Source organism: Equus quagga, chromosome 2, assembly GCF_021613505.1.
Source record: "Equus quagga isolate Etosha38 chromosome 2, UCLA_HA_Equagga_1.0, whole genome shotgun sequence".
NCBI lineage: Eukaryota > Metazoa > Chordata > Mammalia > Perissodactyla > Equidae > Equus > Equus quagga.
The window spans coordinates 5,625,801-5,747,165 of record NC_060268.1 but is presented as its reverse complement, the minus strand read 5'-3'; the positions used below and the strand labels follow the sequence as shown (position 1 = coordinate 5,747,165).

At 39.5% G+C, this 121,365-nt stretch overlaps 2 protein-coding genes across 5 annotated transcripts; one reads left to right on the top strand and one right to left on the bottom strand.

The window, feature by feature from the left end:
- The first annotated feature begins 954 nt into the window (after positions 1-954).
- On the top strand, positions 955-54,937 carry FANCM (FA complementation group M). 3 transcript variants are annotated; one of them, XM_046654090.1, is made up of 24 exons: positions 955-1,532; positions 2,098-2,270; positions 4,401-4,478; positions 10,098-10,256; positions 13,306-13,437; positions 15,122-15,251; positions 15,584-15,709; positions 16,197-16,283; positions 18,674-18,858; positions 24,138-24,344; positions 26,860-27,073; positions 30,509-30,666; positions 31,635-31,790; positions 33,482-35,393; positions 39,397-39,488; positions 39,598-39,666; positions 41,265-41,393; positions 42,123-42,279; positions 43,423-43,529; positions 44,538-45,035; positions 45,120-45,440; positions 48,912-49,287; positions 51,557-51,848; positions 52,438-54,937. In XM_046654090.1, exons 1-24 carry the CDS (start codon positions 1,016-1,018, stop codon positions 52,574-52,576), a joined length of 6,414 nt encoding a protein of 2,137 aa, XP_046510046.1. In that variant the 5' UTR covers positions 955-1,015; the 3' UTR covers positions 52,577-54,937. The 3 variants fall into 3 exon arrangements, with proteins under 3 accessions (XP_046510046.1, XP_046510045.1, XP_046510044.1); XM_046654089.1 differs by having other exon boundaries at positions 44,538-45,056; XM_046654088.1 differs by having other exon boundaries at positions 44,538-45,440.
- A 137-nt stretch (positions 54,938-55,074) lies between these two features.
- MIS18BP1 (MIS18 binding protein 1) lies at positions 55,075-114,424 on the bottom strand. 2 transcript variants are annotated; one of them, XM_046654093.1, is made up of 17 exons: positions 114,294-114,424; positions 102,561-103,193; positions 98,286-98,390; positions 97,539-98,023; positions 92,594-92,667; positions 90,758-90,888; positions 88,118-88,205; positions 87,002-87,159; positions 84,228-84,379; positions 83,680-83,776; positions 80,796-81,663; positions 66,592-66,764; positions 65,418-65,578; positions 62,984-63,132; positions 59,047-59,134; positions 56,280-56,334; positions 55,075-56,095 (listed from the first exon to the last, which is right to left on the bottom strand). In XM_046654093.1, the coding sequence occupies exons 2-17, from the start codon at positions 103,099-103,101 to the stop codon at positions 55,992-55,994; spliced, it is 3,429 nt and encodes a 1,142-aa protein (XP_046510049.1). In that variant the 5' UTR covers positions 103,102-103,193; positions 114,294-114,424; the 3' UTR covers positions 55,075-55,991. The 2 variants fall into 2 exon arrangements, with proteins under 2 accessions (XP_046510049.1, XP_046510048.1); XM_046654092.1 differs by lacking the exon at positions 114,294-114,424 and adding an exon at positions 114,113-114,214.
- Between the last annotated feature and the right edge of the window lie 6,941 nt (positions 114,425-121,365).

The window sequence follows — 121,365 nt, the reverse complement described above, 5'->3', positions numbered from 1 at the left end:
CACGCTTGTTTGTTACCGACGGGCTGCTGAGCCTTTAGGCTCTACACCCTCTTTAAACAACATCATTGAGACATCGAGCCCCATTTTATCTAGTTCTAGCCTGAGGATTCACGCCGGAACTAGCGGAGTCCTTGGCCGTCAGAATGACCCAAGTCCCACCGTCTCCCTTTTAAAACCCTCACAAATGAGACTAAAGTACAACCTGCCCCCTGTCCCCTAATACAAACACGACACAGGGGCGCAAAAGCACGTTGAGAACTTTGACAAAGGACCCCCGTGAGGGCGCCGCAGCGAGGCCGCTGCCCGCCGGCTCCGAGTGGAGAGCGCAGTGGGACGCCCCCGTTTACCTTCGGCTTGTCCCACGACTGACAGGGCCACACCGTTCGCTTCCCTTTTAACAATAAAAACATTAAGACAATGGGTGACCGCTCTTAATAACGAGAAAAACAGGCCTGGCGTTCTGTTTTCTCGGCCTAGATGGCGGAGGCCGACTAGATGTCTAATTCTAGCTAAACCCTTTTGCTTTTCACCTCTTCTTCCTACTTGTAAGCACAGCCAACAAGGAATAGGGCACGTCAGACGCTCAATAATGTTAAGTTCACAAAGACGTGGCGCTCTACTGTCTCCGGGATCCTAAAGTTACTTATTTTTCTCATTTTAAGTGGTAACACTGTAGCAAAGCTGCCCGGACACTTAGCCACGGGAAACGGAACTGAAGAGTCTACATGAAAACTGAGAAGGGGACCACATTTAGAGTAACTCAACAACAAGGCGCATGCGTCTTTGGGCGGGCCGCGAGAGCTTCCGGGAAGCCAGCCAATCATACTCCCAGCGCGAAGGCGGCGGCGGCCTTTTCAAGTGGGCGAGCGGGCCGCAGTCCCGCCCTCCGGCCCGCTGTCTGTGTGAAGGGGGCGGATGGGCAACGGCCTGGCGGCGGTGGAGCGGCGGCGGCAGTGGAGTGGCGGGGGCGGCGGCTGCTGGCGTCCGAGCGAAGCCTCGGGCGGGCGTGGGCGTCATGAGCGGCCGGCAGAGAACGCTCTTCCAGACGTGGGGCTCGAGCGTGTCCCGAGCCGCCGGGGCTCCGGGTTGCGGGTCCGGAGCGGGGCGGCCCCGGAGCCCCGGCGTCGGCGGGGCGCGCTCTCCTGCAGCGGCGGGGGCCGCCGAGGCTGAGCCCGAGGTGGACGACGACGTGTTGCTGGTCGCCGTGTACGAGGCCGAGCGGCAGCTGGGGCTGGAGAGTGGCGGGTTCTGCGCGTCGGCGGGCGCCCTGTGGATCTACCCCACGAACTGCCCGGTGCGGGACTACCAGCTGCGCATCGCCCGCGCCGCGCTGTTCTGCAACACGCTCGTGTGCCTGCCCACCGGCCTGGGGAAGACCTTCATCGCCGCCGTGGTCATGTACAACTTCTACCGCTGGTTCCCCTCCGGCAAGGTGGTCTTCATGGCCCCCACCAAGCCCTTGGTGACACAGCAGATCGAGGCTTGCTACCGGGTGATGGGTATCCCGCAGCCCGACATGGCCGAGATGACAGGTATCTTAACAAGAACGCGCCAGTTGGAAACCAAATGTTGGGTCCCCAGGGGAAAGCACGCGTTCTGGGGGAAACTGAGCTAAAGGAATTCCTTGTCCCTGTGTAATAGTCCCTAGGTTATCTTACGTCCTCTCCCTTAAAGCATCATCTACTCGTAGCAAGTCCAGCCCTAATGGATAGGGTCGCTGTATTCAGAGAATCCCAGCAGCTTGCCCATTAGAGCGTTTCGAAGCGATTATGCGAGTAGACCCCATCGGTAAGTGAACATAAGCTTTCCTGCCTTTCTACTCCAGGATTTCCCAGTGGAAGAATTTGCTTCTCTTCAGATGTTAGGCCATTCTGTAGGCAGTCTTTAAAGACGATAGCAGTCTTCGGTAAGAGCCGGCATGGACATTTGGACCACAACGGAGCTTTAAAATGTAGCGTTCCGATGGTTTGTCAAGTTGTCCTCGTTTTGAAAGCGAGTTACCAAAGCGGGAATGCATTCTGCAAACAGGCCGCGTTGTTTACATTTTGCAGATAACAGTCTGGAGTTTAAAATGTAGAATGTCACTTTTATTTACAGGATGTATTCAAGCCTTCACCAGGAAGGAAATATGGCGCAGTAAGAGAGTCCTTTTCCTTACACCTCAAGTCATGGTAAATGATCTTTCCCGAGGATCTTGTCCTGCTGCTGAAATAAAGTGTCTAGTTATTGATGAAGCTCATAAAGCTCTTGGAAACTATGCTTATTGCCAGGTAATATTTTGTTAAAAAGTGTTTTGTAGTGTAAACCTTGTTAAAGAGTGTTTTGGGGAATAATTATTAGTGTTGGAAGTTATTGATGGTATTATCATTATGAAAAGCCTTATATCTATTGTCTCATATCAGGTGGTGATAGGAAATACTTTCCTTCATCCGTTCAAATCAGTGTCTCTGCTGTCATTTTTTTTTTTTTTAAACCTTAACAAGACAATTATCGTCAGATGTAGATGATGAGAGCCGAGTCATGGCTGAGGCAGTGATCCAAAGTGGGGTATGGGTGGAGTTTTGGAACTAAGATGATAATCGAAAGATTGGTAGTGAACATGCAGTGTCATCCTTGGCAGGTAGGTAAAATAATCCTTGACCATCAGCGTTGTTGTAAGGATTGAATGGCACAATGTATTCAGCAGACCTAACTGTGCCTACCTTCCAGTTAAGTACTGGAAGAATATAAAGTACAAAGGTGGGGGGGTGGGGTATGGCGGGAGAGTACTCAGGGCCAGGTCATGAAGGCGGTTGCATTTTATGCTTAGCAGCTTGAATGCTCTTTGTAGTCCGTAGCGGACATAGGCGGTGGAGACTCCTTGAAAAATGTTCAGCTGGGGTGATACTTAAGATTTAAAAGAGCTTAGAGGAGAGAAGGCCTTTTAAAGGCAGGGTGCACAATGAGGGATGTATCTCTGTATTATGTTCTGGAGAATTGTCATCTTTCTTAGAGTTGATCTCAGCTGGGAAATGGATATATTTTTTCATTTATTTTTAATCTTTCCAAGTTAAATTAATACCCAATGTGTTAAGGTTTCTGCTGAAGGAGGGGCATTTAACAATTTTTATTCTAACTCTGAAATTCTTTTTGTAGATTTAGTTTATATTTAGCAACTTTATCTGATTTATTTTCTTAAAATTTCTAGGCATTAGGTGATTTCTTTTTTAACTACAGGGCTTATGCTTTTATTGACTACATTGAGACGTGCATTGACTTCATTAATATCCAAACAGCACTGAGAGTTTACAGAGCATTGCATGTTCCAGATAGAGGTCCCAACAGGCACACCAGCTCAGTGAAGAATGTAGCTTCCTGGGTTACAAACACAACTCCATTTCCCCTTCTACAAAATGCTTGAGAATCTCTGCTGGAAAAGAAGTGGTGTATTAGGGACATTTTGTCTTGCAAGTTTTTATTTAGAACAATTCTGCTGAAGTCTCTAATGTTCTATCTTTATATGCATTCTGTATCATGTTACGAAAAACTCCATAAATAATAGTTTTAGAGTACTAATCAAGATTCAATCTCATTGAATTCATCCTTGACATGCATTGAAATTAGAGCAGTTTTTAGATAACCTGGTTTTACTGTTTCCTATGTCTAATTTGGAATATGGGATACCGAGAGCTGTTCCTGCAACTCAGTTTACTTAGAGGTCCTTTTCCTTTTTATTGGGGCCTCATGTGAAGGGGCATATGGGACTCTGACAAATGATCCAGTGTTAATCATACCAGAAGTCGGTGTTGCATTCAAACTGCAAAGCCTAGAATGATGCTTTGGTGCCACTGAAGAAAATGTTTTAGGATTTAAAAGGAAAGAGTTTTAAAATTACTCCAAATTAGCCTTATTCTTTTATGAATAAACTTAATTTAAAATTGTTCCACATAAAATCTAATTTCTTTGAAATCTTTCATAAAGCAAATCTTATTTTCCATTTAAAATCTAATTTCACACTAGTTTTTATTTATTTTCTATTTTTATGTTATAATTTATCTTGATCTGGCAAGTGTGCATATGGATATAGCTGTAAGGCAGACTGTGGCCCAAGCAATGGAGAGTGGACTTTCTCCTTCCATTTGCCCTTGCATTGGCCCTCTGGGTTTTTGATTTGCCTCTGTACTAGGCTTTGTTGTTGTAGCTCTATGCAGAGAAGAAACCCTAAGGTGGTTGACTGATGTGGATGTAAGCCTAAATCGTTTGCTCTGCAGATAAGATGACTAACAATAGTTACACCCACTAGACCATCAATACTCTGAGTAAGGAATAATGATAATGGACCATATATAATAGCTTGTTTAACATAATCACTGTTATTTTTGTGTTGGATAAAATTTAAGAAGTTTTTTTCTTTTTTTAAGGTTGTAAGAGAACTAGTCAAATATACAAATCACTTTAGAATCTTGGCTCTTAGTGCCACACCAGGTAGTGATATAAAGGTAAGTAAAGTGTCTTTCCATTTGTTAACGTTTAAGAAAATGAGAACTGTATGTGACCAGATCCGTTCGTACGTCAGTATTGAGTCTGACGTTAGGACCACCACATTTCCTACAAGGTGCCTACCTTTGCTTCTAGGGGGCAGGAGTTTTTCTACCTTAGTAGTATTCAGACGTAAGTGGGCATAAGAGTCACCTAAAGCCATTTGTTAATAAACCTTTTAATAGTAAAACTTTTAAGTTGTTACCGTTTTCAGTTCTTTTTAAGTTTTATTTTGAAATAACTTTAGACTTCCAGAAACTTGGCAAAAATTGAATTCTCTGTATTACCTGTGCTTGGCTTTCCCTAATGTTAACATATTATGTAACCATAGTAAAATTATCAAGACCAGGAAGTTAACATCGGCACAATACTGGCACCTAGTCTGCAGACCTTATCTGGATTTTGCCGGTTTTCCCGCCAGTGCCTTTTCTGCTCCAGGTTCCAGTCCAGGATCCCACACTGTGTGTAGTTGTCATGTCTCCTAGTCCCTTCCAATCCGTGAGAGTTCCTCAGTCTTTTCTTGTGTTCCATGACCTTGATGTTTTTTTTTTTTATTTTTTTTTAATTAACTTTTTTTTTTTTTTAAAGATTTTATTTTTTTCCTTTTTCTCCCCAAAGCCCCCCGGTACATAGTTGTATATTCTTCGTTGTGGGTCCTTCTAGTTCTGGCATGTGGGACACTGCCTCAGCGTGGTCTGATGAGCAGTGCCATGTCCGCGCCCAGGATTCGAACCAACGAAACACTGGGCCGCCCGCAGTGGAGCGCGCGAACTTAACCACTCGGCCACGGGGCCAGCCCCATGACCTTGATTTTTTTTTTTTTTTTATTGAGTTATTGATAGGTTGCAATCTTGTGAAATTTCAATTGTACATTAATGTTTGTCAGTCATGTTGTAGGTGCACCACTTCACCCTTTGTGCCCACCCCCCACCCCACCTTTCCCCTGGTATCCACTAAACTGTTCTTGGTCCATAGTTTTAAATTCCTCATATGAGTGGAGTCGTACACAGATTATCTTTCTCTCGCTGGCTTATTTCACTTAACATAATTCTCTCAAGGTCCATCCATGTTATTGCAAATGGAGTGATTTTGTTCTGTTTTGCAGCTGAGTAGTATTCCATTGTATATATGTACCACATCTTCTTTATCCATTCGTCTGTTGATGGGCACTTAGGTTGCTTCCACGTCTTGGCTATTGTAAACAGTGCTGCAATAAACATTGGGGTGCACAGGACTTTTGGGATTGCTGACTTCATGCTCTTTGGATAGATACCCAGTAGTGGGATGGCTGGATCGTATGGTAGTTCTATTTTTAGTTTTTTGAGGAATCTCCATACTGTTTTCCATAGTGGCTGCACCAGTTTGCATTCCCACCAGCAGTGTATGAGGGTTCCTTTTTCTCCGCAACCTCTCCAACATTTGTTGCTATTAGTTTTAGATATTTTTGTCATTCTAACGGGTGTAAGGTGATATCTTAGTGTAGTTTTGATTTGCATTTCCCTGATGATCAGCGATGATGAGCATCTTTTCATGTGCCTATTGGCCATCAGTATGTCTTCTTTGGAGAAATGTCTGTTCATGTCTCCAGCCCATTTTTTGATTGGGTTGTTTGATGTTTTGTGATTGAGTTGTGAGAGTTCTTTATATATTAAGGATATTAAGCCTTTGTCAGACATATGACTTGCAAATATTTTTTCCCAGTTAGTGGGTTGTTTTTTTGTTTCAATCCTGTTTTCATTTGCCTTGAAGAAGCTCTTTAATCTGATGAAGTCCCATTTGTTTATTCTTTCTATTGTTTCCCTTCTCTGAGAAGGCATGGTGTCCGAAAAGATCCTTTTAATACTGATGTCAAAGAGTGTACTGCCTATATTCTCTTCCAGAAGACTTATGGTTTCAGGTCTCACCTTTAGGTCTTTAATCCATTTTGAGTTTATTTTGGTGAATGGTGAAAAAGAATGGTCAATTTTCATTCTTTTACATGTGGCTTTCCAGTTTTCCCAGCACCATTTGTTGAAAAGACTTTCTTTTCTCCATTGTATGCCCTCGGCTCCTTTGTCGAAGATAAGCTGTTCATAGATGTGTGGTTTTATTTCTGGGCTTTCAATTTTGTTCCATTGATCTGTGCACCTGTTTTTGTACCGGTACCATGCTGTTTTGATCACTGTAGCTTTGTAGTATGTTTTGAAGTCAGGGATTGTGATGCCTCCCGTTTTGTTCTTTTTTCTCAGGATTGCTTTAGCAATTCGGGGTCTTTTGTTGCCCCATATGAATTTTAGGATTCTTTGTTCTAGTTCTGTAAAGAATGTCATTGGGATTCTGATTGGGATGGCATTGAATCTGTAGATTGCTTTAGGTAGAATAGACATTTTAACTATGTTTATTCTTCCAATCCATGTACATGGAATGTCTTTCCATCTCCTTATGTCGTCATCCAATTCTCTCAGAGAGGCCTTGTAATTTTCATTATATAAGTCATTCACTTCCTTAGTTAAATTTACCCCAAGGTATTTTATTCTTTTTGTTGCGATTGTGAATGGTATTGTATTCTTGAGTTCTTTTTCTGTTGGTTCATTACTGGAGTATAGAAATGCTACTGATTTATGCAAATTGCTTTTATACCCTGCAACTTTGCTGTAGTTGTTGATTACTTCTAACAGTTTTCCAATGGATTCTTTGGGGTTTTCTATATATAAGATCATGTCGTCTGCAAACAGCGAGAGTTTCACTTCTTCCTTCCCTATTTGGATTCCTTTTATTCCTTTTTCTTGCCTGATTGCTGTGGCCAGGACCTCCAGTACTATGTTAAATAAGAGTGGTGATAGAGGGCATCCTTGTCTTGTTCCTGTTTTCAGGGGGATGGGGTTCAGTTTTTGCCCATTGGGTATGATGTTGGCTATGGGTTTGTCGTATATGGCCTTTATTATGTTGAGGTAGTTTCCTTCTATGCCCATTTTGTTCAGAGTTTTTATCATAAATGGCTGTTGGATCTTGTCAAATGCCTTCTCTGCATCTATTGAGATGATCATGTGGTTTTTATTTCTCAGTTTGTTGATGTGGTGTATCACGTTGACCTTGATGTTTTTGAAGAGTAGGTGCCAGTTATTTAGTAGAATATCCTTCAGTTTGGATTTTCCTGGTGTTTTCTCATGGTTGGAGTAAGGTTATGCGTTTTTGGCAAGAATAGCCCTGAAGTAATGCTGTTTCTTCCTCAGCACATTGTGTCAGAGAGTACATGATGATTGTCATTACTGGTGCTCTTGATCTTGACTGGGTTAAGATGAGGTCTTGGTTTCTCCGTTGTATTCTGTTTTTCCCTTTGTAATTAGTAAGTGTCTTGTGAGGGAGATACTGTGAAACTGTGTAAATGTCCTGTTCTAGCTCCCGGGATGGTTCTTGCAACAGTTTCTTCTGCAGTGGTTGCCTGTTTGCTGTTTCTTCTTTCCCTCATTTCTTTTACAGTGGTTAATTTCAATTCTTCTGGAGTGAGGAGCTGTCTCTTCTCCCCATTTATTTATCAATTCAGTTCTTTATATTAATATGGACTAATGGATATTTATTTTTTTCTATGATCTGCGATCCAGTACTGTCATTCATAATTTTCTTTTCTTTTTTTTTTTTAAAGATTTTATTTTTTTTCCTTTTTCTCCCCAAAGCCCCCCTGGTACATAGTTGTATATTCTTCATTGTGGGTCCTTCTAGTTGTGGCATGTGGAACGCTGCCCCAGTGTGGCCTGATGAGCAGTGCCATGTCCGCGCCCAGGATTCGAACCAACGAAACACTGGGCCGCCTGCAGCGGAGCACGTGAACTTAACCACTCTGCCACGGGGCCAGCCCCTCATTCATAATTTTCTTGCTCAGTGTGTTCATCTTTGTCCGTTGGCAACACCTGGAAGATGGCTCCTGTGCCCTTCAGACCTGCACCTTTTTGTCTTTTTGAACACTTTCTAACTTGCTGACATCACCAGATATTTTATGCTCATTTAGTACTTATCCTGTCCCAGACGTGGAATCAGCCATTTTCCGGAGAGCTCTGGTTTCCTTTACTGGAGGATGGTAAAAATGATTTTGAGCCCTATCCCATGACATTCTGATTTTCATATCTCTGAATAGTTTTCTGTATTGGGTTTAGGATACTTTCTAAGATAGCTTTCAACTCTGCCAACCTGTAAGACTTTTTTTCCTTCTGTCCATAGCCTTGATAATTTTTAGAAATTTCTATCCTATCCTCTCGCTTCCCTGCAGCCTTGTTTAAACATGTTTAAGCATGATTGTTTTTAGTCAACTATTAAATCTCTGCTGAAATGCCTCTCCTTCAGGAAGTTCTACTCTAAGCTCTCAAAAGTCAGCTCCCCTATTTTGTGATTTTCTTCTTAATATTTATCATAATATGTGTTTCTTTTGCTTTGTCATTTGTTTTGTGTTTTTGCCCCACTAAAATAGTAGCCACATGAAGGTAGGGATTATGCCTATCTTGGTCATAGCTCCATCACCAACTCAGTACCTGGCATGTGGGAGTTACTCAGATATTGAATGAATGAATAAATGAATGATTAAAAATACTCAAGTCTTACCTAATTTTATAAAGTGATTGTAACTTTTCTCTAGATTTTGAATGTCTGTGGAGCCTCAGTAACTACAGTGTTGGGCTCCGTGCCAAGTGCTGGGAATACAAAGGTGATTCAGATGGCATTCTTGCCTTAGAGTATTTTTTTGTCCAACTAAGCTCATGAGGATTTTCTAGTTAAAAAAAAAAAAAACCTCTTAATTTCTAGTGCTTTCATGATCCCCCCTTTTCTCCTTCCTTCCTGGCTCTTAGTGATATGGTCAGTACTGTACTAGTCTAATGGTTTGGTAGTTGTTTATACCAACACCTTATATGTTTTTGCTCCAATTCCCTACTTTTTCAATTAAGTGCCTTTATAAGCTTTGAGCGAATGAAATTTAGCCTTAGAAATATATTCACATTGTATATATTAATTTAAATGGAAAATATTCCACTAACTTACCAGTAATTGATTGAGTATAGGCTCTATACCCTCAATTTCTTAGCAAGCCAATTTGTAAAGTATTCCTAACATACATTTGTGTCCTTTGATAGTAACAAGACTTCTCTGTTTTTCTCACAAAAAAATCAATGGAAAAAAGTATTTGCCAGGGAATCAGGAAATCTGCGTTCTGATTCTAGCTCTGAAATTGATCGTGTTATATAGTTTTCGGGATGTAGTTTTCTTTTCTGAAACTTTTTTTGTCTGAATCTTTATAAAATGTTGATGGAAGGAATATGTTACTGCTATTGGCAAGTGCAAAATACATTTAAGGAACTTGTTGGACATTTACCATTGTTCTTATTTCTTGGATGCTTATCTTGAAGTCTGCATGGAAGAAAGATGTTTCAAAAGCCTTATTCCTCTATTGTGCCACTTCTGACCTGTGTTAGCGTTCTGTTTCTTTAAAAATATTTAATGATATGAATTTCTAATATTTCTTTCAAATTTTAACACTGTTCTATTTCTGTTAGTGACAAACTAAAAAACTTAAGTAATATAATTTATAATCATACTTAATTGATTTTGCATAGGCCGTGCAACAGGTTATTACCAACCTACTAATTGGGCAGATAGAGCTTCGTTCTGAAGATTCTCCAGATATCCTGCCATACTCTCACGAGAGACGAGTTGAAAAACTTGTCGTTCCCCTCGGTGAAGAACTTGCTGCCATCCAAAAGGCATATATACAGGTAAGCCATTTTTATCACAATTCAGTGTTTTAATAAACGAACTAATAATGTAATTGCTTTAGTTAACAGGATCTGGCTGTGAGAACATATAATCATTTTATATAATATGTTGAAAAATTCTTTGAAATTGAAATTTTTGGAATGAGCACCATATTTTATTTTTGGCAAACTATTAGTTAAGGAGGCAATACAAAATGATGTACCATTTCTAATGTGAATAATAGCTTCATATGGTTTTGTATTTTTTTAAGTATACCTTTTAATTGCAGTACAGAACACCTCTCCCCTACACATATATTAACAGCAGAGTGCACTAAACGTAAGTGTGCAGCTCAGTGAATTTTTACATGGTGAAAACACCAATAACACATATCTGGATTCAACCAGAAGTTTCTTTGTAAGGAAATATATTTTCAGTATTTTCCTTCTTGATCCCTTATACAGCAATGGTTCTCAGCTGTAGTCGGTTTTGCCCACCTGGCGACATTTGGCAATATCTTGACACATTTTTGGTTGTCGTAACTGAAAGGGGTGGGGAGTGGAGTTGCTTCTGGCATCTAGTGCTTAGAGGCCGTGAATGCTGCTTAACATCTTGCAGTGAACAGGAGAACCCCCCCAACAACGAAGAATTATTTCGTCCAAATGTCAATATTTTAGCTTTGAGAAATCACTTAGACAGTTACCCTTTCAGTGGGAAAAATTGAGGGTAAATCATTGTTTTTCTGTAGTTCATAATTAGTGTCATACTGAAAACATCTTGTTTTCGTATCCTCATTGCTGTGGATTAGAGATGACTGCAGATTCCATGCCACTTCTCTGTGGGGAGGGGTTTGTTTCCCCTTCCCAGGAGTCTAGGCTGGCCTGTGACTGCGTTGAGCAACAGAATGTGATGAAGCTCAAGTTGGTCACGTTGAGGAGGAGGGAGGAGCCAGTAGATAGCTAGAATTGAGGTGCAGACAACAGCCGGGTTGAGCTATTTCAGCCGGCCCTGCTGTTTGAGGCTCCAGACCTCAGGGAGCAGAGACAAGCTGTCCCTGCAGAGCCTGGAAGAATTTGGTTTTGTTTTTAACATTTAATTTTGCAATAATTTTAGACATTCAAAAAATTTGCAAAAATAGTATAGGGAGTTCCACTGGGGAGATGCTTTGAGACTGTGCAAATACCTTGCTTGTCAATATTTTGCCCGCTAATTTTAGCATACAGTGATGGTTCTTGCTTGCAATAGTTCTTTCTGTAGTGTTTGCCTAATCATTGTTTCTTCTTTCCCTTTCTTTTCCATTTGTTAATTTGAATTCTCTTATAATGAAGAGTTGTTTCTTCTCCATTTATTTATTAATTCCATTCTTTATATCAATATAGACTAATGAGTATTTGATTTTTCTGTGGGTTAAATCCAAGACTGTCATTATTGGTTTTGTTGCTCACGTCGTTCCCGCTTTGGTCATTGGGAGCTGCTTGAAGATGCCTCCTGTGTCTTCAGACGTGCACTCTTTTCTTTGGAGCACTTCCTAATTTTCTACTTTACAAGATATTTTATGCTGATTTAGTATTTTTCCTGTCCCAGCCATGGAATCAACCATTTCTTCAAGGAATCCCTGTTCCTTTTATGGAAGCGTGGTATTTAGAAATCAAGGTCTGTTCACTAGGTGTGCTTGTTGTTACTGTGGTGTCGTTGCTTCTACGCCCTTGCAGTGCCTGCTTGAATTCTTACCCACAGAATCAGAATTGTGTGCAAATACAGTGGTGGTGGTTTTAATCTGTGATGCTTTGAAGTAGTTTGTTGTGCAGCGATACATAACCAAAACATTCAAGCATCATTTAACCTTTAATAAGTCTTTCTTAAAGAGAAGTTTTGTAGGAATATGGTTTGGTTTTTGTTTTTAAATTATTTGTAACAAAGTTTTTAATGTTATTAACTTAAGATATGGAAAAATCTTTCCAGTAATCATCTGCTAAATACTAATATATTTTGTTATGATTAAATCATTCCATTTATAAGAATCTAAAACTTAGAGTTTGTAAATCACATATAAGAATTTAATTTCACTGACATTTTTGAGTGCTTCTTTTAGCAGTGTGATCAGCAAAGCTGGAAGGAAGGAAAGATAAAAATGTACTAAAATAGCTCTATTTTAGGAAATAAAAATTAGGCAAAAATTTGAACAGTTTGTTACGTATTACTGTAGTGGGTCTTCATCTGGTAGTCTCTTTTGTCTTCCTTCACTGTGCCAGCAAACTCATTCCTGCATCAGGACCCTGTGTCTGCTGCTTCCCCTTCCTCGAGTGCTCTGTCCTCGGAACCTCTCATACTCAACGTACTTCATCATTTAAACGTGAGCTCACATGTTACCTCTTCAGAGAGACTGTTTCTGTCCACCTTATTTCATAATAACCCCTTTTCCCTCAAAGACTCTTCTTCATCACTGTGTTTTAGGTCTTAATGTGTTTGTTGTAATCAAAATGCTCTGCTTTCTTTTTCACTTCTTCCTTCCTTGCTTCCCTCCCTTGGATCTACACCTTATGAAAACAGCGATTTCACTGTTTCAGCCACAGTATCCTGAGTGTTTAGAACAATGCTTGATACATAATAGATACTTAATAAGTATTTCGTGAAAGAATGAATCAACAAATGAAATTAAATGTACTCAGGGCATTTTGATTTTGTCACCAGTCTATAGATATTTGCCTATGTGCCAGACTTTGTTGTAGGTACTGAAGATGTAACAGTGAAGAAGCCAAAGGCCCTCCTTTCATTGTTCTTAGATTGGGGCTGGTGGGGGGCGGGGCACGTTAGAAAATGAACAGATAAACACATATGTTCTTAAATTATAGTTGGGTCTGATAATTGCTTGTGCTGACTCTCATACGGATGTTATCTGGGGATAAATGTCAAGTACTTTTAAATTTTATCTTTGCTGAGTTTACATAAAAATTCAGTTTAAGATGAACTTTATTTAATATATAACTCCTATTTTAATATGTGAGGAAATGATTGTATTTGAAAAAGGACTTTAAAACACCTTAAACTAAATATCTTTGAAATTTGCAGATTTTGGAAACATTTGCTAGTTCTTTGATTCAGAGGAATGTTTTGAAGAGACGGGATATCCCCAGTCTAACAAAATACCAGATAATTCTGGCAAGAGATCAATTTAGGAAAAACCCATCTCCAAATATTGTGGTAGGTACTTTTAAATAAATTTTGAAGATAGAGATTAAGTTTTTACTCAGAGCTAGAATGAAATGTAAATAATGATTGGTTTTTGGTATATATTGGCTCATCAAAAATTCAGATATGATTTATATAGTTTATAAAAGCATGAAAAATCTAGCAAGAATAGACTTTAAAGATTTTAATTAAGACAAATTTATTTTATTTTAATAAAGAATTGATATTTTAGTTTATTTCTGTGTTGCAAAGTCAAAGGGCCAAGAAAGGGTAGGTTCTAACTAACTTGTAGACCCAGAGCATTTAGTTTTAACTCTGGATACCAAGGTTGGAGGAAGCGTCACAGTAGGCTGCTTATTCCTAATCTTTCTAGGAAAAAATAAGTGGATAGGAGCATACCATCAAGCTAGGTCCAAAGTCAGAAGAGGTGCTCATAAGCACAAAAAAGCACTGAGCCATCCTTTGAACTGAGAGGGAATGCATGTGCAAAAGAGGCGATTGAAGGAAGATGTGAAGGAGACAGTGAGCAAGCCGATTGGACTGAGGTAAAGGAGTGAGGAAGGCAGGTGTGGTAGTCAATCTAGGTCGTGACCACACGAGAGCAGCTTTCAGTGTTACACCCAGAAATACGGACTTTGTTCTGTGGTATCTGGGGAACCACTAAGGGAGCCTTTCTATGAAGTTGCAGGATATTATACTAAACTTTAATAAAATGTGTTTTAATTTCTGCTAGGAGTTAAAGATTCATTGAAATTTTGTCATAAATCTAAACCCAGTGAACTTAATCTTACTGATGAGAGTTTATGTTTTTCAGAGAGGCTATTTTACCCTTTCAGGTAATTAGGATGCCATCTTAGGGCATTAATCACTATCCTGGAAACATTCAAAATGAGTATCTCTGATGTTAAATGCTACTAAAAATGCAAGGTAGCGAATACTAGTTTTTATCCAGAATAAAGAAAATAATTAAAATCTATTCTCAGTGGTCAGTCTTTTTAAAACCGTCTCATTGTATAGATACACCTGCTGTATGCTGCCGTAGGAGTGTGTACTTCACTTTTCCAAGAGAGTAGTGGTTTTGAGGACAAGGGCTCTGGGCCGAATTCCCTGGGGTCCAATCCTGGCTCTGCAGCTTCCGCACCTGTGAAGTGGGTGTAATCAGCTAGGTGTAATCCTAACCTCCCAGCTGTTAGGATTGAATGAGTTTGTACAAGTAACATGCTTAGAACATGGTCTGGTGCTCAGTGTCAGCCGTTATTATGGCACTTATACCTGGTGTTAAATGTTGGTGTTAAACAGTCTGATTAAATATTTGTCCTGATGCCAGTAACATTCATGAGGATAGGCCCATAATGGACGTGTTTTCCATTGTGTCCCGAATACCTCACTCAGTGCTTGACGTGCAGTGATGCTTATTAAATAGTTTTGAAAGAACAAATGAAACTATGTACTGCTAATAATTTTCCTGTAAAGACAAACAGTATGTGATAAATATTTCCCCCATAATTGTCTTTAAAATGTAGATTTCCGGTTGAATTAAAGAAAAAAAATAAAGGGACAGATTATATATGGAAAATACATTGCCACCTTTCCATAGTAACATCCTATGACATGCACTAGAACCAATAAGTTCTACATGGAACATGTATCTTCATTTCTTTCTCTGCTTAAATTTGATATATGCTTGTTTTTCTAGGGAATACAAGGCATAATCGAGGGAGAGTTTGCTATTTGTATTAGCTTGTATCATGGTTACGAATTATTGCAGCAAATGGGAATGAGATCCTTATATTTCTTCCTTTGTGGAATTATGGATGGAACTAAAGGTATATTATTTAAAGAAATAATAATGTATTATTTTCATTAAAGATATATTGAACAGTTTAGTTTACTTAAAAATGCTTTATTTCAAAAAGCAATGAGATAGTTATGTAACAGCTGGCCATGTTTCTTTGTTTTTGATGAATAGCTGGAAAAGAGCAAGCCATTCATTAACACATATGTGAATGTGGAACTGGAAGAAGTTGCTGGTTTTCATGTTTAAATTGGGAAAACTTGCATTCATTTGTAAAGTTTAATTTCTTTTTAATAAATAATAAATTTGATTAGTTTCCTGTTAAGTTTATTTATTTGGAAAATCTTTTCTTAATTCCTGAAGGAATGACTCGGGCAAAAAATGAACTTAGCCGAAACGAGGACTTCATGGCACTCTATAACCATCTCGAGGGCATGTTTGCACAGACACAGGGTGCTTCAGCAGGGGGCACCTCTGCTACCCAGAAAGGTCTGATTTTTATTTTATATGGTTTTTCTTCATCAAGGTGAATTTTCAAATTTTGCTCCATTGATCCTCATATCTATCTATAGTTACTTATATTTCTTTAGCAACAGACCTGTTAAATGCTTAAAGATTTTCTTTAAGTTAGGATAGATGCATATTCAAGCAGTTAATAAACTTTAAGTATATAATAGATGTTAGTAGTTGTTACTGGCAGTGAAAATTCTCAGAACTGCTAAAAACTGATTTATAGCTTAAATAAATATGTATTTTTTCCCTTTTAGTTTGCTGCTGATTCCTGTTGGGGTTCTTCTGAGAATTAAATGTTCATAAAAGTTCAAAGTTTATTTTACTGTAATGCTTATGTGCTCCCAGATACTACTTACTATTTAAATAAAAAGAAAAAAGTAACAAATTCATTTTGAAAAGGATAATTAAAATGCATTAATGTAATTGAATATGGAAAAATATAGAATTTTTTTTTTTTTTGCAGGAGATAAAGATAAAACATTTTTCTACAGTCATCCAAAGTTAAAGAAATTAGAAGAAGTTGTAGTTGACCACTTCAAGTCGTGGAATGGTGAGTCGTATTTAGTAGCTTCAGAGTGAGACAGAGTTGTTAGTTTGTGCTAACACTTCTTACGGAGAAGATAGGCTTTTAATTACTCTAGTGACTAGAAAAAAGCTCTGAGAGATTTTGGGAGGTTAGGGGCAAGGGAAATGGTGGGAATGTTAAGAATAGGGTATTATATATAAAAGGAAAGTCAGTATGGGGCAATATAAGGGAAGCTGACATGAAACAAAATCTGATATAATGGTAGGGAAAGTAAAGCAGGTAAGGAGAGAGTCATGGAGGATGCTGTTCTGTCGAGTGTTGGAGAAAGCCTGTCTGTAGGGTGATGTCTGAGCTGTACTCATGGAAATGAGGGAACAAGCCTTGTGGTTTCCTGTGGGAGGATCACACCAGGTGGAGGGAACAGTACATTCAAAGGCTCTGAGGCAGTAGGGTGGTTGGTCTAATTAGGAATCAGTGAACAAACCATGTGGCTGGAGTAGTGCAATGAGGGTGAGAGTGGTGTAGGCGGAGATGGGTGAGGGAGCCCAGGGCCAGATCACTAAGACTTGTGAGCTGAGTCACAACTTTGGTTTATTCTGCAAGTGCTTACGCTTTGTGAAACTATTGCCAAGGAGTTCAGAGCGGTAGAATTGGCAGGTTTGTGGAGAGCAGACATTGACCAATGAGGAGACTATATGCTAGTTTCAGATGATAACAGGCGATGATGTCTTGTGCCAAGGCAGGGGTAGGGGAGGGGCTGAGAAGTGCTTATAGATTCTTGATGTTTTTTGAAGTTGGAGCCAACAGTATTTGTTGTTTGACAAAGAGTATGAGAAAAAAGGAGTCACATGGGTGTGCATGTGTGTGTGTGTGTGTGTGTGCGCGTGTATCATTATGTGAGCAGAGAGAAAATTAAGAACAGCATGGAGAAGAAAGAGCAAACGTGTTAAGATGCTTTTGAGACATCCAGGTGTAGGTGTGCAGGGAGCTGGTAAGTGCGTCTGGATCTTAGTGGTCTGGGATATTTTTATCTATTTACATGCCTGTGAATAAATTTTGGAGTCATCAGTATAAAGGTAATATTTAAAGTTTCAGGAATAGATGTGGTCACATCACCAGGAATAGTTTAGAGACAGGAGAAGACCCAGAATGTAGTCCTGAAGAATACTGGCATCAGAGTTCAGAGGGAAAAAGCCACAAGGAGATTGAGAAAGGGACAGACAAGTCAGGTGTCAGAGGAGCTGAAGGAAGGGACTGTTTCGTAGGAAGGAGCCGACTGTGTTCAATGCTGCCGAGGCGTGTGGTACCATGGACTAAATAGGAAGCGTCTGTTGAACTTGGTGATCTGGAAGTTACTCATGACTTTGGAAGAGGAGCTGCAGTGGAGTGAAGGGAGACAGGCAGGCTGCCGGCCGGCTGAGGAGACTGGCTTACACCAGAAGGAGCAGAGGGTCAGGAGATGGTCAGATGGAGTCTTGATGCTGGGTAATGCAGAGGAGGTTTATCTAGAATACTTTTCTGTACAGCTGCTCCTGCTGTTTGCTTATGTACTGTGAATTCGCTTTGTATGTTTTGAGTCATTTAATCCTTAAGGTTGTCCCTGGCACCCTCATGATGATTAATGTAGTGTAAATCACGTGGAAGAAAAAAGGCTTGTCAAAGTCCCAAGCAAGCTTAAAAAGAAAAGAAACGAACAACACCACGAACTCCACACAACTTGCGATTATTAACTAATTGCTCTATGCAAGTCTACATACCTTATGTTTACTGTTTCATTTAATCATCACCACAGCCCATTTTAGATGTGAAGAAACTAAAGTTTAAAGAGGTTAAATAGCTACCATGGTCACACATCACCCAGCGAGTAAGTGGCCCAGCCTCAAAAACCATGTTCTTCTTTGTGGATTCTATGGCCTCCCAAACACAGAGACTCTGGGAGCAGCTTTGTGATTGGCTGTTGGGTATATTCTGCAGTTGTCACTGGAGATTACAAAAGTATAGTAGGTTCAGGGACAGAATTCTGAGGCCTGGGTAAGACAGTGCCTTTGGTGACAGCAAGGAAAGGGAAGATGCGCGAAATCAGCGGGGGCTCTGCAGCTCTGTGATTCCAGCTGAGAGGGCGAAAGGGGACTAACAGGCCTCAGGCGTGACTGAGGACTGGCCAGACATGCCTCAGGTCCTTTTGGTTTGATTTTCTTAGAATTTTATTATGACAGCCAGTGAGAAGTAGGGAGCCAAGATTATTAAAATTACTAGAGAAGGTAGGAGGAAAACCAGCGAAGGTTTATGATGTCTTAAATTATTTTTTTGAAAGAATTATCATTCATTAGCATATAGTTTCAGGCTTGTCTTTGAACTAGTTCTTGTCTATATGCTTTTAAAAAGTTGTAATTAAAGTATTTTTTGTTATATAGCTCAGAACGCCTCTGAAAAGAAATGTGACAAGACCAGAGTTATGATCTTCTCTTCATTTCGAGACAGTGTTCAGGAAATTGCAGAAATGCTTTTACAGCATCAGCCAATGATTAGAGTGATGACTTTTGTTGGCCACGCCTCAGGGAAAAGCATGAAGGGTTTTACCCAGAAGGAGCAACTGGAGGTAAGTGTTTTACTTCTGGAGATATGAAAATAAAAATAAAATCGATTAGCTTTGCACTTACGCTTTTTTTTTGTTTTAACTCATTGGTCAATTGGTTACTTCTTGAATATAAATTTATTGTAAACATGTAAATAAATGCATATTTTGAAAAACCAAAAAAGGTGTTTGTTGAGATTTTGAGACTTTTTTAAGTACTGAACAGTGTGGTGGTTAAGCAGAAAGGTCTGGCATCATGCTGTCTCTGTCAGAATCCTGGCTCTGCCCCTTCCAAGTGCACGCAACTCCTGTGCCTCAGTTTCCCTGATCTGTAAACGTGCTTCATTTAGTATTAAATGAAATCATACGTAGAGTCTTCAGTAAATGTTTACTGTTTATTTTAAATCATACTTTATTCCAAACAAATAATGAGCTTATCTTTTTTTTCTATTATTTAAAAATCTTAATTTCGGAATATGATCGAGGAAACCATGGTGGTATTGGAGGTAGCCCTATGCTCTGAATAAGAGGGCCTAAGTTTTCTAAGTGCTGTGATATGTTTTCTGGGAAATTTTAGACTATTGGTTTTCATAAACCTTGTACAGGTTTTTGCAGATTAGCTGTAGTCTGCCTTTGAGTAGTCACTGACAGTTAGGAGTGTCTTTAATGTCTGATTGACCCTGACAGATCTTTCCTGCTCTGTCGACATCGGTAGCTGAGGAATCCTGTTCTTTAACATCTGTCATAGCAGTCCCCACTGCACTCGGAAGAGTTGTGGGAGCTGACGGGTCTGGTAGGCAGGGTCTGGGAGGTGTTCCTGCGTCTGAAGATAACACCTTTCCACCTCAAGGCTGAGTAGAAGTCTTGGCAGGGTTCAGACATCCAGTGGGTGACGATGGCTGCTCTTCACATTAATGTGTGAGTGACACGTGAAGTGGGTTTTTACTGAGGGGTCAAGCATTTTGAAAAGCTCATAGTACCCAACCTGATCTCTGGCCAATTTCATTATTACCTCAAATCACTATTTTCTCAGTTTGTCAGGTGCCATAGGAAACCTTGTTGATTTTATTGACTTTGTCCTTTACTCACTTATATCAATAATATTTGTATGTAGGCCAGAGTAACAACCCTTTTTTTTTTTTTACGTAACTGCTTTCATAACAGCGGTTTTATTCTGAAGTAAGCTTTCATGCAAATAGTTGTAATTAAATTATTCATTTATTTAGAAACAAGAGATGAAGTCAGAGAGGAAGTGGGGGAGGCTAGCTCCTTTAGGGCCTTATAGATCGTGTCCATGTTAGTGACTTTGGCTTTTACTCTGAGTGAGGTCCTTTGGAGAGTTTGGAACAGAGGAGGGTCATGACCTGATTTCTGTTTTAAAAGAATCACACTGTAGCTGCCTTAATAATAAACTGTAGGGGCTGAGGGTGGAAATAGGAAGACCAGTTGGAAGACTTATATAGTAATTCAAGCTCCAGGTGATGTGGCTTGGCTGGGGTGGTAGCAGGGAAGGTTGTGAATGGTTGGATTCTGTATGTATTTTGAAGGTCAAACTGATAGGATTTGTTGACAAATTAGAGTGGGATGTGAGATAACAGAGTGTGAAGGCTGCCTCCAGGGCTGACTTCAGGTGTTTTAGTCTGAGCCACTGAAAGAGCTCTGTTAACAAAAGACTGCAGGACAAGCAGGTTTGGGAGAGAGTGTCAGGAGCTTGGTTTTGGACCAGTTAACTTGGCATGCCTATGAGATTAGTATTTTTAAACTATCTGAATTGATGGAGGACCTGTTTATTTCCTCTCAATACATCACAGATAGATACTTTTGAACATTACAATAAAAATGAATTAGAAAAATTTAATTAACGGAAAACAAAGTTCATGTCCAATTTATTATTAGAGTGAACAAACAGAATTACTCTGTCAAGTTTCTAAATACTTCCTCTTAATTTCTGTACATATCTTGTTTGGGACCAGTAATACATAGTTGATGGATTAGACTGTGAATAGCACGTTTGTAAACATCCTGTAGAGATGTTGAATATGTAAGTCTTGAGTTCATGGGCTCAAGGGTTGATGGAAATATGTATTTGGGAATCATCATTATCTAAATGGGACTGGATGAAATTATCAAGTGACGGAATAGAGATAGAGACGATGACCAAAGACTGAGCTCTGGGGTACCTTGTTGTTATGAGAGATAGCAATGATGATGATTCTGTGGGGAATTAGAGTAAGTGGCTAGTGAAAGACCAGGAGAGTGTGATATCCTGGAGCCAAATGAGATGGAAGAAGTGACTAAATGTTTAAATGCTGCTGGTAGATCATATACGATGATAACTGGGACTTGAGATTGGACTAAGATGAGAAGGCAAGTGACCTTGAGAAGAATGGTTTCGGTGGAAAGGGGGGGGCAAGCTTGGTTGAAGTGATTTCAAGAGAGGAGAGGATGGAGCAGAGCGAGAGGTATAGACGAGTCTTTTAAGGATTTTACTGTAAAGGAGAGCGGAGATGTACGTGGTTTTTTTATTTGTTCTATGTTAAGAGATATAACAGTATGCTTATATGCTGATAGGATTGGTCAGTTGAGAAAGAAAACTTGATGATGGAGCCGAGAGAAGAGTATTGCTGCTAAGATCTTGGAGTAGACGGGGAAAGGGATGGGATCTAGTGCACAACTATAGGAGTTGACCTCAGTTAAGGATGTCTGGATAGTTTATCCGAAGAGCAATAGGAAGGAAGGCAGAATGTGCAGGCCAGGCACAGGTGGTGGGCAGGTGTGGCAGTGATACCTTGTGGGGGGTCTTTTTCGATTCTACATTCAATTGCGATTTTTGTCATGTCAGCGGCTGGGAGTGAGGAAGGGGAGGACGTTGGAAGTTTGATGAAAGGGGAGCGAGTAGGAAGCGGTTATGCAGGAGAATAGGGCGAGCCAGTGGCTAAGGAACTAGGAAATGACTTTCCGATGGCGCTAAGGGCCACTCAAGGTGAGAGAAACCAGTCAGCATGGTTGGGGTTTTCCTCCAGCCACATTGAACGGTGTGGGTACAGGCTCAGACTAGGTGGAAAGTGGGACACCATGAGTGCTGGAGTCTATTCTGAGAAAGATGGAGTAAGAAAGGAGTGAGGGAGTGGAATTTAAGCTAGGGTGACAGGTAAGCAATGAAGAAATGGTAGGATTGGTGGATTATAAATTCTAGTAGGAGTTATTTAATTAATCACATTTCTTTCTCTGATTAATTAAATAGCTTCTGGTTCATATTTATTTTTCAATTTCCAGGCAAATTAATATCAATCCTAGGAAAATAAATAACAGTTTAGTTTATACATGTTAACTAAAAAGGAAGTTGTTTGACATCCTTTATTATTCTATTAACTGTTTATATTAAAGAATTGTGTTTTTATATCTCTAGCACTCTGGCCCATTTGTTTATCTGGGTAAAAAGGACATCTGTTTTATTAAATTCCATACAGGTAATATTAGGTCAGTCTTTCCTTGGCTTAATGTCATTACAGATTCCAAAGGGAAATGAATTATTAAGTTTTCATCATGATCATTGCTTCTCCTTGTGCGCTGAGATTTTCCATATTGAAGGAAAACTCTTTGACTAGTGCTGTTGGAAAGGCTGATAAGAGGACTTAATGTGACAAGTTTATATTTATTATCCTACTTTTAAGGTTGTTGTTTTTAATAATAGAACTAGCTTAAGGGTTAAGATAATGGGTTTTTGGAGCCAGAGAGACGTAAGTTCAAATGCTGACAATTATCGTTACTTGTAGGAGAGTAGAATGTTTGAGCTTAAAGGACCTTTATGGCCTTTGTCATGAGTCCATGGCTATTTCTATACTCTGCTAGAGTTCATATTTCCTTTTTATGTTAACAATATTATGTTATCAATATCTTCTCCTGAAATTTACGTTTTGTTTGTAAGTTCTGATAACTGTCCTTCACACTAGCCATTTTGTTCAGGCATTCTAACATTTTAATATATATTTATAAAGCATTGGTCAAAGCATGACTGATTCCTCTGGAACACCATCATTCAACTTTGTTTCTGTTCTCTGTCTGTTGAACATTGTCTTACTCAATTGCCTCCGCCGCCACTCCACCACACACATGCCTGTATCGTTGGTGTTGATGTATATGGAGAAACAGGCTCAGGGCAGTTGAGAACTAACTTTGTAAGGGTTAAGGAAATTTTTCATAGTGTTTTATTGGCTTTTCCATTGACTCATTCTCAGGCTATTGTAGTTTCGTTAAACTGATTAGAGAGAAATCCTGGTGTAGGGGAGGAAAAATAACTTTCCTTCCAGCCTTCTGGGTCCTTACCTGAAACCCCTGTAATAACAGACTGCTTAACAAGAGAAAAAGCTGTGGTAATTTATTAACACGTAGACATCCTGTGTACATGGGAGATACCCAGGGAACGGTGATTAACTCCCCAAGGTGGCTAGAATTCAGATTTAAATACCGTCTTAATAGAGAAAGGGGAGAGGGGTCATAGGCTTCTTAGGGGGGAAAAATAATTTTCACTAAATATGACTGACCCTTAGAAGAATAGATGGGAGGTGTGATAGTTTGTGACAAAGTTTGGGTGTGGGGTCGACTTGTAGACTCCTCCCCTGTGACAGAGTCAGTCTTCCCCAGTTGATGAGACTCCCTGAGGGCACTGACGAGAATTGGATTCCTTTTGGAGGATCTGTTTTTAGACAGATAAGAACAGTTCAGAGAAAGTCTCTCCCTGCATTTGCTGTTTTTCAAGTGCCTACAGCTCAAAATAATCAGTATACCAAAGCAGCATATTTTGGGGCAGCATGTCCTGAAGCGCTCCAGTCATATTGGGGGGCAGCATATTCTGCTCCCCTTCACTGGAATGGCAGTATGAAAGCTAAGACATGAATTCCAGGAGTACGAAGGCATTCTTACTTTAGATACACCTCACAGAAAGTTTAGGTCTAGGATGTGATAAATAGCAGTCATTGCTTTGGGCCATTTACCTGCCCTCTGACCTTTTTAGTGATGCTAAAGATGATATCTAGGATTTCTCATTCACGTGTAAATTGTTAGCAAACCCTTTTGGCATCACAACCATTATTAAAGCAAGGGAATTAGGACTGCCTCTTGCATTTCACAACAATCTCTTTTGGCTCATATTTCTATTTTGCCACTTCTTTTCCTATTTGATAGTATTCTGGATGCTGATTTTTAATCTGATTTCACCATTTTGGGGTGAATGGAAAAGTATGCTTTAATCTGCAATTCTCTTACATTTGCATCTAATTATTTTTAAATCATTTTTATTTTAGGTAGTGAAACGGTTTCGTAGTGGTGGTTACAATACATTGGTTTCTACTTGTGTTGGTGAAGAAGGTTTGGATATAGGAGAAGTTGATCTTATAATATGTTTTGATGCCCAGAAGAGCCCAATTCGTCTTATACAGCGCATGGGTAGGACCGGCCGCAGACGCCAAGGCAGGATCGTTGTTATCCTTGCTGAGGGACGGGAAGAACGGGTGAGTAGATGTGGAGAAGCATGATTTGCTAATTAAAATTTGAGAAATAGGGGCTGGCCCCGTGGCCGAGTGGTTAAGTTCGCGCGCTCCACTGCAGGCGGCCCAGTGTTTCGTCGGTTCGAGTCCTGGGCGCGGACATGGCACTGCTCGTCGGACCATGCTGGGGCGGCGTCCCACATGCCACAACTAGAGGAACCCACAACGAAGAATACACAACTATGTACCGGGGGGCTTTGGGGAGAAAAGAAAAATAAAATATTAAAAAAAAAAAAAAAAAAAAAAAAAATTTGAGAAATATAGCCCAAAGACAAATCTTCAGTATTCAAAGTCCAAACAATTTGTTGTAATCATAGTTGAGTTTTTCCCCCTTTGTATTAGATTCTCACTATTGTAATTAGGAGAAATTTTTTTTTTAAAGATTGGCACCTGGGCTAACAACTGTTGCCAATCTTTTTTTTTTTTTCCTGCTTTATCTCCCCAAACTCCGCGCCCCCTACACACAGTTGTATATCTTAGTTGCAGGTCCTTCTAGTTGTGGGATGTAGGACGCTGCCTCAATGTGGCCTGACGAGTGGTGCCATGTCCGCACCCAGGATCCGAACCCTGGGCCGCCGCAGCAGAGCGCACAAACTTAACCACTTGGCCATGGAGCGGCCCTCTTTTTTTTTTTTGAGGAAGATTAGCCTTGAACTAACATCCACCACCAATCTTCCTCTTTTCTGCTGAGGAAGACTGGTCCTGAGCTAACATCTGTGCCCGTCTTCCTCTACTTCATATGTGGGGTGTCTGTCATAGCACAGCCTGACAGGTGGTGCAAAGGTCTGCACCCTGGGATCCGAACTGGTGAACCCTGGGCCACTGGAGCAGAACATGTGACCTGAACCACTGCGCCACTGGGCTGGCCTGTAATTAGGAGAATTTTTGACTGGATTCTTTTACTATTTCCCTATGCTTTTAAGGCCTATTTTTTGTGTGTAGTTTTCTGTGTTTTTTTAACTACAGCAAGCTGAGAATTTTTTTTATGTTTGAAAGGGTTGCCTAAGTCAATCAGCTGACCAACAAGAACACATGCCAGAGATAGTATGTAGCCTGCGAAGCCTAAAATATTTACTTTCTGGTCCTTTATGGAAAAGTTTGCTGATGCCTATTCTAAGTGATAAGGGACTTGAATTGTACCTTGCTACAATCTTGGGTGACAGGCCTTCCTACATATCTTCCTACATATCATGTTGTACATAATACCATTTTGTGTTTGTTAAACTAAAGTATTAACTAATATTTTTTTGCTGAGGAAGATTCGCCCTGAGCTAACATCTGTTGCCAGTGTTCCTCGTTTTTTTGTATGTGGGCCGCCGCCACAGCATGGCCACTGATGAGTGGTATAGGTCTGTGCCTGGGAACTGAATGCAGGCTGCCAAAGTGGAGCATGCCGAGCTTAACCACTGGGCCACAGGGGCTGGCCCAAGTGTTAACTAATTTTTGTAACTCAGTGGGACTATTTCTGTAGCCAAATATATAGTTTCAGATTAGGAATTTTTCATTAACTATGATAGTTTTAAAAAATTGATTTAAAATGTTTTATATACCCTTTAAAAATCATACTGAAAAATGAATTCTTTTTCTCCAATACTTTTCATCTGATTATAATTCTTATGTAACATCCAGTTTTCCGTACAATGATTCCAATAAATGAAATGTTTAGTAGCTTGTAAAAGTCTATGTATTATCAGTGAGTGGTATTGGGTTCTCACTAATTACTTTAGGCAAGGTGTCTCTCTTCAGGTTAGTTTTCTTGTCTGTGAAATCATCGCAGTGGCCCACATTTGACGAGCACCTGCTTTGTGCTGAGCAGTGTTCTGAGTGCTTCAGATGCATTGTCTTCTTTCATCTTGCCAACAGCCCTGCAAGGGGAAGAGTACTTTTTTGTATTTACACTAAAGAAAACTGAAGTGTAGAGAGATGAAAAAGCTGAAATGAGGGAATAGTAAAAAAAAAAACAAAAACAATTTATACATATATATAAATGTCAGCCTTATTCAAAAACAGCAAGACACTAAATAAAAGACAGATTTCCTTTGTGCAATGTAATTACTAAGGCAGGCTTTTAGAATAATAGATTTTTAAGTGATTTTTATCAAGAGTTCGTTGAGGGCCAGCCCCAGTGCCTAGTGCTTAAGTTTGGCTTCTGCTCTGCTTCAGTGGCTCAGGTTTGGATCCTGGGCACCGACCTACACCACTCATCAGTGGCTGTGCTGTGAAGGCTGCTCACGTACAAAAAAAGAGGAAGATTGGCAACAGACGTTAGCTCAGGGCATATCTTCCTCAGCAAAAAAAATAAGAGTTAACTGACCTGGCTTAAAATTCAAGACAGCAGAAATTCTATTCTCTTAAGTATTTAAGTGGATCAAGGTTTAATTTACTGTTTAGAATAAACCCAAATTAGGTAATAATTGCTTGTTATGGCTAAGTGATTATTATAGAAATAATGTAATTTGACATTTATTTGTTTTTGCAGACTTATAATCAAAGTCAGTCCAACAAAAGAAGTATTTATAAAGCTATTTCGAGTAACAGGCAGGTCCTTCATTTTTATCAAGGAAGTCCACGAATGGTTCCTGATGGAGTCAATCCAGAATTACATAAAATGTTCATCACGCAGAGTGTCTATCAACCGGAGAAGCGTTCTCGGAACTTGCCGCGAGAGGCATCTGTCTTTTACTGTAGGAATGGTAAACAAAAAATTTTACATTTGAGACGTGTTTTTTTCCCCCGTTGTTAGTTAACAGGCCATATATTGATATATTACTTCTTTGAGCAACTCAGCGTATATTCTAGGATGTCACGGGTGTTCTCCTTGGAAAGGGTAAGAGATTATTCACATGGTAAAGGGAAGCAGACACTGGAGGTATAGAGTGATAGAAACTCAGTGTTGAGAAAATTAAAAATATCCTACCAAGCCAGAGAAGCCTCTTTACAAAATGTAGAAAAGAAAGAAAACAGTTTTATTATTGAATAAACATTAAAGCAGTTGACAATGTGCATTGTAGGCTGTCCACCAGGATAATACAAAGACAGGAAGAAATTCCACCCTGTTCCTCCCTCAGGCAGGTACAGTCCTTTACTTACGTGTTCTCAAGATTAACGGTAACTTGTCCTTATAGAAGAGGACAGGACCATTTGCTTTACGTCCTTTCCTAGTTCATCCCACATCCACCTGATAAATGAGGTAGCCATGTGTGTTAGCTAGTTGCCTTTATCCAAAGAAATAATAAAACTTCTCTTATCTCTATGACAAGCGGATAGTGACAGCTTCAAGAAGGGAGCCTGGGCCTAACTCCTCTGGTGACCAGGAGAGAGAGGCACACGAGAGAGGGACACTGTCTTCCTGGATGTTTACATCTCAAAGAGACAGCTCCCAGACCCTTAGGAAAAACATTTCTGGTTGAGAAGTGGGCTAGAGGCTTGCTTAGCCTTCAGAGATTTGCTTACATATCAAAGGGTTAAAGGAAGTATTCATAAACATTGACTGTCGAGTCGCTCTAAGAAAGGGAAGGAGAACGGTCTCTTTCTCTTTCTGTAAAGGAGAAAATTCTTTTTTTTTTTTTCATTTACTCTTACACCAAATAGTGGCAAAGTTAGACCAAGTTATTGGTGATTCTGAGTCAGAGAGAAGCAAACGCTTTGGTGCTGGGGAGCGCGGTGAGTAATGAGTGCTGATTTAAGGGCTGCAGGGATTTTGGTGGTCTCAAAATATCTTGAAATGTTAGCACTTTGAAAATGAGAAACTAAAAAGTTTAGCTTTTGAATTTTACTTAGCCTTTCAGGAGGGCTTTTAGAGTATCATAAAATCATGTAGTTCTACTTTAAGATTTGGAAGGAACCTTGGGGCTCGTCTGGTGCAGCAACCTCTCCTGGTGGGAGTGCTTTCCGCAGCATTCTCGTTGAACGCTTGTCCAGCCTCGGCTGGAACATCCCTGCTGCTGTGGAATTATATTCCTTTAGGAGGGTTCATTCTGTTGTTGAACAGCCCCATACAGAAGAGGTCCTTAAGTTGACACATCTGTCTTTGTACCTTTTTCTCATTGATGTAGTTTTGTCTTCGTATACAAAGAATGGTTTAGATCCATGCTTTACCGATGTAGCAGTTCTGGTTATGTTTGAAGACAGGGCATCTCAGGTTTGTTCAGCTCTTTGTTCCATGGTTGTCATCCTCTGAAGTTCCAGGGTCCTCTCCCTGCTAGTCACCTGCTTTGGACTCACTTGAATTTGTAAATGTTCTTTTCCTTCACTCGAAGCCGTTAATTCCTGCTTTTTTGGATATGCCTGTATCCACTTAATAGGAATATATTTGTCATTTTATAAGATTTTGCCAAATTTTTGGTTAAAATAAAGACAAAGTATGTATTTTGAGTTCTCTTGAATTTATTAAACTAATAATAACATCAAAACTTGATTATGTTGGCATAACTTATTCTTAGTGGTCATTGTATTTTTATAGATGTTAATTAGCTATATGTTTATTAATTATTTCTAAAATGTTACTAGGGATAGATGGCAAATTTCTTTTGTAAAGTTCTAGAATCTGCCCTTTTTTAGAAGTTGAGATAATATTAGCTCATATTCGTTTTTCTGCATCTTTCTCCCTGATGTTTCACTGTCAGTGATTCATCTTGCTGAGACTGTGTGTGTAAACGTCATCTTCTGTACAGTCGTGTGCAGTTCATCTGGGCTTAGCGGCCTGAGCGTATTGAAAGTGACTGGGAGAGTGGAATACTTTCCTATTTCGAAAGTCTTAGAGCCTCAGATTGTTAGAACTAAAAGGGACCTGTGAGATCACTGAGTTCAAACTCCTTATTTTACAAAAGCTGCTTCTGCAGTGTTTGGGAATGTCAGCAAAAATAATCCACAACCAATCTATAAATGAAAATTTGGGAGAGTTTATTCTGAGCTAAAATGTGAGGACCATGGCCTGGGGCCTTTCTTCCCAAAGGGAAGAAAGGGCACCAAAGAAGTGGCGTGTACATAGTGGCTATATATGCCCAAAGAGGATGTTTCACATAGGATTGAAATGTCCCGTTTACAATAGTCGTGAGACTACTCTGCGAGAGACTGCTCTGTCTGCACAGTGATTATGGACACAGCAGGGTGGCAGGTCTGTTGTCTTGAGCTGGGTGGTCACAGGTGAGCACAGCAATCGGTTCCTAGCCTAAGGAAAGATGCTTATCCTTAAGGAAATGCTAATGTGGGGGGGGAAGTTGCACCTTTATCTTAAGGCCATTTGTTCTTGCCATAGTAAGTGTTTAACGCAGATATACAATGCAGATATACAATGCGTGCTTGATGCCCTTTTGGAAAACAAAGTCAGGCCGAATTAGGTTTACACCAAATGTCTTCCTCATATACTCCAATATATCCTATTGCTTGCCATTTCTATTTGTCAGGAATAGCGAAGACAGAAGTTTCCTGATTCCTAATTCAGTCTTTCTGATTTGTTTCCTCCCTTGTCTGTATTGGACCAGAGTTCATGCTTTATGCTGTGTATCCTTTCCAGTTTGGTGATTATTTCCCTTTATAGAGATATGGAAGTCAAACAGGGTTAATTTACTGTAGATTTTTTTTTAAGTCTATTATTTTTTAAAGCAGTAGGTCCTTTCCAGCCCCCTTCACCCACCCCACCCTCCATTTGAGACTTAAGCTGAAAACCATCTTTAGTCTTGGTGTCCCTCCCGCACTCCTCCCTAAGCTTCAGTTGACCTTCCAATACTGTTAGGAGAGAATCATGGTACTAGTTGTCATTTTTAAGTTGTCTGGCTGTTTTGTGCCAGGGCTTAGACAGCAAAGTGGAGAGAGAACAGAAGAAGCCAGGACTGAGAACCCAGCTACCTGGCTATGTTCTGTTAGGTCATTACCGAAGGTTAGCGCCCAGACTGGGGTGTCACCAGCACTGTCAGAAGGCAGAGGAGGTGAGGAGAGGTGTGAGCGCCTGAACGGGAGCACCCGCACCGTCAGAGGGCGGAGGAGGTGAGGAGAGGTGTGAGCCGGGAGTGATGTCGGAGTGATTCTCATGAGGAGTAGACAAACGGGGGGAAAGTTTGAGTGGATGTATATTTTGTTTGCCTTGCAGATTTTTTTAACCTCTCTTCAATTGTTTTTTCAACTTATAGGAATGAAGCAAACTAATTCAAAGAAAGATTGGTTTTTATCAGAAGAAGAATTTAAATTATGGACCAGACTTTATAGATTAAAAGACAGTGATGGAATTAAGGAAGTAACATTGCCTCGGGTTCGGTTTCTCTCTTTACAAAATGAGAAAGACAGACCAGTGAGTTGAACTGTTTTCTGATGCTCTTTATAGTGATTATGCAGTAGCTTGGCGAGTAGAGAGAATGTTCACCATCAGAATGTCGACTTACTTAAAAAATTGAGTGTAAGCAAGTTTAAAAAGAATATTAGTCTCATTTTCTAAAACTACTAATTTTCTTCTATTCTTTATAAAATATTTTGACATGATTGTAATACATTTAAATTCTGCCATTGCTTCCTTACTTTCTACCACGTGAACGTTTCTGTATGGGTGTTGTCTACATGGCTGGCTGCTTACTCTGCAATGTACCACTGTTTGTTTAGCTGTTTCCCTGGTGTGTCCTGGGATTATTTTCAAAATATTACAACATAAATTATGCTGTCATGAGCATCTTTGTACAAAACTAGTTTTTAGTTTTTGTTTTGAAATTATAGCAAAACTTTAAATTGGATGTTATTGTTTATTTTATTATGAACCAATTATTGGTGAACTTAATGGAAATGAAGAGAATTGATCAAAGGTGACATTGTGCCTAGAGAGCTGGAAAAACCACCTCGGGAAAGGTTCCTTTTAGAAGATTTATAGGTCTTGAAATCCAAGGCCATTCAGGATTTGTATTTGATTCACCACCAGTGACGGTGAAGAATGGCAGAAGGCTGGAAGAGTTGGGATCAGTAGCACTGACAGCTTAGGAATGCCTCCTTATTAGGTTATTGGATATAAATCTAGCAAAATAGTAGTTTTGAAACCACACATTTTCTTAAGTATTTCTTAAGTTATAGGAGAAGTATTTAAAAGGGCATCTCTGTACTTTATGAAATTAGTGTCTTTTTTCTCCTGAGACTTTAGTTGAAAGTGGCTAAATGAACTCAGTTTGTCTACGTCAGCCTGGTCATCTGTATATTACGTGTTTTTTTAAATCAGTTTGTGAAATCCGAGTATGTGTGTTTTTATCATTTTTATTGTTTTTAAAATCATTGATCAAGACTCAAGAAACCACTGCTGGAATTCGTCAGCTCTCTCTCTCTGAATGGAGGCTGTGGCAGGATCATCCTCTTCCTACGCATCGAGTTGGCCATTCGGATCGATGCCACCATTTCATAAGCATTATGCAAATGATAGAAGGCATGAGACACGAAGAGGTAGGGTTCTGTTGTGACTTTCTCTTGCTGGGATGATGGTGAAACTAGAATACTTGTTATTCTTCTTAATTTGAAGTCAATATTATAGGAAACAAGTCTTTATTATAAATAATTATAGCTAGAATATTTTGCTTTTCTATGTAGCTCCTTGTGACCTCAATAAGGAACTAGTTTTCCACCATAGGAGAAGTAGACTTAATTAGAACAATATCATCTGTAAATATTGATAGACCAGAGGAAAATTTTAGTATGCTTAATGATGTAGATAAACTGTTTGTAAAGCTAATTTAGGATTCTTGTTATATTGGGACTTATTGAAATATTCTCTAGCACATAGGTCATTTGGTGGCTCTTGTATCCTGGTGGTAGTTTAGAGAACTATTGATTCCTTGAGCAGGTTCTTGATTATTCTTCCTTGAGAGAGTCAGAATGATGAACTTAGTTTGAGTGTAAAATGCAGAATTCCTGGGTTAGAATCCCAACTCTACCTCTTCTTAATCATGCGTCTGTAAGTTACTTAACCTCTTTGTGCCTCGGTTTCATCTGTGAAATGGGGATAATGCTAATGCCTGCTTCACAGGGTTATTGTGAGGATTGAATAACTTACTGCGTGTAAAGCACTTAGAATAGTACCTGGCGCATAGTGAGCACAGTCGCCCTCTGCTCTCGGGTGGGGAGCGCCGGCTAAGGGATTGAGCATCCGTGGATTTGGGTATCCGAGGGGCGTCCTGGAGCTAATCCGTGCACATACTGAGGGATGACTGTACTGAATAGATTGTAGCCACTACTTTATTGTTAGCTATTGTTTGTGAATACATGTAAGTAAAGTAAACCATTGTGGACCCCAGCACAATGTGTGCCTTCCAATTGAGATGTATTTCTTTATGCTCTCTATATGCCAAGCTCTGCACCAGGCCCTGTGGCTACCTCAGCAAAGAAGCCATATGAAATATTCTCTGCGGGGAAGCATATATACTAACAGGGAGACAGACGTTCTCACATTAGTATTTATTATACTCATTAGTCAAAACGAGAATTCACTGCTTATGTCCCTGGGTAGTGGAGGAACCCTCACTAAAGTAGCCTTTGTGGGCAAGAGGGAGGGATGAGTAGGGGTGGTGGGGACTGCAGTTTTCTATTCAGAGATAAGTAAGACTTAGAAATTCACTGCAAGAGTTCTTGGTTGGGAAATTTGTTAAAAATAGTATATTCCAGCCTACACCCTAGTAGACATACAGGTGCTGGAGTTTCAGAGGTTCTAAAGGCTGTGCCTAGTTTACCCTCATCAAGAGAGGAAATTTAACATGTGTATGTGTGTTTTTCATTAATATATATGCATTTTTAGGAAAATAGAATAATTGGTCAATTAAGTGTTAGAAGTAAAAACCAGTATTTATTATTTTATGTATTCATTTAAGTTTGTTTTCTCTACAAATAGTTATTGTGGATCTTCCAAGTATTAAGTACTGGGGTTACAAAAATATTAACTGATTAAAGATAATTTATGATAATTTCACATTAGTGTCATTTATAATGTTATCTGAACAATTTTCTAAGGTATAAAAGAAAATCATTTGAATAATATAATATTGTTTAGAGAATATTTTAACATAGATAAAACTCATCTCTTAGACTTGGCTTTTCTGTTTTGTTTTCTTTTCCTGTCACTTTTTCATTTTCCTTCTTTATAGGGAGAATGCAGCTATGAATTGGAAATTAAATCTTACTTACAAATGGAAGACGTTAACTCAACATTTAGTGTTCCCAGGAATGAATATAATATTCCTGCCAATGGCATCTTTACTACTAACAAGAAATCTTCATTTACAAAGAAGATAAATCAGGGCAGTTCATTCTCAATGACTGAATTTGATGAAGAATGTGCTGAAATTTTTAAGCAAACTCATATCAAACCTACTAAAATTGGTTCTCTAAAGAAAAAAGCTGAAAAACTGAAAAAAGATCAGCCTAAAAAAGGAAATGATGATGTTGTTTTGGATTCTTTAGAAACCCATGGCAATTCCACTGTTGAAAATACTTTTCAGGAAGCCCTACTAAGTGATAAGATAGTATCAGATGCAGAAGTTGCTGCCTCGTGTACTATCAGTGAAAGTGTTGTTCATCAGCCACGTGGATTATTAATGGAGTGCCAGTTTACAAATAAGTCTACTAGTTCATTTGCTGGAGACTTTCTCGATTCTGGTTATAGCAGTGTCAGTGATGAGAAATCGGCTTCCTCTGGCTTGTTTCTTCCATTTGAGGAGGAGCTTTCTGTAGCTGGAGCAGATGACCAATTTTATAATTGTCACTCAGTAACAAAAGAGGTGCTAGCTCATGTAGAGAGATTTTTATCTCATTCTCCTCCCCCTCTCAGTGGACTCTCAAATTTGGAGTACGAAATTGCTAAGGGTTCTGCACATGAGAATTTGCTTTTCCTGCCCTACACGGAGTATTTACAAAATGATAAATCCACCTGTTTGATGTCACATTCAGCTGTAACTTGTCAACAGAATGTAGAATCGAATTCACTTAACCTTCTTAATCATCCTTCTGAAAAAAGTTGTCTTTATGGTGCAGCTAATGCTGAGATTTCTGATGAGCCAAGCTTCTGTGACTATGATAATAAACTACATAAAGATATTCAAAATGAAAATTTAGTATCCAACAATCATATTCAAATAAACATAGGCCCGCCGAAGTATTTTGTTGAAGAGAAGAATCGTAATGTTGATAACAATGGCCTCCCAGTATTGTCGACTGATCAAGATGAGAGTTTACTCTTGTTTGAAGATGTCGATACAGCGTCTAACGACGTGAGCCTTTCTCCGTCAAAGAGTAAACACAGGTCTATGTGTGTGTCAGACAGAACTGCTCCGAGTGAAACGGTGCTGGTCTCTCATTTCTTCATTTCTGATGCACTTTTGTTCGACAATAATTCTGAACCCCAAGATCCAATCCTCTGTGATGCTAACAGTCGGAAATCTCATGAAGATTTGAGAGGTATATGTGAGGAAAAACTGAAGAATGATGAGTGTGTTTTTGACTGCTCTAAGGATTTATTCTCCGTTACCTTTGATTTAGGATTTTGTAGTTCGGATTCTGATGATGAAATACTGGAACATGCATCAGATACAAATAAGAATAGATTTCTAGAGGATCTCTCTGGAAGATGTTCAGACATTAAGGAGAGAAGTGATGTAAATCATGTTTCAAATCAAGCAGTAATACCAAGAGATCATGTTGATTGTGTTATGAGTAGGACCATCACTGTCACATCAAGTGAAGATAAGCAGAGTCCAAATTTTGCACATTTCCCACTGAGTGCAGCAAAGAATAAAGAATTTATGTCTCCTGGTTATTCTCAATTTTCTTTGCCAGTGGGAGAAAAAGTTATGAGTACACCACTTTCTAAATTAAACACATTGAACTCGTTTTCTAAGAGAAAGGAAATGCATAAGACGCCAGATTCTAATAAGGAAAAAGTAAATCTACAAAGTTTTAAAGAAACGTTGAATTCAACTTTTGATGATTCAAGACTTTCTATAGAAAAGTCTAAAAGCAGGAGGCAAATCAATCTGCATCAGTCCTGTCATTCTGCTGGAGGTAAGATTCCATCTTTATAAAACGCAAATCTTTCTAGAATAATTACTCTAGATAAACTTCTGTAGTTTTTCGAAATGTAATTTCTCAGTATATAGTGTATTGAATTAGATAATTGATGTATTATATATTTCTAAAATTGGTGCTTACTGATGAAAGATTTATTTTATCTATGTGTATTTATGACATGCATGGCATGGGGAAGGTTTATGCTGGACACTGGGAAATACAGAAATGTAAGATCTGGCCCTTGATCATACAACACAAACAATTGTGTGACATTTACACTTTAAAAGATACCAGTATGTGGCAAACAAATATTAAATGAATAATAAGATAGTGGATTTTTAGGAAGTTCAGAAGATGATAAAATTTTGAACTGATTTAGATTAGAAATGTGGATTTTTAATGTAGATTTTCATTTTGGCTCCTCAGGAATATTTATGATTTGGATATGTTGAAAGTAACAAAGAGAGAATGTGGATATTATAAAATGATGAAAACAAAGAAAGAAGGAAAGTGGAAGATTTGAGGGGGACAGTTTAAAGTAGAGGATTTATGTAGCAAAAGAGTTGAGAAATAAGTCTGTATTTGGAGGATTGAGACAAGATCTTAGAAGATCCAGAGGAATCTCTGGATTTCTGTGATGTAATTCTACAGTTAAAGAAAAACTAAAGAAATATAGTGAAGATATTTGGTACTAAAGTGATTAAGTGTCCTTTAAATCCTGTTATAGAACTCTCAACTCTAGTTTATGTGTAGATTATTATAGGAGGCCATTGATGATTTTACTCCTTATCATTCAGGAAAACGAGTAGTTGTAGGATAAAACGAGTTTCCTCTGTAAATCTTTTTCTCATCATGCTATTCTCATTAGCGTTGGACATGATTCATGAATGTTTTATTTAAGGTGGAACCTTGTTTAAAGTAAGTTCTGGAAGTATGTTTAATTTTCGGACACTGACTGCTCTGCGTAGTTTTGGATGTGCCCTGACATATGTATTTTCACTGGGTGTATGTTGCTTTTGAGCCTTCAGTATTTGGCAACACTTCTATTAAGTCCACGTTAATGGGTGAGATCAGTTTTCTGTCTTTGTGTCAGATTTGCATTAAAACATTTTTTCTAGTATTATACTTAACTGCTAACCATGGGCAACGTAATTATGAACACATATATAAAGGAATTATTTGTTACAATTTATTATTGAAAGGGAAGATTTAAGATCATTTGCCACATCATATGTGTACAAAAATGGTTCCTGAAAACACCACTAAGGCAGTTAAAAAGAAAGCCTCCTAGCATTGGTTACTTTAGCTGAGCCCTTTGTTTACCTCTGGCTTCAGCAGAAGGTAATGAAAAACGCAAAGCTAGTTGGATTATACAGTGTTCGTCTGCAGAAAGGAATTATTTGAGTTTGTCTGGGTAGATGTTTTATTGGCACAGAGTGTGAGGAGACATTCACTGTGTGAGTTTGCATTAGTTATTTATTGCTGTGTAACAGATTACTCCCCAAAACTTAGTGGCTTATGATAAAAGACATTTACCTCACAGTTTCTGTAGTTCAGGAATTTGAGAGCTGCTTAACTGGGTGGTTCTGGTTTAGGATTTTTCCTGAGATTATAGTGACAGTTGACCTGGGTTGCAGTCACCTGAAGACTTGACTGGGTGTGGATGCTTCTAAGATGACTTGTTCAAAAGGGGGGTGATGGGAGGCACAGAGGAATCACTGGTCCACAGCAATTCTGAAATCCAGAAGAGCTGGGATTGGAAGTTCTTTGGTTAGATCTCAAAGCCTGGGAATAATTGCCCATGGTTCTTAGATTAGTCTTCTGGTGCTTGGTCCTTTTTCGTAACAAGTAGCAGCTGTGCAGTTTTCTCAGCCTGCTTCCTTTTAGTTAAAATTTGGGGATTGAAAGTCCTCTTTTCAGTTTGTAGGGTCTCTGACCCTTTCAGTTGTAGCTGGCTGTGTTTCTTCCCATGTAATTCTCATAAATTTTTGTAGATCTCTTGTGAATCTTATTGGGGTTCATTCCATTAGACACTAGCCATGCCCACAAATCTTTTGGAGGTAAGTCCTTCTCTACCTTGGGCTTCTGCTGAGATGTCTAGAGATAATTCCTTAATCTTTTTGGAAGGCCTGTTGTGGAGAGGATCTGTGAGAGACATCTTTAAAATATTTAGAGGGCCTTTTATTAACTGAATGGTACTCTGAGGCACCATCTTTGATCTTTCTGAGGTCTTAAAGCATTTACAGTTGCACCCTCAGCTTCGTCTTTAGACAATATTTTCCTGGAAGTCCTCTAGATTAGGATCTGCTTGGCAGATTTCTTAGTTTAGCGTTGTTTATTACCTGGAGAGGCTGGGAATTTTCAAAACCAGCAAGTCTCAACTGTTTCATGTGTAATAGTCCTTTCTTTAGTTTCTCTCTCTCCTCTTACATTTTGCTTTAACAGCAAGAAGCACAGGTAATATCTTAAACATTTTGTCTGGAAATCTCCTCACCTAGATTACCTCATTCATTAGGTACGTTTTCTACTTTTCATATTACTGCAATGTTGCTAAACTTTCTGACACTACCGAAAGGATTCTCTTTCCTCCAATATCCAGGAAGGTTTTCCCTACTTTCTTTAAGCCCTCACCCATAGCCTCCTCAATGGCCATTAATCTTTCTACAAACACTTCTCTGAAGCTCTTCAAGCTTTCACTAAAACCCTCCTCTAAACTCCTTTCACCTTCTGCCCACTCTCTAGTTCTAAAGCTACTTCCACAGTTTAGGTTTTTGGTCTGGCAGTTCCCTATTTCCAGGTACCAAAATCTGTGTTATTTATCTATTGCTGGATAACAAATTACCTCCAAAACTTAATGGCTTAAAACAAACATGTATTATTTCACGGTTCCTGTGGGCCAGGCATTCGAGAGTGGCTTAGCTGAGTGGTTCTGGCTCAGGGTATTTCATGAGGTCGCAGTGAAGACGTTGGCCAGGGCTGGATTTACCTGAAGGCTTGAATAAATTTGGAGGATCCCACTGCCGTTGGTAGGAGGCCTCAGTTTCTTGCCTCATGTGTCTCCCTGTAGGGTTGCTTCTTGCATCCTTACAGTACAGTATCCGGCTTCCTCCAGAGTGAGTGTCGTAAGAGGCAGAGCGGGGGTGAGCTGCAATGCCTTTTGTGGCCTAGACTCTGAAGTCACACACCTTCCCTTCCGTTATGTTCTTCTGTTAGAATCGAATGACCTAGTCCGGTGCAGGCTCAAGGGGAGAGGAATTATGATCCCACCTCTTAAAGAGAGGCATATCAAAGAACTTATGAACATAACAACCGCAGGCTCTTACAGAAGGTTTTGTAAAGACACAAAAAGGTGTCTTCAACCAAAGCTTTGTAAAAGTGCAGAAATAGAGCTTTAAGTACCTGAAAATCTGAAGCATTTGATTTCATACATGAGAGTTTTGTTTTTAGCCTTCTTTCCGCCCGCTGAAAGTGTTCTAGTTACAACATTTTGGTGAATATCTTACCAATTTTTATCTCATGCCTGTGCACAAACGCACATGTATATGTACACATATGTACATACATACATAAAAAATCTTTTCATATATTGTTTTGTAACCTGCATTTTCATTCTTTAAACTTCAACTAGAAAGAAATAAGACACAAAGGCAGAAAGACTAGTAGATTTTAGAGGTGAATTCTAGAACCATTGACTAATAAAATTACATTTTGCACTCTTCTGGGCTCTGAAAGTTAATTTGTAAAACTGAACCTGAATTAAATATGTGTTTATAGCAGAAGTTATCATCTCTTAAATTCCTCACTGGTATTTTTATTTTTATGATTTATTTTGCTGATTTTCTTTTTGACCAAACTTCTGAAAAACTCTCTTTTTAAAGTTAGTAAATGTTAAGATTGCCAGAAACAATTCTTATTGTACCCATCAATAAAATAGGTACTTGTGGCTGGATAAACTTAAATCTATTGACCAGATTCATTATTTTTAAATAAATTATAGATGAACAATTACCAAGCAATGAAAGTGAAGATGATGAGATTTTCCAAAGAAAAAGTAGAAAAACAAAAGGAAATGTTTTAGAATCCCCTGAGGTGAGTCATTCCGTAATCACAATAATGTGATCATAAAAGGCTTTCTTCCCCTTCAGTCTTGTCTTTCTTTTTTTTTTTACCTTTTACTTTATTTATCTACTTCATCTAGGATCAGAGGAGTAGTGAAGTCGATTCACCACTTCATGCTGTCAGAAAGCGCAGGGCTCCTCCAAACAGAGTAAGTACATAGCAGATAATGTAGAGTAATTAAAATTCATTTGGAATAAATATTATATGAATGTAGATATTGATCTCACAGGTATATGGTTAACACAAAAATAGGTGGTAAATCCTGTGTATTGGAATTTCTATTTTAATTTTATACTCCTTTTAAAATTTATCCCTACTTTTGTCAGTACACTTCAGCAATTCAGCAAATGCTCATTAAATACCTATTCTGTATCTATTGTGTAATATGCTGGGGATACTGTCAAGATCCTATCCTGGTACTGTCTTACGTCACCTACTATCCGAGGAGAGATGGAGAAGTAAACAGGTACTTTCAATATAAGTGAGCCCTTAGCCTAGGCCTTGGGACCTAGACCTTGAGTCTTCTCGAAGGTGACGCCTTGGTTACATCTTAAAGCATGTGTGGTGGTTAGGCAGGAGAAGGGAGAGGGTGAGGCATTGCCAACAGTGAGCAGCTAAAAGATGACACAAAGCGGGGAAACAGCATCTCTTTATTGTTGGATTGTAAAGACAAAGAATGCCAGGAAGTAAAATTGGAAAAAGTCCGGGCCAGTTTTTGGAAGGCCTTCTTCTTCCATTTGCTTACTGAATGAGTTTGAAAGAAGGAAAGGAAGGAGTTCAAGATGACTCTGGTTTTGAGTTGGACTTTTTGGCATCTGTGTCACAAATTCAGAGAAGACAAGAAAGAGTGATAAGTTCAGTGTTGAAAGTGTTTGAGGTTCTTGTGGGACAGTCAAGTGACAGTGTCCGGCAAGCGTCGATGACTGTGTGAATCTGAAGTGCGGGTAGGGGCAGATCTTAACGTAATATTCATTTGTCATCAGCTTATAGGTGATAACTAAATTTTGAGATTAAGAAATCTTGTGTGTTTTAATTCTCTAATACAATCTAGGATAATTTGTGTGAAATTAATTAAGAATGCAATCAGTCCATGTTAACTTCATATACTCATATAAAACTTCACTAGGAAAATTGCTTTAACTTGCTGCCGTAACTAGAATGTCTGATTGACTTATCAGAAGTGAATGAAAATTGATGATCTGCTTTAAACTGAAATTATTCCTGTTAACTGAAGTTATTTTGATAAACTTCTTTTGATTGGTTTCATATTATTCTGTAAGAGATATAGTGGTAGGCCTCACAGTCAAAATCTGTCATTGTTATATCGGTTTCTTGGTTTGAGAGGACTCCTGTATATTTGGACTGATTTTGACAGCTGTATTTACAGACGTAATTATTTTTTGTGAAGCCCTTCAGGATTTCCCAAACAGTTAAACTAAAAATACAAGTTTTCATCAAACACATTTGATGTAATACTAAATCGAATGAATATATACTATTAGTACTTTTATTACCTAATTTAGTATTTTAGTGTTTAGTATTACTTAACTTTTAAATTATTAAATATTATGTATTTGTAACATGGTTCTAAATCGTGAGAGCATTTTATTTTTCTAACATGAAAATGTTAAGCCATCTATTTAAAACTGAAAAATGAAAATAACAACAACAACCCTTGAAGTACACATTAAGATACAATAATCCAATTATGTCTTCTTATGCAAGAATTTTATTGAATTATTACAGTTAGAATTATCATCAAGTGATGAGAGTGAGAATTTTCACAGACGACACCCACAGTCAGATGACTTCAAGGCTCATCCGAAGAGTGCCAAAGGGGCCATTGGAGTTCTCAAGAGACAGGGTCACCTGAAGGTAAACTTCTTTTAGTTTCTTATTTTTATAAATATATACTATATATATTTTTTTGTTAATAAAGAATGTTAGATTTTACATAGCAGTAGATTTCTCTATATAATTTCTTTATAGAAAAAATCCAAAATTAAAAAATATTTTGAACCTAGTTTTACTTTTTTTACTGGAATTAAAATCTCAAGGGTGTGGTACTTTTGTTTCTTTGTGTTTTGAAACTATGTATCTTGAAGTGTTGTGTTATGTTGAATGACTAAATGAAGAAACTTTAGTGTATTGAGAATTTGAGTCAAATTGAAGAAAATATAGACAAAAGTCTGAATTTTAGAATATTTTCTTTTACAATCATGTTGTTTTTCTTATCTCTGTCCAATATTCAAATCCTTGGAAAAGAATTCTCAGCACCTTTTGGTGCTGCTCAGTCCTTTTGTGGTGTGGTATTTTTTCTGGCAAAAGTTCATTAGCTGGAAGACTCAGGAGACTTCGTGCTCATTAAGAAGCCTTCAGCCAGCTGACTGCTGCCTTGTGCTGTATTTTACTCGTAACACAGTTCTCACAAGAGATTTTAAATAGGTGTGCTACTTTATCATTTCTTCTTGCAGTTTTCTATTTTTGTTATTTCTCATCTTAAAAGCATTTGCAGGAAATTTATTTTCCAGAATGATTTCCAATTGTTTAAGGAAATTGAGTGATTTTCTTAAAGGTGACTTTCTGCTTTCTAATTTGTCTTAGCTTGTAGCTAGAAAGTTTATAGATGATGAAGCAGAACTTTCCCAAGAAGATGCAGAATGTGCTTCATCAGATGAAACCGATGACTCAGAAAATGAGCAAGACTCTTCCTTACTTAACTTCTTAAATGATGAGACTCAACTTTCACAGGCTATAAATGGTAAATAATATAATTTATAATAATAATATAATAATATAATTTTCATTTAATTTTCAATGCTTTTAATGTACTTAAATTTAAATATTTTAGTCAATTTTCAAAGAACTTTGACTTTAAAGGGAATTAAATTTGGTATGTGTGAAATATTTGGTCATTTTCATCGAAATTCTGTAAGATGTGCTTTATTTTAGACTTGGTTGTTTTAAGCTTCTGCTCAGTTGATTATTTCTCTCCAGAACCAGCTGGCTGGCTCAGTGTCACATGTTCCCCTGACAGGTAGTGCCCGCCGTGTGCCTGGTGCCATGTAAGGTTCTTGAGAAAGCTGTGTTAGTGGACAAAAAAGCTTTGAGAGCCCCTTGATTCTGGGTCCTTCTACACAGTCACCTGGAAGTAAGGGTCTCACTGAGCTTGTAGGATTTAGCACGAGTAGGAAGCGGTGGTTAGGCCGGGAGGATATCTAACAGGTGAAGGTGGCTGTGGAGTGGGGGTAAGGGAAATACTGTTTGAAGAAAAAGTTATACATCTTGTCCCAAGCAGTACAGTCATTAAATTAGCAATGTTAACCCCCCAAAATAACCTAAGTTAATTTAATCACGCAGAAAAAGAAGTAAGGGAAAATGGAAGACAAAAATTAAGTTGCTTTCTGATCATAACCTTAAAAAAAAAAAGATAGGCATATATAAAACCTGTGTGTTTCCCAGTTTTTGCGTGACTGAAAATTATGACACTTATTCTTGGCTGTGGCTTTTGATGTTTTTAAGCATGTTTTCTTTTTTGCCTGGATTTCTTGTGTTTTATTGAATACTTTCTATAAATCACTACAGTCCTAAGGTCCTTGTCCATATCCATTTATTTTCCATAAAGAGGAGAGGGAGGGCCAGGGCTCTCAAAGACTAGCTGCAAGAGCTGAAGTACATTGTCCACACTCACCCAGCCAGATGCTCTGGTTTCAAAGGCAAAATTCCTAACTTGGCATTTTTGAATAATTGTTTTTAGACATGTTTCAATATATTAAATATCTTTTGTGTGAAATAATTCCACAAGGTTTGAATCATGTGAATTTGAAATAGGTCAAAGTTAAATGCTTTGCTAGTTTTCATTTAAATAATTTTGCTACTTGAAATTTTTGTTATCTTTACACAGATTCTGAAATGAGAGCTATTTACATGGAATCTTTGCGCAGCCCATTGATGAGAAATCGGTACAAAATGGTCCATAAGAAACATAACAATGCAAACATTTTCTCACAGGTATGAACTAGAGACAGAGTGGAGAATTCCTGATGGTGATGTTGAAATATGTACCTATTCATGAAGCCATCTTGTTTCTAAAAACTGGACTATCAGAGCTATTTGGGATAATTTCTGCCCTGAGTAAGGAAGGTGGACTCAATAAACTCTCAAAATTCCTTTTAGTCCTAATTTGATCACATTATCCTTTCTTTAATTTGAGCTAATTAGAATATACTATTTAATTGTTTTCCAATTACAATGTTTAAGGGAAGTGAATAGAACTTCACCATCTACTATTTCAATCGTTTTTTCTTTTTTGAGGAAGATTGGGCCCAAGCTAACATCCGCCACCAATCCTCTTCTTTTTGCTGAGGAAGATTGGCCCTGAGCTAACATCTGTGCCCATCTTCCTCTACTCTATATGTGGGACGCCTGCCACAGCATGGCTTGATAGGTAGTGCATAGGTTTGCAACTGGGATCTGAACTGGGGAACCCAGGCTGAGGAATCAGAGTGAGAACCTAACCACTACACCACCGTGCTGTCCCCAGTATTTAAATTTTTAATTCCTATATGTTATCATATTTCTCTTGAAAGTTTTTTTTTTTCCATAAAAAGCTTATATTCTAAGAATTACAGATTATTTTTCACTTGTGGATAACATTTTCATATTAGTCTTATTTGTTTATAAGTTGCCATGTTCAGCTTGATAATATGTTCGTTTGTATCTCTGCACTTCCATTGTGTTTATTATATACCACTTACCACATTGTTTATAAATTACTGTTCGTTTTTCTGGCTACCTGCACTAGACTGTAAATTTCTAGAAGGTGAAGCACTCTTTTTTTATTCCCAAACTCCCCATTTTCTTCCATAAAGAATATACTCAATATATGTTAGTTGAACAAATGACTGAATTAATAAAGTAAGTGAAATAAATATTCATAGATACCTCATACATGTAAAAGAATACATGCTGATTTTATGAGAGACATTTATGCTGCTCTTATTTGTGTTTTTACTGTAGATCCCTGAGCAGGATGAAAACTATTTAGAAGACAGTTTTTGTGTTGATGAAGAGGAGTCTGGCACAAGCCAGTCAAGTGAAGAAGAAGTGTGTGTTGATTCTGACGTAGTAGCTGAAGATTCCTTTGCAAGCGGGAGTAAGAAATATAAAACCCGACATGCAGTAAAGCTAAAACAAATGAACATGACACAAAATCTTGCACGTTCAAAAAAGAAATTATCCAGAATTATTTTACTAGATGATTCAAGTGAGGAGGAAAACACTGTAAATGATAAAGGAGACTCCAGTGATATGGTTGACCCAGGGACTGTTAACACGAGCGGGCAGCAGGTTCACTCAGGCGGGCAGCAGGTTCACATGGGCAGACAGCAGGGTCACACGAGCGGACAGCAGGGTCACACTAGCGGACAGCAGGTTCTCACGGGCGGACAGCAGGTTCACACGGGCGGACAGCAGGTTCACACGGGCGGACAGCAGGTTCACATCAGCAGACAGCAGGTTCACACGGGCGGACAGCAGGTTCACATCAGCAGACAGCAGGTTCACATCAGCAGACAGCAGGTTCACACAGGTGGGCAGCAGGTTCACACGGGCGGACAGCAGGTTCACACCTGTGGACAGCAAGTTCACACGAGCCGACAGCAGGGTCATATGAGCCGACAGCAGGACCCTCGTTTGAGTTTAGTGCCTTCTGGGTCTTCCTTGCCATCCAAAGACCATTCTCATTCAGTTGTTGATGAGTCAGCAAAGCAGAGACGGCACACACCGCTTAACTTAAAGGATGCAGTCTCTGAGGTCTCGGACTTCAAACTTCAGAGCCGTGATAGACTCGAAGCTGCCTCACCATTGTCCACCGCTGTTGATTCACAGACAGACTGTAGAAAACTCCCAGTTCAGTTGAAGGTATGGATTAAATTAGAGAAAAAGGCCTTCATGTTTACCAAAAGGTTTTTTTTGTTGCTTTCTTTTGTTTTGTGTTAAATAAGTAGGTCAAAGAAAAACGAGCAGTGATGAAATTCTTCACACAGGCAAACAGCACACTAAATCGTATGGATCATTCATGGGATGCTTAGGGTTTCATTTTTAAATCTGTTAATAGTTTTTTTCTTAATAACACTCTGTGAGGAAACTTGTTAATTTTATAAAAAGGATGTAGAAAACTGGTCTTCCTGAAAGGTGAAAAATTAACAGAAATTCCATGCTCAGAACTAGTGCCCCGTTAACGTTTTGCTGCCCTGCCAAGGCCCTGGGTGTGTCGCTCTGTCTCTTGACTGGGCACAGGAGCTGAGGGGCATCACCCGATTTCTTTCCTTTAAATTTCTTTCTTTCCAGAATGACTGAGTGGTCCCGTTTCCAGCTTTTCCTCTCTTGCTCAAATAATCCTGAAAATCATTTGCAGTTTTTCAGAGTTCATAATTAGAATAGTTTTGCTAAAATCGGAGATAAAGTCGTCGTAGTAGGAACCCCTTGACGGTGAATATTGCCTCATCTCCTTGATTGCCGTCTGGGAGTGAGACCTACACCTGGACTTGTGTTTCTCTTGTATTCTGGGTGTTTCGTCCATTCTGCTTGATCAGCCTGCTCCACTGTGCACACAAGGGCCCTCCAATTGGTGTTCCCAGTTTTAAATTTTTCCTAGGCTTTTTTGCACAGTTATTTCTCAAGGGCATAATTAGGACAAGGTTGACTAGATTGTCTTGTAACAGACCGGAGAGCAAGACAGGACTTACTGTCTCCCAGCCTGAGCATCCTCAGCTGTGTGTGTGGGTAGTGACCCAAGGGTCAAGGTGGTTAGCGTGTGCAGGGTACTGTGAAGTCAGTAGGCGCTGCTGCGTTTCTCCTCTGCGTGCTCTAACGAAAACACAGATATAGGCAAAGAGTACTTTGAGGACTGTGACAAAGGGTAAATGGATTTTAACAGAAATGCGTTCACAGTCTCTTCATTATCTAATACCACAATTCCATGTAGTATGATTCTTCTCACGTGAAATTAGGAGGGGAAAGAATTTGAGGTAAATTGAGGAGACAGAAAATAGACTAAATAGCCTGTCAAAAACTGTTAGATATTAAAATTGTTAACATTTACTTTGTCATATGTATTGCAATCAGTATTTCTCGTCTGTCATTTGCCTTTTTGTTTTGATTTTTGTCATAAGGTAACTTTTTATACAGTCTGTTTTTTCTTTATAGTTTGAGTTCAGTGTCACCTTTAGAAAGCCATTTTCTACTCCAAGATAGCTAAATATTTCCAATATTTTATTTTTTTAGTGGCTATTTCTTCCTTCAGTACATGTATTCTTTTTTGTTTTTTGAAATTGAATATCAAATATATTTTAGAGATTATTTCTGAGTGATTAGGACTTCTGTCTTTAGCTTAGAATGTAGAAAGCTGGAAAGAGCTTTGCTCCCATCCTTATAAAAAAAAAAAGCCAGATAATCTACGAAATTCTATTTATTTGAAACCATTATGGAGCTGAGGTTGCTGGCCACCAGTCACCCTGATAGCTAAGGAAACACAAGTGCCTCCAATGAGAGCCTTGCTGATTTGGGACAGTTGCTCAGCACTTGCAACCTGGTAAGAAGAATTCAGCTAAAACTTTAATGAATTGCAAAAGGCGTTGGACTAGCATGAGAGGTCAGAACTGCTGGTCGCTTGAGACAGAAGGGGAATTGGCAACCACTCGTGGGCTCTCTCCACAGACTCATCAGGCGTTCTCAGGAAGACTGAGGATCAGAGAAGGCCTCCTTCCTGAGGCAGGCCTTGGGAAGTGACCAGCAGTTACTGTGGAGAAGGCACCAGACCCCATCTGGGTCGTTCCCCCCATTTCCCCTGTGGAACAAAAGCTTAGCTGCTGGGGGAAGAGCAGCAAACTCTCTGGCCCTCAGGGCTGAGGGGAAGACCCTTTGCGTTGGAGAAAGGGAACAAGAACAAAATGCTGTACACCTGAGAACGGAGCAGGGCAACATCTTGGGCCTGGAACATTAGAGATCTCCAGCCACTGTAGGGGAGGGCAGGATCACTGAGAAGGTGCACCTCTGAGACGGAGGGACACAAGTCCTGCCCAAGACAGGCTGAATCAGGACAATAGAAAACACCCCATCTCTTCCTCAGCGCTCCCTTCAACCAGGCTTCCAAACATTAGGAACAAATCAAAGCAATCTACTGCTGAGAGGGACAAGAGCATGGGAGAGAACCTCTCTGAGGCACAGGCTCACAGAGAAGACCTAGAGCTGAGAGAACGTTTAGAAAGTCGTCTGGCCACCCAGCCCCCAACCTAAATACAGCGTAACCCTACAGGAGTTTGAAGCCTCTGGTTGTACCTAGAGTAATCATAGCAATAAGAAAACCCAAACCCAACTCAACTTTGGACTAGATTGACTCAACAGCACACACTAAAGGCCTAGCAAAAGAAAGGCATATCTGTTTCTAGGTATATATACTATTTACTTCAATTACTACTGTCCTACACAAGATGTTTGGCTTTCAACCAAAAGCTACAAGGTACATAGAAGGAAGAAGAAAACACATTCTCAAGAATTACACTCAGATAAGACCCAGTTGTTGGAACTCTCAGGGAATTTAAAATAACCATGGTTAATATGTTAAAGGCTCTAGTGGAAAAGTCAAACATGCATGAACAGATAGGGAATATCATCTGAGAAATGGAAAATATAAAGAACAACAAAGTGGAAATGCAAAACATGGTAAGAGATGAAGAATATCTTCAACAGGCCCGTTAGTAGACTCAACACAGCATGGAAAGAAGCAACAAACTAAAGCTGGGTCACTAGGAATTAGCCAGACTGAAACACAAAGAAAGAGTGAGAAAACAAAAGGGAGCATCCAAGAGCTGTGGGATCGTGTCCATGAGTCTAAGGTACTTGTAACTGGAATTAAGAGGAAGGGAGAACAAGGTAGAGAATATATTTGAACAGGCAATGGCTGAGAATTTTCCAAAATGAACCAACATTGGCATACAAGTATCTGAGTGCCTGTTTTCAGTTCTTTTGGGTCTATTCCTAGGAGTGGAATTACTGGGTCCTGTGGTAAGTCTGTGTTTAACTTTTTGAGGAATTGCTAAACTATTTTCCACAGTGGCGGCACCATTTTACGTTCCCTCCAGCGAGGTATGTTCCAGTTTTTTCACTTTCTCATCAACACTTATTTTCCCTCTTTTAAAAATCATAACCATCCTACTAGGTGTGAAGCGGTGGTTTGGTCCTTTATCTACATAGTCACTTTGGTCATGTTGAAGGAAGAAAAAAAGAGTAAAAAAAAAATATATCAGTACGGAAAATCATGTGAGGTGTTAGAAGTTTATGGTGTTAATACATGTTTAACCTGATCAGGATGGATGTTTCCTACTGTTCCAGGTCGGGAGTGTGCGGGAGGACTCTGGCTCTTCAATGGCATACTGTTCCAGCTCAAGACCACATTTGGCTGGCACACATGCTGCTCCCAGATTTCCACCAGAAGGCCGAAGAACTTGTATTCTTGTAGATAGTCGTGAAATCACTTCTGGTTCAGAAGTAATTTCTTCCCTGCGAGCAGTTCATGGCTTACAGGTAGAGGTCTGTCCTCTTCATGGTTGTGGTTACATCGTGAGTAACCGCATGGTGGTGGAGAGGAGGCCTCAGTCGGAGATGCTAAACAGTGTCGGGAAGAACAAGCTCATTGACCAGATCCAGTACCTACAGAGCATGTTTGAAAGAATATGTGTGATTGTGGAAAAGGACAGAGAAAAAACAGGTTTGTATTTTGAAATGTCTTTGTTTATAAGGCTGTAGAGGAACTTGACTATTATTTAGTTCATTCTTCTGTCAGGACGTGGGAAGCTCTTAAATGTAAATACTTGGACTCATGATATCATTTCATGTTTACATAATACCGTGATGTGTTTCATTAATCATTGTGTTTAAATGTAGCTTATGAGAATTGAAGGGTGAGAGGTTGAAGGCAAGTGAACCAGTTAGGTCTTTTTCAGGAGCCCCAGAACGGATGAGGGCCTTAGATAAGGCAGCAGTGGGGACAAGGAGTGGGATTCTGGAGATTTCGGAGGTGGGATTAGAAGGAGTCAAGAATTACTCTTTTTTTTTTCTGCTTTATCTCCCCAAACCCCCCTGTACACAGTTGTATATCTTAGTTGCATGTTCTTCTAGTTGTGGGATGTGGGACGCTGCCTCAACGTGGCCTGACGAGCGGTGCCATGTCCGCGCCCAGGATCCGAACCCTGGGCCGCTGCAGCAGAACACGCGAACTTAACCACTCGGCCACGGAGCCGGCCCCAAGAATTACTCTTGAGTTGACCAGTTTCCTGGATCCTGGGCAGTTAGGTACTGGTGCTGTTCATCAAGATGACGACTATGAGAGAGAGAAGCAGATTTGAGGGACAAGGGGTGTTCAATTTTGACCATGTTAAGATTGAGTTATCAGTAGGTCACTGAAACGGGTGCCTAGGATGCAGTTGGAAATGCAGGATTGGAGCTTCATTTAGGGGATTTCTGTGGGTAATATTTAATTGGATGGGGAGCCCCTGAGGATAGTGAAAAGATTGAGGGATGTGGAAGCAGGAGACGCTCTGGGTCTGGGGTCTCCATAGCTATTGACAAATCCCTCCCCCTGAGGAGTTATTCATACACTGGTCCCACTCATCTTGTGATATTATGAGGCTTAAGTGAAATCAAGCAGGTGAAAACCACTATGAAAATTTAAGAATTACAGTCATGGGGCCGGCCTGGTGGTGTAGTGGTTGGGTTTGAGTGCTCTGCTTTGGCGGCCCAGGGTTCACAGGTTTGGATCCTGGGCACAGACCTACACACTACTCATCAAACCATGCTTTGGCAGTGTCCCACATAAAAAAATAGGGGAAGATTGGCACAGATGTTAGCTCAGGTACATTCTTCCTCAAGCACAAAGAGGAAGATTGGCAACAGAAGTTAGTTCAGGACCAATCTTCCTCACTGAAAAAAAATATTACACAGTCATTATGTAAAAGGAAATAATGTAGTTTATGTAAGACCTTGGCTTGAGAATTGAGCAACGTACCTTTTTATCCCCATGCTGTCACTGGTGAACCATGTGATCTTGGATAGGTCACTTTCTTTTTTTTCTCTCCCCAAAGCCCCAGTACATAGTTGTACATCCTAGTTAGAGGTCATTCTAGTTCTTCTATGTGGGATGCTGCCTCAGCATGGCTGGATGAACAGTGTGTAGGTCCCTGCCCATGATCCGAACTGGCAAACACTGGGCCGCCAAAGCGGAGCGCATGTACTTAACCACTCGGCCATGAGGCCAGCCCCATCACTCTATCTTTCAGTGACTGTTTTTTAGTCTTTTTTCTTTTTTAATTTGACAAGTGAGGGCTTTAGATTAGGTGATCTCTTGGTTCCTATTAGTGCTAAAATTCTATAATTTCCTCTTTACTAACATATCCTTTATAAAGGAAATAGATTTGGAATAAAGAGGAAAGTAACATGGCCAAAGTTATGGAAAAGTTTTTTTTTTTTTTTTTTTGGCATAATGAAGAATGCCAAAGAAAGGATGTGGGTAGAAAGGGAAAGAAAATGGGAAAGCCAGGGACGGAACTTAACAGGCAAGAGTTAAAGAGATGTTACAGTGGGTGTGCAAGGTGTTGAGTTACTCTTGGAATAAATACATAAGGTAATTTTGTATCTTAAGGAAGCTTTCATCACTGCTGGCCTTAGGAAGCATTTTAGAGATGAGTAATGCAGCCTCGGCCTTCAGAAATCAATTATCTAGGAATGTACGCTCTCCTTGCATCCTCAGCTTCCTGTGTTGATCCCGGTTTAGGACACTCATCGAGACTGTTCTCCCTACTTTCTCTCTTAGACATTTGAGAATCACTTTCAATCTTTAGCTGCAGGGTTTCTCGTTATCATAATGTGGCACTAGTTCGCTTAATGGTGTAGATCTTGGGATTTTAATAATATATAGTATTAATGATTCTACTTAATGTAAGTCACTAAGGTTTGCATTTTCCTAAATATTTCATATTTAGGAGACACATCCAGGATGTTTAGGAGAACAAAGAGCTATGATAACCTGCTCACTACCTTAATTGGTGCTGGAATCCGAATTCTTTTCAGTTCCTGCCAAGAAGAAACTGCAGATTTGCTAAAGGAACTGTCTTTAGTGGAACAAAGAAAGAATGTTGGCATTCAGGTCCCAGCAGTGGTGAACAGTAATAAGTGTGGGGCGCTTCAGTTTTATCTCAGTATTCCCAACGTAAGCTATGTCACTGCATTAAATATGTGTCACCAGTTTTCATCTGTGAAAAAGATGACTAACAGGTATGGCTGTTTTAATATTTGTATCAAATAATAATGGTTACTTTTAAATCATTCTTAGCATTTCACAGGAATTTTAGTATTTTTTGAAAAATCTGATTGAGTCAAGACTTTTTGCTTGTCAGCGCCTAAGTCCCTGCATGAAGCCAAGGACATTAATGGGGGAAATGCAGGTGTGGCCTTTGAGGGGCTCCGAGCCCTACGTAGTCAGACAGACGGCACTTACACTTCATCTTCATCCTAACATTTCTGGGCTGTTTAGTTCTGTAATTAGAAAAATGTTCAAGTTGAAAATTTAACTGGTTTTTGATTATTATATTGCTTGGAAAGGAGGATTTAAAAAAATAGGTTAATTTTAATTAAACTAAAGGCCCATGTAAGATGTTGAAATTATTGTTATATCTGGTTTTAAGTACAGAGAATAAGCCCTTGTTTTATTTAATGCTAAACACATATTAACTGGATGCAGAACGCTTAGGAAGGGATGATTTTCTTAAGGCTTTAATGCTTTGTGTTCCTAAAGCAAGATAAGAATTTAAATTTCATAACTCACAAGTCCTAGTGTAATGTTTTTGTCTCATTTATTTCTCAGCTCACCTCAGGAAATCTCCACACACGCACAAGTGCCTCCTCAGAAGGCCGAGGAGATCTGCAGATACGTTCACCACGTATTTGACATGCAGATGTTACCCAACGGCCTGAACCACGGTGGCCTGCAGCCCGACGCTTGATCAGGCTGCTTGGGGCGCGGGCAGGACTCCCAGCGCGAGGTGCACATCGGTAGTCATCGCTGTGACGTGATTAGCAGTGTACATATGTAAATAAGAGAATATTTCCATATTATTTTATATTGTATACATTTTTATTTATATAAATTATTAAAAAAGAAACCCCTGATCAATTACTATTTTGATTAGATTATGAAACCTTTTTTTTAAATTGGATAAAGAAAAGTTTATTGAAGGTGCTATTAAGAAAGTAAAAGCTAGAGTTAGAGATGTATTTTGGAATTTTTCCAAAGACTGTCATTGTCATTTGTGAGCATAATTTGATGTGTCTGCTGCCAACTTAATGGTCATAAGCAATTTTTCCTCTATATTAACTATAGTATCATCTACAATACTTTAGAGGTCCTAAGTACACACTATTGGATGAGGTGTGGTGGCAGGTGTGTTGTGAGATACATGCCCCAGTAACCAGGAAACTAGAAAATTTAACTGAGTGTTTATCTTACCAAAGTTGTCACACTCAAGTACAATCAAATCCTATTGGTATGAACTCCAGCCTACACTACTTTTTTCATTGAAATATCATCTTTAAAGAAGTGGTATATCGACCTGGACTTGGAGAATTTCGTTTTACTACAGAGGAGCTATTGAGTATGGACTTTCATTGTGACCCGTTACCTTCTGTCTGTATTATTTTAAGATGGCTCCATGTTTTCATCTGCAAAACCTGAGGCCCTTCCTTGTAGTCAGTCTGGAGCTACAGCAGCTTTTAATTCTGGACACTTGCCCCCATTTTGAGTCCCTTATCTCCTGCTGCCTTCAGTTTGTCTTCTGCTACAGTTGGGCAGTGGAACCAGCCTCACAGCAGAGAGCTGTCCTGGCCTGAGACTCGGCAGGGACTTAGAGCTCATCTAACTCAAATGACCTTTCTTATCAGATGACAAAAGTGAGGCCAAGAAACAAGTGGCTCATTCAGGTTTAGACTGGAAAATCTAGAATGAGTACCCAGTACCTAGAAACAGTTCTTTTTCACTAAAAAGTTACTCTAATTGTGAATTTGGCTCCTTTGGGATAGTATAAATTCTCGATTCTTCTGAAAGCAACTGAGCGAGAGAGAAAAGTTCTGTAAGTTATTGGCTGACGCGCAGTTATCAGTTTATTATCTCTCAGGTTCAAACTCACCCTTCGGTATCTTGTTCTAGAACAGACTGAACTTTCTGAGCATTTTCCCTACAGTGAGCATGACCTAAGCCTCGTCAGGAGAAGCAAAGGGGCTTCTCTTTCTGTCCCAGTGTGCTTTTTGCTGCTGCTTGTTCCTGCTTCATTGTGTCAGAGGTGCATGTGCGTGGGGACCTCTGGTGACCCTCTGCCCCAGCTGCACGCCAGGAGCCTGCAGTCCCTCAACAACCCACAGCGACCTGGGCCACTCACCACCTTGCAGCACCTCCCGTGCAGACACCAGCATGCTCTGATTCTGTGTGTCCACCATCAGACAAAATATTTCACAAACCAGCGCTGTATCAGGGACATGAGCTAGAGGACTGCATTCATTTATGCTTGCTGTGGGGAGCTGCAGCCACTCTGAAGCTGCCACAGCCGCCTCCGAGACGCTGTCTGGTAGTACTTGACCGTCAGCCCTACTGCCTGTCAGTCCATCTTCCTGTCTTTGCGCCCTTCAAGTCTTTCTTTTCCATGTGTCAGTCAGTCTCCTGGGAGGTTAGGTTAACCTTACTGGCTTATCTTCTGACCTGAGGGGAAGAAGTAGGACTAACCAGGGACCTGCGAGGAGGTGGGATACGACAGAACAGACGAGGGCAATGCTGAGGGAGTTCTGATAGGACACAGGGACTTGGCGGGTGGGCTCGCACTTTGGGTTTGTCAGATCTATGCTAGTTCCACGTCAGCTTTGTTTCCCACTGTGGAATTGGACTACCTTCTAACTCCTAAAACACTATCCCTACCTTCAGACAGCGTGGTATTATACCAAATATTGGCAACTTAAGTTGTACAGCAGTGTGTTTAGAGCCACTCCAAAATACCCCTTTCATTTGTTCCCGCCTACAGCTAAGTCTTCGTGGCAGGAAACGGCCACGGCAGCTTTGAGGAGGAGGACCTCAGTCTACCTGCACTATTCTCTTTCTTTAAATCTTGCATTTCTATAAACCTTATAGTTAGTTAGATAACTGCAGGTTATTACTGACTAAATTCTCGAGAAACAAGAAAATGTAGTTTTTACTCAAAGTTCTGGCATTTTTGGAGGAAACAAACTAAACCAGTAACAAAACACATCTTGCTTTCTTTCTGTGATGCAGTAATTTAAACAAATAAGCAAGCAGGAAGGGTGACAGGGTAAAGGGACACGTGCGTGGTGATGGATGGAAACTAGACTTTCGGTGGTGAACACAACACAGTCTATACATTAGTGGAAATACAAGAACGCACATCTGAAATTTATATGCTGCTGCAAACCACTGCGACCTCAATCATAAAAACAACACAAATACTATAAAAGTACACTAACTTTATTTGAACAACCTAACTAGAGAGAAAGGTCAGTATGGACTGTAACCAGATGGAAAATATTCTATGTCAACATAATTTTAAAACATAATGGCAGAATAAGCTAAAAGAAGTTTATTTCTAAAGAAACCATCTGTCTAAAAGGAAAACAATGTGTACTATGACATAGTAACTTGTCTCCTTACACTGGTAGATCACCTGATGTTTCCCTAATCCAGTCTTTTTAATATTGAGATAAAAACTTAATCTATGTCTGCATATGTAAATAAGGCTTAAGAATGCAACAAAATCTGTTCTCTGATTCGACCTAATAAAATACTGAAAAAGCAATGTTAAATTTACATAGGTTTCATAGATATGCCAATCAAAAGTTTTAAGAAAAATAGCGTGTGAAATAGTTTCAGCAACATGTAATTTAAACATTAGATCAACTCTGGCTTGTATACCAAGTGGTGACAAATGCTAACTTAAAGTTTTCATGAATTCACTAGCCACCAGTACAATCTACCTTTTATTTTCCCCCACGTTCCCCCTTAAGGATAGCAACATTTTCTTGAAAGCTCTTAAAAAGTCATTTTGGAACATGATTTTCTTAAAGTAATAAGACTTAGATGCTTATGAGAGACTTATCTATATATATTTTTTAACATTGCAAACCAGAAATTTACAAATATCTACACAAACAAAACAATTTTCCTTATATTTTTAGTAAGCTGCAGCAATGAGGAATATTTTATAGAAGGATATTTTACTTTGAATACAAAAACATGAAACCTTGGAAAAGGAGTCCACAGTTGAATATGAAGCTATTATAAAGAAAATACATGTACTTCAAATGAAGATATAAATACATTGTCCGCTTCTTGATAAAAATCTTGGAAATATTTTCTCATTTTTACTATGCAGAATCAGAGTTTGAAAAATAATAGTCTTTCTCTTCTTCATCTAAAGACTCCATAGCATTAGTGAAAAGTTTTCCAATACCAGAGTTTTCTGCTAATTCTGTAAAGAGAAGTTTAATAAAAAAGATTAATAAATTTCTAAAAGTAATTTCAATGAAATTGAAAACTGTAAGAAACAAAATGGTAAGTCTGCCCACTTGAGAGCAATTACTTTTAGTACCATGTTAATAAAGAGACGACCCTGTAACAGAACTGAGCTCGAAAATAAGGATGTAAGTACTTACCTTTGTTAAACGGGGCTTTTCTTCTTGATGTTGGAGTTGCAACATCAGTTTCAACCTACAAGAGAGCTCGTATTAATAGCTGAATGGTGCCCCCTCTGAAGCCGGCCTCACACCAGACACGACTGCGCATCCTTCCTCCCAGAGTACTTGGAGCATGTGCCTGCAACCCCTAATCATACGTGATTATCTGTAAAATTCTGTCTAATTCTCTTTTAAGTTGAATTTATCCAGGGCAGGAACCATGACTATTCAATGTTGTTTCCCACTGCTGGCAAACATGACTGTAAGAAAACATTACAAACTAATGCTACAACGGTTAAAGGACAGTCTGTGGGCCTCTGGAAGTTGCCAAAATCTACTAAGTACTTATTCCACTCCATTAACACTAGCAAAATTTAAATTCTCTGTACTTTAAATTCTTGACTAAAATGGGAATTTATATGGCAAGTTTTAAATGTATAATGCATACCTATATACGTCAATGCTTTTTAAACTAGTGGCCATGGCTGGCTATTCTAACAAATGAACAGAAAAGAAAATACGACTGAGAATACCCACTGTACTAAGGGTCAGTGTTGTTGAAAGAAACTTGAGATACTAACTCGTGTTCATAGATTGTGATGTCAGTGTATTTTCTCCTGTGAAATGAGTCCAAACACGATTACATCATTAAGCCCTCAAAACCATTTAGTGAGATAAACCAGTATCATGATCCCCACGTCACATCACACATGAATAAAATGAGATTCAAAAGCTCAAGCCACTTGTCTTGTCATGAAGCTGGTATGGGGGAGTTGGAACTTGAAATCAGAACTTTTAATACCAAATCTTTTTCGATCCTCACACATTGGCTACATTAGTCTATGAAAAAATGGGTCTAAATCACAAAGACACTGTAGTTTGGCAGCCTGCTCAAACAAAAACCTATTACGAATAAAAAGCCCAGAGGTAGTTAAGATGATGTCAGATACACAGAGAAACCAAAGTTCTTAATAGGAAGGGCCCTTGCAGAAATATCCGTATGAACTTTTTCTCATTTTGCAGAGAGAAAAGACTGAATGGGTTAGGTCTTCTGCTACTCAGTGGCACACGGATCAGCAGCATAAGCATCACCTGGAGCTGGTTTGTTGCGATTTAGTGCTGTCAAGTCAATTCAGGCCCCTAGCGACCCTGTGGACAGCAGAGCGGGACCCTACGGGGTCTTTCTGTGCCATCCTCTCCCCTTCCGGCACTTATAAGACAGTGCTCTGCGACTATGCATAGGGTTTTCATGGCCCATTTTTTCAGAAGTGTGTGGCCAGGTCCTTTCTAGTCTGTCTAGTCTGGAAGCTCTGGTGAAACATGTCCACCATGGGGGACGCTGCTGGTATTTGAAATCCCAGTGGCATAGCTTTCAGCATCACAGCAACATGCAGCCACCACAGTATGACAACTGACAGATGGGTGGTGTGGTTCCTTGACCAGGAAATGAACCTGGGCCTTGGTGGTGAGAGCACCAAATCTTAACCCCTAGATCATCCGGGCTGGCTCTGGAGCCTGTTAGAAATGCAGAATCTCAAATAGTGGATCAGTATCTGGGGTTTAACAAGATTCCCGAGGAGCCTCCTATGCTCATTTAAGTTTGAGAAATACTTGTCAAAGCAACCCAGCTTCTTACTGGCAAAACAGACTAGAAGGCATCCTTCTCACTATGATAAGATGATCCCAGGTCCTTTGCAACAAAACAAACTTTCATTCTCCTAAGGAATGTGGGATTGGACAAAGGGAAGCTAAGAACACAGAGGACGTCTGCCTGCATCTTCAGTTATGGAGCAGAGGTTTCTTTTGAAGACCTGAGTCTCCAAGCCGATTTTATTACATCAGGGTCCCCAGCGGAATCTACCACTTCCTGTGGACAAGTGGAGCCCAGGAAGACTGGACGTGATTATGGGATCCCAGTGCTCAGTTGAGAGCCTCTCCAAGAGGAATCGCACTCTAGCAAGTGTGCAACAGAAATACTTCAACATAGGCGAGGGAGGAAGAGACGGCCACAACCTGGTCAGAAGGGGGCCAAGGTCATCCTCCTTCCACCCATCAATGATCATTCTCTAAGATTAGCTATTCACTGTGAGGCAATTTGAGATGAACTAATTTTTCTAGAATATTTGTATTTTTATCTGGATATAAGTTATCCAAATTAAAATCACATTAAAAATTTAAAAAGTCAAGAGGATAAAGGCTCTCTTAATCTTTTCTCAAAGGGATATAGATCACTCTATTAAGGCAACTTTGAAGTTAAAATTTTTTCTGTAATTAGATTTTAAATCTAGATATATATGAAAAAATTAAGTAGCTGAATCTAAAAAACATTTGAAACCATTTGAAACTGCATAGTATTTGATGAAATTTCTTATCCAATGGCAATCAGGATTCATTAGCCTGGATTATTGCCCAATCATTGCACAGATAGTATGCTTTTGTGTCTGGCCCGAAACGTCCTTCCCTGACCTGCATGTATTTCTCCCACCCCCACCTGGCTCCTTAAGTGAGAAACGTTATCCATTCTCACCGTGCTCAGATGCTTCAGTCTACGTGCTGCCACCTGTAATCCTACGGCACTTCCATACTTATCTCGCTAGAGGCCTCCTGTCATGATGGACTTGCGTTAGGCTGTAAGCACCGTGAGGGCAGGGACAGTTACGTAACTCCTAACCACCACAACCTGCCAGCTATTACAGTTGTTAACAGATATCTGTTGAGTAAATGAATGAAGAATAAAAATACTTACCGTTTTTTTCTTGATATTGCCCCAGACAATGCCACCTTTACTTTTATGGTTTTTTTGCATATGGAAAACATATTTATCACATTCATTCCTGTTTGAATACAAAGTATTTCAAGCCAATGTTAACTACCATACTTTTATCCACAGGCTGAACAGCAGTTGATAAAATTAATTTAAAATGGGTTCCATCTTTAAAAAGTACATTTTCTTTTCCATTTTTAAAAAGACAATGGTGTACCTACGGAGATGGACAAAATGCTTCAATCAAACATTTTAAAGGAAACACTGATTAAGAATATTCTAGGACATTATGATTTGCTTATTGTTCACTGTCCAATTGTGCTCTTTCCAGTCTCTATCTTGCTGCTTCTATTTTCCAAAACTCACAGACACTTCCTGTCCCTGGACTCCCTTGATACACCTTTCACTCCTTTTTCCTGTTCACTTCCTTCCCCATCCAGAGTCAGTCTTAAAGCTGACCACTTTAAGGATATACTTGGTGATGAAAACCCTCAACTAATTTATGACTTCCAACTGTGCTGAGTCTTCAGTTCAGCTCACAAGCCTTTTATTTCTACAGAGTTACATCTGTCTTGTATTCCCCAGACCAGCTATGAAGTTTTCTTCATTTCTTTTTATCTTCTCTCTTTCCCCTCTCGTTCTTAGCTAACAGGCTTGACTCAAAATTTACAGATGAAAATTCAAGCCAAACAGAACGGTTGTTCTCAATTCCCTCCACAAGTCCCATGACAGTAAATACAGTAAATGACAGTAAACACCAGCTGAACACCAATCCTAATCCTCTCTCTTGGCTCCAAGATCCTATCTGGCCGATTATCCTTTCCTTTATGACTGTTTGGAAGCAACCTTAAAGGTATGACAGGTAGAAATCTGTAAATGTGATTGTACTAAGATGCTAACGGGAACCACAAACGCTACTGCTCAGCGAGTGAGTAGGCCTGGCCACTTGCTCAGGAGCAGCACCTCATGAGTCTGTGGTCTGCAGAGAGAACATTTCTGAAGTGAAAAAAACGTTTCAAAATTGTTATAAAAAGGAAGTCAATTACTCGAGTTGGTGAAGTCAAGAGATAGTGAAGAGGCCTAGGAAACTCATTTTTTAAAATAAGAAAAAGGTTTTAGGAAATATATTCATAATACAAATGAGTCCAGCATGTGCTCTATAAGAAAAAAATGCTATATTTCCTTAAATGTAAAAGTGATACAGAAAATCCCACAACCCATATCAGTCTAATTGTACAACCCCAAGAGAATGGCGGGTGATGTTTTGGTCAGGAAATCTCCTTTCTCTTATGAACACACAGTATGTAACTGGGACCGTACTGCATGTAGCTTTTACTTTTTTACTGAAGTGTAACTGACATACAATATCCTATTGGTTCCAGGTGTACATCACACTGATTCGATATTTACATACATTACGAAACGATCACCACGGTAGGTGCAGTTCCCATCTGTCCCCATGCGAAGTTATTCCAGTATTGCTGACTATGCTCCCTCTGCTGTACATTACACCCCTAAGTCATTCACTTTGTAACTGCAAGTTTGTACTTCACCTTTCCCCTTCACCTCTTTCACTCAGGCCCTCAACTCCTCCCCCATGTGGGAACTACCACTTTGTTTTGAGAATCTGAGTCTGTTTCTGTTTTGTTTGTTCGTTTGTTTTGTTTTTTCTGTCTCACTTATTTCACTTAGCATAATACCCTCTAAGTCTATCCATGTTGTTGCAAACAGCTGTTGGCGAGGATGTGGAGAAAAGGGAACCCTTGCATCCTGTTGGTGGGAACGTAAACTGTGTAGCCACTATGGAAAACAATATGGAGGTTCCTCACAAACTGAAAAATGGGGGCAGGCCCTGAGGCCTAGTGGTTAGGGTTGGTGTGCCCCACTTTGGCATCCTGGGTTCAGTTCCGGGGCACAGACCTACATCACTTGGCGGAGACCATGCTGTGGTAGCATCCCACATACAAAACAGAGGAAGACTGGAAAGATGTTAGCTCAGGGCCAATCTTCCTCAGCAAAATAAATAATAAAATAAAATAAGAATGGAACTGCCATATGATCCAGCAATTCCACTTCTATTTGTTAAAAAAAATTGAAAACAGTGATTTGAAAAGACATCTGCACCCCTAGGTTCATTAAAGCATTATTTACAATAGCTAAAACATGGAAACAACCTAAGTACCCATCAATAAATGAATGGATAAAGATGGTATGGCACATGTATACCATGGAATATTACTCAGCCATAAAAAAGTGTGTAGTTTTATTTCCTAGCTTTTAAAAACTATTATCCACTGAACATTATTCTATCTTATTAAAAATTCTTGCAAGTGTGATTTTTCAGTTATTACACATAATTTCTTAACTTCTAGGACATTTAAGTTATCTCCAAATTTTCAGTATTGTGTTTTGAGAACATCTTTATTCATACAAATGCACATATGTACTTGCCCAATCTCATATTTCCTTAGAATTGGCTAACAAAATTCAAAGGCCAAAGGGATGAATATTTTGAAGCTTTTGATGATTTGGCCAAAGTGCTTCCCAAAACTATATTCTCAATATATTTTCACCTGCACTAAACACTAAATTGAAATAAAAAATAATTTGTGGATTGCTAGGGAAAAATTATGTTTTTGCTAAATTAAATGCAAATTAAAATTTCACCAAGCTTCATGGAGAGCGCTGAACACCTTTTTCGCTTTCATTATCATCTGGCTTCTGCCTCTCACACCCCATGGAAATTGTTCTTACCAAGGTCAGCATTGGTCTGCTTAACTGCCAAACTCAATAGCCTACACTCAGGCCTCATTCTTATCACTTACCATCTTGTCTCTGTGACAGTTGGCCACCCCTATTTTTTTTTTGTAATTTTATTTATATTTCAAGTAGTTCCCATATTCATGTAGTTCAAAATTCAAAAAGTCTCCATCTTACTTGTCCCAAGCTATCTTAGCTCTTCTCTCCAGGGATCACCAATGTTTTCAGTTTCTCGGGTATCCTTTCAGGTATTTAATCAAATAAAAGCACTTATGTATATATGCATAAGTAGGCACAAGTATACATAGACAAGTATATACACATATACACGCATACACAGACAGCCCGTATTTACCTAAAGGGTAACACGTAATTCACTGCATCTAACTTTTCTCACTTAATGTATCTTGGACATTTTACCGTAACAGTAGATAAAGAATTTCCTCATTAATTTCTATGGCTACATAATATACCAGAATTTATTTGACGAGAGCCTATTGATGGACATTCCAGTTGCTTCCAGTCTTTTGTCATTATTAACAATACAGCAATGAATAAGCTGTATGTTCACAATTCTAGAAGCTGGACTGCTAGGTCAAGGAGCATCTAGATTTGGGTAGATACAGACAAACTCTGCCTGCAGAGACTGTACTAATCCACCTTCTCACTAGTGACACATGAGAATGGCTTTCTTCTTCTTGTTAATTTGTAGGAGTGCTGTATCAAGGAAATTAGCCTTTTTCCTGTGATATGTTCCATATATTCTTTTCTCAGATTGTCATTTCTTTTGATTGTTTATGGTGGTTGGTACCAAGTAAAATTTTTATTTTTTATATGGTTGACTTTATTGTTCTTTTTGTTAGTGGCTTCTGGGTCTTGCATCATAGAAAGACCTTGACTTATCTCAGATTATAAAATAATTCTCCAAGATTTCTACATGCAAAACTCTGATCCACTTGGAAGTTGCCCTGATGTGAAGTGTAAGCTGTGTCCCGACACTTTGAATAGCACCCTCCCAGCTGAACGTGTCCATCCTCAACCTCTGGGACTATTCTTTCTAGATTTTCATGACTCTTCTCATTACTGAGATCTACTGTCTTTGACTCATGAAATGTTAATTGCTGATGCAGAGAATACAGTACCAGGTGTGAACATTTACCTATTTATAGAGGCCAGCATGCCAGGACTGACATGCTGACCCTGAGGAGTTTTTGTCAACGGAAAGATAACTGACGACGGAGTTGTTGGGTTTCTGTCCATATCTGGCAGAATATCATCCTCTTCTTGACTGTCCTGGAAACTTGGCAACTAGAAAGCAAATATTTATTACCAGCAGGCACCCCTAAAAATGGAACTTCTCATTATCACAAAATGTCTTTTGATGGGCTGACAAGTTGTTTTCCTTCTTATAATTTTCCAACCGAGATAACAGAAAATGCTGGCAGGTAGACCACAGAGCCTTGGCCTCTAAAAAACTTCGCTTCTCTTGTGTAAAACGGAGACAATGACACCTCTTTCTAAAGGTCGTATAGACCAGGGTCAGCAAACGTTTTCTGTGAAGAGTCAGATGGGAAATACTTTAGGCTTTGTGTCTAGACAGTCTGTCCCAGCTACTCAACTCTGCTGCTGCAGATGGCAGCCAGAGCCGACACGTAAACCATGGGCATGCCTGTGCTCCCATCAAATCTTGCCTACAAAAAAGGTAGGATGCCAGATTGGGCCCTTGGCCCATAGTTTGCTGACCTCTGTGTAGACACAACAAAACTATAATTCATTTACTATTACACTTGGCCCTTAATAGGAACTCAAGCACTGTTTAACTTCTGTGTGTATATATTTCCAATAAACAACAATCCTTAATTAAGATTTTACTTTTTATTAAAACCTTAGAAAAAGGTGACTTATGCCACAAAAAATGGAATATAATTCACTGCTTTCCATTTCTATTTTATTATCTTTGTTTTTCAAATGTTGCTACTTTTGCATTTAGGCCAAAACATATATAGAACCTGAGATGCTGGTGGAATAATATAAAGGGCACAACCCCTAAAGGTGCCCAGTTGCAGTGCAGAGAACATAGTTAAGAGCGTCTGATGGGTCCCTTAAAATATCTCCCTTTATAACCTGTGCAGGCAAAAAGGGGGGCCCAGATAACGATGTTACTAAATTCTCAAAGCACTGTCTAGCCTTCTTAAATTGGAGATGATTTAACAGCAATATTACAACAAGAGTAGATGAAAAAACTACCCTTAAGTTTAGCTTACTAAAACAACTCTTTCAATTTTTTTTTGGAGGAAGATTAGCCCTGAGCTAACATCTGCTGCCAATCCTCCTCTTTTTGCTGAGGAAGACTGGCCCTGAGCTAACATCCATGCCCACCTTCCTCTACTTTATATGTGGGACACCTACCACAGCATGGCGTGCCAAGCGGTGCCATGTCCGCACCCGGTATCCGAACCGGCGAACCCCAGGCCGCCGAAGCAGAACATGGGAACTTAACCGCTGCGCCACAGGGCCGGCCCCTCAATTTTTACACTTAATAGTGCAGTTGTCTATATCCTTCCATTTTCACATTACTTTAATCTTAATATACTTAATATTTATATTTAGATTCTAGAAACACTCTCACATTTGTGCTTAATATTTGTACTGTATTTCACTGTGTTTATGAAGAACATCCTTATTAGATATATAGATTGTTTGCAGTTTTTTGCTGAGAAGATAAACCTGCAGTGAGTATCTTTGCGAAGACTTTTGGCTTTGTTGAATTTCTTAGGATAAACTCCCATGAGTGGCATTAGTCTTCACAGCTCTCATATAGTGCCATGATCCTTTCCAAAAGGTATGCTTCAGTTACACACACACTGATGCATGACTGCATCAATGTCTCCATCGCTTTTTGTTAGTGGATATTTTAACTTATTTTTTAAAAAGATTCTGTAATTTAGAAGGTATACATATAGTTTACTCTGTTTTCCTTTGAACTCTAGCTAAAAGGACCACTTCCTCAAGTGTTCATTCAGCCATTTGAATTCTTTCTCGCCCACTTTTTTCCTGTGATTTTGATACTTTTTAGTACTCTAGTATCATTCAAATGAGTTCTTTGTATTATAAATATTGGCTTTGTTCTATTTGTTGCAAATATTTTATCCCACTCATTAAAGTTTTTAGTTATACAACTTTTCATACTGCAAAAACTAATTCTTTTATATATTCAAATCTGTCAATCTGGTGCTGTCACTGACCCTCCCCCCCCCACAATTTACTGTACAGGAGGCAATCAGCTTATCACTTTTTAAACAGAGTTTGCCTTGTTGCCTATGAAAGTTTCATTACCCACGTTTGGCCTATTTCTGGGTTTCCCAAATGGTTCTACAAACATGACCTGTGAGCCCCACCGATGGGCAGACTCTGGACACTGACAAGACGGCACGCGCTGGCAGCCTGCCTCCTACACCACCCTCTGGTCACATCTGCGGCGGCTATCAATCCATGGCCTAAATGCTAGGAATGAACACTAACCATACACAAAAAAGAAAGGCACAAAAGCCAATATAAAGAAAACAGTGATTTCATGCATTTAAGACTCTTACCAGTACTCTGTGATTCTGCAAAGGTGTTGTACTGAAAAAATCATCATGGTCATCCTTTGGCAATTGTTCCAGAAAATCCCTCATCTGCCGCTTCCTTTTAAGAGTTCCCACTTTGGCAGTTATCTTAATCGTTTGTTTCTTCTCAGCATCACCTATCTTGCCTTGAGAGTCAGCAAAACATTTTGATAAGGATTTGGTCATTCATAGTAACGTCTCTATAAAGTTAACAGCCTTTGCGAAACCTAAATTGTGTATTCTGATTAAGTAAACTCAGCCTGTTATTAATATTTATAAGTCTCCTATATAACAAAGGATCCTTTCTACCCTGGCATCTGTGCAATGTGATTAATCTGCAGATCCTCATGAAGAAACTCCTATGGTTAGGCAGGGTGAGGTTGAAAAGGCCTTCACCCTGTGAGAGAGTTACCTCCTACTCTCCTCTTGCTGGACGCCTTATTTTTGATTCTGATAAAATAAGAACCTTATTGAATTAAGACAGGGGTCCTGGATATTCTCTAAAGCTTAGCAGAGGACTTCTCTGGCAGGAGTGTGTACTCCTGGGGAATACAGAGACTAAATTTATTCTAAGTTTTCATATGAATTATTAGGAGGCCCCACCCAAGTGGCCTCAAATTAAGTTAGACCCTTAGAACAAAAACCCAGACATTGAAATCTCTGGATCCAACTGCAGATTTCCTAGAACAAATTCAAAGCACACGGCTGCTAAGGCTCCTATTAATGGAAGTCACTATCTAGGTAAGAATTAAACAGATGCTCTCTGGAGTTCTTTCTATGTAGCTTAAAATTATTTTTTAAAGATTGGCACCAGAGCTAACAACTGTTGCCAATCTTTTTTTTTTTTTTGCTTTTTCTCCCCAAATCCCCCCAGTACATAGTTGTATATGTCAGTTGTGCGTCCTTCTAGCTGTGCATGTGGGACGCCGTCTCAGTGTGACCCAATGAGCAGGGTCATGTCTGCACCCAGGATCCGAACCCAGAGAGACCCTGGGCCGCCGAAGCGGAGCGCGAACTTAACCACTCAGCCACGGGGCCGGCTCCTAGCTTTAACATTTTTAAGAAAACACCTATACTAAGACACATGGGTAAATATAAAATACATTTAGTGAGTGATTAGAAATCGATACTGAGAACAAGGAAAAACTACAAAGGTTACCATTTTGGCCTTTGGGATTGACTGGCTTTTCCTTAGTGACATGCTTCTGGGATCCTTTTCCTCGGGGATCTTCCATGTATTTCTTCTGGCATTCTTCAGCAGATCGAGAACCTACAGCCATAGCTACATCTGACCAGAAACCAGGTTTGTGCTTTGGAAGAGATGCAAAAGCACTACGGAAGACAAAAAGCAGTTAAAGAACAAGAAATTCAAACCAATAACAGTAACCTCCTGCATGCATATGACTAGATCAATGAGATTTACTGAACTGAGGGAATTTTACGAAAATCATTCTAGATAAGTATTGGAAAGAAGATACTATTCTTTCCACTCAATACTTACTCTAGTGCTCAAAATATGAAGATGTAATTTTACATATCTCATAGATGTCTTCTATCTTGTATTCTATTAAACGTGAAAAATCCCAGTCTTTCAACATTTTTTTCCCGAGTCCAACTAATCAATGATTTTTTGGGGGACCCTAGCACGACTAACTTTGAACACTGTTGCTCAAATCTCACTAGTGCTAAGTATATTGGAAGAGGAGCTCCTCTACACTACACTACCCTACACTAGTCTCATCCTGTACCGTTCCTCCCTCACTCTGTACTCCAGGCACTTGGCCTTCTTTCAGTATGTCTATATACGCTCTCTTCCTTTCTACTTTTACAGATGCTGTTCTATTTAAAATGCACTTACCATGAATCTTTGGCTTAAATGGTTCTTATTTACCCTTCATACCTCAGTTCAAGTATGTGCTTAAGCTAAATCAAATTTCCCTGACATCTATTCTCATAAACTTCTCACAGTGGTTATTTGCTAAGTATCTGTCTACCCTACTAAGCTGGAAGCATGAGGAGGGGTACAAAGCAGTGGGCACAACTCTGCATCACTTGAAGAGCTTACAGCAAAAAGGCAAGCAAGCAAATAAGCGAACAAATAAAACAAGCAAACAGATTCACGGACTCTACCCTGAAGATTTCAATTCAGTAGTCCGGGGTGGCAACATTGCATTTTTCAAAAGCTCCTCGGTGATAATTTTGTGTGCAGCCAGGATGGGAACTGCTTTATGTTGTTCACAAGAAAGAGGCATCACATCTAACTGAGAGGGTAGCAGGAACAGGTGACGACAAGGAAAGGTCACAGAGAGGAGGTGACGTGAGAAAATTTGAAGGATGGATAAAAATAGGTCAGAAGGAGGCAACAATATTGGTAAAGAAATGAAGATGAGGAAACGCGACATACGGCTAGGGAATGGAAAATAGTTCATATTTAAAGTACAGTAAATTTCTAAGGAATGGCTGTAGGTCAGAGCTTTGAAAGCTACAGAAGCACAGCTGAAACCCAAGCCTGCTGTATCTGAATATTTTAATAGTAGGTATGTCAGTCTAGGCATTTTTTAAACTTTTTTTAAGTTAACATACAGTAAAATTGTCTTTCTGGATATGGTTCTATGACTCTTAACAGACGGATGGGTTTGTAGACCCACTGTCACAATTAGGATACAGAACAGCTCTATCGCACTGAAGAAACTGCCTAGTTACCCACTGCTGCCACCCACCACTATAACCGCTGGTAATCCGTGACCTGTTTCCTTTCCTTTTAGTTTTGTCTTTTCCAAGATGTCATATAAGTGGAATCATACAGAATGTAACCTTTGAGCTGGCTTTTTCCACTTAGCATAATGCTTCTGAAATTCATTCAAGTTCTTACTAGTTGTCATGCATCGCATAATGATGGTTCGGTCAACAAACCAAATATATATATATATATATGTACGGGCCATGACAGTGGCCCCCTAAGATTAGTGCCATAGAGCCTAGGTGTGTAGGGGCTATACCACCTAGGTTTGTGTAAGTGCACTCTATGATGTTCTCACAATGAGAATGTCGCCTAACGACGCATTTCTCAGAATGTGTCCCCATCATTAAGTGACACATGACTATCAATAGTTCTTCCTTTCGATTACTCACTAGTTCATTCATTGTAAGAATGTACCACAATTCATTGATGCCGAAAGTACCACGGAAGTCAGGAAGAGAGCTGGGCTCTGTGAAAGCACCCTGTAAAGCTGTTTATGAACCTGCTCACACTGCAGGTTGTGATAGATTTTTATTTCTGTTCAATGCAGGCTATTTTCCTTTGAGACTTCCTCTCTGACCCATGGATTATTTACAAGTACGTAATTTAATTTTCAACAGCCTGGAAATTTTCCTTTTATCTTTTTAAAAATTAACTTGTAGTTTAATTCAATTACGGTCAGAAAACACCCTCTGTATGGCTTTAGTTATTTTAAATCTGTTAAGATTTGTTTTATGATCTAGTACATGTTCTATCTTAGTGAATGATCCACCTACCCTTGGGAATCATATTTTCCTCTATTGTTGGGAAGACTGTCCTATAAACACCAATTAGGTACAGCTGGCGGATGGCTGGTCGGTTCTTCCATATCCTTGCTATTTCTGTCTACTGCTGCTATCAATTACCAAGAGAAGAGCACTGAAGTCTCCAGCTTTAACGGTGGCTTTGACGATCTTTTCAGTTCAGTCCTTTCCTTTAGTCCTGTCAGATTCTGATTCATGTATTTTGAGGTTTTGTTGTTAGGTGCATACACATTTAGGATCGTTATGCTTCCCTGGTAAACTGACATTTCTATCATTTTAGCATGTCCTTTTTAATCCCTGATAATTTACTTCATACTGAAATCTTTGACAGATATTAGTACAGCCACTCCAGCTTTCATTTGAGTTGGCATGGTATTTTTCTATACTTTTACTTTTAATTCTCCTATGTTGTATTTGAAGTGAGTTTCTTTTACAGAGCATACAGTGGAACCACGTTTTTAAATTCACTTTGTCAACCTGTCTAAATGGGGAGCTTAGATCATTAACATTCAACGTCATGATATTTGGATTTAGGTCAACCATTGTATTCTTTTATTTATTTATATTTTATTTTATTTTTTTGAGGAAGATTAGCCCTGAGCTAACATCTGCTGCCAAGCCTCCTGTCCTTTCTGAGGAAGACTGGCCCTGAGCTAACATCCGTGCCCATCTTCCTCTACTTTCTATGTGGGACGCCCACCACAGCATGGCTTGCCAAGTGGTGCCATGTCTGCACCTGGGATCCGAACCAGCAAACCCCAGGATGCCAAAGCGGAATGTGCGCACTTAACCGCTGTGCCACCCGGCCGGCCCCTCAACCATTTTATTCTTTGTTTTCTGCTTTGTTCCCTCTGTTTTCTATTTCTCCTTTTCTGCCTTCTTTTAGGTTAAATTTTTTTTTTTAGTATTTTAAATTTATCTATTAAATATTTGAAGATATCTCTGTGTAGTCTTTTAGTGGTTCTCTAAGGATTAATACATACACACTTAACAGTCTCCTTAGAGTCAATATTTTACTGCTTCAAGTAGAATGCAAAAACTCCCATCATATAAGCCTGTTCACCCTTCCTCTTTGTGGTGTACTTGTTTTATGTATTACGATATTATACATATCGAAAACTCCATCACACAGGGTAATATTTACTTTCAACCATTAAACATTTTGAAGAACTCAAGAGAACATTCTATTATATTTACCCAGTTACCATTTCTCTTGCTATTCCTTTATTCCTGATACTGATTGCCTCTTTCCTCTGTCATCTCCATTCTGTTATTGAGCCTATCCAATGAGTTTTTCTTTTGATCATTTTTCAGTTCTAAAATTTCCACTTGAGGAGGAGGATCCAAGATGGTGCCGTGAGTAGTCCTCTTTGTCTCTCCCCCTTCGAGTCTACAATTATTTAGACACTTATCGCTTAACAAAGGATATCCAGACAGCATCTCAGGACGTCTGAGAGACCCACGCGAATGTACATCGGAAGGCAGACAGACTTTCCTCCAGGAGGATGTGGAAATAGGTGAAAATTGTCCGACCCCGACTGAACAGCCTAGTACCTGCAAGCAGCTTTCTTCCAACGGACGCCCCCAGAAGATCAACACACATCTAGGGCAGGAGCGAGCACACAACAGAGGAGCGATGGTGGAAACAGGTGACCAGAACCCTACCTAAACCCCCTGCAATTACTCCTAAACGCAAAGGGAAACTCTAGAGTTACACACCTGAGCCCGTGGGGAGAGTCTCTCCCCGCCATTGGCAGGGAGATCCTGCCTAGTGTTCACGGTACCCGGAGGGTCCCAGAGAGAATCACTGAGGGTACGGAGGTCCCCCAGCTGCCACTGCCTGCACAGTGGGGCTAGGGATTGCCAGAGATCTCGGAGCAGACTGGGGCTGGGTGAAGCTCCAGAGGCCGGTTCTGCACCCCGGAGAGGAAGCTCCAGAGTTCCGCCCGGGCAGCAGACAAAACTCTCTGTCTGCCATTAGCGGAGGGGCCACGCCCAGCATTCACAACTCCGGGAAAGTCCCGGAGAGAACCCCAGAGGGCGAGGTGACCCCCAGCTGCTGTTGCCCGCCCCGTGGGGTAAGGGATTGCTGGAGATCTCGGAGAGGACTGGGGCTAGGGGGAGCTCCAGAGGCCGGTCCGGAGGGGAAGCTCCAGAGTTCTGCCCAGGCAGCAGACAAAACTCTCTGTCTGCTATTAGCGGAGGGGCCACTCCCAGCATCCACAACACCGGGAGGGTCCCGGAGAGAATATCAGGCAGGGCAGCAGCTGAACAGCTACCACTGAAATCAGGATCTCCGGCTATCCCCCAAGACAGGGCAAAGGGCTCCCCGAGTTCCTGGGGAACAGGACTGGGGCTGGGTGGAGTTCCAGCGACCTGGCTCCGTAGCCTAGGGGGAAACCCTACAGGCTCACAGCAACCTCAGGGAAAGCCTCTGTACAGCACTAGTAGAAAGCACCCATCCGGCAGCCACAAGGCTGGAAGAGCGCAGGACAAAAGTAGCATAGCTAGGTGAACTAACCACAGACTGTAGAAGATGCCAATAGCTCTCCTGCAACCCATAGTGGACAAGTGAGATTTGGTGGGTGCCGACAGTGACGGAGCGACAAATATAAGTGATCCTACCCCTGGCCGCTGGAAAAGCCCATAACACCGTTGCAGACCCCAAGGAGGGAGCACGTCTAGGTGGGCTGCAACAGTAGGCACCAGCAGCCTGAAGCCCCCCTGTGACGGCCCCCACAGCAGAGGAGGGAATCCAAAGGACCACTGTGACTACAAGGAGGGGCCCAGGCCCAGTTAGCAACTGCAGATAGGGTTCCTGGTTGGTGCAGTATAAACAGCTGCTCCCCCACCGCAGCAGCAGAAACAAGTCAAAGGAGCAACGAAACTCTATCTCTATGCGGAGGCACAAATCAACAACATCAAGCAATATGAAAAAATACATTAAATCTCCAGAACAGAAAGAAAATAACAAATACACAGAAAACAATCCCAAAGAAAATGAGATATATAACCTACATGATGATGACTTCAAAACAGCCATCATTAAAATACTCAATGAGTTAAGAGAGAATTCTGACCGACAACTCAACGAGTTCAGGAGCTATGTCACAAAAGAGTTTGATACAGTAAAGAAGAACCAAACAGAAATATTGGAAATGAAGAACACAATAGAGGAGATTAAGAAAAATCTAGATGCACTGAACAGTAGGGCCGATAATATGGAGGAAAGAATTAGCAATTTGGAAGATGGCAATATAGAAATGCTGCAGGCAGAGGAGGAGAGAGAAGTAAGACTAAAAAGAAATGAAGAAACTCTCCGAGAATTATCAGACACAATTAGGAGATGCAGCGTAAGGATTATAGATATACCAGAGGGAGAAGAGAAGGAGAAAGGGGCAGAAAGCCTATTAAGAGAAATAATGGCTGAGAACTTCCCAAATCTGGTGAGAGAGATGGATCTTCAGGTGACAGAAGCCAATAGATCTCCAAACTTTATCAATGCAAGAAGACCAACTCCACGGCATATAGTAGTGAAGCTAGCAAAAGTCAACGACAAGGAGAAAATACTAAGGACAGCCAGGCAAAAGAAACTAACCTACAAAGGAACCCCCATCAGGCTATCAGCAGATTTCTCAGCAGAAACTTTACAGGCTAGAAGAGAGTGGAATGATATATTCAAAAATCTGAAGGACAAAAATCTACAGCCGAGAATTCTCTATCCAGCGAAAATATCCTTCAAATACGATGGAGAAATAAAAACTTTCCCAGATAAACAAAAATTAAGGGAGTTCATTGCCACAAAACCTCCTCTTCAGGAAATCCTCAGGAAAACCCTCATTCCTGAAAAATCCAAAAAAGGAAAGGGGCTACAAAACCAAGAGCAGAGGAGATAAGTAGAAGGACAACAACAGAGAGTAGCAGCTCTACATCAGAACAGATTAAACCATGGGACGAGAAACAAAGGAAATTGAAGAAAACTGGAAAACAAGACATAAAATGGTAGTGGTAGGCCCCCACATCTCAATAATCACTCTAAATGTAAATGGATTGAACTCCCCAATCAAAAGACAGAGTGGCAGGATGGATCAAAGAACAAGACCCAACAATATGCTGCCTCCAGGAAACACACCTCAGCCCCAAAGACAAACACAGACTCAGAGTGAAGGGATGGAGAACAATACTCCAAGCTAATAATGAACAAAAGAAAGCAGTTGTCACTATACTAATATCAGACAAGGTAGATTTCAAAGCAAAACAGATAAAGAAAGACAAAGAGGGACAGTATATAATGATAAAAGGGACTCTCCACCAAGAGGACATAACACTTATAAATATATACGCACCCAACACAGGAGCACCAAAATTTGTAAAGCAACTCTTAACAGAACTAAAAGAAGACATCAACAACAATACAATAATAGTAGGGGACCTCAACACACCATTAACACCAATGGACAGAACATCCAGACAGAAAATCAACAAGGAAATAATAGAATTAAATGAAAAATTAGACCAGTTGGACTTAATAGACATATATAGAACACTTCATCCAAAAACAGCAGGTTACACATTCTTCTCAAGTGCACATGGAACATTCTCAAGGATTGACCATATTTTGGGAAACAAAGCAAACATCAATAAATACAAGAGAGCTGAAATAATATCAAGCATCTTTTCTGATCATAATGCTATGAAACTAGAAATCAACTACAAGAAAAAAGCAGAGAAAGGTGCAAAAATGTGGAGACTAAACAACACGCTTCTGAACAAACAATGGATCACTGAAGAAATTAAAGAAGAAATCAAACATTATCTGGAGACAAATGAAAATGAGAACATGACATACCAAATCATTTGGGATGCAGCCAAAGCAGTCCTAAGAGGGAAATTCATCGCAATACAGGCTCACCTCACTAAACAAGAAAAAGCTCACATAAGCAACCTCAAACGACACCTAACAGAACTAGAAAAAGAAGAACAAACAAAGCCCAGAGTCAGTAGAAGGAGGGAAATAATAAAAATAAGAGCAGAAATAAACGATATTGAAACAAAAAAGACAATAGAAAGGATCAATGAAACAAAGAGTTGGTTCTTTGAAAAAATTAACAAAATCGACAAACCTTTAGCCAGACTCACCAAGAAAAGAAGAGAGAAATCGCAAATAAATAAAATTAGGAATGAGAGAGGAGAAATCACAACAGATACCAATGAATTACAAGAGATCAAAAAAGAATACTATGAAAAACTATATGCCAACAAATTGAACAACCTGGAAGAAATGGACAAATTCCTAGACTCCTACAATCTCCCCAAACTGAATCAGGAAGAAATGGAGAATCTGAATAGGCCAATCACAAGTAAGGAAATAGAAACGGTAATCAAAAACCTCCCCAAAAATAAGAGTCCAGGACCATACAGCTTCTCTGGAGAATTCTACCAAACATTCAAAGAAGACTTAATACCTATTCTTCTCAAACTGTTCCAGAAAATTGAGAAAGATGGAGTACTCCCTAACACATTCTATGAAGCCAACATCACTCTGATCCCCAAACCTGACAAGGACAACACAAAGAAGGAGAACTACAGGCCGATATCACTGATGAACATAGATGCAAAAATCCTCAACAAAATTTTGGCAAACCGAATACAGCAATACATCAAAAAGAGTATACACCATGATTAAGTGGGATTTATACCAGGGACACAAGGATGCTTCAACATCCGCAAGTCAATCAACGTGATACACTACATCAACAAAATGAAAAACAAAAACCACATGATCATCTCAATAGATGCAGAGAAAGCATTAGACAAGATCCAACACCCATTTATGATAAAAACCCTCAATAAAATGGGTATGAGGAAAGTACCTCAACATAATAAAGGCCATATATGACAGACCCACAGCCAACATCACACTCAATGGACAAAAACTGAAAGCCATCCCTCTGAGGACAGGAACAAGACAAGGGTGCCCACTTTCACCAATCCTATTCAACACAGTACTGGAGGTGTTGGCCAGAGCAATTCGGCAGGAAAAAGAAATAAAAGGAATCCAAATAGGTAACGAAGAAGTAAAACCTTCACTGTTTGCAGACGACATGATCTTATATATAGAAAACCCCAAAGAATCCAGAGAAAAGCTATTAGAAATAATCAACAACTACAGCAAAGTAGCAGGGTATAAAATTAACGTACATAAATCAGTAGCATTTCTATACACTAACAATGAACTAACAGAAAAAGAACTCAAGAACTCAATCCCATTCACAATCGCAACGAAAAGAATAAAATACCTTGGGATAAACTTAACCAAGGAAGTGAAGGATCTATACAATGAAAACTACAAGACTTTCTTGAAAGAAATTGAGGATGACATAAAGAGATGGAAAGACATTCCATGCACATGGATTGGAAGAATAAACATAGTTAAAATGTCCATACTACCTAAAGCAATCTACAGATTCAATGCTATCCCAATCAGAATCCCAAGAACATTCTTCACAGAAATTGAACAAAGAATCCTAAAATTCATATGGGGCAACAAAAGACCGCGAATTGCTAAAGCAATCCTGAGCAAGAAAAACAAAGCCGGCAGAATCACAATCCCCGATTTCAAAACATACTACAAAGCTACAGTGATCAAAACAGCATGGTACTGGTACAAAAACAGGTCCACAGATCAATGGAACAGAATTGAAAGCCCAGAAATAAAACCACACATCTATGGACAGCTAATCTTCGACAAAGGAGCTGAGGGCCTACAAAGGAGAAAAGAAAGTCTCTTCAACAAATGGTGCTGGGAAAACTGGACAGCCACATGCAAAAGATTGAAAATTGACCATTCTTTTTCACCATTCACCAAAATAAACTCAAAATGGATCAAAGACCTAAAGATTAGGCCTGAAACAATAAGTCTTCTGGAAGAGAATATAGGCAGTACACTCTTTGACATCAGTTTCAAAAGAATCTTTTCGGACACTATAACTCCTCAGTTGAGGGAAACAATAGAAAGAATAAACAAATGGGACTTCATCAGACTAAAGAGCTTCTTCAAGGCAAGGGAAAACAGGATTGAAACAAAAAACTGCTCACTAATTGGGAAAAAATATTTACAAGCCACTTATCCGACAAAGGGTTAATCTCCATAATATACAAAGAACTCACACTGCTTAACAACAAAAAAACAAACAACCCGATCAAAAAATGGGCAGAGGACATGAACAGACATTTCTCAAAAGAAGATATGAATATGGCCAATAGACACATGAAAAGATGTTCATCATCGCTAATCATCAGGGAAATGCAAATCAAAACTACACTAAGATATCACCTTACACCCGTTAGATTGGCAAAAACATCCAAAACCAAGTTGGAGAGGTTGTGGAGAAAAAGGAACCCTCATACACTGTTGGTGGGAATGCAAACTGGTACAGCCACTATGGAAAACAGTATGGAGATTTCTCAAAAAGTTAAAAATAGAAATACCCTATGACCCAGCCATCCCATTACTGGGTATCTATCCTAAGACCCTGGAATCAGAAATCTCAAGAGTCCGTGGCACCCCTATGTTCATCGCAGCATTATTTACAATAGCCAAGACGTGGAACCAACCTACATGCCCGGAAACTGATGATTGGATAAAGAAGATGTGGTATATATACACAATGGAATACTACTCAGCCATAAAAAAAGACAAAATTGGCCCATTCACAGCAACGTGGATGGACCTCGAGGGTATTATGTTAAGCGAAATAAGCCAGTCAGAGAAAGACGAACTCTATATGACTCCACTCATAGGTGGAAGTTAGTATATTGATAAGGAGATCTCATCGGTGGTTACCAGGGAAAAGGGGGGGTGGGGGGAGGGCACAAAGGGGGAAGTGGTGTACCCACAACATGACTAACAAAAATGTACAACTGAAATCTCACAAGGTTGTAATCTATCATAACATTAATAAAAAAAAAAAAAAAGGAAAAAAAAAATTTCCACTTGATCCTTCTTTCTATCGTCTATTTCTTGCTGAGATTTTCTAAATTTGTTCATTTCAAGAATGTTTGACCTTAAAGTTCCTGGAACATTTTTATATACCTGTTTCAGAATCTTGTCAGATAATTACAACATCTGTGTCATCTCAGCAGTGGCATCTGTTGGTTGTCTTTTTCCTTGAGAGTTGAAATTTCCCTAGTTCTTTCTATGTTGAGTAATTCTGGATTATTTCCTAGGCATTATGAAACATTATAAGACTCTGGGTCTTATTTATTTCATATGGAGAAGGTTAGTATTTTTGTTTTAGCAGGCAAACAATCTGATTGTAACCTGAGCTATAAATCCCAATCAGTCTTCTGTGGTTGCAGTTTCAATGTCAGTTCCATTTTTAAAACACTGCAGTGCTATTAGGATATCCCACGTGTGGGATACGGGGTGGCTGGCCTCGAAACTGGGTGCTGGTCTACCTCTTAGTTCAGTTCTCAAAGTTTTAGGTATGCTGTTTGGGATCAGATCCATACACTTGCAACTCGGGTGAGCCTAAAAGCCCCAAAACAATTTTACAGGGCTGCTTTCCCTAGCTCCTCCCTCTCTGCAATTTTTGGTTCCCGAGGGTTCCAGTTTTTGGTTGTCTGGCTGACAGCTGGGGCTTTAGTTACCCAGCTCTGCTGCATACTTCATACAAGTGCATCTTTCTCCAGTACCAAGCAAAGGACAGAAAGAGAAAAATACAACACAGTTTGCCCCACCCTCTTGAGGCCTCTCCTCCTCTGACTGGAGAGGAAGGTTCCCCACTTTCAGAGCTGTCGGTACCTGGGGGGCCCAGCTGCTGCTGTGATTGCCACCTTTGCGGACTGCACGGGGCCTGGGATATAAGAGAAGGCAGAAAAGAAAAAGAGAACTCGGGCATTTCCTCTACCATTTCTAAGTGTTACTAGTCCTTTTTCCTTGCTCCTCAAGCCAGAACTGGAGGGCTTCTCTTTGAATTCTCCTTGTCATGCCTCCACGTCCACTTGCAGGTTTTAGGTGGCCGTGAGCCTAGCTTGGGGAATACCAGGAGAAAAACTGGAAGTTCACTGCCAGTTTGGTGGTACTTAAAATTCGAGTCTTCTCCAATTGTTCTGCTACTATATACCTTCCTGAGTCAACAAAAGGTGCTTCGTGCATTCTGTCTAGGTTCTACAGCTGCACAGTAGAAGAAACAGAGTGGCGTGTGCTTACTCCACCTTACTGGGAACTGGAATCTCTCCAGTTGAAGCATTTAAAAACCTCCTTAGATGGTACGAACACACAGTATAGGAAGAGAACCTTTACCATAAGGAAATGATGGCGGATATAGCTGGAAAGGATAATTGAGGTCAAAATATCACATGCTCTCAATGCAAGACAGAATCTTTACATAATTTAAAGATGAGTAAGAATGCAATGATGGTCTTTTTTTTGAGGAAGATTAGCCCTGAGCTAACATCTGTGCCTGCCCATCTTCCTCTACTTTATATGTGGGACACCTGCCACAGCATGGCTGCAACTGGTGTGTAGGTCCACACCCGGGTTTGGAACTGGCAAACCCGGGGCTGTCAAAGTGGAATGTGCAAACTTAACTGCTACGCCACCGGGCTGGCCCCCAATGACGGTTCTGATCTGTCAGAACCACAACTATACATTAAGACTAATCTGGAGATGTATAAAACAGATTACACAGATGAAAAGAACAAAGTACAAATACAAGGCTACTTCCATAGTTCACGTAAGAGGCATTAAAGACCTGAAAAAGAGTAGTGTCAAGAAGAAGGCTGCTGACAGAATGACTCTGTAGAAGAATCTATAGCTCCTTGGGAACTAATTAGATTAAACAGCCAAAAAACCCCAAAACACTAGCCCCCCTTTATCTGTGGTTTTGCTTTCCATGGTGTCAGTTACTTGCGGTCAACCATGGTCCAAAAATCACACTATGTCACAACACCTACATCATTCACCTCACTTCATCTCATCATGTAGGCATTGTAACACTTCACATCATCACAAGGGTGAGTACAGTACAATAAGGCATTTTGAGAGAGAGACTACATTCACATAACTTTTATTACAGTACATTATTATAATTGTTCTAGTTTACTATTTATTATTATTATATAATTGTTCTATTTACTATTAATCTCTTATTGGGGCCTAATTTATAAGTTAAACTTTATCACGTATTTTATTTTTTTGCATGTATAGGAAAAAATATAGTAGATATAGAGTTTGGTACTATCCGCAGTTTCTGGCGTCCACTGGGGGTCTTGGAATATACCTCCACGGATCCTACCATAATGATCTACTGTAATGATAAAGGGAACTACTGAAATGAGAAGAGTTTCAACCTAGTTGACTGAAAGAATTACATTTTCAGAAACAGGCAAGTCAGGCAAAGAAGACAGGCAGGGAAAAATAAGTTTGGTTTTTGACATATATTAACTTAGAGTTATAAGTGAGATTTATGTAGAGATGTCCAGCAGGAAAAGGAAAATACAAACCTAAATACAAGAATTCAGGATCAGAGATACAGATCTGGGAGTCCCTGTTCAAAGAGGAAAGTTAGAACATTGGGAGGAAGAGATCACTGAGGAGTACACTATAGCAAGAAAGCAGCCCAAACCAAGAACTCTGGAGAACAGGAAGGAAGACTACCTTCCCTGCTTGGAAATAAGACAGAAAAGGAACATGCAGGAAACTGAAAAAGGAAGAGTACAGTGGCATGGAGATGCCTTAGGAAGACTGTCTCAAGAAGGTAGATCTGAAAATGAATTCCAAATGTTGTAAGGCTGGGGGATCACAAGGGAGTGGAACACTGGGCGTGGTATGTTTCCATGCCATCCTTCTCTCCCTTATCCATCACATCTTCCTTTCTCTCTACTAGATCATTTCCACCAGCATTCCACCATGCTTTGGCATGAGTCATCTTATAAACAAATAAGCAAGCAACCAAACACACACTTTCCCATATTGTCACTCTCTTCTGTTACCTATGCATCTTTCTGTTCCGCATGATTGCCAAATTTCTGGTGTTGTCCACCTGGAATGCCTTTACTCTCCCATTCTCTCCTCACCGCTCAACTATGACCTGGTTTCCAATACTGCCACACTACGGAAACTGCCTGTCAAGTCTATGAAGTCAAATCCAATTGTTATCATACCTGATGTATCAGCAGCACTGACTCTGAAACCCTGGACAAATCACCTAATTTTTGAGACCATTTTCTTCTCTATAAATAAGGGGGAAAATACTAGATTAAATAATCCACAAGTTTGAATTCAGCTTTAAGGTTTTATAATAGTAAATTTAATTATAAAATATTTCCTAAAATGTGAAGCTAAGTGAAAGAGCAGCATTTATCTGGGTTGAAATATTTTTTTCCCAGGTTTATTGAGGCACAATTGACAAGATTATATATATTTAAAGTGTACATGTGATCATTTGATACACATATACATTATGAAATGATTACCACAGTCAATGTAATTAACATATCCAGCCCCTCACATAGTTACCTTTTTTCAGGGAGAATGGCTGTCTTGAAATATTAAATGGGAATGAAAAGAAAAGAAGGTCACTTTTACTTTCCTCATATGCAGGCTGTTGAAATGGCCACAAAGTACCTAGTTAGAAGTTATCTGTATTTGCCCTCCATTCTCTGCATAAATTGTAATTTTTCTCCTTGTGTTTTGGATCCCCTCTTCCGTATTAATGATTAGAAGTCATTACATCAGCCCCTTATTGGAGTTTTTATATCTTCAACTGTTTTGTGGCCACTCCAGATATTACAGAGTCAAATCTAACTACTTACCAATGAAGCTTCTGTAATTCCTTCTCATTCCATTCTCCATCTTGAGTTAAACCAGGTAAACGTTCTAAGGAATGCCTGTTGGTCTTATCAGATCCCATCGCCTCAATAATTGGAAACTCCTTCCTAATATGGGATTTCTGAAGATTTTCTTTAGCAGAACATCTAGCTTTCTTTTGCTTGATATGAAATTCATTTTCACTTTCTTCAATTTCAGATTCAGAAATCACTGGCATTTTCCTTGTGGCGTTTCTCGTGCTTTTTCTCAGGTGAACTACTGTTTCTCTGGTATTTCTTGCTCTGGTTTTCTTAACAGCTCCAGCTTTCCTTCTAATTTCCTTTTCTGTTTCACTCTCTTCACTAGACAAATCGGATGAAGACCAACGGTTGCAAAATGACATAGTTACTTGATTTTCTATTTCATTCAATTTTGATAACTTTGTATTTTTCTTAACATCAGAGGCGACCATCTGCTCCTTTTTAGGACGAGTTATTTTTATTTTCTGGTTGCCTGTGAGTAAATCACATTCACTGCGATCATCCTTGTTTTCACCTTCATGGCCCACACTACACTCGAATGCATTTGCTAGTGTCTTTGTGGGCTTACTGATAGGACTTGTAGTTTCATTTAAGTCTGATTCACTTTCTTTTTGATGCTTTGGCACTGCAAAATCGGTTAGTGCCTTAATAGTTCCACAGGAGAGATTATACTGCACGCATTTTCGTTCTATCATTTTTTTAGAGTTAAGTGGTGTGACTAAAACATAAGCTTCCTTGTGATTAACAGCCATATATTTTCTTTCTTTGTCTGAGGAAAACTGTTTCCTTGATGTTAGAATATCAATGGATACATTCAATTCTTCAGTTCTCTCTTTAATTTCATAAGACAAAAACCAAAGATCAAAATCTCAAGTTAGCTATAAACAAAGTCTAGAAAAAATATTTTCACAAATAAAATATACTGTTTTGTTCCCCCACAAACTCCATTGTACACACTACTGTCAGATAAATCTTCCTAAAGCACCAGTCCATTCAGATCACTGCCCTCCAACTGTAAACATACACTATTTCTTATACCCGCCTATCCATGACTTCTCAGTCTACTTAGTGTCCATATGAGCTCCCCTGCCGGGCCTTCACTAGAGTTCTCTCACTGCACTCAAATCTGAACCCCCTTCTATGCCTACTGGACCACTGTTTCTCAAGTTTTCTTGAGTCTCAACTTTCATTAATGTCTTTCATCCTACTTGGAAAGTTTCCTTCACTCGTCTACAAACCAAATCATCACCTGCTTCTGTTTTATTCCCTAACGCGCCTAGTCCACAAACAGTCCTCATTCCTTCAACTGAATGAAAGCTCTCCATTAAATTTTCAGGATACTTTTAAATAATGTCATGTTTGACAATGTGCCCTGCATTATAATACTCACTTATCTTTCGACTAGACTGAAAAACCCTTAATGGTAAGAACTTTGTCCTCATTTTTGGACTTTTTTTGCTTGAGTTAGTACAGAGTCTTTCACATATACCATAGATGCTAAATAAATATTTGTTAAATCAATTCTTCAGAGGCAAAATGTTTAGGAGACATAAGAAAACCACTACGGTTGCTAAACCCTTACTAGGTAAGCAATATATGGAATAGAAGCTGTCCTAGTTAAAGAGGGAGTTAGGAGAACATGGAACTCCATCTGCATGGCCCCATTCTCATCCCCAATGGTAGCCATAGAGACATACTTTTGCTGAATCCCCAAAACTCTATGAAGCATGGTGGGATAACAACTAATATAGAACTCGAGAATATTATACTATCACTAGTTACAGAAAGCAAATTAAGATGAGAGAAATTCTCTAATTTGAAACTTAAGACTACAGAAGCCAAACTAATTTCCAACTTCAAATCATCCAATTGCAATTATAAATATATATAAACCATAAATCATCACACCAATCATCACAGTGAAATACTGCAACAATGCACACATATTATGTGCCATTTTACAAGATGGAAGACTGATGGGTAGCACTGATGCTGGGGAGAAGAGCAGCCCCCAAATCATGATGCATGGAGAAGTGGTACTAACCAAAATAATCAAGAAAGTTTCTGGAAGATTCCTCAATGGAATCACAGATCTTGATATTATGAGGAGAGTGCTTTCTTCTAATTCCTCATAAAAATCTGATTCAAATGTTCAATTGGGAATTGAAAATTTTGAACTTTCTAATTTTGAACAAAACATTTTTATTCATTTTATTAAATAATTTGAATAAAGATTCATCCTATTATTGTTACTTTAACCTAAGCTGTATGAAGTTAGTAGTCTAAGTAGTACTGCTTTCCGTCCTACTTCTTTAAACACTTATAAATGTTCTTCACTTTCATTACTTTTTATTTATAAGAAGAAATAAAATAGAAAAATATGCTATTAAGATGATGGGTTTAACCAAGTGTGAAATTTTAAACTTGCTAATATGTAGAGAAAAGGTTTTTTAAATTCTGATATGCAGGATTTCAACGAAATCACCCTGAAAATCTACACTTTCACAAAACTAAAGCACGGTATTAATTTGATAAAAGGATTCACAGTCTTTAAACATTCCTATAAGCATATTAAAATGATGTATACTTTCGTGATTTACACAAAGTTATTTAGTACCTAGATTAAAGGAGGCAAACCCATAAGTAAATCTGGTAAAGTAATGGATTATTTCATTACGCAAATCATCTTATGTAAAAAAAAAACACAACAAAGCCAAGTATTTATAACCAATTGAAATAGATGGTTTACCATTTTAGATTTGGAAATTTATGACATCACTTTTATTATACTAAAAATATTTCAAATAGTAGCTTTCTACTTACTACAAATCCAATAAGGATATATTACCTTGATTCTGACTTCTAGTTATTCTTTCATTTGTTTTTCTTTCACAATTTTTGAGTTTCTTTGTAGACTCTTTATGTTCCTTTTCTCCAATTAATTCCTTCAAAACAAAGAGAGAACTTTTATTTTAACAATTATTAAACATGGCCTCAAGCATTTTCAGTGAGTTTCAAGAATACACATTTCTAGGCACTTATGGCTCTACACACTTCATTAGAGGAGGCGCTCAGAGACTCACCAGTCAAGCTTGAACTCTGGAAGCACCATGTGGGTATCCACTATCTTACATATGTCCTTTACTGATTTAATACTTGTGACGTTTCAGGTGCTTTTATGTATATACTTCCTTTAATTTAAACTTTACCCTAAGAGCTAAGACTTGCTATTGTTGGCTGCACTTTTCCAGTGAGACACTGGGAAAATAAATATCAAGTGCCAAAACTAATGAAAAGCTGATACTCAAACAGAACTCACGATTTCTGATCTGGTCCTGAACCTTTCAGAGCATCGCGCCAGCCCTCTACATGTCAGCAGTGCACAGGAAAGCTTACCTCGGTCAGGAAGCCACGTCCTCCTCCATTCTGAATAGTAGTACTTATTTGGTCATCTGGGAGCCTTAGTGGTGGTTGATTTTGGTGATTAGTATGGCAAACATTTAATTCTGTAGCTCCTGGCAACCTACCGTGCTTACTATTCTTCAGTTCTGTGAATACAAAGATGAGAATTCATTAAATGACCATTTAAAGATAAGCTGCCTTTCCACATTAAAGAATTCATTTTTAAAAGATCTGCCTAATACAATGTCACAAATACTCATTATAAGTTGATTATGATATAAATCACTCTGCATAGGGCCATGTTTTGTTCAAATCACTTTTATTCTCTTCAAAAAAAACCAAAGAAAACTAGACAGCCATATTATTCATTACCATCTGTTTTGGATCTCCTTTGTCATATCTAAAGGCAAAATACTAAGGTTAACCCATTTTGTAAACACAAATTCCTGTCCATCTTAACTGCATATCAACTAAACAGGAAGCTAATAACTCTATTTCCCTTATATTTCTTCGATTTCTACAGAATTCTTATCTTTCAATTAGTTTATGTACTCCAATGTATAACTAAATCTACACCAACTAAAATTTTGAGCAAAACCAAATTAAATAGTATACAATATAGGCTCAACAAAAGATTACTGAGCTGAAATCCTACATAAGTTAAAAAGGACTCATAAAACTGTAAAAACATTTTGTCATTCTTCTAGAATAGAGGCTGTACTTGAAGGTACACAATGAATGGTCCTTGCTCTTGAGATTACCACAGTATAGTGAAAGAGGCTGATTTATAATAGATCATTTATAATATACTCTGGTGCGTGATAACAGAGATAAAGTGCTTTTATAGCAATACTGTGATACACTGATTATAGCACTAAATATGCAAAACCACATTTTAGGTAAATCATTAAAACACACACAATCACTTTATCTGAAATTATCATTGGTTGACACCTTTGCATAACCTTAGTTGTTTAATATTAGACACGGTTTTGTTCTATTTTAGTGGTTTTCTCATGGAAAGTGTAATGATAACAATAACAAAAACAACAGCACCAACCACCACCACTCAAAATAACACGTGACATGAAGACACTCAGTGTCTAAACAGTTTCGTAAAACAAAGATCTAATGAATCACTAGAAAATGATACATCCAAAACAGACTATCTGACTCTAAACTGAGCTTCCCAAGGGGAGGCATCTTGTCTTACTCACTCTAAGTTCCTAACAGCTAACACAGATCAAAGCTCATGGAAGGTGCTTTAAAAATGTCTGTTGAGGGGCCGGCCCAGTGGTGCAGCAGTTAAGTTTGCATGCTCTGCTTCGGTGGCCCGGGTTCACTGGTTCAGATCCCGGGTGTGGACATGGCACTGCTTGGCACGCCATGCTGTGGTAGGTGTCCCACATATAAAGTAGAGGAAGATGGGCACGGATGTTAGCTCAGGGCCAGGCTTCCTCAGCAAAAAGAGGAGGATTGGCAGCAGATGTTAGCTCAGGGTTAATCTTCCTCAGAAATAAATAAATAAATTAATAAATAAATAAAAAGGAAAAGAAAAATTTATTGAATGATTTTCCTGTGGAAATAGCCAGCATGTAAAATAGCTGAACTTTACTGAACTTTAGTCTTTTACATTTGTATTCTCAGTTTACCAATAATATTCACAATTTAGCTCAAATTCCTGAAAAACGCTGCTTTAAATGAAAAGGAATGATAGGGTAGAGAGATGATAAGATCTAAGGCTAAAGGAGATTACTAAATGATTGAAGTGAGACACTCTTTTAGAGATTTTTAAATTTAGGAGTAAAGAAAGAATACAGCAGGTGGCGTAGCCCCAGGACTCCAGAATACTGAAGACCGTTTAGCAATGACAATAAGCAATGTGCCAAACTCATAGGAATAGAGTGATTTTGATGAAATGAGGGAGGGTTGAGAAGGAACTGAAGCAACAGCAGGGAGTGCATTTTTGCTAGCTCTGGGCAGGCAGTCATTCACATGTTTAATTTATTCCTGTCTCTCTACTAGAAAGGACAGCAAAGTGTCAAAGGGAGGGGCAGGGGAGTGAGGTGTGGCGGGTGAGAGAGTGACATACATGCACATTTATATCCAGTATGGCGCCACGTTTTTGGCAGAAGCAGCCGTGAACTCTTGAAGTTCTGTAAGGCTCTTCGTTATAAGGTCAAGGTAGAACTGGCAGAAATTTATACAACAGATTCTAGTAACTTTGGCTCGTCTATATTATCTAGATAGGGCTGTAAGTTAATGTTCCTACCTTTTTTTTGGCATGGGATGAGGTGGGTGGGACATGAGGCAGATTATAGCTTTGGCAGAGTTGAAGAGAACAGTTCCGCCAGCTACCTTCATGGCAAATGGTCATTCAAAAACACATGCCATTTTCTCCATGAAAGCAAACTGGCCTTGTCTATTAACAAGAATGAAATTAGTACAAAAATACAGGCATCTTTAATATAGGTTTGAGGTAGGCTGGCAGCCTAAACACCTTGGGTCCAGGACACAATCCTCTTTCACTGGTATGTTCATCGGTGTTCTTGGTGTTCTGATTAATTAAAAGGTAATATTTAATGAAGTAAGCTGAATGCTGACTATGAGCAGTCTGCATTGCAATTTCTCCTCCCTAACTAGTGAAAAAGCAGGAATTTCAGGGCAGTGTAAGAAGCCAACGCTGCTTACACTGTAGACAACTGCACACCACGGAGCTCACGTAAGCTTTACCATCATCCTAACAGAGAAGAAAAGAGCAAACATACCCCACTGATGACAGTCGAGGTCGTAAGTGGTGCTGGTTCTTTGGAGAACATCTTTTTGGCTTTCTCCTGCATCATTTTTCACTGATTTTTGTGTGTTAGGGACAAATCTTTTCATTTTCTGTTTTTGTCTGGTCTTCCCCTCTTCCTTTTCACAAGCCCTAAAAGCAAGGATAGTATTTTTTCTCTAATACTGGTTTTCAAAAAAACAAAGCAAAAACTGAGACCCACAAATAAACCAACTCCCTCAGATAAATCATTCCCCCAGCAAAGATTACTTTAATCTTATATTATTTAAGCCATCATGACTTCCACCCCTTCCCCTGTAGAGAACTCAGGTGCAACACCTTAAGGCAAAAGACTCCAAGAGAACCTCTGAAGCGCTCCCTACTCTCATCCTTCCTTCATAAGCTGATGCTATAAGAAAATAACAGGACAAATCCTGCCAGTCACCTACTTTTGTAAATACATTTACTGAAACACAGCCACATTCATTCGTTTAAGTACTAGCAACAGTGGCTTTTCCCCTACAAAGGCAGAGTTGAGTAGGTGCAATAGAGGTAGCATGGCCATAAATATACTATCTGGCCCTTTACCAAAAAAAATGCTAGCCCTTGTTATAAGTTATTACAGTGTACTGTTATTAATTTATATCACTGTATTGCCTGTGAGTTCCTTAAGGGCAAGAATTCATCAAATTCTTTGTTCTCCCGGTGCCGACAGCGTCTGCTAAGCAGCTGACGCTCAATAACTACTAAGGATATGAATGAAAGAAAAAGGACCAAGAACTTCAGACTCGTGTTTCAGAGCAACAAGCCTCTTAAAGGGTAGGTGACTGACGATGACTCCTCGAAATACATCAAAGGTTTTATTTTCCTTTTAGATTTATTCCACATGACAGAAATTCTAGTAGTGTTATTGCCTCCTGAAAGCCTGAGATCAAAGAGAGCTTCAAAACTGGCATTTCTAAAAAAAGAAATTAAACTCAGCTTACACTGGGTACATGAGCACATACATTTGTAAAACCTCAACAAATTTTATACCTAAAATGGGTGCATTTCATCAAATGTTAATTATACCTCAATGAAGTTGTTTTTTAAAAGTTAAAAAGTACTTTACCTTAATTGTTCTAGAAAATTACCAATGTACTCTTTCCATTTTTCTGGAAATCCAAACATAAACTTCCTTATGAGATAATTTGGATATCCTAATATGATGATAAACAAAAAAAAAATCTAAAAGCTTAGAATTTTAAAGAGAGGTCATTAATTCATTAAATCATTCAAAAAATACATAATTATTGCTTACAATGTTGCAGCCACTGTTACAGATACCGAGGATTCAGCAGTTAACCAAACAAACAAAAACCCTGCCTTCATGGACCTCGCCTTCTGGTGTGAAACAGAAAGCAAACCAGCAAGTCAACCATCTTGTTTATTAGACGGTTATCGATGCTACGGAGAAAAATTATGCAGTTAAAGGGGGTGGGGTACAGTGTGTTCATGCTGGCCGAGAATGGGGGCAGGAAGCATTTTAAAAAACGGTAGTCAGAGAAGTTCTCACTGAAATAGCACGATCTGAGCAAAACTCTGAAGGATGTGAGAGAGTGAGCCTTGTGGCAAAATGGGGCTAAAACACTGGAAGCAGAGGGAGCAAGGTGGCAGGCTCTGAGGTAAGAGTGTGCCCGGTCTGTTTGAAGGATTACAAAGAGATGAGCGTAGCTGAGCTGGAGGGGGTGAGGCATGACTAGGAGGCTACTCAGAAGTATACTGGAAGAAGTGGGGGAGGCTGGGAGATTATAATGCCTTGGGGTCATTCACGGATCTGGTCTTTTAGTTTGGGTGAGACTGGAAGCTACGGAAAGATTCTGAGCAGAGGAGCTTTGACTTTCTTTAACAGGACTGTGTTAGCTGCTATTCTGAGAAGAGTCTGTGAAGTACAAGGGGAGAAACAATGAGACCAGTTAGGACATTACTGCAATGATTCAGACAAAAGATGATGAAGGAGGTGGAGACCACAGCGGTGCAGCAGAGGCCTGGCTTCTACATATATTACAGAGATAATGCCAATAGGATGTACTGACACACTAGATGTAGGTGTGAGAGAAACTGAGGATTAAGGATGTCTCCAAAGATTGTGGCTCACCATTCGAAGCACGGAAAGAGAGAGAAGACTGCAGGCTAAGCAGATTCAAGGGAGAAAAATCAGCTTCCAGACATTCTAAGTTTGAGATGCCTGCAGACATCCTAGAGATGTCAAATGGGCAAATGGAAAATGAGTTGAGTGGCTAGGGGAATATTCTTTATAATGACTTGTTTTTTTTTTTCAGGGAAAGATTCACCTTGAGTAACATCTGTTGCCAATCTCCCTCTTGGTTTTTTTTCCTCCCCAAAGCCCCAGTATACGGTGGTATATCCTAGTTGTTAAGTCCTTCTAGTTCTTCTGTACAAGCTGCTGCCACAGCATGACAACTGACAGACAGGTGGTGTGGTTCCACAACAAGCAAATGAATCTGGGCTGCCAAAGCAGTGAGAGACTGAACTTCAACAACTAGGCCATCAGGGCTGACTGAGAATAATCTTGGTTAGAGATATAAGTTTGGCATTTATCACCAAATAGATGAGGTTTAAAGCCTAAAAGAAATCAGCACAACACTGTGTGTAGAAAGAGCCCTAGTCTACCCCATTATTTAGAGGCAAAGAAGAAAGAGAAAAATAAGTAAAGCAACTAAGAAGGAACAGGGAGCGAGGCAGTAAATCAGAGTACGGTATTCCAGAAGCTAAGTAAAAAAAGCGTTCCAAGGAGGTACGTGTGATTCACTTTGTCAAGTGTATACTGGATTTAGCAATGTGGGGGCCACTGGTGACTTTAATAAGGGCTGTTTTGGTGAAAAATTGGGGATTAAAGTATAAATAAAGAGAATTCAAGAAAAAATGAGAAAGAATTCAAGAAGAATTAAATATAACAATCTTCTTACTTGTTTTGCTGTAAATTAGAGCAGTAGTGGCTGAAAGAAGTGTGGTTAAACGAGGGGGGTTTTTGACAAGAGCAGGGAGAATTACTGTAGTGATATCCTTCAGTAAAAGAGGAAAAAAGGGAGCTAGCGTACAAATGGAGAGGCTGACACAGACAGAACCACGGGAAGCTCTTCGTAATAAAAGCAGGTGCAGACACAAGCAGCTGGGTAGACGTGGAGCAGAAGTTCTCTGCGGATCGTTCTACCGCTCAGGTGCTCCCCTCCCTCCAGCCGCCACTGGAGAGACGGAGGGAGGAGGTACTGGAGATTCGTGAAAATATGAAATAGTCACTCAGGAGGATGGGAGAGGTAATGGATGACGAAAATATGGTAGAAACCACACTTGCTGCTGGTAATCGTAAATCTAAAGTAGGCTGCACATGTGCGTTCTTCAGCCACATTAGCGGCATGCAAGGCACAGGCAGAAAATTAGATTATACCGGGACTGGGGTTGTGCTGGGCAGGCTCAATGAGAGGAATGAAGGAGTTAAAAGCAATTCCTTACAAATAAGGAAGATTTTACCTGAGTTTTTTTGTCACTGGACTTATTTAAACTGTCAATAAGAGTGATTAAATCAGCATATATCACAGTTTTATATAATATGGTCAATTCTTTAATTTTTAGTTTTGATTGATTCATAATTTTAAGAAAGCTAATTTAAAGTGAAATATGCATATTACTGTTAGAAATATGGTTGCTTCACATATAAAATAGCTTATCAATTAATAATGACAGTCATTACCTGCTTCTTTCATGGAAATGCGGTCTATCATTCCTTTTAATATATAAATGTTGCCTGATAAAGTCCTCAGTTTGTTGTGCTTAATCCGTTCTATAATTGCATTACTGTGCCAATATATGTCAGTGATGTCTCTAGGAGAACAAACAGCTTAGTTAAGGCCAAAATAGTCACATTTTATCAGTAGTCACAATGTACAAATATAAAGCATACAAATTGATAATAGAGTAATAAATTTGTACTCCAGATACACTCACAATATTATTAATCTAATTACAAAACATCTGGGGCCAAATATTGCAGCGGAACTCAAATGCTTGGCTAATGTGATCCTCAGAGTAAGTGCCAAGAAACTGTACTGTGGCCAAACGATATCCCTAGTATAAAATATCTCATTAGCAAGGATGCAGGGGCCGTCTCTACATATCTGGTGCTGACAAGGCTTGCAACTCCATCTTAACTGATGCTGGCTTCCAAAGAATATTTTCCTGTCCCTCTCCTCAGGACCCAAACTGCGCTCGCTTTCATGCAGGTATGTAGTTTGGATCCATCTGATGTTGTGTTTTTTATTACCCTCACTATACAGACCTTCTCTTTGGAAAGTACCCCAAAGAGGTTCCAGTTTGGAAAAAATGAACTGCAGTATCAAATCACTGACCCACAAATCTACTCTTCGTATTTCCTGAAATGAAGCTAAGAATAAATATAAAATAGAAAGAACAAAATATGAAGAGGTAACAGACAAATGTTGAACATTCTCCAATTCATCAGATAACTAATAATAAACATACTAAATATAAGCATAATAAGTAAGAAAGTTAAGTTCCTTTTATTTGGTCAAATGAGATTAAACTCATACATTATACTTTAATACAATATTACTTTTCATCTTCTGTTCTTTTTGCTTTATTTTAACAAACATTTAAATAGCACTCTAAAACTACTGTTCTCAAGTCTTACAAATATTAACTTGTTTAATCTTCAAAATAACACAAAAGGTTGGTAATATTACTATCACTATTCTGCAGATGAAAGAACTGAGACTGAAGGAGGATAAGGTCCTTGCCCTAGTCACACAGCCAGCGAGCAGCAGCCAGGGAATTCCAATGAAGGCAATCCACGCTGTCTCTTGGACATTAAGGAAACAGACACGAGGCAGGCAGAAACAGAGTGGGCAAGACAGATTTTATATACCCAATTTATAGACTCCCAGGAAAGGACCTTCAATAGTGATATCCTGTATTGTTTATTACAAAATTTTTTTTAACACTAAGAAATTGGATTTTAAGAATAGGGAGTGGTGCTAATAGAGTAGCAGAATTAGGCAAAGGCCACTTACATTATAATACTTTCAGTTTAGGGAGAACCAGAAAGTGCCAATGATTACTTAATATGTGGCTGTATGGCAAAGTTTTAAATAATTTTGATTCATTTTTCTGGATCGGTAATTTATATCTGGTTGTGCCAACTTAGATGTGAGAATCTGGACTGAAATGCATGTAGTAAATATTAACTAATCATATATAACTAAGCAGATAACACCAGTCCACTTATTACAGGTTCCAAAAAGAATAAAGTGCTGTGTATACAAACTTGAGCTGTCACTATTTTAAAAATAACTTGAGTTAACTGGCAAAAACAAGAAAGCTGGTTACAATCAACACAGCTAGGATGTGCATGGTTATTTTACTTTTTTGCCTTCAGTTTGTAACCTTGTTAGAAATGCACTGTTTTGTAGGAAGATGCTATTTCTCATGCATCTCCTTTTAAGCTCTTAACACTCCAGTATCTTATTTTATTATGAATTTGATTAAAAGAATATTGAAATGTTATACTTACATCAGCTTTCCTTCTACACATACAGCAGTGTTATCATTGATGATTTTAATCATCCATTCCTGTAGCTGGATTACCTAATCAAGCATAAAATGAAGTATATCTTGCCTGCATTACTTGTAGCAGAAGCATTACAAAATCAATATACACTAAATTAAAAGGAAAGACTCAGATAAGTAATCCAAAGGATTCTGTAGTGCTCATCTATATAAGAATCATATTCTATTTTAAACAGCAGCATATAATGAAACAAAAAAGACGAATGGAAAGACTGAACTGGAGTTGTACCGCACAGTTTGTCCTACAATCCAGAATCAATTATACTTTAAATATTCTTATAGCAAATATCCCCAACTACTGGGGGAAAAAATCACCTAAAATCCTGAGGTATCCATTAAAACACTAAGTCCCATGAAAGACCCGATTACTTGGCGGGAAAAAAGAGTTTTGCAGCATACATTTCACCATCACTCTTATTCCTAAAAAATTGGAGCTTTTTTTTTGGAAAGTAAATTTGGAGTTGCATCCAATTTTATATAAACTATAAGATGATTACCAATTTATATTTAACAGCATTCTATTCCAAAGCAAACATCTTAACAGCTCAGAAAATTCATTTTAGGACAAGTGAAATCCTATTATAAAGGAAAACTTCTGTGACTATCTAACACTGAACTATTTCTGATGAGAAATACAGCCAAGTCATAAAATAACTAAGTTGAGTAGCTATTTACTTTATATATAAAATTATAAATTTATGTATCAAGACAAATTCTCCAGCGGTAGTTTTATGCTGAGTCAGGAAAAGATGCTAAAATGGAAGGGTGCTCTTAGTTATTGTATTTCTTCTCAATTATGTACTTTTTAGAAATTATGGGTAGGACTTGGAGAAGAGGCAATAAAATTCCTTTTTTTTCTACTTCCACGTTTGGAACTACCTGAGATACAAAGAATCAGTCAGATGTAGTATCAAAAATGAAAGCTAACATGAGGCAGAGTTCCAAGCACCTTAGACGCACGGACTCCTGTTATCCTCATAAGACTAGGAGGCAGGTACCATTATCTTCAATTTATAGATAAGGAAACTCTGTAAAGTCTAATGAAATAACTTGCCCATGTCACACACAGGTAGTTAGAGGCATAAATGGGTTACAAATCTTGGAATTCTGGCTCTAGAATCCTGTATCATACTGCTTATATAAAATATCAGAATGTTCATGCAAAGTCATTCAGTAAATATTTGTTGAGCTCTACTATGTGTCAGGCACTGTTTTGGGCAGTAGAGATTCAGCAAGAAAGACGACAAAACGGCTGGCCTCTTAGAGCAAACATTCCTGTGTGTGTTGAGGGGGTGGAAGCAAGGAGAATGGTGGTGGTGATATCCAAAGAAATAATAAAATGTCAGGTGGTGATGATCCCTACTAGAAACAAGGATAAGGCATTAGATAACTGGAGGTGCTTTTTGAGAGAGGATTCTCAGGGGAGATCTTGGAACAGAGAACTGAACGAGGTGAGGGAGGAGCCATGTGGATATCTGGGAGCAGATCCTTCCAGGCAGAGGACACAAGTGCAAAGTCCCTAAGTAGGTGGCACAGAGGGCACAGTAGCTTGAAAGGAGTAAGCAAGAGGGAATAAGAGATAAGGTTGGATATTTCCAGGGTTTAATTACGCAGAGTCCTATAAATGATGGTAAAGGCTTAGTGTTTTCTCCTGAGATAAGTTACCAGAGGATTTTGAGCCTAACAGTGACATGATTTAATATTTTAAGAGGCTGCTGGGTAGAAACTGGACTATACAAAGATTCTGGCTTCTGTCTGGAAAAAGACTGAAACAGGGAGGCCATAGTGGAAGCAGAGACACCATTAGGCTAATATAGTAATCCTAGAGATTATGGTACCCTGGACAAGGAGGTAGGTTGAGTAGTGAGAAGTGGCCAAATACAGGATAGTAGAGCCAAGAGGATTTCTTCATGGTTTGGATGTGGAGTATGAGAAAAAACCACAGTTCAAAATGAGTCTAAAATTTTTTACCTAGGTATTTGGGGGAATGGTATCACTATGTACTGATATGGGACACAATGGAGGAGAGGGTGTATGGGGAAGAAAGCAAGAGTTTAGTTTTGGACATGTTCAATTTGAGACGCCTATTAGATATCAAGAGAAGTCATATAGATAACTGCACATCTGAGTATGAGATTTACAAGAATGTTCTGGGCTGAAGACATAGAAAAATATAGAAAATCAGGAGAGAGATATCCTGGAATCCAAAAGAAAAAGCAATACAACGTTTTGAGAAGGACATTTGATTCACTGTGTTAAAAACTCGTGACAGAATAATAGGGAATAAGAATCCTCACTGGATTTGATGACCTGAACAATTTTCATGGAGTAGTGAGTATGAATGCCCAAAGAGGAACATGTTCGAGACAGAATGAGAAGAGAAGAAATGAAAACCACGAGCACATATACATCTTTCAAGGCGTTTTGCTGTAAAGGGAAACAAAAAAATGGGTGGTAGCTGGAATGGGACAGGGAGGAAAAGCAAGAAAGGTTTTTCCTTCCATTTTTTAAAAATGCAGGCCACGTTTCAGCATGTTTATATGCTAATGGGAATGATCTAGAAGAGAAAAAATTGAGGGGACAATTAGAGGGACAAAGTACTTTAGGTGGTAAGGGGAAAAGAATTGGCCTTGAAAAGGAGCACAAACTGTTCATCCATTTTAACAGAAGAGAAAGCAGAATATGTGGACAGAGCAGCAAACTGGTAGATTGGTGATGATAACATGAGGTCCTCAATGAACTGAGAATGAGGAGGAGAGGGGAGGTTTTAAGAGAGAAAAAGTGTGAGGTGTTCTATGGAAGTCAGAGAATGGAGCAGATTGACAAGTGAAATGTAGCAGGACTGATGGGCAATACTGACAGCCCACTTAAGGTCTGTTGTCAAATTTAAAATGAGACCAGTTGGCATGGTTGTGTGTTTTGTTCTGGCTATCTTCTGCTTCTCAGGTATAGGTACGTAGCAAAAGAAGGGTGAATGGGGCTGGTGTAGTGGTTAAATTTGCACGTTGTGCCTCAGCAGCCCAGGGTTTGCAGGCCCGGATTCCGGGTTCAGACCTACATACCACTTGTCAAGCCACACTGTGGTGGTGTCCTACATATTAAAAAAAAAAAAAAAGAGGAAGATTGGCACAGATGTTAGCTCAGGGCCAATCTAGATAGATAGATAGACAGATAGATAGATAAACAAACGAATGGGAGAATGAAATTTAACTAGGTTTACAATTTTGCCAGAGGAGCACAGAGGGAAAAGCAATGAAGAGAACTGAGAGTTTAGTCAAGGTAGTGGTTATAATGATGGACCATGGAATCTATATAAAGTAAAGCGGGAAATGAGGACAGGAGAAAGCTGATGGACTGAAGTTGTCTTAGTAGGGTGGAGTATTGATGGAGAAGTGGGGGAAGAGTACTACACATGGAATGACCTGGAAAGACAGGAGCTGGTTGCAAGAGTGGGATGCTTGAAAGTGAGAATTTGATGCTTGTACTGGCAAACACGAGGTATGGGTATGACTAGGGTAGAGGGTTAATGGTAGGGGAAAGGTCACTGAAGATCAAGAATCCAAGGAGGCTGGATGAATCTATACGGATGCTGGTGTCACCATAGTTGATGACACAAACAGTAGCAGAGGAAAAACTAACAGGTGCCAAACACTTCAGTGGGATTGCAAGGTCATTTCCAGGGGGTTGTAGCACAGAAAATTACAACAAGAGGAGACAGGGAGTGGAAAAGTCTTACGGCATGTGCTTCAAAGAAGCTGGGGAAGGAGAAGGGGTTACTTTAGGAAGGAAGGAAAAATGGCCTGAAATAGTAATGAGGAAGAACACAGACACACATTATATCATCTCTAGGTCCAACGGAATGTGAGATATGGGAGAAAAAAAAAAAAGGCCACCATTTAAGAGAAGAAGCCATACTTTAGTTAGAGCAAGGTTAAGAAATGTTCATAGAAGGTTGAGAATACAAAATTTTGCTGGTCATACACCCTGAGTTCAAGAGGGCACAATGCCATGTCTGTAGAGCTGGAGATGAGCGAGAGACTGGGTCAGAATTAGGGGATATACAGCATGGTGGAGAGATAAGAGGCCTAGCAGGCTTGGCCTTCTTGTAGTAGGTGAGATAAACAGCACTGTAGAGATGATGGAATTAGTACTGTGAGGTCTTATAGAGCAGCTGTCTTCAAACTTTTTTGCTCAACCCACCTCACACATTTTTAAAGCACATCTAAAACTTTTCATCACAGGTCTAAATATTTGCAAATAATGCAATTTCCAGTGAATACACTGAGATTTAAAACTATAACCATTACATCACTCTTTAAAATTTAGATGGAATTTAAATACCATCTAAATTTGATATCCACCATCATTTAAAAAATTAACAGACAAACCTTTAACAATTGGAAATTTTATGTCACATCTTTCTCCTAACTTTGTATTTCCATTCCACCTCCTTCAGAGAATTTATCCTAATGTAACATAGCTTGATGGTCTAAAGTCTTTTATTGATCACTCTGTATTACCTTACCACAGGAAAAATTCTCAAGTCTTCAGATGCTATAATTCCTCTCTCTTTTAATTGCTGTTAACAGTACCCCAAGAATCAAGAAAAAACAATTAAGAACAGGAATGAACTCAGTGTTCATCCCCAAAGAGAGTAAGTAAATTGCTGCAGGCTATACCACTAGTAATTGAGCGACGTAGGACCTAACACCTGAGTCTTCTTACTTTCAATGCACTGTTTGTTCCACTAGGTGATACTGCCTTTACACTAAATAATAATAAAACAGAAAAATGAAGCTACTCTCAGTAACGAGAGAGCATAAGAGCTCAAGCTCTTGAAGAATGGGGGTGAAAACAGAAATATATATCTGCATTAAAAGTTTTCCTACCTTATTTTTTTTAACTCCATTTGTAATAGTTTGAAGTAGATCTGGTGGAGAAAGCTTTGAAGCATTTCTTGTTGATCTCTGAGGTATTGTTATATGAAATTTTGGAGTGGCAAGCACAATTTTACATGTATCATTCACAGAACCTGGAAGATCAGTCTCTTTGGGCGTTGTTTTCTCATTTCCTTCCTCAGTTTCTTGTTGTGAAGTCCCTTCTGTTGTCACCTTACTATCAGAATCCATTACTTGACTGCCATTTTTAATAGGATCACAGTCGGTATTGAGAGTACCAACAGCAGTATTTTGGGATTTTTCGTAGGCAGAATCAACGCCTTCTAAAACAAACGTGTCCTTTTTGGTCTTAGTGGTTGCAGCTGTGTTCTCTTTTGAGTGAAGAATTTGTTTAGCCAACTGAGCTCTAGTTAATGCCTTGTTTGACACTCCTGCAGATGATACATTTTCATGTTCTTGACTCAGAATTGGAAGCTCTGCAAAAAATACAAAACCAAACAAAATTTACAGAAGGACCACATGAAATTAACAGAGAGAAACAGGACAATTTAAAACTGTTTGTATTAAAAAAAATAGTCTCCCTGCCCAGTCTTTCTCTAAGTGCCTCTGGCTTTTCCAGTTCAATGTTTTATCCACAATCAATGATTATTGCTTAGGCAGGGAAAATAATTATCTAGAACACTTAACCGCACGTTCAAATAACAAACCGAAAAACAAACAAAACAAAAAGTGCTTTACCATAAGTTAAATTGTGCAGAGGTGCTTTCTTGTTCTGCTGACATTGAATCTTTTGCTTGACCGGACGGAAAATATTATTTGATGATTCTAGAGGAGCTTCCTGGACTGAGGTTATTTTTTTTAAAGAAAGAAGAAGTTGAATTGTATTAATCACTGACAAGAAAAAAATGCTTTTTAAAAATCTTGAAATAAAGACAGCTTTAGTAATGATCAGCTTAATATAGCATACTTCTGTAATAAATGACAGTTATGTAAACTTTTCCCTTTATTATCGTCTCATGCCTTCACTGCATCCTCTATACCTACAATGTGCTGAGAATTTTTTTTTTTTAAAGATTTTATTTTTTTCCTTTTTCTCCCCAAAGCCCTCCAGTACATGGTTGTATATTCTTCGTTGTGGGTCCTTCTAGTTGTGGCATGTGGGATGCCGCCTCAGCGTGGTTTGATGAGCAGTGCCATGTCCGCGCCCAGGATTTGAACCAACGAAGCAGTGGAGCACGCAAACTTAACCACTCGGCCACGGGACCAGCTCCATGTGCTGAGAATTTTTTAAAAACTTCTCCAGGTTACAACTTGCCAACTCCAGACAAAAGTATACTACTGGACTGAGAAGCCTAGAGCTGGAATAAAATTCTGGTGCTGCCACAAAGCAGATATGTTTAAGATTATATATGAAGTATCATCAATCTTAAATTCTGATTCTGCTTCTGGTTGTGGTGAATTTCTAAAACGTGAAAGAACAGTTGTAGAGTTGTAACCTATACTTTAAAAATCAAAATGTTGAGACTCAATAGCATACTCAACCATAATTTATACCCCTTTGACATCTCTTTGGCAGGCCTTCAAAATCACAAATCTGTTAGGCTTATCAACCAGACAAATAGGGACTAGTAGCATTGCTTACATTTTATTCTGCTTTACGTCCTAGATTGCTAGTTTTGTTTCTTTTTCTTTTTTTTTTTTTTTGAGGAAGATTGGCCCTGAGCTAACATCCGCTGCCAATCCTCCTTTTTGCTAAGGAAGAGTGGCCTGAGCTAACATCTGTGCCCATCTTCCTCAATTTTATATGTGGGATGCCTACCACAGCATGGCTTGATGAGCAATGTGCAGGTCCGCGCCTGGGATCTGAACCGGTGAACCCTGGGCTGCTGAAGCGGAGTGCACTAACTTAACCACTATGCCACCAGGCCAGCCACTAAAGTTTTGTTTCTTGAATACAGAAATGAGTCTCTTTCACACACAAAGAGGAGGATAATAGACTTAAAATTTGTGCCAGAGAACGAAAACAATTATTTTATATGTTGAGTTTCAAATATTATACTTGAAAAGAAATTGGTAGTGATTATGCTTTAATAAGTATGCTGCTGTGGATTTAGAAATGTTAATACAAAGATTTTATTACAATGATGTGTTGTAAAAGAAGGATAAGTTTCTATTTCTTTAACTCATTCTACTAGAAATGGCGGGGCAATACACTAAAGACAAGCAGATAATCTGATCAAATATAATATGTTGCAGAATTTAGGTCATTTGAGAGTCCAAAGTCCATGCAGCAACTCTCCACAAAAGATCTCTGAAAGTATATATAAAATTTGTGTTTGTATATATGACCATTTTCTGGGGGAAAGAGTCATTAGAGTCTCAAAGCAGTCAGTTATGTCTTCCTACTTCCACTTTACAAATAAAATGTGCTTTAATTTGCATTATTTCATTTGCTTCTCCCCCTTCTTCCAGGTTGTATGAAAAATAGATTATTTTGTGTACTACCCCACCCCCATCCTAAATTCCCTTAGAAAACTCTGCTTTTTGTGTCAAAATACATCACTGTCTTTGAAACACAACAATATATGCACAACCTCTTGTGTATTAGTTAAGAGCAGGGGCTTCCTAAGAGATACCTGTGTTTAATTCTCAGCCTGTCACTTATTACCTATGAGACACAAAGCAGACATAATTTCTTTATAAGCCCCATTTCCTACACTATTAAATGAGCATCTACCCACAGTGGCTGCTGAAAGGACTAAAAGGAATAATGCATGTAAAATATCTTTATCAATTACTGCATCTCATTAAAATCTCAATTTCAAGTGTCCCAATTTCTGACCACTTTCTATCTTTCCAGATTTTTCTCTCAAATCCACTGACTATCCCAACAAGATGTACACTTATTCACACTTCTTCATCTCCTTCAGGTCCTCTTTTCCCTGTCTAACCAACTTAAATTTCACAGCCAATTGTGGTCACCCCCCTGCACATACACCCCAACTCCTCTGTCATTCTCTCGCTTCACCCTATTTGGCAAAATTACAATCCTGATAAAATCCAACTCCCTACCTATTCCCCACCAGCAGGTGCAGCTGAACAGGGCTAGAGGACAACTCACAATCATACAATTCGTCTCCTTTAAATTCGGGCCCACAAATCTCAAGTAGGTCCTTAATGTTGCCCAGGAAATCAAATTTAGGCCTAGAGTGCTTACTCTTCCACTCTTCAAACCTGCACCTCCTCAAACCTGAATACCCGCTTCCCATACTCTCAGCTGATGACTTTACTTCCTATCTCAAATCATTTCTGAAGTCACACAACACTGCCTACCTTCCTGTCTGTTTGATCTGTTTATGTTCCTAGCTACGGCCAAACCGCCACTTTTAGATTCTATTCCCTGTCAGCTCCTCAAGGGTACCATACTCCCCACCTCAGTTTTTCCTTCCCTACTGGATCATTCCCAACAGCATACAAAAGCGTTGTTATTTCACCAATCATTAAAAACAACAATAAAATCTTTTTAAACCATATTTTCCGTACTTCTTGGCTCCCCACAAAACAGTTGTCTATATTCACCACTGTCAATTTCTCTCCTCATACTCTCTCTTGAATACATGTTTGCTATCACTCCACCAAAACTGCCCTCATGCAAGTCACCTGTGACCTCCACGTTGCTAAATCCCACGGTCAGATCTCAGCCTTCATCTTACTTGACTGATTAGCAGCATTAGATACAGCGATGACTCCTTCCTTAAAGCATTCTGTTCTCCTGGCTTCCAAAGTATCACTCCAGATTATCCTTGTTCCTCATCTTCTTCTCAGTGGCCTCCACTACTTTCTATGTTTTATTCTCTTCTAAATTTTGGGGTGCCCCAGGACCATCCTTGAATGTTTTCTCTTTGTACACTTATACCTTGATAATCTCATTTAATCTGATAGTTTTTAATACCATTTAGGTGCTAATAATTCCCAAATGTATTTTCTCACCTGGACCACTTCCCTAAATTCCAACTAATTTTTTTCAAGAGCCTAATTCACATCCTCACTTCAATTTTTAACAGGCACAAAATTAACATCACAAAAAACTTAATTACTGAGCCCCAGACCCTACTCTTTCTTCAGTTGGCCCCACTTCAGTTAAACTGCTCCATCCTTCCAGTTGCTCGGGCAAAAACCCCAAAAACAAACAAACAAAAACACCCTGGAGTCATCCTTTATATCTCTCTCACGTTCCACACCCAATCTATGAGCTAATTATTGGCTCTTCCTTCAAAATATATCCAGAATCTAACCACCTCTTATCATCTTCATAGCTACCATCTGGACCAAGCCAACACTCTCTCTCACTCGGATTACTTAAGTAACTATTTCAAATTAACAGGCAGAGTGATATTTTTAAAATATAAGTTAGATCTTGCCGTTCCTCTGCTCAAAACCTACAATGGCTCCTTATTTTGCTCACAATAAAAGCCCAAACTCTTACATTCACCTATAAGGCCCTACATTATCTGACCCTCTCTTATTTATCCCCTCGTCCCCAGCTCTGTCCACTCTCTCTAGGATACACTAATCTCATAGCTAGTCCTTGAATTTGTGAGGCATGCTCCTATTTCGGGGCATATGCACCAGCTGTTGCCCGTCTGATCACCCTTCCCCATTCCCCAAGTTAGCTCTCTGTATCTATCACCTCCTTCAATTTTTTGGCTCAAATGCCACCAACCTTCTCATTGAGGCATACACTGACCACCCCCACTGAAAATAACCACCCGCTCCAACTCTCCCCATCATCCTTACTCTGCTTTTTCTTTCCATAGCACTTCAACTGCACCACAAAAATTGCTTATTTAATTAGCTGTCTCCCACCACCTGGATGTGAGCACTAGAGCTACATGAGGGTAGGGATTTTTATCCATTTTGCTTACTGCTATATCCTGAGTACCTAAAGTAGTGCAAAACACAATAAACACTTAACACATTATAGCTTTTTAACCAACACATAATGAAGCTAACCTGTTAGCGAACTGTTGTCTGACTGGAATGATTTGTTGTTTTCCTTTTCTTCACAGATGTAGGTGTGACGCAATACTCTTTTCTCAGCTCCGTTACGAGTGAAAATGTTATTACTTTCACTCCTTGGTGGCTCCAACAAATTGTTTCTTGATGCTTGTTCTTGCTTGTCACGCAGTACTTTTTCTTTCATTCTTTGAAATATTTTTCCTGGTGATTCATAGTTTGCTTTATTTTTCAATCCATCCTTTTTGGGCTTTATAGCACTGATATCAAGAGAATTGTTAGAGGTGGTAGCCTCTGCTAGCATGGTAGACTGAAATATATTTTTATTATTAAAAACTGTCATTTCTAGGAACTGATTCTTTTTGTGATCATTCGATTTTAAAGAGGAGTTCTGATATCTTGCCAAATCTTTTACAGGAGTAAGTGTGCCCGAAGGAATATTGTCAAAAAAGATTGCATGCATGGGTATATTTCTCCTTGGAGAAGACATCTCTGAAGACAAGTGAATTCCTGGATGTTTCAAAGGTGTTGCAATCATCTTGCTAAACAGTAGCTACAAATTTTCTTCTAACAGAAAATTCACTTAAACAGAGTTTTCAGGATAGACCTTCAGCAGGGACCCAGGGCAACCTGTAGTCAATGTGAAATCAATCTTTATCATGCTTTAGTGCAGACAAAGTCAAGTTTATTTGCTTTCCATAACAACATTATACTAATTAAAAGGTTTAACTGGTTCATAACAACACTGGATAATCTACAGCTCACAAAACAGACTGAGATTTTCTATTTTAAAGTCTCATTTTATTACTATTTTTCAATAGATGAGTAGTTTGGTCTTTAAATTTGTGTCTACAAAAAAGCAGCATACATCAAATCATCTACTTAACAGCTCTAGGAATTGAATTTTGAGTATTTTTTTTTTTATATCTACTTAAAACTCAAGTCCTGGAGGTTCCAATCTAATATTTGCATCAAAAGCATTAAATGACATCTGCACATGGCACTATATTGGATTATAAAAGATTAAGTTCACAATATAGTTTTCTCTTTAGCACTTAAATTTTAAGGCAGCAGCTACAATGATATATCCTAGTGAAAGCTGAAAAATCCATTCAATTTTTTAGTTAAATAATTCCCAATTCTGATTTTGTTATGCTGCACAACATTTTTTTTTTTTAAAGATTTTATTTTTTTCCTTTTTCTCCCCAAAGCCCCCTGGTACATAGTTGTATATTCTTTGTTGCGGGTCCTTCTAGTTGTGGCATGTGGGACGCTGCCTCAGCGGGTTTGATAAGCAGTGCCATGTCCGTGCCCAGGATTTGAACCAACGAAACACTGGGCCACCTGCAGCGGAGCATGCAAACATAACCACTTGGCCACAGGGCCAGCCCCGCTGCACAACATTTTAATTATGAGGTTTTAGTCGAAAAACCCTCAAAAGTAAATTATATTTATTTTAATTTTTAAAGAATTTAATGCTATTTAGAATTTTTAGAGAAAAACATGTACTTGAGCATACATGGTCAGACTTGCTTTAGCTTGTTTCTTATGTGTGAATTTATTTCCCATACCTAGAAATTAAGATTCTAAGTGATGAACCATACAGTTGCATTCTCTAACACTTGGTAAATAAATGAAATATTTCAACCCAAGGAGCTTGGAACTTACTAGTCTAGATTTACAGCATCTCTTATTGCTGAATTTATAAATATTCCAATCAGTCTTTGACATCATATAAACATAAAAAGCCTAGCAGAGAAATTACTAATGCAGTCAGACCAAAGACATCAAGTATCCTTACCTACGGTAACTTCTGTGAGAAACAAATATTCAAGTTAAAAATTCATATACAAACTATGATTTTATCCAGTAGTTTGTAAGAGAAAAAAAGAAGAAAATATTCCTCAATAACAAGAGCTGACTATAGCTTGGGAGTCTAGTCCTGTGACACAAAAACCACTGAACTCTTTCACAGAAAGTTAATCCAGCAAGTATGTGTTAAAGCATATACTTATGTGTTTGGCAATGTGCTAGTGACAGGAATCCTGTGCTGGGAGTTATAACACTCACTAGCTGTTCAGTTTAAACACTCAAAACCAAAAATGAAGAAACTGGAACAATTGCATGGAAAAATGGCAAAGTATGCACAGGTTTACACAATCTCAATTCCTCAGAACTGAATGAAATGCTCAACAGGCAGTATAAACTGCAATGAAGCCAGAAGAACCGAAAACAGGCCCAATCTGTAGTACACATACATAACTATTTTGATCTAAAGGCAGATAATTATGGTCACATCAAAGGCTCCAAGAACTAGCACATAACTCCTCTCTTCATGTTGCCCAACCTCTTCCGTCCTAATTCAAGCATGTAGTAGAATGGAGAGGTGACTAGTAAAGATTCTGAAAATCCTCAAACTCCACTCCCCCTCCAAAAAGACACAGCGAATTCCTTCAGGAGCCCCTCTTTCCCACTATGTGATAAATAGAAACAACAAAAGCCAAAAGAGTTGCCAATAGTTGCCAGTGGTTTCAGTGAGACTGGTGGAAGAGAGAAGGATGTAGAGGGGAAAAAAAACCACCTAGGATTTTCTGACCATACAGGCTTTGAAGAATAGCTACAGAACAAAAACAAAAAGCCACTGTGTAGAGGCCACTCAAGAAACACTTGAAGCCCCACTCTCCTAGTTAACAGAAGAGCAAAACAAAGAAAACAAATCATCAGGCTCAGAGGCTGATGAAACAGACAGACATCAGACAATGGGGATTCAGTAAGTGGCATTCCTCAAGTTGAGGAAAGAACAGAGTGTCCTGAAGTCAGGTATGCTTGACCTAACAGATGGAGGCCTCTAACAATTGAGATCATTAGCTCCTTCTAGGATTGGAGAAGAGAAGGTGAATTCTAAAATAGTATGCTTGTACTTTCATTAACTGATTAAAGCTATTTGGAAAATACAACCCTTATAATTTATTCTGAAGGCTGACAAATAATGTACTAGGAAACAACTGCTACTTATTCAAAATACTCAGACACAGGAAACCATTATAAGAAAGGGTTAGTTATGAGCATTTATAGTACATGTAAATACAGAAGAAAGGCCAAACAACTGTTACTATCATAGACATAATATTAAATCTGTTACTCTTCTTCCCAAAAGGATATGAAAAGTTCTTCTAGGAATTTACTGCTGTGGTAGCAGTAGTAATAATAATAACTATTATAATGGAATGGGTCAAAAATCCCAAAGCACACTAACCCAAACTGTGAGGTGGAGGTGGGAAAAATGAGAGGAATTAAAAGTTAACTGGCAAGTGATACACTTTGAAGAAAAAAAAACATGCAGCACATGACATAAGAGGAACTAATAGATATAACATTCAAAGAGACCAAAGGAATAAATTTTTTAAAACGATCAACACAGATCTGATGTCAGCTTCGTGGCAGAGCAAGTTGCTCCCTCTTTCTCTCCCCTCTAAGTTACAAGCAATTGGACATCTGCTGACCAAAAGAGAATTCTCTACACAGCACAACAGGACACATAAGAGATCCATGCATCTATACATCAGAAGGTGGGTAGACTGGACCCCTGGGAGGCAGTGGAACTAGGGGAGCAGCCCCATCTCCCTCCCAGGGGCAGTGATCCAGGGCTCACATCCTCACGCAGCAGCTTGTGCGACTGTGAACAGAGGAGCTGGTGAGTGCTCCATCCCACGTGACTGCAAACAGACACAGCGGGAGCAGAAAAAACAGCTCCTGCCCCCCTCCCAGTGGTGGCAGGTGGAACCTGCAACTACAGGCATCAGGAACCACAGCACAAGTGACCCAGCCCCCAGTGGTGGCACCCCCAGCAGACACCAGCTCCACCAGCAGCAAGAACTGCATAAAAGTCCCCCAGTCCCCAGCACCCTCAAAGCAGTGCAACCAGCATTTCCAGACAACCTGGGAGCAGCAGCACAGGTGGTGCAGAGGGCAACAGCACCCGAGCCTGTGGAGAGCCCATGGAGAGGCAGCAGAGCAACACCAGACTCAGGCAACACCACCAGCAGCAGAAGTGCTTGCAACCTGGTGACCCTGGTGGTGACACCTCAGACTACAGTGGCATCGTAAGCAGCAAGGTGCCAGCAACCTCAGAGGCACAACACAGCACAGTGATGAAGCCTCTGCCAGCGGCAGTGGAGGGTGGAAAGTAGAGGCTTTCAAATACAACCAGGAGCCCAGAACCAAAGTAACCAAAGCTGTACCCAGATAAGAAAAGGAGGTAACTACCACAAATGTGCTGGCAGAGGATCACTTCATCAAACACCATGAAGAACTACAGTAAGACTGCAGAACAGAATGACAGCAACAATTCTCCAGAAACCACACTTGAAGTGACAGAAGATTACAGTCTACCTGATAGAGAATTCAAAATAGCTGGCATAAAGAAATTTAAAGAGTTACAAGAAAACTCAGAAAGAGAGTTCAGTGAGCTCAGGAATAAAATTAATGAACATAAGTACTCCATCAAAGAGACTGAAACTTGAAAAAAAATTCAGACAAAATACTGGAGATGAAAAAGAATGTAGAAAGCATTAAAAATAGAGCAAACCATATGGAGGAGAGAATTAGTGAGCTCAGACAGAAACCTAGCAATGATTCAGATGGAAGAGAGAGAACTACAACTTTAAAAAAAATGAAGAAATTCTTTGAGAAATATCTCACTCAATTAGGGAAAGTAACATAAGGATTATAGGTATCCCAAAAGGAGAAGAAAGGTAGAAAAGAGCAGCGAGCTTATTCAAAGAAAGAATAGCAGAGAACTTCCAAAACATGTGGAAGGAAGTGGAGATGTGAGTACACGAAGCTGACAGAACTTCTAATCACCTCAGTGCAAAAAGACCTTCTCCAAGGCATATAACATTCTAATTCTCATGGGCTGCCCCGTGGCCTACTGGTTAAGTTTGGCAGGCTCTGCTTTGGTGGCCTGGGTTCAGTTCCTGGGTGTGGACCTAACCTACTCATCAGCAGCCAGGCTGCGGTGGTGACCCACATATAAAATAGAGGAAGACCATCACAGCTGTTAGCTCAGGGTGAATCTTCCTCAGCCAGAAAAACCCCAGAAAACAACTACTGTCAAAAGTCAATGACAAAGGAAAAATATTAAGGGCAGCAAGAGAGAATAAAATAACCTCCAAAGAAATCCCCATTAGGCTTTCAGTGGACTTCTCAGCAGAAACCCTACAAGGTAGGAGAGAGGGGAATGATACAGTCAAAATACTGAAAGACAAAAACCATCAGCCGAGAATACTCTACCTGAGAAATGATCCTTCAGATATGACGGAGAAATAAAAGCTTTTCCAGACAAACAAAAACTCAGGAAGTTAATTGCCACTAGACCTTCCTTACAAGACATGATGAAGGGAGCCCTCCTACTTGAAACAAAAAGGCAAAGAGATTTACAAAGCTTGGAGCAAGGAGATAAATAGACAGAATTAGAAAATTGCAGCTCTATAGCAGAATAGGTTAGTAAACACTTAGATGTAAAAGATAAAGAGAAAGAAAGCAGCAAAAATAACTATAACCACTTCAATTTTGTCAGAAACTCACAACACAAAACAGAATAATTTGTGACAAGAATAACACAGAGGGGGAAGAGGAAAAGGACGTAACCTGTATAGACTAATGGAGATAAGAGGATATCAGAAAAAGGACTGTCTCATCTATGAGATCTTAGATACAAACCTCATGGTAGCCCAAAACCAAAACATTAAAGGAAAGTCACAAATCACAAATAAAGAGAAGATTGAGAAAAACATCACAGAGAGCAACCAAACTGAAATGGTAGACAAAAACACAAGGAAAAAGAACCAACAGAAACATAGATTATCCAGAAAACAAAAGATAAAATGGCATAAGCTCTCATACGTTAATACTCACTCTAAATGTAAATGGATTGAATTCACCAAAGACTTAAAAGTGGCTGGACAGATTAAAAAACAAGAGCCAACAATACGCTGCCTCCAGGAAACACATCTCAGCTCTAAAGACAAACACAGGCTCAGACTGAAGGGGTGCAAGATGATATTCCAAGCAAATGGCAAGCAAAAGCAAGCAGGTGTAGCCATACTTACATCAGACAAAACAGACTTCAAGACAAAAAAGATAAGAACAAAGATGGGCATTACATAATGATAAAACGGACATGCCACCAAGAAGACATAACACTTAACGGACCTAAAGGGAGAAACTGACAGCAACACAATAATAGTAGGGTACTGTAACATCCCACTCATGTCAGTGGATAGATTGTTGAGACAGAAAGTCAACAAGGAAACAGTAGCCTTAAGTGAAACATTAGACCAGATGGACTTAACAGACATATATAGAACATTCCATCCAAAACAAGCAGAATACACATTCTTCTCAAGTGCACATGGAACATTCTCAAAGTAGGCCGTACACTGGGGAAAAAAACCAAGCCTCAACAAGTTTAAGAAGATTGAAATTACAAGCATCCTTTCATGACCACAATAGTATGAAACTAGAAATCAACTATAACAGAAAAGCTGGAAAAGTCACAAATACGTGGAGACTAAACAACATGCTACTGAACAACTATTGGATCAATGGAGAAACCAAAAAATACCTGGAGATGAATGAAAATGAAAACACAACATACCAAAACTTACAGGATGCAGCAAAAGCGGTACTAAGACAGAAATTTACAGCAATACAGGCCTACCTCAACAAACAAGAAAAATCTCAAATAAACAATCTTACACTATACCTAAAAGAATTAGAAAAAGAACAAACAAAGCCCAAAGTCAGGAGAAGGAAGGAAATACTAAAAACTGAGCAGAAATAAATGAAATAGAGACTAAAAAACCTATAGAAAAAAATCAATGAAACCAAGAGCTGGTTTTCTGAGAAGATAAACAAAATTGACAAATCATTAGCCAGACTCACTAAGAAAAAAAGAGAGAACAGTTAAAAAATAAAATCAGAAATGAAAGAGGAGAAATTACAACAGACACCACAGAAATACAAAGGACTAAAAGAGAATACTATGAAAAGCTATATGCAACAAATTGGGTAACCTAGAACAAGTGGATAAATTCTTAGACTCATACAACCTCCCAAAACTGAATCGAGAAGAAACAGAGAATCTGAATCGACCAATCACAAATAAAGAGATCAAAACAGTAGTCAAAAACCTCCCAAAAAACAAAAGTCCAGGACCAGATGGCTTCTCCGGCGAATTCTACCAAACAGTCAAAGAAGATTTAATACCTATCCTCCTCAAACTATTCCAAAAAACTGAAGAGGACAGGACACCTCCAAACTCATTTTACGAGGCCAATATTACCCTGATGCCAAAACCAGAGAAGGATAACAGAAAAAATGAAAACTACAGGCCAATATTGCTGATGAACGAAGATGCAAAAATCCTCAACAAAATATTGGCTAATCAAATATAACACTACATTAAAAGCATCACACATCACAATCATGTGGGATTTATTCCAGGGTTGCAGGGATGGTTCAACATCTGCAAATCATCAATGTGATACACCACATTAACAAAATGAAGAATAAAAATCACATGATCATCTCAATAGATGCAGAGAAAGGATTTGACAAGATCCAATATCCATTTATGATTAAAACCCTCAATAAAATGGGTATATTAAGAAAGTACCTCAACATAATAAAGACCATATATGACAAACCCACAGCTAACATCATACTCAATGGGAAAAAACTGAAAACTATTCTTCTGAGAACAGAAACAAAACAAGGATGCCCACACTCGTCACTCTTACTCAACATAATACTAGAAGTTTTAGCCAGCGCAATTAGGCAAGAAAAAAAAAAAATAAAAGGGATCCAAATTGGAAAGAAGAAGTAAAACTCACTATTTGTGGATGATATGACTTTATATATGGAAAACTCTAAAGAATCCACCAAAAATTATTAGAAATAATCAACACATACAGTAAAGTTGCTGGGTACAAAATCAACATACAGAAATCAGTCACATTTCTATACACTAATAATGAACTTGCACAGAGAGAAATCAAGGATAAAAGCCTATTTACAATTTCAACAAAAAGAATAAAATATCCAGGACTAAATTTAACCAAGGAGGAGAAAGACCTATACACTGAAAACTATAACACACTATTGAACCAAATCAAAGGAGACATGAAGAAATGGAAAGATAGTCCATGCTCATGGATTGGGTAGAATAAATATAGTTAAAATGTCCATATTATCTAAAGCAATCTACAGATTCAATGCAATTCCAATCAGGATCCCAATGACACTCTTCACAGAAATAGAACAAAGAATCCTAAAATTTACATGGAACAACAAAAGACCCTGAATAGCCAAAGCAATCCTGAGAAAAAGGAACAAAGCTGGTGAGCCAGCCCAGATGGCCTAGTGGTTAAAGTTTGGCGCACTCTGTTTTGGCGTCCCAGGTTTGGTTCCTGCATGTGGAACCACACCGCTCATCTGTCAGTAGCCATGTTGTGGAGGTGGTTCACAAAAAAGAACCAGAAGAACTTACAATTATACAGAACTATGTACTGGGGGTTTGGGGGAGGGGGAGGAGGGAGCAAAAAGGCGGAAGATTGGCAACAGATGTTAGTTTAGGGCGAACCTTCCCCTGTAAAGAAAAAAAAAGAACAAAGGTGGAGGCATCACACTCCCTGCCTTCAAAACATACTACAAGGCTATAGCAATCAAACAGGATGGTACTGGCAGAAAAACAGACACACAGATCAATGGAACAGAGTTGAGAGCCCAGAAATAAAACCATATATCTATGGACAGCTAATCTTCTACAAAGGAACCAAGAACATACAATGGAGGAAGGAAAGTCTCTTCAATAAATGGTGCTGGGAAAACTGGACAGCCACATGCAAAAGAATGAAAGTAGATCATTATCTTTTGCCATACACAAAAATTAACTCCAAAAGGATTAAAGACTTGAATGTAAGACCTGAAACCATGAAACTTCTAGAAGAAAACACAGGCAGTAAGCTCTTTGACATTGGTCTTAGCAGTATCTTTTCGAATACCATGTCTGACGGGGCAAGGGAAACAAAAGACAAAATAAACAAACGGGACTACATCAGACTAAAAAGCTTCTGCAAGGCAAAGGAAACCATCAACAAAACGAAAGGACAACCTAACAACTGGGAGACAATATTTGCAAATCACATATCCAATAAGCGGTTAATTTCCAAAATATATAAAGAACTCATACAACTCAACAACAACAAAAAAACAACCTGATCAAAAAATGGGCAGAGGAGGCCGGCCCCATGTGTACTGGTTAAGAGTTTGGCGTGCTCTGCTTCAGCCACCCCGGTTCACCGGTTCGGATCTTAGGCACGGGCCTACACCACTCACCAGCCATGCTGAGGCAGCAACCCATGTATAAAATAGAGGAAGACTGGCACAGATTTTAGCTCAGGACCAATCCTCCTCAAGCAGAAAAGGAGGAAGGTTGGGAAGAGATGTTAGCTCAGGGTAAGCTTTCTCATAAAAAAAAAAAACCATAGAGGATATGAGCAGACATTTTTCCAAAGAAGATATACAGATGGCCAACAAACACAAGAAAAGATGTTCAACATTACTAATTATTAGGGAAATGCAAATCAAAACCACAATGAGATATCATCACTTCACACATCTCAGAATGATTATAATTAACAAGACAAGAAATAAGTGTTGGAGAGTATGTGGAGAGAAGGGAACCCTTATACGCCGCTGGTGGGAGTGCAAACTGGGGCAGCCACTATGGAAAACCATATGGAGATTTCTGAAAAAATTAAAAACAGAAATACCATGTGATCCAGCCATTCCACTACTAGGTATTTATCCAAAAAGCAGGAAATCAATACAAGATTTATGCATGGCTATGTTCATTGCATCATAACTCACAATAGCCAAGATGTGGAAACAACCCAAGTGCCCATCAACAGATGAATGGATATAGAAGATGTGGTATATATACAGTAGAACACTACTCAGCCATAAGAAGAGACAAAATAGTGTCGTTTGTGACAACACGGATGGTCCCTCAGGGTATTATGCTAAGTGAAATAAGTCAGACAGAAAAAATAAATACTGTACGACTTCACGCCTATGTGGAAGATGAACATACACATAGATAAGGGGAACAGATTAGTGGTTACCAGAGAAGGGGGTTGGGGGAAGGCGAAAGGGGTAAAAGGACACGTGTATGATGACGGATAAAAACTAGACTATTGGTGGTGAACGCCATGCAGTCTATACTGCATGAAATATAATATTGAATATTATAATATATTATAATAATATAATATATAATATAATTAATATAATATAATTATGTAATATAATACATATAAATATAAAAATAAATAAACTGAAATATAATAATGTACACCTGAACTTTGCACAATGTTTTAAGTCAACACGACCTTAATAAAATAAGTAAAAAAGAAAGATATATAACCACATGATAAGGTTCTTGTGAGAATTATGATGTAATGCTTATAAGGGCTTAGTACAAGATCCAAAGTAAATTCTCAACAACAAAATGATCAACACACAAAATGACCAAAGGACATGAAAGGCAATTAACAGAAAGAATACAAAAGGCCAATGAATCAAATGATACTCCATTTTACTAATAAATTACACTAACAAAGAGATGCAAATTAAAACAGTGAGACTTCTTATGCTTATCAGGTTGGTAAAGATTAATTTCAAAACATAGATTCACACGCTGTTGATCAAGAAATTGCACTTGCAAATTTTTCTTACAGAAACACGCGCATAAGAAGGCAAATATACATGCGGTCACAACACTGAATATTGACTGCATATACGCCAGACATTGCATAATCTTACAGCATTCTTCAGACTTAAGTACTGTTACTTCCATTGTGAAGATGAGGAAACTAAGGCAAAGGTGGTCAAATAACCCGCCCAAGGTCCTACTGACGGTGATTAAAGCAGGACCCAAGCCTATCTGACTTCAGGGCCCAAGTTCTTCACCAACAGGCACTATACAAGGACGTCCACTGAAGTACTGGGGAGATTAGCAACAACCTGGACGTCCACCAATACGGGACGAAATTCTGCTACATCCGTACACCTGAATTCTACCTATTCAATAAAAAGATGCATACATGTACTGGCATAGGAACTAGCCAGGATATACGAAATAAAAAAAGAAAGCAGCAGAACAGCAAGGACAATTGCATCTCTGTAAAAGACCAAAACACACACGGGAGCATAATGAGCGTAGGGAAAAAATCTGGAAAGTGTTTCATTTTCTAAATAATTTCTTAACATCTGAAGATGTTTGAAACCAACGCGTCATTTAATCCGAAGAAAACACAAACTAGATGGATCCGGTGTTTCTAGAGCCGTGCGGCCCCGGGTCCCCAGGGGAGGCCTCGGGCAGTGACGCGCACGACTTTCCCACTTGGCGCTCCCTCTAAAGTACAGGTATTTCTCCGGAAGCGACTTCAGGACAAAGGCCTGGAGCGCTCACCCTCGGAACGAACCTGAAGGAAGGTGGTCTACTCTCGGTAACTGCAGCCGACACGCAACAAATACACCCCGAGCGAACGCGGAGCTGCGACAGCACCGCCGCAGCCGGACACCGACACGCCCGCGGGGCCGGGAACGGCCGGGGGACCCGCCGCGCCACAGGGGCGGGCGGCGCGGAGCGGCCGGGGACCGTACCTCGGCCGAGGGCCTGGCGGGGCGCGGCGGCGGCGGCGGCCGTCCGGGCTCGGCTTCGCGGTGGGGGCCGGCGCCCCAGCGCTCGCGCCTCGGCCCCAGGCGACCCCGCGCACCTCGGGAGGTTCGCGACACCCGCCACACTGGGGAATTCAAATTGGAAGCGCCCGCCCCCCAGCCCGCTCGCGATTGGCGCGCTCAGGAACTGCGTCAGCGTGCGCCTCATGGGGACGCAGGGGAACTGGGGACGGGCCCCCGCGCAGCGTGGGCAGCGTTGTTTCCACAAAAAGTGGGCACGGCTCCGAGCGGCCACCGCACCGGGCACACCCCTCTGGCCGTCCGCAGGGGTCGTTTCGTGTTCGGAAGGCGCGCGCCCGCCCCGCGAGCCGCCGCTCCTCCCGTTATGCTCTGCGGCGGGAAGGGGGGCGTCTGACGCCGCCTGCGCGCCCCGGCGTGACCGCGGTTTACTAAGTTTGGCCCTCGCCGGCTCCCCGCCTGCCGGGCCGGGTGTGCTGGCTCGCGGCGCTGAGTGGGCAGTTTCCAGCACGTCTGAGGAGATTGGTTGCTGAGCGCCTCTGAGGGAGCTTTTTCTTTTCTGAGGCCGTCCGATGTTGGAGGCTGGGGAGCAGCGTTGTGTTCTTGAGGGGATGGCGGGCTGAACGCAGAGTTACACTTGCCCCGGCATGTTCAGTGTGAGCTGTTCCCTCGGGCAGTGTGATGTCTTTGAGCCCGTTCGTCTCGCATTCTGAAAGCACTCACCTCGACACTCGGGGGTGCGACGCCGTTTGTGACAGTGGCGCTCAGGCCGAGCCCTCTTTAGCCGGCGCCCAGCGATGCTCTGCTAGGGGCGGGCAAGGAGGCGCGGCAGGAGGAGCAAGTTCCCGGCCCTAAACCCCTTCCGGCGCCATCCCGGGTCTTCCCTCCGGGCGTCCCGCCCTCCTCCCGCCGAGGCTGCACTGCGGGAGGGAGAGTTTAGTTTATTCCTCACCCAAGAAAATTCCCTCAGCATCCCAGAGTCCTGTATCGCGCTTCTCCCTTAACGACTGGACTGAAATAGTCGTAATGCATTAATTTGTTAAAGTGACTTTTCCAGTCCCCTCTTCTAAATCCTGCATCCACTACATCCTGTGCACACCGAATATTCGGAATCCAAAATATAAATGTAAAGCATGCAAATGAATGCAAGGAAGGAAAAGAAACTAGTTGGGAGTCGGGGAGGGGAGCAAATCGACAGAGACAAAATGGAGCTTCTCCCTGCGCAGCCTAGTGGACAATGGCTGGACGCGGATCTGCCCCAAATTTGTGGCAAAAGGCAGACTTAAAATACAGGTTCAGTGACACGTGTGAAATACGTTTTGTGGGGTAGAAGGATTTGAAGAGATAGGCATTCATACTCCAGAGCGTCTGCAGTAGGGTTATGACCGGTTTCTGGCTCATGATGGAAATCGCCATGGCTCACGTGTTCAGCCAAAATAGGATCCTTGAAATATGAAGGCAGATGCTCAGAATTGTAGACTTTTATTTTTTCAATTAGCCACTTCTCATGGGAGAAGTAACTAACGTATATAGGCTGCTCCAGGGTGAACAGCAACAAGGAAGGATGACTGATGGTTTTCCAAGCAAAAGTGGATAAACCAGTTCGTGGATAACAAAGTGTGACGAGAAAGCATAGAGGCCAAGGCCGACGTTCATCCGTCCGTTGGGGACAGCAGCCTGCTGCCCTGGATGGGCCTCGTTTAGGTTTCTGTTGGCAAGGAGGGGAGAGCTTCTCCGGGCCACAGTCAGCCGCCTGGGATCATGTGTCCCGTCCTGCATCTCTGACTCGTGGGAACACATGCACTTAGGGGCCAGAGGACAGACAGGAGGAAGGGACTGGAAGCCTCACGCTGTGTGGCGGTTGCTGCCAGGGCGTCTGGATCTGCTTAGGGGGGAAGAATATTCCCAGGACCATGGGAAGTTCTAGCAGGGGTACTAATTGACCGTGCGGCATTTTGGGGAGAATTAGAAAAAAGATGCTCTTTCTTCAAGCCCAATGGTTCTCAACTAGGGGTGATTTTGCCCCCCACCCTGGGGACATTTGGCAGTGGCTGGAGACAGTTATGATGGTCACAACTGAGAAGGGTGCCACTGGCATCTAGTGATTAGAGGACAAGAATGCCACTAAACATCCTACAATGTGCAGGACAGCCCCCTCCATTACGAACAAGCATGCAATCTAACATGTCAAGAGTGCCAAGGTTGAGAAATCCTGCTCTTGGAAGGTGTAGCCCTGAAACAGGAGTTTAGTCTCCTCTCTCTCTCAGCTCTCAGGTCCCACGGCACAACCACTACTGGCCGTCTGGGCCTAGAGGAGGGGTGAGGATGGAGTCAACAGGGCGGTTCTCCAGGCTGTGTGAGAGGAGGACCCTTCAGTGGAAAAGACTGCCAAGGAGAGTGCTGTGTGATAGAGACGTTATACAAACGCACAGACGTGTCCTTGTAGATTGTAGTCAGTGCTGTGAAAATGTGTCAGTTCAGATCCTGCATGAGGCTGATGGTGAAGTGGAGTTAGGAGTACAAGAAATTTACTGGGGGGTAAGGCCTGTGAACGTTGAAGGGGAGGAAGAAGGGTTGGGGCTGGTGGATCTTCAGACCTTGATGCAGATCTGGTATTTGTGAAAGGAAAAGGGAGAAGGAAGCCAAATTGGGCAGAGGGAGCCTAAGATTGTGATGCAGATTTGACAAAGTGTTGGGTGGCCCGATAGGGAGATTTGGGGTAGCCCATCAGAGGAGGCCTGTAGTGGGCAGAAGCGAGCAGGCCCTGGGATCTGTCAGGCTGGAGGCAGCCTGGGAAGAACATGGCCTTGGCTCAAAAACTTAAGAAAAAATTTTTTTAATTATAAGGTTTTTTAATCCAGATATAATTGACATATAGCATTATATTAGTTGCGGGTATACAGCATAATGATTTGATAGATGTGTATATTGAGAAATGATCACCACAGTATGTCTAGTTAACATCCATCACCACAAGTAGTTACAAAATTTTTTACCTTGTGAGAACCTTTAAGATGTATTCTCTTAGCACCTTTTAAATATACTATATAGTATTATTAACTGTGGTCACCATGCTGTACAGTACTTCCCCAGGACTTATTTATTTTGTAACTGGAAGTTTGTACCTTTTGATCCCCTTTACCCATTTCACCCACCCCCTCCTCCCCGCTTCTGGCAACCACCAGTCTGTTCTCTGTATCTATGAGTTTAGTGTTTTTTCTTCTTTTAGATTCCACATATGAGTGATATCATACAATATTTGTCTTTCTCTGTCTGACGTTTCACTTAGCATAATGCCTTCAAGTTCCATCCATGTACAAATGGCAGGATTTCCTTCTGTTTTGTGGCTGCTTAGTATGCCATTGTATATATGTATATATATGCGCCACATTTTCTTTATTCATTTATCCATCAATGGATACTTATGTTGTTTCCATTTCTTGGCTATTGTAAATAATGCTGTAATGAACATAAGAGTGCAGCTCTCTCTTCAATTTCGTATCCTTCAGATATATACCCAGCAGTGGAATTGCTGGATCATAGGTAGTTCTATTTTTAACTTTTTGGGGAACCTCCATACTGTTTTCCATAGTGGCTGCACCAATTTACATTCCCACCAACAGTGCACAAGTGTTCCCTTTTCTGTATATCCTTGCCAACACTTGTTATCTCTTGTCTTTTTGATGACGGCCATTCTAACAGGTGTGAGGTGATGGCTCATTGTGGTTTTAATTTGCATTTCCCTGAGGATTAGTAATGTTGAGCACTATTTCCTCTACCTGTCGGCCATTTGTATATCTCCTTTGGAAAAATGTCTTCAGTTTTTCTGCCCATTTTTTAAGCAGGTTGGTTATTTTTTTGTTATTGAGTTGTATGAGTTCTTTATGTATTTTGGATATTGACCCCTCAGTTACGTGATTTGCAAATATTTTCTCCCCGCTTCTGTAGGTTATGTTTTCATTTTCATTGATGGTTTCTTTTGCTGTGTGGAAGCTTTTTTAGTTTGATGTAGTCTCACCTGTTTATTTTTGCTTTTGTTGCCTGTGCTTTTGGTGTCAAATCCAAAATATCATCACTAAGACCTATGTCAAAGAGCTTACTGACTCAGTTTTCTTCTGGGAGTTTCATGGTTTCAAGTCAAAAACTCCATTTTGAGTTAAATTTTGTGTAAATGGTGTAAGATAGTGGTCCAGTTTCATTCTTTTGCAGGTGCCTCTCCAGCTTTCCCAGCACCATTTATTGAAGTCAAAGGCTTATCAGACCCTGACAGCAATGCAGTTGGAGGCTGTCGGCTAACTGCACTCCTCATGCAGCAAGGATGCTCTCTCATGGAAGGAGATCAGAACTTCACACGCCATGGCTGCCACAGAAGGAAAATTAAAAGATTATAGAAGGAGTTCATTTTCAGTTTTTTTTTTTGTTGCAACCCACAGTAAGAGATATGTTTTACATTGTAGCCTAATAAATGTGAAAATTCGTGTAACTAAAGCAAGAGTTTTTAAAATATTACTTACACTTACTCTGTGCACTGCGTACTGATATTTTCCTCTTGTATTTCTTGTGGTCTTTTTTAAAGATTGGAACCTGAGCTAACATCTGTTGCTAATCTTCTTTTTTCTTTTTTCTTTTTCTTCTCCCCAAAGCCCCTCAGTACGTAGTTGTATATTCTAGTTGTAGGTCCTTCTTGCTCTGCTATGTGGAACGCCACCTCAGCATGGCTTGATGAGCAGTGCTGGTCCACACCCAGGATCTGAACTGCTGAAACCCTGGGCCACTAAAGCGGAGCACACGAACTTAACCACTCGGACATGGGGCTGGCCCTGTCCTGTTTTTTTAAAATGCTTGTGTATAACTGTGAGACAATGTGAATATTTTTATGTTTCTGCATGATTAGGGCTTTTTCTTCTTTTTTTAAAAAAATTAAGATGAAATTCATGTAACTTAAAATTAACCATTTTAAAATGTACAATCCAGTGGCATTTAGTACATTCACAATGTTGTGCAGCCACCACTTGCAAAAAATTTTCATCACCCCAAAAGGAAACCCCATACCCATTAAACAGTCATTCCCTATTTTCCCCACATCATAGTCCTTGGCAACCACCAATTTGCTCTCTGTCTCTATGAATTTACCTATTCTGGATATTTCAAATAAATGCAATCATACTATATGTGACCTTTTGTGTCTGGCTTCCTTCACTTAGCGTAATTTTTTTTCGGTTCCTACACATTGTAGCATGTATCAGTATTTCACTCCTTTTTTATGGCTGAGTAATATTCCATTGTATGTATTTATCACATTCTATTTATCCATTCTTCCATTGACACTTGGGTTGTTTCCACCTAAATATATGACAATCTAGTTTAAATTGTTACCAACTTAGCTTCAATAGCATGCAAAACTCTGCTCCTATAAAGCTCTGTCCCCTCCCTTATGTTGTTACTATCACAAATTATATCTTTATACACATTATGCCCATTATTATAGATTATGATTATTGTTGCATGCATTTGTCTTTTAAATCTTATAGGAAAAAAAAGAGCTAAGAACCAAAAATATGATAATACTGGCTTTTATATTTACCCATATAGTTACATTTATCTGCGTTCTTGATTTCTTCTTGTTGCTTCGAGTTACCATCCAGTGTCCTTTCATTTCAGCCTGAAGGACTCCCTTTAGCATTCCTTATAGAGTAGGTCTGCTAGTGACAGACTCCTTCAGCATTTATCTGGAAATGTCTTACTTTCTTCTTCAGTTTTGAAGGATAGTTTTGCCAGATACAGAATTCTTGTTAGACAGTCTTTTTATTTCAGCACTTTGAATATGTCATCCCACTGTCTCTCACCTCCATAGTTTTTCATGAGAATGCAGCTGTTAATGTTAGTAAGGATCTCTTCTTGTGTGTGACAAATCTCTCACAGCTCTCGAGATTCTCTTCTTGTCTTTTCACAATTTGATTATAATGTCTTGATGTGGATCTCTTTGTGTTTCTCCTTCTTGGAGATTTTTGAACTTCTTGGATGTGTATATTTCTGCCTTTTATCAAATTTGGGAGATTTTTGGCCATTTCTTTAAATATTCTTCCAGCTCCTTTCTCCTCTCCTTCTGGGACTCCTACCCTATAATGCATATGTTGATTTGCTTGATGGTTCCCATAGGTATCTTAGACTCTGGTCATTTTTCTTCATTCTTTATGCCCCTCAAATTGGATACTTTTAATTGACACATCTTAAAGTTTACCCTTTTTTTTTTTTTTCCTGCTTGAATCTGCTATTGTAACCCTGTAGTGAATTTTCATTTCATTTATTGTACTTTTCAGCTTCGCAATTTCTGTTCAGTTCCTTTTTATAATTTCTATCTCTTTATTGATATTTTCTATTTGTTGAGAGATCATTCTGCTGGTTTCCTTCAACTCTTTGTCTTTGGTTTCCTTTAGCAATTTGAGCATATTTAGAACAGTTGATTTAAAGTCTTTGTCTGGTAAGTCCAATGTCTGTGCCTCTTCAGGGACTGTTTCTGTTCATTTCTTCTGTGAATGGCCATACTTTTTTGTTTCTTTGCATGCCTTATAATTTTTGTTGTTGTTAGAAACTGGACATTTGAATTTTAAAATGTGCTAACTTTGGAAACAGATGTTTCTCCCTCATCAGGGTTTGTCTTTGTTGCTTGCTGTGGGCTGTAGGTATTTGCTTGTTCAGTGATTTTTCTACACTATTTTTGTATAGTGTGTATTCTTTGTCATGTGTTTCCTTGATCACCAGGAGCTAGAATAGAGTAGAAAAATAAAATAAAATAAAATCAGAACCCCCCCCCCAAACCCCGCCCATCTTTTCTAGTCTTTACAGCTGGGCTCTGTGTTGGAGCACCTCTTTAGTGCTTAACCAGGCTGTTTACAACCCTGCCTCAGCCTCCACTTCCTGCTTATGCTGAGCCTAAACATCGGCCAGAGGTGAAAGTTTAGGGTCTCTTGGGTCATTTCTGAGCATGTATTCTGCCCTAGGCGTGCACATGGCTTTCTAAATTCCCCAGCATATACAG

Excerpts from the sequence above, each read along its gene's own strand:
- FANCM (XM_046654088.1), top strand. The coding sequence starts at position 1,016 with ATGAGCGGCCGGCAGAGAACGCTCTTCCAGACGTGGGGCTCGAGCGTG. Across the intron at positions 10,257-13,305 it reads TCCAAAAGGCATATATACAG|ATTTTGGAAACATTTGCTAG; the intron begins GTAAGCCATTTT and ends TGAAATTTGCAG. Across the intron at positions 16,284-18,673 it reads CCACTTCAAGTCGTGGAATG|CTCAGAACGCCTCTGAAAAG; the intron begins GTGAGTCGTATT and ends TTTGTTATATAG.
- MIS18BP1 (XM_046654093.1), bottom strand. The coding sequence starts at position 103,101 with ATGATTGCAACACCTTTGAAACATCCAGGAATTCACTTGTCTTCAGAG. Across the intron at positions 63,133-65,417 it reads TGCAGAATCACAGAGTACTG|TTGCCAAGTTTCCAGGACAG; the intron begins GTAAGAGTCTTA and ends TTTGCTTTCTAG. Across the intron at positions 56,096-56,279 it reads AAAAGCCCCGTTTAACAAAG|AATTAGCAGAAAACTCTGGT; the intron begins GTAAGTACTTAC and ends TTCTCTTTACAG.